General features: G+C 45.4%; 1 protein-coding gene across 2 annotated transcripts; it reads right to left on the reverse strand.

The window, feature by feature from the left end:
• Positions 1 to 903: 903 nt before the first annotated feature.
• LOC142906931 (uncharacterized) lies at positions 904 to 71,365 on the reverse strand. 2 transcript variants are annotated; one of them, XM_076055705.1, is made up of 11 exons: positions 71,034 to 71,365; positions 56,587 to 56,655; positions 55,650 to 55,757; positions 35,136 to 35,294; positions 32,948 to 33,106; positions 24,197 to 24,301; positions 22,292 to 22,450; positions 21,432 to 21,539; positions 19,705 to 19,863; positions 16,553 to 16,663; positions 904 to 1,745 (listed from the first exon to the last, which is right to left on the reverse strand). In XM_076055705.1, exons 2-11 carry the CDS (start codon positions 56,597 to 56,599, stop codon positions 1,327 to 1,329), a joined length of 1,500 nt encoding a protein of 499 aa, XP_075911820.1. In that variant the 5' UTR covers positions 56,600 to 56,655; positions 71,034 to 71,365; the 3' UTR covers positions 904 to 1,326. The 2 variants fall into 2 exon arrangements, with proteins under 2 accessions (XP_075911820.1, XP_075911821.1); XM_076055706.1 differs by lacking the exon at positions 71,034 to 71,365 and having other exon boundaries at positions 56,587 to 57,228.
• Positions 71,366 to 126,044: the final 54,679 nt, after the last annotated feature.

Raw genomic sequence — 126,044 nt, forward strand, 5'->3', positions numbered from 1 at the left:
AGATGCCACTGGTTCTTCACGTTCTGCAGATGCAGATGCCACTGGTTCCTCACGTTCTACAGATGTAGATGCCACTGGTTCTTCACGTTCTGAGGATGTAGATGCCACTGGTTCTTCACGTTCTGCAGATGTAGATGCCACTGGTTCTTCACGTTCTGCAGATGTAGATGCCACTGGTTCTTCATATTCTGCAGATGCAGATGCCACTGGTTCCTCACGTTCTACAGATGTAGATGCCACTGGTTCTTCACGTTCTGCAGATGTAGATGCCACTGGTTCTTCATGTTCTGCAGATGCAGATGCCACTGGTTCCTCACGTTCTGCAGATGTAGATGCCACTGGTTCTTCACGTTCTGCAGATGCAGATGCCACTGGTTCTTCACGTTCTGCAAATGTAGATGCCACTGGTTCCTCACGTTCTACAGATGTAGATGCTACTGGTTCTTCACGTTCTGCAGATGTAGATGACACTGGTTTTTCATGTTCTGCAGATGCAGACGCCACTGGTTCCTCACGTTCTGCAGATGTAGATGCCACTGGTTCTTCACGTTCTGCAGATTTAGATGCCACTGGTTCCTCACGTTCTGCAAATGTAGATGCCACTGGTTCGTCACCTTCTGCAGATGTAGATTCCACTGGTTCTTCACGTTCTGCAGATGTAGATGCCACTGGTTCTTCACGTTCTGCAGATGTAGATGCCACTGATTCTTCATGTTCTGCAGATGCAGATGCCACTGGTTCCTCACGTTCTGCAGATGTAGATGCCACTGGTTCTTCACGTTCCGCAGATTTAGATGCCACTAGTTCCTCACGTTCTGCAAATGTAGATGCCACTGGTTCTTCACGTTCTGCAGATGTAGATGCCACTGGTTCTTCACGTTCTGCAGATGTAGATGCCACTGGTTCTTCATGTTCTGCAGATCAAGATGCCACTGGTTCTTCATGTTCTGCAGATGAAGATGCCACTGGTGTCTTCACATTCTGGAGATACAGATGCCACTGGTTCTTCACGTTGTAGATGCCACTGGTTCTTCACGTTCTGCAGATGAAGATGCCAACACTGCTAGCTATTGTGCAAGACGGTTGAACTTACGACTCTCTTTTCCAAACACCTGCAACTGGACATACGGGGAGAGCTTTGTTCGTATCTCTGAAAGTCCGTGAGTGCAATATTCGTAAGTAGAGGAGTCCCCCACACAATTTTAGCTGGGCGAAATATATATTTTTTACCTGCATAGCTTAGGGCGCCCCTTTCCCCCTTTTCAGGAGTGCCATCAGCCACGCTGGCCGAGGACAACTGCCGCGGTCACCCCGACAGGCAGAGCATTAAAAAGCAGACGAGATAACGGTCGCGGCAACGAGCAAGGCCGACGTGAAGTGGGCCGCTCGCAATCCGGCGCATCCGTTGCCACCACCGCCGCTGCTGCCGCCGCCACTGCTGCCGCCGCTGCTCCCACCACTGCTGCCACCACTGCTGCCACCGCTGCTGCCACCGCTGCTGCCACCACTGCTGCCGCCGCTGCTGCCACCGGTGCTGCCGCCACTGCTACCACCACTACTACCACCACTGCTGCCGCCGCTGTCATTGTTGTTGCAGAGATTCTGCTGGCAGCAGGTAAACGAATCGACAGTGCCGGTGAATGAGGGGAAAAGGGTGTTGATTTGCACCTTCAGCTGATCCTTGAAATCGCCGGCAGCACATTGAGCCGTAGTGGCGCAGCCTCTGCCCATGAACTGCTGCCCGCCTGGAAAAGGAAAAAGAAAAAAAAACCTGTTAAATAATTAAATTTAAATAAATAAATGCTACCATGAATAATAGGAATTATTAATAATAGTTCATATTAATAATGCACATTCCATCCGAGGATACTCCACATCCACTTCAGCGAACACATCATCAATGCCGGGGTCCGCCTTTTCACGGGATGGCCGGCATCCTGTGAGAATATCACGCCAGAGCCCTGCGTGGGACTGGAGTCACTCCCGGAGCAGACCACGGCCTGACGTGGACACGCAAGCCAAGGCCGATCTTCGACACCGCGGCCTTGGCTTGCATTCAGCGTGGCGGCTGGCGCAAGATAGAATCGCCTGGTGGCGGCGTGTGGAGACTGCAACGCCCCGAGGGGCATGCACATGATGATGATGATGAACCGAGGATTCCAACTGCGCATTGCATAAAGAGCAGGGAACAAAAACAACCGGTGGGGGGGGGGGGGGGGCAACGGACCCAACTAGAGAGGCAAGATCTTGACTTGAAGCTTTCGTTACTGCAGGAATTAATATTCTTTGGGACTTTCGGTAAAGTCACGTAGATAGGCTGTAATAATCGAAAATATATATATACAAAACATGTTATGATAACACTGTGTAACAAAAAAAAATGTATTTTGTCCCTGGGTAGTAATTGTTATTATCTAATTGCTTATGCCCCACAAACTTTGCTTTTGTGACCAGGACAGTGATATTTTGAAATGTACCTATTTTCAATGGGAATTCCAGATAGGTTCAGTGCTGAGTAAACTTGGAGTAACTTCTAGAACATTCTCGAAGTAGTAATACGTTTTTACCCTTTTATCTGGCACAGAAAACTGACACCTTTATACAAGGGATCATGTTTGCAATAACCACAACACAAGCAGTCAAAATGCAAACAAAAAAGACAACTCTGACGATATGTACTGTCCTTGAATTTGATTGGTCCACACCCGAGATGGCTTTTCTTAGAGCTTAGTCTCCACTGGTGTTGGACCAGAAGACGCCAAAAGGCGTACAACTCAAAAACAGCACACAATCAGAGTATTGAGAGCTCGGAGTAAGCATTTACATTATGAGACCTTTTTGTTTGCATTTTGACTGCTTGTGTTGTGGTTATTGCAAACATGATCCCTTGTATATAGTAATAGGCTAAAAACCTATTACTATATCTTGTTACTGGCAAAGGAGGTCTCATAACATTCTCGAACTTTCCAGTAATATACATAGTAGTATAAATACAGGGGCCTTAAGCCCACCAGTTCAGTTTAGTTCCATTTGCCTAAGTGGATACATATCTGCATTTTTGTGAGATGGTATCAAGAGGCTGCAAGCATCCGGCAGACGCATTTTGCTATGTCTGCGACCAATTTATCAAGAAAAGAGTGAAAAAGTACTGCTAAGATGTGCGAGGCCTATAAGGCATATTTCGGCATGCCTGTCGGGGATAAAGGCAAACCCTGGGCACCTCATTTCACCTGCGAGCAATGCAAACAAACTGGAAGGTAAGATGGACAATTGTTGCTCAGAATTTTATGTTATAAAATTTGTTAAAATGTTTTCAATTGTAAAAGCTTTTTATTTTAAATGTTTTACAATTTTCAATGTTATTATTGAAAAAATATATATCATATATGAAAAATGTTGCGATAATCTCTAACACATTAGTCATGGGTGAAATAAATGTATTTCGTAGGATGGTACAGAGGGGAAAAGAGAGCCATGAAGTTCGCTATCCCAAGAATTTGGCAGGAACCCACTGACCACTCAAGCAACTGCTACTTCTGCATGGTGGACCCTTCCTAACGTCGGACTGGCAAGAATGCACCTGCTATCACGTATCCGTAACTTCCTTCATCCATCACCCCGGTGCCACACTGCCATGAGCTCCCCATACCCACTCCTCCGGAGAGAAAGGAGCCGTCTTTAGAAGAGAGCAGCAAGTCAGAGAGCGAGGAAGATGTAGATCCAGATGACAATTTCAAAGGTGGAGCTGAGGAGAGAAACCCATACTACCCCAACCAAAAAGACCTCAATGACTTGATCAGAGATCTTGGTCTCACCAAGTCCAATGCCAAGCTTTTGACGTCTAAGCTCAAGCAGTGAAACTTGTTGTATGCAAGTGTGCAAGTCGCAGATCAGAGGAAGCGTCACCAATCTTTTTGCAGCTTCTTCACCCGTAAACATGGGCTCTGCTTCTGCCACAAAGTGACCAGTCTGTTTGAGGCAATCGGAATCGCCTGCAACTAGAATGAGTGGCGCCTATTCATTGACAGCTCATCCAGGAGCCTCAAAGCCGTGCTGCTCCATGATGGTAACAAGTACCCGTCTCTTCCTCTGGCTCACTCGGTGCATCTCAAAGAGGATTACAACAGCATCAATACCATGCTGGATGCCTTGAAGTATGATGAGTACGGCTGGGAGGTCATCGGAGACTTCAAAATGGTGGTATTCCTGATGGGTCTTCAAGGAGGTTTTTACCAAGATTCCCTGCTATCTTTGCCATTGGGACAGTAGGGACACCAAGGTGCACTACCACAGACGGGACTGGCCACAGCGGACCGAGTTCTCTGTGGGGAGGCACAACGTCAAGTGGGAGCCACAGGTGGACCCCCGGAAGGTGCTGATGCCACCACTGCACATCAAATTGTGCCTTATGAAACAATTTGTCAGAGCTGTAGATAAGGAGTCGGCATCCTTCAAGTGCCTTCAAAATTCTTCCCTAAGATGTCTGAGGCAAAGGTCAAACCCGCTGTCTTCATCGGACCACAGATAAAAGACTATCCTGGAGTGCAATGAATTCCCCCAAGAAGCTCACTAGTAAGGAGAAAGCGGCTTGGGACAGCTTTATCGCAGTGGTTTTTTGGCTTGCTGAGTAATCACAAGGCCGAAAACTCTGTGGTTGAGACTGGTGAAGAACGATGGCACAACTAGGGGTTGTTCGGGGGCGTCTGTGGCGCCCCTCACAACCATTTACGGCCTTCGGCCAGGAATGTCACAAAAAAATTGCGCACGAACGACGCATTCACGCAAGCACCCGATGCTCTGTTTTGAAGTTTTAAAATGAAACATTTTTAATTGTATTATGTTTTGAATTGGATAATTTTATTTCTTCATTAAAAGCTTATATCATTTTACATCTGGAAGACTTCACTTGAAAACGACATTTCGTGTGAATTTCCTCTCGTCGTTAAGTAGATGGCCTTGCTGGGGATTTGGTTCAATGCGGACTTTCACCCGCCCCTCTATAGCCCCGCCAAGCGTTCGTTGGCTGCTTGGTCCCGGTCACGTGATGCACTTCAACCAATCTGTGCCGCGTTAGTCACACAATGACAGAATGACAGACCTGGGTGTTTATATATTGATGGGCTGTAGGATTTCCCTCAAAGTCCATATCCTTGATGCTCATCTTGATACATTCAAAGACAACATGGAAGCATATTCGGAGGAGCAAGGCGAGCGCTTCCACCAGGATATACTGGACTTTGAAAGCCGCTATCAAGGACATTATAACGAGAACATGATGGGAGACTACATTTGGGGGCTGATTTGTCAAAGTGTTTTAAAGTATAATCGTAAATCTCAAAAACTACTCACTTCTAAATATTTTGTAGTATTTTTTTTATTACTTTAGTATGAATACATGTTCATTTTGATTTATATGGTGTTGTTTTTTTACTTTATGTGAACGAAAAGACACAATTTTAGTATGAATACATGTTCATTTTTATTTAAATGCTGTTGGTTTTTTTACTTTACGTGAACGAAAAGACACATTATCGCCTGTTTTCTCATTGAAAATAGGAACATTTCAAAAGCAAACTTTGTGGGGAACAATAACCATTTTGTATACTTTTTAGGCATGAGCAATTTAAAAAGAACACTTACTACCCAGGGACAAAAATTGTGTCACATAGTGTAATGTAATTGTCTTTGACATTGATTGGCCTACACCAGAGACAGCAGCCTTCTGTATGGCCTAGTCTCACTGGCAGTGTCTCACTACCAGTGTCTTACTACCCAGTGTCTCGCTACCCAGTGTCTCACTACCCAGTGTCTCGCTACCCAGTGTCTCACTACCCAGTGTCTCGCTACCCAGTGTCTTACTACCCAGTGTCTCACCACCCAGTGTCTCACTAGCAGTGTCTCACTACCCAGTGTCTCATTAGCAGTGTCTCACCACCAGTGTCTCACAACCCAGTGTCTCACTACCAGTGTCTTACTACCCAGTGTCTCACTAGCAGTGTCTTACTACCCAGTGTCTCACTACCAGTATTTCACTACCCAGTGTCTCACTAGCAGTGTCTCACTAGCATTGTCTCACACCCCAGTGTCTTACTACCCAATGTCTCACTAGCAGTGTCTCACTACCCAGTGTCTCACTAGCAGTGTCACAATACCCAGTGTCTCACTTGCAGCGTCTCACTACCAGAGTCTTACTACCCAGTGCCTCGCTACCCAGTGTCTCACTACCCAGTGTCTCGCTACCCAGTGTCTCACTACCCAGTGTCTCGCTACCCAGTGTCTCACTACCAGTGTCTCACTACCAGTGTTTCACCACCCAGTGTCTCACTACCCAGTGTCTCACTACCCAGTGTCTTACTACCCAGTGTCTCACCACCCAGTGTCTCACTAGCAGTGTCTCACTACCCAGTGTCTCATTAGCAGTGTCTCACCACCAGTGTCTCACTACCCAGTGTCTCACTACCAGTATCTTACTACCCAGTGTCTTACTACCCAGTGTCTCACTAGCAGTGTCTCACTACCCAGTGTCTCACTACCAGTGTCTCACTAGCAGTGTCTCACTACCCAGTGTCTCACTAGCAGTGTCTCACTACCCAGTGTCTCACTACCCAGTGTCTCACTAGCAGTGTCTCACTACCCAGTGTCTCACTACCCAGTGTCTCACTTGCAGTGTCTCACTACCCAGTGTCTCACTACCCAGTGTCTCACTTGCAGTGTCTCACTACCCAGTGTCTCACTACCCAGTGTCTCACTTGCAGTGTCTCACTACCCAGTGTCTCACTACCCAGTGTCTCTCTACCAGTGTTTCACTACCCAGTGTCTCACTACCAGTGTCTCACTACCCCGTGTCCCACTACCAGTGTCTTACTACCAGTGTCTCACTACCCAGTGTCTCATTAGCAGTGTCTCACCACCAGTGTCTCACCACCAGTGTCTCACTACCCAGTGTCTCACTACCCAGTGTCTCTCTACCAGTGTTTCACTACCCAGTGTCTCACTACCAGTGTCTCACTACCCCGTGTCTCACTACCAGTGTCTCACTACCAGTGTCTCACTACCAGTGTCTTACTACCCAGTGTCTCGCTACCAGTGTCTCACTACCCAGTGTCTCGCTACCCAGTGTCTCTCTAGCAGTGTCTCACTACCCAGTGTCTCACTACCCAGTGTCTCACTTGCAGTGTCTCACTACCCAGTGTCTTACTACCCAGTGTCTCACTTGCAGTGTCTTACTACCCAGTGTCTCACTGCCCAGTGTCTCACTTGCAGTGTCTCACTACCCAGTGTCTCACTACCCAGTGTCTCACTAGCAGTGTCTCATCACCAGTGTCTCACTACCCAGTGTCTTACTACCCAGTGTCTTACTACCAGTGTCTCACTACCCAGTGTCTCATTAGCAGTGTCTCACCACCAGTGTCTCACCACCAGTGTCTCACTACCCAGTGTCTCACTACCCAGTGTCTCTTTACGAGTGTTTCACTACCCAGTGTCTCACTACCAGTGTCTCACTACCCAGTGTCTCACTACCCAGTGTCTCACTAGCAGTGTCTCATCACCAGTGTCTCACTACCCAGTGTCTTACTACCCAGTGTCTTACTACCAGTGTCTCACTACCCAGTGTCTCATTAGCAGTGTCTCACCACCAGTGTCTCACCACCAGTGTCTCACTACCCAGTGTCTCACTACCCAGTGTCTCTCTACGAGTGTTTCACTACCCAGTGTCTCACTACCAGTGTCTCACTACCAGTGTCTTACTACCCAGTGTCTCGCTACCAGTGTCTCACTACCCAGTGTCTCGCTACCCAGTGTCTCACTACCCAGTGTCTCACTACCCAGTGTCTCATTACCAGTGTCTCTCCACCCAGTACTACCAGTGTCTCACTACCAGTGTCTTACTAACCAGTGTCTCACTACCCAGTGTCTCACTACCAGTGTCTTACTACCAGTGTCTTACTACCAGTGTCTCGCTACCCAGTGTCTCACTACCCAGTGTCTCGCTACCAGTGTCTCACTACCCAGTGTCTCACTACCCAGTGTCTTATTACCAGTGTCTCACTACCCAGTGTCTCACTACCAGTCTCACTACCAGTGTCTCACTATCAGTGTTAGACCAGAGAATAACGCCAAAAGGCGAACAGTACAAGGATAATGCCACGTATCAGAGCATTCATAGCTCGGGGTGAGCAGCTTCATCATGGGATACCTTTTTGCCAGTATCAAAGTATAGGAATAGGTTTTACCCTGTCTGGCAATAATAAAACATGAGCTCTGTTAAGATGTTCAAACACTAAATAGATGATACATTTTGCAAGGGATCAAGTCTGCATTAACCACACACAGTACTTCTGGTTAACATGCCAACAATCATGCTCTGATAATAATGTTACACGCATTGTCTTTTTGATAGTGATTGGCCTAGTCTCACTACCCAGTGTCTCTACACCAGTGTCTCTACACAAGTGTCAGACCAAAGAACGTTAAAAGGGGAACAGTACACTAACAATGGACATTTATTACTCTACACTGCACCGTAGACTCAACATTGCACGATCGACTCAACACTTCCACCCATAGACTCAGCACTTCCACCCATCGACTCAATACTTCCACCCATAGACTCTATACTGCCACTCATAGACTCAACACTGCCACCCATAGACTCAACACTGCCATCCGTAGACTCAGCAATAATCCAATAGACTCAATACTGCCACCCACAGACTCAACACTGCCCCTGTATATTCAGCAGTCTCCCCTCTCCTTAAGCTCTTTCCGTTCCCTCTCTTAAAGTCTCATCACCTCTCCATCGTCACCAATTCCCCTGCCTCTTTCCCCTCCACCACGCCCCCCTCCACTCCTTCCTGACCTTTCCCTGTAACCCCTTGGCGTGATTCCCAAATACCCCCTCTATCACTCCTGTCACTCGTTGCTCAATACCCTTGTAGCACGCCTCTTCTGCCAACTGCATTATTCCACTCTATGTCAGCATTTGCATTTGCAAGCGCCTTGAGATAACATACAAAACTGGTTCCATTGTTGCTAGATTATTAACCCCTCGCCTGGTATATAGTGGGGCATGAGTTCAATCCTGACCGTGATGCCTGCTGTATATTTGGAGTCTGCTTGTCTCTCTCCCCGTGGTCGTGTGGATTTTTCTCCAGGTCCTCCGTTTTTCGCCTTCACATTTAGAATCAACATCTCCACACGTTTAGAGTATTTGACTGTTGCTATACATTTTCACGTGATATCAGCCACTTCATTAAGCTGCTATCATTTGTGAAAGCCAGCTCGCTTCCGCATAGCTCAAGGGGCCTTACCTGGTAAAATAAAAATTGCTTATAGTTTAGTATGTATGTACGTAGCCAACCGCGCTATTTGGAGTTGAGGGGGAAGGACAAACTAAGCAAAACAACAAGCAGTTCTAAAGAAATGAGCTTGTCGATCGAGATGATTATCTGAAAGTGTACAGCTCCCAGTGGCTTCCTAATATCAGAAGAGCTCTCCATACGGCCGCAGAAGCGCATCTGAAAGCGCCGTGCGATGATGTGTTTGACTGTCTTTGTTCGATGGCTAGGCAAAAGTTTAGTGTATAGTAGTGTGTAGTGTATAGTAGATGCCGACCGAAATTCGGTTTCGGCGCCGAAAGTTGGCAAATGGCCACTTTTGGCATACTTTCGGTTTCGGCCGAAAGTAAATGTTTTACTTTCGGTCTGGTTTCGGTTTCGGCCAAAACTGATATTGACTTTCGGTCGTCAACCGAAGATCATTTTTAGAATATAACGCTAGTGCTAAGTCTATCAGCCAGTCAGTCGGCGCGAGGCAATCCTATGCGATAGGCTGCATACACACACACACACACACGTACATATACACGTACATACACACACACGTACACACGTACATACACACATACACACGTACACAAACACGTACACACGTGCACACACGTACACACGTACACGCACACGTACACACATACATACACACACGTACACACATACACACACACGTACACACACACACGTACACACACAAACGTACACACAACAACAACAACCGCCATTCGCCACTAAGTGGCGGTGACGTCACCACGACGCTTGTGCCAGGCTATGTGCACCCTGAGGCCACGTGAAGTGTCGAACGCCCGCTGGCAGGAGGTCATGGGGCAGACCCAGGTGCCACGGGTCGACTGACTGAGATGACTGGCTGATGCACCACCTGTGCCCCCTACTGTGCCAACCTGCTGTGCTTTAGCCACCCGGCACTCCGCTCGTTGTTCTGAGCGTCGCTCCTCCGCCCTCCGTTGTTGTTGAAGGGCGACTACCTCCAACTGCCCAGTAGCATCCTTCACGAGGCTCCTCGACAGAGGCCGATCTTGACACCGCTGGTACCAGTCATCGGCAAGTCCACTCAGCTCCACGTCCTCCTGTACCACATCACTCCATGTCTTCTCTAGCCCGTGCCGCGCCCGCTTAGCCCCCTCAATCCGGCCGAACAAAAGCTGTTTCGGCATGCGGAGGCTGGGCATGCGGGCTACATGACCCAGCCATCGCAGCCTTGCCCGCCAGAGGAGCTCACCGATGGGACCTTGCCCAGATCTTTCAAGGATTTGTGAGCTCCTCACACAATCCAGTCTGGTTAAACCCAGGATGGATCGTAGACAGGCCAGCCTAAATGTTTCTAACCGGTGAAGATGTTCCATTAGGGGGGTCCACGTATCGCAAGCGTAGAGAAGGGAGGGAATGACCGTGGCCGAGAAGACCTGAAGCTTAGTGCGGAGCGACAGACCAGGTAGCTTCCACACAGCGTTACGCAACCGATGAAAAGATATTGCCGCTCGACTGATTCGGAGTGAGACCTCTGCTGTTAAACTGGAGCCAGTCATAAGCACACTGCCCAGGTATGGGAAACTCTCCACTCTCTCCACAACTGCCCCATCACCGATTGGGAGTTGTGGGGGTGGAGTGTCCGATGGTACAAAATACCCAGGCAGGTGCTTAGTTTTGGTGGGCCTGATGGTAAGGCCCCACCTCTTAGTGGCACGCTCCAGTCTCAGCAGCAGCGTCTCCAACTCCTCCTCTGACTGAGGAGCTATTACCAAATCATCAGCATACATAACGTGGTTGAGCAATAGGGAGCCATCCCTTGACCGCACCCGGGCATCGATTAGCCTCCCATTATATCTGTACCATATGGAGATTCCCCCGGTACAGCTATTGAAGGCTTCACGAACTACGTGGTCAAAATAGATGTTAAATAATGTGGGAGGCAGAGGACATCCCTGTCGCACCCCAAGGTGTACAGGGAATGGCTCTGACTCCCGGCCACGTAGTTTTACCCGGGCCCGCTCACCATCATGAAGGTCCTTAATGATTGTGAGCAGAGGGTCAGGTACTCCAAAAGCACGAAGAACGACCCAGAGCCCAGGCCTACTGATGGTATCATAGGCCTTGACCAGGTCAATAAAGCAGAGATGTAGGTCTTGTTGGAATTCCCTACACCTTTGCTGTTGCAGACGGACAGAAAATATGGCATCTGTGCAGGACCGCCCTTTCCTGAAACCGCATTGGGGCTCCGCAAGCCTCTCCTCAGCGTGCCTGGCTAGGCGATGCTGAATAATCCTTGCCAGGACCTTTCCCGGCACACTGAGGAGTGAGATGCCCCTGTAGTTGTTACAGTATGTGCGGTCCCCCTTCTTAAAAAGGGGGACCACCAGGGCATCCTTCCAATCCTGCGGAACCCATCCAGTGGTCCAGACTGTTGTTATAATGTCATATAGGGCAGTCTGTGCACAAACGCCACCCTCCCTCAGCATTTCACTTGGGAGATCATCTCTGCCCGCTGCCTTTGTTGGTCTCAGACTCCGGATCGCCTTCAGTACTTCCTCAGCAGATGGCACCTCAGCCAGCCACTCACAGGGGGTGACTTCTTCCAATATTTGAGGCACCGCAGCCTCAGCAGGGTCATCCTCACTTTGTGCCACGATGTTTTCCTGGCTGAGGGATTTTCCCTCCCCCAGGACCTCACAGAAATGCTCAGCAAATCTGCAAACCTGTTCCTGGGGGTCGGAGATTGGATAACCCTTTTTTCCCCTAATGATGGTAATAGGTGTGGCGCCGCAGGTTACTTTTTTGATGGAATTAAATAGAGATTTGTGATCACGGGCCACTGAGGCAGACTCCATCTCCTCAGCAACCCGCGACCACCACCCATCCTTGCAGCGCCTCACGGCTCTCCGAACCTCCGAGCGAAGGCTGCGGTAAGCCTCCACATTCTCTGACGTGGGATTCTGTAGCCGATGACAGTACACACATACACACACGTACACACATACACACACGTACACACATGTACACACGGACACAAAAGATCCAAAGATCCCCCATATAGCCTTAACAGACTGTAGGGGCAAGTGCTGTTAGCGAGCACCTATGAAGGCCGGTAACGGTACATGAGGGGGTGGGTGGCCAGCACCACGCCCGACCGCCTTTGTCTCCCTAGTAGCAATGTTTACACACCGCACCAGGTACTGATTTGAGGCTGAGTCGACCTATGGGAGGCCTGGGACCGGTTAAGATAATCGTACGTACACAAGTACACACACATACGTACACACGTACACACACACATACACGTACACACGTACACAAAGATCCCCCATATAGCCTTAACAGACTGTAGGGGCAAGTGCTGTTAGCGAGCACCTATGAAGGCCGGAACGGTACACGAGGGGGTGGGTGGCCAGCACCACGCCCGACCGCCTTTGTCTCCCTAGTGGCAATGTTTACACACCGCACCAGGTACTCATTTGAGGCTGAGTCGACCTAGGGGAGCCCCGGGACCGGTTCAGATAATCGTCACTGGTGTTGGCCGTGAGCGGGAATCGAACCCGGGTCGCCAGATTCATAGCGCAGCGCGCTAACCGCTACACTATCGCTCCCCACACGTACACACATACACACACACATACATACACACACGTACACACGTACATACACACACACGTACACACATACACACGTCCACACACACACGTACACACGTACACACACACATAGACGTACACACATGAACAACAACAACCGCCATTCGCCACTAAGTGGCGGTGACGTCACCACGACGCTTGTGCCAGGCAATGTGCACCTTGAAGCCACGTGAAGTGTCGAACGCCCGCTGGCAGGAGGTCACGAGGCAGACCCAGGTGCCACGGGTCGACTTACTGAGATGACTGGCCGATGCACCACCTGTGCCCCCTACTGTGCCAACCTGCTGTGTGTGCTTTAGCCACCCAGCGCTCCGCTCGTTGTTGTGAGCGTCGCTCCTCCGCCCTCCGTTTTTGTTGGAGGGCGACTGCCTCCAACTGGCCAGTAGCGCCCTTCACGAGCCTCCTCCACAGAGGCCGATCTTGACTCCGCTGGTACCAGTCATCGGCAAGTCCACTCAGCTCCACGTCCTTTTGTACCACATCACTCCATCTCTTCTCTAGCCCGTACCGCGCCCGTCTAGCCCCCTCGATCCGGCCGAACAAAAGCTCTTTCGGCATGCGGTGGCTGGGCATGCGGGCTACGTGACCCAGCTAACGCAGCCTTGCCTGCTGGAGTAGCTCACCGATGGGACCTTGACCAGATCTTTCAAAGATTTGTGAGCTCCTCACACAATCCAGCCTGGTTAAACCCAGAATAGATCGTAGGCAGGCTAGCCTAAATGTTTCTAACCGGCGAAGATGTTCCATTTAGGGGGTCCACGTTTCGCAAGCATAGAGAAGGGAGGGAATGACCGTGGCCGAGATGACCTAAAGCTTAGTGCGGAGCGACACACCAGGTAGCTTCCACACAGCGTTACGCAACCGATGAAAAGATATTGCCGCTCGACTGATTCGGAGTGAGACCTCTGCTGTTAAACTGGAGCCGGTCATAAGCACACTGCCCAGGTATGGGAAACTCTCCACTCTCTCCACAACTGCCCCATCACCGATTGGGAGTTGTGGGGTGGAGTGTCCGATGGGACAAAATACCCAGGCAGGTACTTAGTTTTGGTGGGGCTGATGGTAAGGCCCCATCTCTTAGTGGCACGCTCCAGTCTCAGCAGCAGCGTCTCCAACTCCTCCTCTGAATGAGCAGCTATTACCAAATCATTGGCATACATAACGTGGTTGAGCAATAGGGAGCCATCCCTTGACCGCACCCGGGCATCGATCAGCCTCCCATTATATCTGTACCAAATGGAGATTCCCCCGGTACAGCTATTGAAGGCTTCACGAACTACGTGGTCAAAATAGATGTTAAATAATGTGGGAGCAAGAGGACATCCCTGTCGCACCCCAAGCTGTACAGGGAATGGCTCTGACTCCCGGCCACGTAGTTTTACCCGGGCCCGCTCACCATCATGAAGGTCCTTAATGATCGTGAGCAGAGGGTCAGGGACTCCAAAAGTACGAAGAACAACCCAGAGCCCAAGCCTACTGATGGTATCATAGGCCTTGACCAGGTCAATAAAGCAGAGATGTAGGTCTTGTTGGAATTCCCTACACCTCTGCTGTAGCAGACGGACAGAAAATATGGCATCTGTGCAGGACCGCCCTTTCCTGAAACCGCATTGGGGCTCCGCAAGCCTCTCCTCAGCGTGCCTGGCAAGGCGATGTTGAATAATCCTTACACACACGTACACACACACGTACACACATACATATACACACGTAAACACGTACACACACACGTACACACACACTTACACACGTACACACATACACACACACACATACACACACGTACACACACGTACACACGTCAGCAGCAGCAGCAGCAGCTTGCGAGCGAGGTGACAGCGCAACCAATGGTCTGGGGCCGTCAATAAATTATGTCACGCACCTGGGGGGGGGGGGGCAGCGACTGCGTAGCGGTTTGCGCGCTGCGCTACGAACCCGGCGGACCGAGTTCGATTCCCTGGGCCTCCCCTACGTCGACTCAGCCTCAAACGAGTAAGTGGTGTCGTGTGTCAACATCGCCACTGGGGAGACAAATGCGGCCGGCCGTGGTGAATCCAACTCCCGGGCGAAGCCGGGTTGTAGAGCTCTTATTTTATAAATCTTGTGTTCCGTAACGTCGGTTATATACCTTTCTGTTTCGGTCTTGGTCGAAAGTCAAATTTTAACTTTCGGTCTGGTTTCGGTTTTGGCCGAAACCAGAAATTCAGTTTCGGTCGGCCTCTAGTAAATAGTAGTATAATGTATGGTGTAGTGTATAGTAGTGTGTAGTGTATAGTAGTATAATGCATCGTGTAGTGTATAGTAGTATAGTGTGCTGTATAGTGGTGTAGTGTCTATAGCATCTGAAAGCGATGTGCGATGGTGACCACCGTCCGAGTTCAATGGCCAGCAGCCGAATGTCACTGCTGCTGCAAGGATGAGCGGAGTTCGCGTGACGATGGTTTATTGTTCCTTGATGAAATCAGCAAGGTATTTGGGTCATTTGTGGCAATTGAAAACTGTGTGTGTGTGTGTGTGATCAGTGCGACCTTCTAATGCTGTATGTTCGTTCGGCAACCGGAAGCCAATGCAGATCTATGCAGTACCCCTTCACGACACGTGCCAGATAATGTTGTGCACGCTTTTACCAGACGTCTCATAGAGTAGTGGGAGTTGTAACAAATGAGTAAAGGGTGCTCAATAAATATAATTAGATTATATGTGTAGTGACATCACGGGATGCCACTGGGTAATGCCAGCCCTAGAGAGGCACGGAGTGCGGTGTGATAACATCGCAGATACCACAATGGTGTGGGTGTAATACTGGCCCAAGAGGGGCTCGGTTAGCACTGAGTGATAGCGCTGGATGGCATCACGCTTGGCGTGCAGTCCCAGCCCTGCAGGATAGGGTGGAAGTGCCGGCCATAGGAACGGGGTTATTATAGGCCATGGCACTTTGGTTGACCCGAGAGGACATGTGACCGTTTAAGTCTACAAAGGGCCCCAGGTGGGGGCTCGGGGTGGTCACGTGGTCTGGGTCGAGATCCTCCTAGAGTGTTCTGGAAGGTGGTCGTGGTCAGGGGCGGGGCCGGCCACACGGCAGAGGATATAAGCCGGCTCCCCACAGAGGGACCGGCGCTGTTATTCATCCAGAAGAAAACTTCGTCTATGTTCTACGTCCAACAGGTGGGGGTTAGGGGTGGTCACGTGTCAGGGTCGAGATCCTGCTCGAGGATTCTGGAAGGTGGTCGTGGCCAACCGCGGAGACAGACGCGACCCGTTAGGATATAAGCCGGGTTCCCTCAGCGAGACCGGCTGCTGTTGTTCATCCTGAAGAATTCTACGTTCTACAAGAGTCTCCAACACGTGGACCGGGACCCAAGCTGTGGTCCGGTTCGTTGTAGCTAGTTACGGTGTAAATTAGTGTAGTTAACCTGGTGGTCACCACCATAGGTTGTTATTCTGTTAAGGGGCAGTTAACCCCGTGTGTGTTGGTGTTAATAAATGTGTTGCCTCCAAAGAGTATGTCTGCGACTCAGTTGAACTCACTACATATGCATAAAAAAGTTATGATTTTTACCAGAACAAACTTACCCTGCGATAGCACAGCGGTCACACACGAGTCTTCCTCTGGTGCACAGGCCTTGTCCACTTCAGGAACTCCCAACCCGCTGCTTCCGAAGCGACAGGTACGACCATTGACCACTGCATGGCAAGGGGGGTGGGGGGGGTGAGCTCATGGGAACTTGCGACATTCAACAGCATCGATACAGATCAGACCCAGAGAATAATAATAATGATTATGATAATGAATACTTTCATCTTATATACTATATAGCGTCATTCGTAGTGGTTGGCTGCGCATGGTGCGAAAGAAACACAACACATGCAGAATTAAATTTGTTGTCCTTCCCCTGCACTTCCGATTAGTGCGGTCGGCGACGCACGGTGGTGTGAAAGAAGTTCAACATTCATACCATAGATAACACTACCCATCGACTCAATACTACTCTACCCATAGACTAACACTTCCCATAGACTCAACAATACCCATAGACTAACACGACCCTATCCATAGACTAACACTTCCCATAGACTCAACAATACCCATAGACTATATTATTTGGTTCGTTCGGTAAAGTCACGTAGGTAGAAATAAAATTAAACAAATCACGACGTTTTGAATGCAACACAAGCATCAGTAGTCATCAGGCAAAAAAAAAACCACTACCCATAGGCTCAACACTACCCATATACTCACTGCCAATAGACTCATCAATGCACCATAGCCTCAAAACTGCACCTCTGATTAGCATGGTTGGCTATGTACAGTGTGAAAAAAGTTCAACCTACACACATATCAGTATGGGTCTCGGTGGGTTTTTGTGGGTCTCTTCTAATATTAGGATGCCACTGGGCGATATGCACTTTTAAATAATCTCGACTGACAAACTCACTTCTTTAGAACTGCTTTTTGTGTTTAGTTTGTTGTCCTTCCCCCGCATCTCCAATTAGCACGGTTGTCTACGTACGGTGCTAAAAAAAGTTAAATGTACATTCTACACTTCTGTACACTACACTGATGGTGGGAAGACAAAGTGAAGGAGATCCAACATCTTGCCGACATCTATAATATGCGTGGATTTTTCAGTGCCACCAGAACCGCCAATGGTCCGAGCACTCAGGGACCAACCCCCCACTGAGGCCTAAGAATGGAGGAGATCTGATCAAGGAGAGGGAACTCAACACCCGCTGAAAGGAGAATTTTGAAAATAAGCTCAATCGAGACTCGTTTGTCGATGATAGTGTTTTCCGCTCCATTCCACAACATCCAATCAGAAATGAGCTTGGAACCCCTCAACCCTTGATAAAGTGAGGAAAGCCATCAAGCAGATGAAGAGCAATAGGGCACCTGGGAGCTGATGGAATTCCTGCTGAAATCTTCAGAAAAGGAGAGGAGCTCGATTTACTGCTCCAAGCGCTCACGTTGAAAATTTGGAAATACGAGGACATCCCGAATGACCTCAGAGATGCCATGATTGTGAAAATCTTTATGAAAGGACATACAACCGATTGTGGAAATTACAGGGGGATCGCCTTGCTGTCCACTGCAGGAAAGATCATTGCAAGAACTTTCCTGAACCGTCTTCTGCCACTTACTGATCAACTCCCCCCCAGAATCCCAATGTGAGTTCAGGCCATGGGGAAGCACAACTGGCATGATTTTCGATGCCCATAAACTGCAGGAAAAATGTCAGGAACAACACAAACCTCTCTACATGGACTTCTTTGACCTCACGAAAGCCTTTGATTCTGTCAACCGAGGAAACACTGTGGAGATCCTTGAAAAGTAAGGATGTCCACCGAAATTTGTCACCATTCGCCTGCTGCATGATGGTATGCGAGCAGTGATTCTTAGTAATGGATCCATCTCACACCACTTTGAAGTTAAGACTGGAGTCAAACAAGGCTGCGCCATCGCCCTAACACTCTTCTCAATATTCCTCACTACGATGCTACAGCTAACTACTGGTAAGCTTCGAGCAGGAGTGGAGACAAACTAACAAATTGATGTTAAGCTGTTCAACATCAACCGACTTCGATCTAAATCTAAGACCATCCCGACAGCAGTAGTTGTTGAACTCCAGCATGCTGACGATGCTGTCGTGTGTGCCCACATGGAGGTGGATCTTCAGGCAATCAAAACTTTACTAAGGCACATGAGAAAATGGGACTGACGCTTAATGTTTTAAGGACGAAGGTCCTTCATCAATCAGTTATCAATGAGCAGTCCCCACTTCCAACAATTTACATCCATGGTGAGACTGGAAAATCAGTATTTCCCATACCTTTTTTAATGGAATGCTGATGTTGGTAAATAAATCCAAAATCCTCTGAAATGTGTCTGTGCTGCTTTCAGTCGGATGAGGAAAAGGGTGTTTGAGAAATTTGACATTAGGTCCAAAACCAAGATCATGGTTTACCAAGCAATCGTAATCTCTACCTTTCTGTACAGAACTGAGACGTGGATAAAATATAGGAGACATCTTAAAGCACTGGAGAAGTCCTATCAAGGCTGCCTGCAGAAGATCCTTCAAATCAGGTGAGAAGACGGACTCACAAACGCCAGCGTCTTCTTGCAAACAAACACCACGAGAATTGAGGGCACGATCATTCGACGTCTTGCCCAACTCCAGCTTATTTCGGGGTGTGCATTCAAGAGGAGGGCAGATAAAGCACTTCAAGGATGTTCTGAAGGCCAACATGAAGAAGTGCACTATCGACACCAACTCATAGGAGACTCTTGCCCAGTATCACCTCAGCTGGAGACACACAGACAGTCTATTTCAAGGTTCCAAACATACTGAAACTCAACGGTGGAAACACGAAGAGGAAAAGCGGGAATGGCGGAAACAGCATACTGTAGCCGAAATTACTTATCCAGTTCCACCCACCACCCTTGAGGTATTTTAAGACCCAAAGAGAATTAAACTTTTCTATGGAAGACACTCATCCTCGATTGCGAGGGATCGCCTATGATGATGACACTACACATTACCCCACTATACTATTTCAAAACACATTTATTTTCTAATTGCTTGTTTTAAGTTCATCGTCCTTTCCCACACACCTCCGATTAGCACGGTGCGACATGAAGTTCAACGTACACACACAGGCATACACCACATTACAGAAATAAGACGGAGGTGGGTAAAACAATCTGTCCGTCAATTGCAATCCACTACCGCCGTTGCAGAGATCGGTCTGGCAGCAGGTGTAATTGTTCACGGTGCCGTCGAACGACGAGGCGATGCCGGTGATGAATTGCTTTATCTGCGTCTTGTATTCAGACGTCTCACACTCCGCTTTGATGCCGCATCCCCTGGCTTGGAATGTTTTGCCACCTGCAAAACAAGGAGGCGATCGCAAACTGTTTAGATCAACGTTGTAGTGACCGGGACCGAGTTTTATTGTCCCCCCCACGTAACCACCCCTGCCCAGAGCATGTCAAAGTCACTTAATCTGGAGAATTTGTCCCACTAAACTAGAAACATTTTTATTTTATTTACTAGGTGTTAAGGCCCCACTGAGCTATGTAGCTATTATTCAGACAAGCCACCTGGCCATCACAAATTATAGCAGCTAATGAAGTTCCCGATAATCACGTGGAAATGTATAGCAGCCAAATACTAAACTCAACGATTTTTAATTGAGCAGGTAAGGCTCATAGCTACGTAGCTTTTTTTTTACATAAGCGACCTGGCCATTACAAATGAGAGCTGAACAAAGTGGATTATCACGTGCAAATTATTTAAAAAGTTTCGTTTAGTTCTCTCTCCACATTGACTCCCCCTTTTATCAGAATATATATTTACACTCCAGGAGGAATCCAATGAGATATAAAGTTCTTCTTCATAGATGTCCAGTACAGACACGGGATAAGAGTGTTACAAAAACGAACAATAAAAAACACAATAATCGCGCAAAGTACAATAAAAGTAAACAAATCACCCGGACATATAGAAATGAAACTAAGCAATGCCCATGCTGCCAGGTAAAGCCCATTGAGGTATTAAGTAATTTTTCAGACGTAACCTGGCTTTCACAAATGATAGCTCAATAAAGTGGCCCATCATTCGGACATTTGTAGCAGTGAAATTATTTAAATTATCTCAATGCATGTTTCTAAATGTGGAGGAAAAAACCAGAGGACCTGGAGAAAAAAATCCAAGTGACTGCGAGGAGAACATGCAAACTTCAAATATACAGCAGGCTTCAGGATCAAACAAACGACATCCTGCATACCAGGTGAGGAATGTAACATCTCACCACCGTAGCACCTTTTAAATGAATACATTTAGTATATAAGTTCAAATTGCATAATAAATTCTTAAGCTTCGGAAATGGGGCAGTTAACAGCAAAATCTGCCTCAGACCACACCAAGACACAGTCCTTAAATATTTTTTTACGTTAAAATGGAACTCAATACATTAAGGAATTAAATCTACAAATCACATGGGGAAATGTGACTGTATCCATGACTAATCTTCTACATCCCCTCACCAGCTGCAGTGCCTCCTACCCCCTCCCTTATGTTGTCATTGTTTAGAAACCCGCAATACTTGTCTGAAGGGGGCACTGGTGAAGCATAGGGGTTAGGGACCGGAGCTGGCAAGGGGTTAGGAAGCAAGATTGGTATGCGAAGCATACATGCCAACCCCTTATCAGTGCCTACCTTATTACAGACCAATTCAGACCTTATTGGTCACCCCATGTCCTTATAAATATTATCCTACAGTCCCATCACAAGGCAGAAACACAAACAAAAACTATGTTTTGCCCACTTTTAAATAGCTGTAGGGCATATGGTCCTGAAAACTAAATTTCCCTGTACAAGAATACGTGTAAACCGTATGGGTTGACACGTATGACAATGGTCGTCCAAATCATCTTCCCAGGCCAAACCGTTACCCTGCGTTAGGGTGGTGGATAAGCAGGAGTCTTCGCCTGCCGCGCAGAACTTATATTCTTCGGTGATTCCCAGTCCGGCACTCCCGTAGTAGCAGATCTTTGCAGTGACTGCAACAACAAAACAAACCACGCTCGCATCAGCAAGTGAGAGAGACAGAGAGGGTACTGTAGCAAAAGAAGACACGTGGTGAAGGGATAATGAATGAGAGGGTGGTGTAGCTAGAGAAGACACGTGGTGAAGGGATAATTGATTAGAGGGTGTGTGCGCTCCGCTGATGCGTTACTCGTCACGAGTTGTGAAAACTCCATGTAACTTAATAAAAGGTCGTACCTTTCTCTTCTTTCACAACTCGTCGGAGCTTCTTTACACAAGTACAGCACACCGGTTGTGTGTTGGAGAGTAAACCCACTACAACATTTAAAAATCGAGTGCCGTGATTTTTCGCCAGTAAGTACAACTAGCAGCATCATCAGGCAACAGCCAGAGTTGTGGAGAAATCCTCCTCCTGTCTCGGTCTTAAACAAAGCGTGACGATTTAGTTTAATAATTCAGCACTAACCGGTTGTTGTATGTTGGAGAGTTCAAGCCACAAACACACATTTACACAATTGTGTAGCTGGTGATGTTTCGCTTGGGGTGTGATTACAACAACAACCAGCGGCCAATTTTGCCTGTCGCTTGATGAGGATTAGTTTAGTTTTCCTTTTGTCAGTAAGGTTTTGACAGTACGTAACCACAAAATAAGAGAGAGATGAGTCCTAGTTTAACATTTGTCGATAAGGTTTGACAGCAGGTAACCCACAAAATAAAGAAGGGGGGGGGTGAGAGTGGAAATCCATAATTCGAAATCCCAACTTACCGTAATTGCAGTTTTTTGACTGGCAACAGCTGTAGTACTTGACGATGCCCGTGAACGAGGGCTTCATGCCCACGATAGATTGTCTGATCTGCGTCTTAAAGTCGGGTGCGTTACATTGTGCCTGGTTGGCGCAAATTTTGCCCTTGAACATTCGGTCGCCTGCAAAACAAACGCATGCGAATTGAGAGCGGAAACGGTAATGTGCTTTGGTTTAGCCAGGGTGTATGTGTGAGCTTAACTGTGATTGATCGCACATATAATCGTGCACTCTGCTAAAAGCTATGCCACAGCCAGGTGCGTTTTTATTATTATTATTTAAGAGAAGGCAATGGTGAACAGGGATCGGTCCCCGAGGCCCTGTGTGCACAGTATAGTACGGGGCACACACCCCCCAATTTCGATTTTGGCAGATTTTCATGCTGTTAAGCTGCATAGCTCCGATAATATATCTAACTGTTAAAATTATATTGCTTGAATGTCCATCGACTGACAGGAGGATCTCGGTAATGTTAATTGACCGGTCAGTTATTGGTGGTAATCAAGATGTTGCACGATTAAGACGTTGATATTAAAGTGTATTTTAATAAGTAAATACTTGTAATAATTGCATCTGGAATATGAACACCGGTGCTCGATTCCATTTACACCCGGAGGAATTGAGCTGCGGCGTTGTGCGACATGGAGGGGTGACGAGGGAAGTGTCAGGTCGCTCTTGCAGATACGCAATTGCCCGTTAGAGATTAAACCTTTTGAAATGAAATTTTTGCCGTCCCACAAACGCACCCTTTGGTGCTCAGCTGTTTTGGAATCGCCCACTTTCTCTTCGGGAGAGACAGAACACAACACAGAGTATATCAATTTATTCATCGTCAGTTTAAAATGTAGGCTTTCGTGACCAATATTATTCATAATAAAGGTCTTTGGGTTAGATCGCGTTATTTATGTGTCGTAACCCTCCACCACCCGACACAGCCAATCAGCAAAAAAGTGTCATGTTGACAAAATACAAATAGTTCACTACTTTAGCCCACCGGTGTGTTGAAGAGTGAATCCACAACATTTACATCCAGCATCATCGGGCAATTCGCCAGAATTGCCCGATGATGCTGGATGAAATTACCAGCGAAACGGCGTACTCAATCTGTAAATGTTGTAGATTCACTCTTCAACACACCGGTGGGCTAAAGTAGTGAACTATTTGTCTTTTGTCAACGTGACACTTTTTTGCTGATTGGCCGTGTCGGGTGGTGGAGGGTTACGACACATTTATAAATAACGTGATCTAACCCAAAAACCTTTATTATTTATCGTCGTCGACCTAGTTAAATTATTTTGTAATCATTGTTGCGGTCGTCTATTTAGCTGATACGACCCCCCCCCCCCCCCACCTCGTTAGAGGGACAGGGTAGACTGGCTGCATTTGCATCGCAATAAAGTTGTTAATACCTTGCTGTAGACTGGCTGCATTTGCATCGCAATAAAGTTGTTAATACCTTGCTGTAAAAGACAGGAAAGACTTCTGATCATCTCTCCACGTTTTTCCGCATCATGCCCTGTGATAAATGCCACAACGTAACGCAGCCCAACTGTTGCGCTAATCGGAGGTGCGGGGTAAGGACGACAAACTAAATACACCTCAATAAGCAGTTCTAGAGAAATACGTTCGTCAATCTCAATTATTTAAAAGTGCACAGCTCCCAGTGGATTCCTAATATCAGAAGCAAGAGCGTTAAAGGCGACCGCAAAGTGCATCTGAAAGTTCGCAATGTGATGACCCCTATCATTCACCTCGATCACCACCACTATCACTACCCCTATCTCTATTCCTGTCATTACCACTACCCAATACCCCTATCACTGCATGCATGTGTGTAGCTAAATCAAGGCCTCGCTGGAATAGCTTACCCTGCATCAGCAGTGCAGTCACACATGAATCTTGTCCAGAAGGGCAGAGCTTGTCCTTTTCATCAATTCCCAAACCGACACTTCCATAATAACAGTATTGAGTAACTGCAAAACGTGGAAGGAAGCATACTAAATCATGTGAATGTAGTCACAATGGCAGATTGCACTCATACACACACAAAGCACTTGCCACGAATGATCCATAATACAGACAGTCCCCGGATTACGGAAGGGTTAGGTTCCATAGAACGATCCAAAACCAGGATTTTCCATATTTTGTAAACTAGACAATTTTCTCCCTAAATCAAGATAAAAGCCGGAAATGGTTGTAGCCTCCTCTACCGTTTTCCCTTGGTACTGTAACGCACTATCGTGTATCACGCTATCGCTACCTGTATCATATCGCTGTACATATGCTCTGCACTTCCTATGATTCTTTCAATACATCGAATATCTACCATAACACTTGCCATAATTAAACTGATGGAACAAACTGTATCCAATTATGTATAAATACCACGAAACATTTTTTATTAATTGTTAACAAAGAGCAGTCATTTCCGAATGTTCATTTACTGTATATTAGGCTAGGCCTAGACTTACACATTTGGCTAGGCCCACCTTACGCCTCGATTTGCGGTATTCATCCGTAACCTCACCATGCTGCACTTCGGCTGAAGTGAGCAGGTAAAAAGTGAATTCGTAACTCTAAACTATAAAACGAACACTAAAAACTTTTATTTTACCAGGTAATGCCCCACTGAGCTATGTAGCAATTTTTCAGAAACGACCCTGGCCATCACAAATGATGGCAGTTCAGAAATGTGGCTTATCACGTGAACATTTCTAGCAGCAGCCAAATATTGTAAACGTGTGGTGACGTTGATCTTAAGTCTGGAGGGAAAAACCGGACCCGGAGAAAAATCCACGCGAGCAAGGGGATAAAGACATGCAAACTCAAAATATACAGCAGGCACCATGAGATTCTGGAGCAAACCCACGAGCTCCTGCGTACCAGGCGAGGTAGTTAACATCGCCGAGTCATCGTGGCACCCACTAGACCTCCACTTTGAGTATAGGCACTCTCCAGGTAACAGCCACACCCCTCCAACACCTTACAGGCTTACATGATGTACACCAGTTTCTGGTTAGAAAGTTACAGTGCAGAGTAAGTCTGTTCTCCTATAACGTGGTGGCAGTTGTTGCATTCCTGAAGACCACCGTGTTAATGGACAATCGCATTGTAATAATACATAATATAATATAAAGTGAAATTTTGATTTAAAGCTTTCGTGACTGCAGGGATTCATATTCTTGATTCTTTCGGTAAAGTCACGTAGAATGAGAATAAAATAATAAATGGCTAAAATAAAATAAAACAATAATATTCTCACGACGTTTCGGCCACAGCACAAGCGGCCTTCATCAGGTGAAGGGGACGAGACTGTCTGGAGGACAGCGCTGGAGTGACAAAGAAACGCTGAGATCACAACCTTTAAGCTGTGTGAGAAGAAACAAAACGCCTTGACAAAGGAATTAGCATATAATTTAGCATTGAAATGGCTGAGTGATTAGCTTGTGACTGGTCACAGAAAAGGCTATGTTAAAGTTAAAGCATACACATCCGCAAAGGCACCCCTTGACAAAGGAATTAGCATAGAATTTAGCATTGAAATAGCTAAGTTAAAGTATACACATCCGCAGAGGCACTCCTTGACAAAGGAATCAGCATAGAATTTAGCATTGAAATAGCTGAGTGATTAGCTTGTAACTGGTCACAGAAATAGCTATGTTAAAGTCAGAGCATATACATTCACCGAGGTACCTAGTACAAATCAAACAGGATAATTTAGCATTGAAATAACTAGGCGAATTTAGCATTGAAATAACTGAGTGATTAGCTTGTGACTGGTCACAGAAATGGCTATGTTGAAGTTAAGGCCTACACATCTGAGCTATTCACAGCAACTGGGTATACAATACAATATATAATGAATACTATATAGTGAACCAATAAAAAATACTAAAATATAAATTACCTCAATGTTATCAATAAACTCTATATTCTCCAATCAGCTAAGCTACCAACAATAAGTCGTTATATATCACAATGCTATATGGCGAAGAATGGGTGGATTCTTACCCTTAACTTTAGCAACACGGATAGCTACGGGTCCCATTCAGACGGACGAGTTCATCCATGGTCGGAACAGAGGAGAGGGAGAGAGACAGCTGCGAGGCGCTATTATACTCCATGTTGTAAACCATACCATTAACCGTGGTGTGAGAGGTATTAAGAGTCAATGCCAGCGAAGGAGCTGCGGTCTGAAGGTCATCGTAAAATACAATTAATTAAGAACGGAAATGGTTCAAAACATCTTTCCAATGGTTACTAAGCCAGAATCCATCTTCTCGGTTGAAATTGTCTCTGTGCTTGTATATGTGAATGGCCTCATGAACGAATCTCTCATGGTAGCCGGTTGGTTTGCAAAGAACCTCCGTCTTGGATAAGTCAATGTCATGTGAGCCCACTGAATTGTAACAGTGATCTGCCACGGCAGAGGAGTTCGTTCTACCGTGTTTCAAGTCTGCTTTATGTTCGCGGATGCGGTCCGAGATATGTCGTTTGGTTTCTCCAATGTAGCTACTACCACAGAGGCACTTTAGTTTGTAAACGCCCGGGTACTGTATGTCTGGAACCGCATCTTTTACAGATGGAACTAGGTCACGGATTTTATGTACTGTGTTGAATCGGACCTGGATCTTGTGTTTATTCAGGATTTTGGAGATCTTTTTAGTGACCCCTGCAATGTAGGGTAAGGTGATGGTTTTGAGTGGCTCCACAAGAGGATCCTTCTTCATGACTGGAGTGATGGCTTTGCGGATTGTGTAGTCCAGGGGTCGGGAACCTTTTTGACTAAGAGAGCCATGAAAGCAAAAAATTTGGAAATTTATTTCAGTGAGAGCCATATAATATATTTTAAAAGTGAATTCAACTAAATATCAGTATAATAAGCCTCTGAATTTATTCTTTTAAATAATGTTGTTATAACACTCACCATTAATGCGACTTCTGGTGCTGCATGGATTTGCTGATGTCTTTGTAGTCGGGTTGGTACTTGGTGAGGTTAAGCTTCATGCAAGCGTTGAGGCTTTCATCCGTTAAACGTGATCGTAGGTTGGACTTGATGTTTTTAAGATGTGAGAATGACTGCTCACATGCATACGTAGATCCAAACATGGTCAATACAGCAATACTCACACGCTGCAGTGTGTGGTATGTGACAGGAAGCGCGTTCCAAGTTTTGAGAATCAGCTGGTCTTCGGGTTGGAGTTTTTTCATTTCTGTCCACATGTGCTTGCTCGCCAACTCCGCTTTCTGTCGTGTGATTCTTTCCAAATCTTCATTCAGTGACTTGAACTTATTCACCCACATGTCTGAGGCCTTCAGGTCAGCCACTTCTGCTTCAAAATCTCTGACGGAGACACCAGGGATGTAATTCAGGTCGGCTGTGTTCAGTGAACACTCGTTTGGATGGGTGATGAACTTAAAAAAGACGAGTGTGCTCACGAAATTCTCCAAAGCGTGCTTTGAAGGACTGTAGGAGACTGGATGTGCAGCCAGCTAGCTGGTGGAGATCAAGGTTTTGAATGGGCTCACTTGCTGTGCATGCATCTTTAAATTGGCTCAGTTTTTCAAAATGTAGTAAACGACCTGTTTCAAGATCCGTGATGAAAAGCTCCAGCTTGTTTTCAAAAGCAAATACAGCTTGTTGAAGGGATAACACTGTATTTCCAATGCCTTGCATTTTCACGTTGAGCTGGTTCAGATGTTCAGTCAGATCTACGAGATAGTAAAACTTGAGGAGCCACTCGGTGTCGGCTAGCTCAGGATGCCCGACGCCTTTCATTTCAAGGAAAGTCCGGATTTCGTTCAGGCAAGCCGCAAAACGGCTAAGCACCTTCCCTCTTGACAACCAACGCACATTGCTGTGCAAAAGCAGACCAGGATAGTTATTTACAACTTCATCCAGCAGTGTTTTAAACTGGCGATCATTTAAGGCTCGGGCAACAATAAAGTTGATCACACGAATGACCAGCGACATCACTTCGCCAAACTGCCTGTCACACATCTGAGCACAAAGTGCCTCCTGGTGTATAATGCAATGGAAACTTAGGATGGGTCTATTTTCATGTTCACGGAGAAGCGCCACAAATCCTTTGTTTTTCCCCACCATACACGGAGCACCATCAGTACACACTGAGAGAAGTTTATCCATAAGTAGACTTTTTTCTTGAGCAAACTCCATGAAAGACTTGAATAAATCCTCACCTCTTGTGGACCCTTTTAATGGCAGAACAGCAAGACTTTCTTCGCGCAGTGTGTCACCAACAGCATATCTTGCAATCACGCTGAACTGCGACAAATGGCTCACGTCTGTTGACTCATCCAAAGCCAGAGAAAAGAACGGCGCTGCATTTATGTCCTTCACTTGCGTTTCCTCCACTTTGTTTGCCATCACGATGGTACGATCATGAACAGTTCTTGCCGACAGAGGCATGTCTTGTATCCGTTTGATTATCTTGTCTTTGTTCGGAAGATCATCAAAAAGTTAATTGGCTACATCCAGCATGAACGTTTTAGCATACTCGCCATCTGTGAATGGTTTTCCGTTCCTCACTATTGCTAAAGAACCAGCAAAGCTAGCCGAATTATAGTCACCTTGCCGGGTCCATACGCGGAGTTGCTGCTGGCTAGCTTGCACCCTGCTCAGAAGCTCTTGGCACGCTTTCTTTCTGCTGTCTCCCGCAGGGTATTTTGATGCAAAGGTAGCGTGGCGCGTGTCGAAGTGCCGCTTTACATTCGACCGTTTCAACGATGTAATTTTGTCATTGCAAATTAGACACACCGCAGAACCCGCTCTCTCCACAAAGGCGAATTCTTCGGTCCATTCGTCCTGAAATGTACGATACTCGTCGTCTTTTTTTCTTTTCGCCATCTTCTTCGTCGAAGGGTTAGCTTTGAGCTAATGACCGAGCAGACACAGTCTCAGACTGATTCAAAAGGGGGCGTTTACCTGTTTTACCCAGCAACGGCAAACGTAGGCCAGTATCATCCAATTAAAATAATGGACAATTGCTCCTGCAGCCCTGAACAGGACATGCGCAGTGAAAAATCGATGGATGGATTAAAACAAGTGAGAATATTTTGTTTTATCTGCGAGCCATATGCAATCATCAAAAGAGCCACATCTGGCTCGCGAGCCATAGGTTCCCGACCCCTGCCTTACATGATGTACACCAGTTTCTGGTTAGAAAGTTACAGTGCAGAGTAAGTCTGTTCTCCTATAACGTGGTGGCAGTTGTTGCATTCCTGAAGACCACCGTGTTAATGGACAATCGCATTGTAATAATACATAATATAATATAAAGTGAAATTTTGATTTAAAGCTTTCGTGACTGCAGGGATTCATATTCTTGATTCTTTCGGTAAAGTCACGTAGAAGGGAAACAATAAAATAATAAAAAATATATAAATAATAGACCTATATTTTTTATTTCATTGTTTCCCTTCTACGTAACTTTACCGAAAGAACAACTCAATATAATGAAAGTGGTAAAGCACAGTCCGCAATAACGCATGAGATGATGACGCGTAACGCAGGACCTGAACGTTTAAGGTAGCAGCGACTATTATAATCCAGCAGTATCCCAATGCATTGTGCGACGACGATGATGATACTACGCCGAGGTAACAGTCGTATTACGACCACTTATTCCCACTCACGTGACATAATTCAAGCTCGCTCAATTGTGTTATAATATATAATTATAGGTGGTAAAGCACAGCCCACGAAAACGTGCGAGATGATATGTAACGTAGGCCAAACAAAGAATGGAGGCGCGTATAGGGTAGCCTCTAGAATTATCCAGCAGCATCCAAATACCCTGTTTGTTTATGACGATCATTGAGAAAAAATAAAAACTGTTGCTTTTCACAATGCCATACGAAAGAAGAAGTTTGATGCTATGCCGAGGCAGCCGTATGACCGCTTATTCCTACTCGTGCTGCGACGTAGTTACATTCGCTCGATCACGTTGCATCCAATTCTCAATTTTTTTTCCCTCTAATACATTCTTCACTTTGCATATACAATTCGCGGTATGAAAACAACACACAGCGTTACAGGATAACTGACTGCCTTTGCTTTCAATCACATGTGTAGTGGATTCCACAGAGGCACACACTCGAACTTGGATGCAACACGTTTATTCTTAATACAACGGGGTAACTATATTAACACTTGATAAAGGGTGGTAACCACCACGTGTAACTACGTAACCGAAGACCGAAGACGTAGCCGGCGGATTCGATTCCCAGAGACGAACAGCCAAGATCGCTCTCGGGACTCGCAAGTCGCGGCCGACGCATGGGCTAAAACAGTGCCTGCCTGTATTACAGACGTATCCAACCCCGCGTTCGGGACCGGAATAAAAGGTTCCTGGTCATTGGACACTAATATCTGAGCCCCCACTAGTGCCAAACCCCAGGCAACTTTATTCAAGGGTCCCAATAGGATTCCTCCCGCGGTCGCTTCCCGGTCGAGCTGCTTTTGCAGCCGCAGTGGCACAAGCATCTGCGCACCGGGCGGAGAGAATGTCTCCAACTCAACTGGTCTTACCTTGCTCGTCACTCTGTGTCGCCTCTCCTCCAACCCCTGTCGTCGGCGGAAGCGCATACTGGGAGGTCCTCCTTGTCTTCCGGTGCAACAACCACCTCGGAAGGTGTGGTGCACGCCGCCACTCCAGCAAATCGTTTTAAATTAAGATGCACCTGGATGCTTCGTGCAACCAAGTTCTTGTGCCAGTGCCAGCAGCGACAAGAGAGCACTGCGCAAGGCGATGGGCATCTCGGGTCATCCCCCCCCGCCTCCACGCGGTAAACCAGTGTTGAACGTTGGACGGCGGATCGTAGATGGCCGCCATTGGGGTGAATGCTGTTGGCAGCGTGAGCCTCTCAGTCGGCGGGATGGCATAGAACGCAGCCAAGGCATCATCATCTTCAAGAGCGGTGGGGAGCGCCCGCAGCGGTTCCACCTAGTTCCATCCAGCCAACTCACAATTTGCGTAGAAACGGCGATGAAATGCTTCCTAATTGCCACCAGCTCCGGAGAATTCCTACACAAAGGGGAGCAGTCGCTTGAGTGATGGGACTTCAAGCGGTTTTTTTTGGGCGGGAGTTCCAATTTAGCGGGATCCTCGTACCGCCCGACCTCCAAAATGGCCGCTCCGTGCGCAGGCTGCACGTCCAAATTTTCCCGCGCGCGAAAAGCGGCAGCAGCAGCGGCGTCGTCGTCGATGTCCCGTGGCTCCTGCGCTCCGATGCTCCGCCGCCGGCTCCTCCAGGTTGAGCTCGGCGACCAGCGCTGTTGCGGTTTGCATGCAGCTCTCGGCGAGGCGAGCGCGGTGCGCCTGGCGCTCTCTCTTTGACGGCGGCGAAGGGGCGGCGTGATGGACGACCCATTGTTCAGCCTGCAGCACCGCCTCGCACCCTCTCTCCGGGGCTGCGATCCCCAGGGCTGTCTGAGGAATGATCCCCCTCGTAGTCTTTGTTGTCTGAAGACGTCTTGGTGAGTTGTTTCCTTCGCGTGAAAAGTACACCTACCCTGGGCTATCACTGTGTTATTCTTACCACTTCTGATACCAGTTGTAGTGGATTCCACAAAGACGCACACTCGAACTTGGAGACAACACGTTTATTCTTAATACAACGGGGTAACTATATAACCACTTGCCGGGATAACGATATAGCATGGTAACCACCACGCATAACTACATAACCACTCAACAGGATAACGATGTAAGGTGGTAACCGCCACAGTTAGCTACGTAACCACTCAACAGGCTAACTACATATACTCGGACCAGGTCAGCTAACACCCTGCCTGGTCCACGATGCCGTGCATGATGCCCGAAGACCGAAGACGTAGCCGGCGGATTCCATTCCCAGAGACAAACAGCAAAGATCGCTCTTGGGACTCGGCCTTAATGGGCTGCGGCGTGGCCAGGCTCCGCCCTTGGACACGCCATTTTCCAGATCCTTTTCGGAGACTCTGGGCCCACATCATGTGTCCCTCTCACCTCGTCTTTGGCCAGCTTTACTACCTCATCCGGTCACGTGCCTTCTCGGGTCCTTACCGAACCTCTCTCTGTCACCCGAACTATGCCCCCTAGGGGCCCTTTTGGTGTCATCTGGTTGAACACCATATTGGACTAGGCTCTAAGGAAAGCTGTCTCTGGTGTGGACCAATCAATTTCAAGGACAATGCATACATTATCAGTGTGTTCTTTGTTTGCATTCTGACCGCAGGGATTGTGGTTAATGCAAACATGAATCCTCGTAAAAAGGTGTCAGTTTTGTTGCTAGCTCGCTTGTCGGAAGGGGATTGCATCACGTGGGGTGTGGGGCCTCGTCACATCTAGCGGAGGATCGCTCCGCCAAACAAAGTAGTTCCGTGGTTCATCTTACTGGGAATGTTCGTAAGCGCGGGCATTCGTAAGCATGCAGCTATTCGTGAGCACTCGGGCGTTCGTAAGCACATGGGCGTTTGTAAGCGCCGGCGGTCGTAAGCCCGGAAGTATTGTATCCCCGGGACCGCCTGTATGGTACTGCATTTTCACTGCCATTAGGTTTTTCAGGAAAACAACCCAGAAGCATTGAAGTACACCACCGTGAGTTTATTTTATTACCGTGGTTGCAATAACTTTCCTGGCAGCAGGAGGTGCCATCGACCGTGCCAGCGAACGTTGGCAGTTTTCCGAGGATGTACTGTTTCATCTGGTCCTTGAAGTCGGTCGCATCGCACTGTGCTTTTGTTGCACAGGTTCTGGCCAAAGAACGAACACCATCTGCAATGGAGACGTAATTGGAGAGAAGAAAAATGAAATCTGCAGTTAAGTATAAACGACATATAATTTGCATGTGTACGTAATTCAATCTAACGTTTTTGTTGTCGTTGTTGGCAAAGCACGTCCCAAAATGTAAAAATAAGAGGATTACGTACAAGTACAGCAAAGCCATTCCGTCTCGCGGGTTTTAGCCATCGCGGTGTTGTGACAAATGTATTAAGTTTTGATTTAAAGCTTTCGTGACTGCAGGGATTCATATGCTTGGTTCTTTCGGTAAAGTCACGTAGAAGGGAAACAATAAAATAACAGGCTTTGATATATTACAATAAATTATTACAGCACATTCGTTTGCATGTTTACCACAAGTACTGTGTGTGGTTAATGCCGTACATGATGCTGCACAATAAATATCTATTTGGTGTTTGAACATCTTAACACAACTCCTGCTTTAAATTTTGATTTAAAGCTTTCGTGACTGCAGTAATTCATATTCTTAGTTTTTTCGGTAAAGTCACGTTGAAGAGAAACAACAAAATAACAAAATATATATAAAACAATAAAAAAAACAATAAAAAATTCTCACGACGTTTCGACCATAACTCAAACGGTCATCATCAGGTGTGTCGGTTTGCATAAATTTATTTTGAAAACGGCATATTTATTTATTTATATAAAAATAACGTTTGCGTCACGCGCAACGATTGGCTGTTTGCCAGGACTAGTCCATCTATTTTTTGAAAAGAGGAGGGGGGAGACGAAATTTGTTTTTTATGTATGCTGTCTGAAAGGCACTGTAAGCGTGAACAATCAATCAAGACCTGAAATGGTTTATCAAATCCTTCCAGTGATTGCTAAGCCAGAATCCATCTTCTCGGTTGAAATTGTCTCTGTGCTTATTCCTTCTCAAGTGACAATTCAAGTTCGCTCAATTTCGTTATAACATATAGTTATAGGAGGTAAAGCACAGTCCACGATAACGCGCGAGATTATACGTAACGCAGGCCGAACAAAGAATGGAGGCGCGTATAGGGTAGCCTCTAGAAGTATCCAGCAGCATCCCAATACCCTGTGTGATGCTATGCCGAGGCAGCCGTATGACCGCTTATTCCGACTCACGCTGCGACGTAGTTCCGCTCACTCGATCACGTTGCATCCAATTCATTAAAAAAATCCCTGTAATACATTCTTCACTTTGCATATACAATTCGCGCTATGGAAGCACAGGGTTACAGGATAACTAACTGTTTTTACTTTCAATCACATGTCTAATTTTCAGAATCCATATGCATGCATGATAATGTCTCAGCTGTGTCGAAATGTTTTATTTCATTTGAGCTTTGGGTCAAATCGCCCATCAGGTTATACAATTGGATATTACGTGAAAACACGGTGATATTATATGGTACGGTTTTATTTAACAGTACACGGTTCAGGTTTTCAAGAACACGACCCAAACATACATACAGAGAGTCCTTGACTTATGAAGGAACAGGTTTTATATTCCCGAGAGACGTTCGCAAGTAGATTTTTTGTCGTATCTTAGAACTCAAGAGTTAATTGTACAGTAAATACGATCAGTCCCATTAAGAAAGTGATACGGTTTCAATAAAAGCAGGGAAGCATAGTTAAACTCACAAATAAGACATTGTACATTTTCACGTAATACTGCAATAAATACTGTATAGTGAATAGAATGAAAGTAAAATAAAAAAAATAAAGGTAACATGAAAAAAATGATCGGTAATTTTTTCCGCTCACTGAGTCCTGATGCTAGCTCGCTTGTCGGAAGGGGCGTGGCAACAACGCGGGATGACGTGGGGGCCTCGTCACATCTAGCGGAGGATCGCTCCGCCGAACAAAGTAGTTCCGCGGTTCATCTTACGGGGAATGTTCGTAAGCGCGCGAGCGTTCGTAAGCATGCGGGCGTTCGTAAGCCTGGAAGTTTCGTATCCCCGGGACAGCCTGTATGGTAACCGCATTTAGGTTTTTCAGGAAAAACAACCCAAACACAGAGTTTTTGTTTTATTACCGTCGTTGCAACGATCTGTCTGGCAGCAGGAGGTGCTATCGACGGTGCCAACGAACGTCGGCAGTTTTCCGAGGATGTACTCTTTCATCTGGTCCTTGAAGTCGAACGCATTGCACTGTGCTTGTGTGGCACAGGTTCTGGCCTGGTAATGAATACCACCTGGAATGGAGGTGTAATTGGAGAGAAGGAAAAAAAGAACAAAAAAATCTGCAGTTAGGTATAAATGACATATCATTAGCACGTGTACGTATTGAAACTTAACGTTTTTCAACGGTTTTACTTAACTTGACTCCTGTGTCGTGGTCAAATCGTCAAATCTTGTCATTTACATTTCGATAGTTTCCCGTTGTCCAATCAATCCCTAATTTTGCACACGTACTCAGATCCGGTGACAATGCATGCCTATATCTAATAATAATTTAATTGGCTCCTTGAAAGCAATTCACTTTTTGTATGGACGACTTGTTAATTATATATTTTTGTGATGGTCAAAAACGCCGCGGTCCCTAAACTCTGGAATCGGCTCGCCCAAGAAGCAGGGCCACGTTTCTCAGGCGCCACGTGTCTCAGGCGCGCCTGCTCCGTGTCAAAAGCTTACAGGCACCCTCCATACAATAGTGGTACATTGAAGATTAATTTATAAAATAACCTATTAATTCAAGTAAGCGTTGATCTGGGAGCAGGCACCACATAATTGATGTACTTCTCGACGGTGAGTTAAACGAAGTTGTGAAAAATTTCATTGTATGTCGTCAAATCTTGCAATCAAAATGTCCTCCAGTTACCGTTGTCCAATCGATCCCAAATTTTGCACACACTGACATCCAGACACAATGCATGCCTGAATCAAAATCGCCAACAATTAATCAATTACTTGCCTCATTTAAACCAATTAATATTTGGTATTGAAGCCTTATTCGACGAGTGCTTTGCAAACAGGTTTTGTTAATATATATTGATCCCAACGTAGGAGTCGACACTTCGAAACTTGCCTGGAACATATTCTTTTCGTACTATTATTTTTAATTTTTTCCTTCAAGGTAAACAGTCACATCAAATTATTTGGTGTGTTTACAAAAGTTATTTATTATGATGTAGTGCATCCAGTGGGACAATGAAAAGACAGGGTCAATGACTTCATTTTTGCACTAACCCCTTTGAAAGTGACATTTTAACATTTGTATTGATGTTTTATCCATTTTTTTAATTAAGCTGTTTGTGGTCGACAAATCATTTGAATGTTGGCCTTTCGATCTCAAGCTCAAAAGTTCAAATCTTGGGTATGAAATTTGTAGGGTTTTTTTTCAATTAACATTTTTGGTACTTTATATAGATCTTTAAACTCTAGCACATTTTAGAGTGAGTTGTCTGTGCTTGATAAGTTGACTGAGGTTGGGAAATGTGACTTTTATATTAACATTTTTAACTCATCTCGTGAGTTCAAGCCCCGACTTATCACAAATTGCCAGCCACTCTTTGACCCAAAATCATTTGTCCTATACAAACCGACATCAAACAAAAAACAAGGACCTACGGTAACGACAAATGGTAAACAAACAACGGATCATGGGAAGAGAAAGCAAAAATGAAACTGCTACGCAACAAAGCGACGGTTAGAAAAGGCTCGGCAAAGTACCAAGAAAAGCGTGCAAAATTAAGATGAAGAGGCAAAGCGCGCCAGACTTGACAAACGACGTGATCATTTTCATGATGAAACAAGCACGTAACGTCCAATTTCAACGAGACCGTCAACATCACATAGAATCAATAAATCAAGAAACACTCGTGATGGTCGATTGCAATCTGTGCGTGAACACACGTGACAATTCAGAGTTGCAGAAAGACTTGAAGCACGTGATGTCACATGAAAGCGAAATCGTCTATCAATCGCAACATCTTCAAGCACTCAATGCTGACATGACAACATTTGACAATGCAATCAACACATTCTGTCATTAAATCTGTGAAGTCTGCACCAAACTTTCCTATCCAAAATCATATTTACAGAGTACGACGTAACGAAAATGCATTGCACTATCTACCAATCGAATTGTCATCAAAGCAAACATTGGAAATGTGTTCACGTTGCAAGACACATCAACAGTGACAAAGAGCTGCACTGCCACAAGCTCACTGGAATTATTTGGATCCTGGTGAAATCCCAGATGTGATTCCAGTCTTAACAACGTCTATTATCAATGGTTATACCATTTGTCAAGATCATCAAATTCCGTGGAGTCTTCAGTTAATTTGGCTTCCGTGGACAGGCATTGCTCTTTGCTATGGACATTTTTCAAGTTAATGACACATTTCCACAAGCAATGCATAATACTGCAATGGTTGTCATCACAACACATCGTGAGAATCTAAACATCACATGTGAATTCTATATATTTCGAAAATAAGTTTACAATTTACTTAACTGGCTAATTCAAAACAGTCCACTTTATCGGGATGTAACAATCAATTAAGAAGCAAACATCGCTGATGTACATTCAGTGGCTTTTCCTGTGCAACAACCAGTGGAACAAAATCAGCCGCGATACTTACTTGAAACCGGATTCCCACCACCATCCATCCCAGAAGAATTCCCTCATCAAGACTCTATACCATAGAGCCCAATGCAATTCCGACCAGGAACACATTGCCAGTGAACTTAAGCACATACACCAAGCTCTCAAGGCTATTGGTTACTCCGTCTATACAATCCGCAAAGCAATCACTCCAACCATGAAGAAGGATCCTCTTGAGGAGCCATTAAAAACCATCACCTTACCCTACATTGCGGGGGTCACAAATGAGATCTCCAAAATCCTGAATAAACACAAGATCCAGGTCCGATTCAACACAGTACAGAAAATCCGTGATCTGGTTCCGTCTGTAAAAGATGTGGTTCCAGACATACAGTACCCGGGCGTCTACAAACTAAGTTGCCTCTGTGGTAGCAGCTGCATTGGAGAAACCAAACGACATATCTCGGACCGCATCCGTGAACATAAAGCAGACTTGAAACACAGTAGGACAAACACCTCAGCCGTGGCAGATCACTGTTATAATTCAGTGGGCTCACATGACATTGACTTCTCCAAGACGGAGGTTCTCTGCAAGCCATCCGGCTACCATGAGAGATTCGTTCATGAGGCCATCCACATATACAAACACAGAGACAATTTCAACCGAGAAGATGGATTCTGGCTTAGTAACCATTGAAAAGACGTTATAAACCATTTCGGTTCTTGATTGATTGTATTTTACGGTGACTTTCAGACTACAGTCCATTCGCTGGCACTGCTTCTTAGTACCTTTCACACGACGGTCAATGGTATGGTTTATAGCACGTATAATAATAAATAGTATAAGTGTAATGTTTAACATAATTGAAAAGGCAATATATAGTTTCGTAATTGTATAGTGAATATACAGCAGTGTGGTATACAGTAGGGTTTGTAGAATAATACATAGTGTAATATTCCAAGTCTAATATTTTATAGTCTAAAGTATAGGGTAGTGTATAGTAATGCATTGTATTATTCAAGGGTGGGGTTTGTCTATGGCAGTGTATATTACGGTGTATAGTCGTGTAATGTAGAAAAAAGTTTAGTTGGAGGCATATCAATATAATGCATAATGTTAGAGCTTACATTGGGCTGTGTATACGATATTATACAATGTAGTTTAGATCATTAGACCTCCTTTGCCAGTACCAAAATATAAGAATAGGGGTTTTCCCCTTTTTTCTGGCAACAAAACTGAAACCTTTTTTCTAGGATTCATGTCTGCATTAACCACAATACCTGCAGTCAAAATGCAAACAAAAACACACTATGATAATATATGCATTGTCCTTCAAACTGATTGGTCCACAGCAAGGGACGGCTTTCTTTTGAGCCTCGACCCAATTGGTGCTCGCCTTTTGGCGTCATCTGGTCGAGCACCAATTGGGTCGAGGCTCAAAAGAAAGCCGTCCCTTGGTGTGGACCAATCAGTTTCAAGGACATTGCATAAAATATTATAGTATGTTTTTTGTTTGCATTTTGACTGCAGGTATTGTGGTTAATCCAGACATGAATCCTTCAAAAAAGGTTTCAGTTTTGTTGCCAGAAATAGGGGAAAAACCCTATTCTTAATGTAGTTTAGATTGGAAGGTATAGCATAGTTCTTTGTTTTTTTTGGTAAAGTCACGTAGAATGAGAATAAAATAATAAATTGATAAAATAAAATAACACAATAATATTCTCACGACGTTTCGGCCACAACACAAGCGGCCTTCATCAGGTGAAGGGGACGAGACTGTCTGGAGGACAGCGCTGGAGTGAGAAAGCCACGCTGAGATCACGACCTTTAAGCTGTGTGAGAAGAAACAAAGCGCCTTGACAAAGTAATTAGCATATAATTTAGCATTGAAATGGCTGAGTGATTAGCTTGTGACTGGTCATAGAAAAGGCTATGTTAAAGTTAAAGCATACACATCCGCAAAGGCACCCCTTGACAAAGGAATTAGCATAGAATTTAGCATTGAAATAGCTAAGTTAAAGTATACATATCCGCAGAGGCACTCCTTGACAAAGGAATTAGCATAGAATTTAGCATGGAAATTGCTGAGTGATTAGCTTGTAACTGGTCACAGAAATAGCTATGTTAAAGTCAGAGCATATAAATTCACCGAGGCACCTAGTACAAATCAAACAGGAGAATTTAGCATTGAAATAACTAGGCGAATTTAGCATTGAAATAACTGAGTGATTAGCTTGTGACTGGTCACAGAAATGGCTATGTTGAAGTTAAGGCCTACACATATGAGCTATTCACAGTAACTGGGTATACAATACAATATATAATGAATACTATATAGTGAACCAATAAAAAATACTAAAATATAAATTACCTCAATGTTATCAATAAACTCTATTCTCCAATCAGCTAAGCTACCAACAATAAGTCGTTATATATCACAATGCTATATGGCGAAGAATGGGTGGATTCTTACCCTCAACTTTAGCAACACGGATAGCTACGGGTCCCGTTCAGACGGACGAGTTCATCCATGGTAGGAACAAAGGAGGGGGAGAGAGACAGATGCGAGGCGCTGTTATACTCCATGTTGTAAACCATACCATTAACCGTGGTGTGAGAGGTATTAAGAGTCAATGCCAGCGAAAGAGCTGCGGTCTGAAGGTCATCGTAAAATACAATTAATTAAGAACGGAAATGGTTCAAAACATCTTTCCAATGGTTACTAAGCCAGAATCCATCTTCTCGGTTGAAATTGTCTCTGTGCTTGTATATGTGAATGGCCTCATGAACGAATCTCTCATGGTAGCCGGTTGGTTTGCAAAGAACCTCCATCTTGGAGAAGTCAATGTCATGTGAGCCCACTGAATTATAACAGTGATCTGCCACGGCAGAGGAGTTCGTTCTACCGTGTTTCAAGTCTGCTTTATGTTCGCGGATGCGGTCCGAGATATGTCGTTTGGTTTCTCCAATGTAGCTACTACCACAGAGGCACTTTAGTTTGTAAACGCCCGGGTACTGTATGTCTGGAACAGCATCTTTTACAGATGGAACTATATCACGGATTTTATGTACTGTGTTGAATCGGACCTGGATCTTGTGTTTATTCAGGATTTTGGAGATCGTTTTAGTGACCCCTGCAATGTAGGGTAAGGTGATGGTTTTGAGTGGCTCCACAAGAGGATCCTTTCTAGATTTAAAGCTTTCGTGACTGCTAGGATCCATACTCTTTGGTTCTATTGGGTAAAGTCACTCCAGCGCTGTCCTCCAGACAGTCTCGTCCCTTCACCTGATGAAGGCCGCTTGTGTTGTGGCCGAAACGTCGTGAGAATATTATTGTGTTATTTTATTTTATCAATTTATTATTTTATTCTCATTCTACGTGACTTTACCGAAAGAACCAAAGAAGATGAATCCTTGCAGTCACGAAAGCTTTAAATCGAAATTTAACCGCCTCTACGGAGAGGGATTCCACACCACCTTAAGATCATTCAACAGACTCCGGGATAAGAAGGCTCAACTAATCGAGTCTCTCACCTTTCTGAAGAGATGCCGCGACTCTAAGGTAATACCAACCGCATTTACACTAACCTCTGCTGTTGCAACGTCTCTCAATGCAAAACGAATTCTAGCTAGAACTAGCTTCGCTCTTATCTCGGAAAAAATCAGACTTACACGCACCGAACTCGATCAGTTAGACAAGACACTCTACAAATCACACTTAACATTGACAGCAACAATGTCTACATCGGATTGGGAACATGTAGACAATATGACTACCTCTTCGGCTGCCACTATGTCGACCAAATGTAGGGACAATTTGATTTCCAAATTCAATCACCTCTCCAGCAAAAAATCGGATCCACACACCGAAAAGATAGACGTCAACAAAGTCGTAATTAATCGCAGTAACAGTTCCATTTCTGATGGTCTGAAATCCGTTTTAGCTAAAGGTCTAAACTTTGCTGTCACACCGAGACACTTACCGGTTAACGATATCATTGCCCATGTCGACGTTGCACTCAAGGGCTTGAGTCACATCGCTGCAGACGTAGCAAGATCTGAAATCGCTGCAACCCTCAAAAACGCTAAGTTGCCACCCAGCAACATCAGCAAAGACGAACGTTTTGAATTATCTCAATTAAGAAAGAGATGATATTTTCATCCTCTCAGCCGACAAGGGCAATGCCACTGTCATCATCGACAACACAGAATATAATAACAAAATTCAAGAACTACTCAACGATGCCAGCTATACAAAAATAAAAAGAGATCCCACCAACAGCCTGGTTACCAAGACGAACAAAATCATCTCTGATTCAACAGCATTAATTGATTAGACCAAACAGTTCTCGTTGAAACCCTCTGCTGCCAGAACACCAAGATTATATGGCCTTCCAAAGACATACAAAGAAGATACACCCCTTCGTCCCATCGTCTCTACTATCAACTCCCCCACCTATAAACTGGCACGTTTTCTTGCTGATATACTGCGACCTTTCACTGGAAAACCACCTCTGCGGTACTAAATTCTACTCACCTGGTATCGACAATCAAAGGCATTTCCCTGTCCCCAGACGACCTGCTTGTCAGTTTTGATGTGGTGTCCTTGTTCACCAAAGTCCCGGTACCTGACACCATCGCTATCATTGAAGACCTGGTTCATCAAGGACTGCACACTGATGTACCCCCCCTGGTGAGACATTGCTTAACCAACACATACTTCACCTGGAATGGAACTTTCTACAAACAAACTGAGGGCACCCCAATGGGCTCCCCCCTATCTCCGGTTGTAGCCAACGTATTCATGGAAAAATTTGAAACTGACGCCATCCAGACCGCCACTCTACGCCCGACCTTATGGAAGAGATACGTGGATGACACCTTTGTCATCTGGCCACATGGCCAGCCTGCTCTAGACCAATTCCGCAACCACATCAATTCCATACACCCAGCCATCAGATTTACCATGGAGGTCGAAAAACATGGCAAACTACCCTTTTTGGATGCCTTAATTAAAAGGAGACATGATGGTTCAATGAGCCACTCTGTCTACAGGAAAGCTACCCATACAGATGCTTACTTGAAACCGGATTCCCACCACCATCCACCCCAGAAGAACTCCCTCATCAAGACTCTATACCATAGAGCCCAATGCATTTCCGACCAGGAACACATTACCAGTGAACTCAAGCACGTACACCAGGCTCTCAGGGCTAATGGTTACTCCGACTACACAATCCGCAAAGCCATCACTCCAGTCATGAAGAAGGATCCTCTTGTGGAGCCACTCAAAACCATCACCTTACCCTACATTGCAGGGGTCACTAAAAAGATCTCCAAAATCCTGAATAAACACAAGATCCAGGTCCGATTCAACACAGTACATAAAATCCGTGACCTAGTTCCATCTGTAAAAGATGCGGTTCCAGACATACAGTACCCGGGCGTTTACAAACTAAAGTGCCTCTGTGGTAGTAGCTACATTGGAGAAACCAAACGACATATCTCGGACCGCATCCGCGAACATAAAGCAGACTTGAAACACGGTAGAACGAACTCCTCTGCCGTGGCAGATCACTGTTACAATTCAGTGGGCTCACATGACATTGACTTCTCCAAGACGGAGGTTCTTTGCAAACCAACCGGCTACCATGAGAGATTCGTTCATGAGGCCATTCACATATACAAGCACAAAGACAATTTCAACCGAGAAGATGGATTCTGGCTTAGTAACCATTGAAAAGATGTTTTGAACCATTTCCGTTCTTAATTAATTGTATTTTACGATGACCTTCAGACCGCAGCTCTTTCGCTGGCATTGACTCTTAATACCTCTCACACCACGGTTAATGGTATGGTTTACAACATGGAGTATAACAGCGCCTCGCAGCTGTCTCTCTCCCTCTCCTCTGTTCCGACCATGGATGAACTCGTCCGTCTGAATGGGACCCGTAGCTATCCGTGTTGCTAAAGTTAAGGGTAAGAATCCACCCATTCTTCGCCATATAGCATTGTGATATATAACGACTTATTGTTGGTAGCTTAGCTGATTGGAGAATATAGAGTTTATTGATAACATTGAGGTAATTTATATTTTAGTATTTTTTATTGGTTCACTATATAGTATTCATTATATATTGTATTGTATACCCAGTTGCTGTGAATAGCTCAGATGTGTAGGCCTTAACTTCAACATAGCCATTTCTGTGACCAGTCACAAGCTAATCACTCAGTTATTTCAATGCTAAATTCGCCTAGTTATTTCAATGCTAAATTATCCTGTTTGATTTGTACTAGGTGCCTCGGTGAATGTATATGCTCTGACTTTAACATAGCTATTTCTGTGACCAGTTACAAGCTAATCACTCAGCTATTTCAATGCTAAATTCTATGCTGATTCCTTTGTCAAGGAGTGCCTCTGCGGATGTGTATACTTTAACTTAGCTATTTCAATGCTAAATTCTATGCTAATTCCTTTGTCAAGGGGTGCCTTTGCGGATGTGTATGCTTTAACTTTAACATAGCCTTTTCTGTGACCAGTCACAAGCTAATCACTCAGCCATTTCAATGCTAAATTATATGCTAATTCCTTTGTCAAGGCGTTTTATTTCTTCTCACACAGCTTAAAGGTCGTGATCTCAGCGTTTCTTTGTCACTCCAGCGCTGTCCTCCAGACAGTCTCGTCCCCTTCACCTGATGAAGGCCGCTTGTGCTGTGGCCGAAACGTCGTGAGAATATTATTGTTTTATTTTATTTTAGCCATTTATTATTTTATTCTCATTCTACGTGACTTTACCGAAAGAACCAAAGAAGATGAATCCTTGCAGTCACGGAAGCTTTAAATCGAAATTTATAGCATAGTTGTAACGCAACACAGGACAGAGCAGCGCATTGTGGCTGTTTCTCCCCCCTCCTCCGTTCCGAGCATAGATGGACTCGTCCGTCTGAACAAAGCTCGTCGCTTTCTGTGGTGCTAACGTTGAAAAGAAAAAAGAAACCGCCACTTTTTTCGACATAGAATTGTAATGTATAACCACTTATTGTTAGTAGCTCAGCTGATTGGAGAGTATATTGAGTTTATTGATAACATTGATGTAGTTTATATTTTAGTTTTTTATCAGTTTACTATATGGTATTCATTATATAGTGTAGTGTATACCCAGTTACTTTATGTTAATAGCTCAACTTATTGAATAATATATTGAGTACATTTATTATATTGATGTAGTTTATACTTAGTTCTTTCACATTGGCTTATTTTATTTTATGATAGTTGAAACGTCGTGAGAATTTTATCGCGTTATTTTATTAATTTATTATGTTATTCTCATTCTACATGACTTTACCGAAAGAACCAAAGAAGATAGTTAGGTATTTGCAGTTCTTTATTGTCAATATACTATATGCCTCTGTTGATATGTAAACTCTGACTTTCACATAGCTACTTCAGTTACCAGTTACATGCTAATTTCTCACTCTAACATCATGCTAATCTCCCAGTTACATGCTAATTTCTGACTGTAACACCTTGCTAATCCAACACATTAACACAGCTACTTCAATGCTAAATTCTTCTGTTGATATGTAAACTCCTTTGTCAAGGCGCTCTGCTCCTCCCACCCAGCTTAAAAGACGCTGCCAAGCTTAGCAGTGTTCATTGAAGCGCTGTCGTCCTGACAGTTCTGTTTCTTCACCTGAGGAAGGCTACTTGTGTTTTGGCTGAAACGGCGTGAGAATTTAATTTTATTATGTTTTAGTTTTATTATTTTATTTCCATTCTACGTGACTTTACCGAAAAAACCAAGAAGATGAATCCCTGCAGTCATGAAAGCTTTAAATCGAAACCTGCTAATGCTTACATGGCAATCAATTAAAGATCTAGAATTGTTCGTGCTGCACGGCATCAGGCAAATGAAGATGTGTTTACATTGGCCAATGCAGGTGTTCAATGTTGTACAATGGTGCTGGCAAATATTGTAAGAGCTGCTATACTGCTGTTGTATATATAGGCCTTTTTCCAAAAAAATATATGAAGAATAATTCTGCCTATATTTTTTTCATCAATCGCGGTGTCGCTTGGGGCAAAAGGGGGTGATGCGAACCCCCGTCCCCTCACACAGCAGCTGCCTTTCACACTCGGGGCCAGGCAGCCGGAGATAAGCCATACAATGCAATTAAAAAATCATGGTAAAAAAAGAAGGGGTTTGCTAATGAGATTCTGGGGAATCTTTACACGACTTCAAAAGGCCACCTCAAAAGAGTACAGAGAGCAGGCGCCACTAAACAGGTAACGTTTTTTTTATTGTTTTTGTTTCTCTTAACACAACGGTAAAAGTTTGAAAACTTAGCGACAAGAATAAGTGAACATCATAGACTCACACACTCCGATGAAAAACCAGATTAGTGGGTTATTATTTCTCATATATTATTTTAACACTAATGTTATTCACCTTAATTTTATTCTTATATCTACGTGATTTTACCGAAAGAACAAAGAATGAATTCTGTCTAAACATAAACCAAATCATAATTATGAAGTATTAGACCGAGGGTCATCCAGAAGAATTAAAAAGGCGAAAGAGGTCAATCACACGTGACCAAGATAAAATGTATCCCATAGAGAGAGACTCCCAAACGCCTTTGTCTCCCAGCAGCACGGGATAGCGAGAAATTGCATACGCATGCAAAGGGCATCTCCCCTTAAAAAGACAAATCAAATACCATGAAGGAATTCCAAACCACGATGAAAGTACTGTAAACACTGCTACAAACATACCTTGAGTTTTGATTTAAAGCTTTCGTGACTGCAGTAATTCATATTTTTAGCTCTTTCGGTAAAGTCACGTTGAAGGGAAGCAATAAAATAATAAAATATATGTAAAACAATAAAAAATTCTAATATATTTTATTATTTTATTGTTTCCCTTCAACGTGACTTTACCGAAAGAGCTAAGTATATACCTTGAGTTACTTACAGAATCAGCACTACAAAAGTGGTATGGTATCAAGCTATAAGAGATAAAATAATATTTTTTCCAAACAGTACAAGAGAAACGACTTCAAAGGCCAGTGCCCCTCTCTGTGAGAGAGAAGAAGATGTAACACCCCACCGCGAGGGAACGGGGGGGGGGGGAACGCGACCTGACAGGGGAAGCCCCTCCCTCCCTCCAGAACAGTGGTTCTTAACCTGGGTTCGATCGAACCCCAGGGGTTCGGTGAGTCGATCTCAGGGGTTCGGCAGAGCCCCCGCCACGGAGGTCCGGACACACTTGAATTATTGTGTAAATTTGTGATGACACACACGGCCCGCTTGGCCATCACTGGCTGCAGATGATCATGCTACACTGCTTGGCCAATCAGCGCTGCGGGGAATTTAGTGCGTACTCAGTAGTCAACGTGTGACTGTTGTTGTCGTACGTCGTGTGATTTCTTTAATATTTTATCCATACTAACTATGTCGGGCAAAAGAAGAAAGTGGTCGGACGAATATGTACAACATGGATTCTCATGTATCACGGAACGTGATGGGAGTGAGCGTCCTATCTGCATGATTTGCAACGCCAAGTTGAGCAACTCTAGTCTTGCACCGGCAAAACTAAAGGAACACTTCTTGAAGCTGCATGGAGACGGGGAATACAAGAACACAACACTTGCTGAATTCAGGGTGAAGAGAGCCAGATTCGATGAAAGGGCCACTCTGCCTGCTCTTGGATTTGTACCTGTTAACAAACCGATCCTGACAGCATCGTACGAAGTTGCTTACCTGATCGCAAAGCAGGGCAAGCCACACACCATTGGTGAAACACTTGTGAAACCAGCTGCATTAAAGATGGCGAATCTGATACTCGGAACAGTGGCCGAAGGTAAATTATCCCAAATTCCCCTTTCAAATGATACCGTCAGTGACAGAATAGAAGACATGAGTAAAGACATCTTGGCTCAAGTAGTCGCGGATCTGATTTCAAGCCCGGCAAAATTCAGCCTTCAACTCGACGAAACCACAGACGTTTCTGATCTAAGCCAGCTTGCTGTTTTTGTACGCTATGTGAAAGACGACATGATAAAAGAAGAGTTTTTATTTTGTAAGCCGCTTACAACAACAACGAAGGCAGCCGATGTGAAGAAGCTTGTGGATGACTTCTTCAGAGACAACAATCTTTCATGGGATATGGTTTCTGCAGTTTGTACGGACGGAGCTCCAGTCATGCTGGGAAGAAAGTCTGGTTTTGGTGCGCTAGTAAAGGCCGATGCACCACACATCATTGTGACGCATTGTATTCTGCACAGGCATGCGTTGGCAACAAAAACCTTACCTCCAAAAATGGCAGAAGTATTAAAAACTGTGGTGGAATGTGTGAACTATGTGCGAAAAAGTGCTCTGAGGCACCGTATCTTCAGTGAGCTGTGTAAAGAAATGGGCTCTGAATTTGAGGTACTTCTGCTCCATTCTAATATTCGGTGGTTATCCCGGGGACAGGTGCTGAATCGTGTTTTTGCCATGCATGTGGAATTAGCCCTGTTTTTGCAAGAGCACCAACACTGCCATGCAGATTGCTTCAAAAATTCTGAGTTCATTCTCATTTTAGCGTACATGGCTGATATATTCGCAGCTCTCAATCATCTCAATCAGCAGATGCAGGGTGGTGGAGTCAATATCATGGAAGCGGAAGAACACCTGAAGGCTTTTCAAAAAAAGCTACCGTTATGGAAACGACGAACAGAGAACAATAACTTCGCAAACTTCCCGCTTCTGGACGACTGTGCAAGTAAGATCGAAGATGTGTCTGGAATCGGAGATATTTCTGTATCCACGGAACTGAAGCAAACAATTGCCACGCACTTAGATGAGCTTGCAAAGTCTCTCGACGGATATTTCCCTACAAGAGAGTCATATCCAGCATGGGTGAGACAGCCGTTCACGTTTGCTGTTGAAACAGCAGATGTCAATGATGAATTCCTCGACGAAATCATTGAAATTCAGCAGAGCCAGGTTCAACAGCAACTCTTCAGAACAACAACGCTCTCAACGTCTTGGTGTCGACAAATGAACAAGTATCCAGTTATTGCTAAGAAAGCCCTGGATTTTTTCATACCATTTGTTACAACATATCTTTGTGAGCAATCCTTTTCGAGGATGCTGGACATAAAAACGAAGAAAAGGAACAGACTTTGCTGTGAAAATGACATGAGAGTGGCACTTGCCAAGGTGAAGCCACGCATATCTGAACTGATCTCTCAAAGGCAACAGCAGAAGTCACATTGATTTCCAGGTATGTAATTTGTTGTGAGTTTATGCATTGTGTTGGTTTTATTCTTTGAACAAGGTAATGTTCATGCACGGCTCATTTTGTGTACCAGTAAAAAACATATCTATGTCTTGAATTTGAAAAAAATCACATTTTATTTTTCACTAAAAAGGGGTTCGGTGAATGCGCATATGAAACTGGTGGGGTTCGGTACCTCCAACAAGGTTAAGAACCACTGCTCCAGAAATAATTATTACAAGTTGAAAAACTAGAAAAACACAAAAGGGCAATTTTGGATCATCTGCTTTCCACGGATGAAAAGGTGGCTTAAGGAGGGGGAAAGGAATCAGGCCAGGGTGAGACTTAACAGATTGCTTAATAAATTAGGACATACACTACACACACACACGTACCCCGGATGAACAACTGCCCCCACAGTAAAGAGCGAAATCAAAGGGATTCTAGTCCTTTGTGAGAAGGCGAGCCGAGAGGAGAGAATTTCAGATATAAACAGTGACACGATACACACAATTCAGAGTACTGCGACGGGCAGACTCTGGGGCATGGCCTAGAGATCAACAATGGGTGTTGTGTGTCGCAGAGAAGATTGGCAAGGTGATGCTCGGTGCTGAGTTTGGCATGGACCGACAGAGTATCGCTGAACGTTTTATTCGAAATTTTTCCTGATGTTTTGTGTCGCTTGCAAAGTCAAGGATTGCGATAAGTTGTATTGTACTAAGCTATCAGAGTTGTGTAAGAGGTGTTCGGGAACCTGCCCCTGCGACTGGCACATCGTCAACGAGCTGCACCAGCAGAAGCCACGCATCTACGAAGTCAACGCAAAGCTCCGGGGTGGGACTCTGCAATCGACCAAGGATGGCGAGGCTTGCCGAGTAGCGATGTGTCACCGAGTACGAGTTCGGCGCTGACAGAAGAAGTATCGCTCAAAGTTATTCTACACTGAGTACCAGCTTCCAACCAGCAGCTGCACGATCAAGGAGAGAGATAGAGTGACGAGCAATCAACCTGGAGAAAGGGCGGAAAGCGCCAAGCATCGACCAAGCCAACTCACAGAGAACCAGCTGCACGCGCAATCGTGCATCGCCAGCGAGCACGGAGCCGGAGAGAGTGCGCAGCAGCGCCACTAGCGCCACCGAGCAAGGGTGTCAGCTGCCAGCGGACAAGTGACAAGCGTTGTGCCGACTCAGCTCATCCAGCAGGGGAAAGGCCCTTACCAGCCACCCGTGAGAAAGAGGAGAGCACCGTTGAGAGCGCCGTCGGTTCGACCCACATGCACCCACCAGCACTAGCTGGGAACCAAGACAAAAGTGAGGATCGGCGACCAGCGGACGAGCTGCGGGCGCTATCTGACAACGGAATCATCGCGCACCACCGACGGCGAGCGTCGTCCCGACTCTCTTCATTCAGCAGTGGACAAGTAACTGCAGCTGCTGCCGAGCGAGAGAGAGAGCGAGGACGCCGTGTGTATGACCCTCCCCCACACTCACGCACTCACAACACATTTCGTTAATTACATAATCTTACCAATGAATTCATTGAGGTCTACTTTTGCCTTCGGGACATGTTTCTTTATTGCCGTTCGTATGAATATCGTCACATTCATTTTTAAGGACTTTTTCCTGTCGCGTGTATGCTCGTGTTACTCTGAGAAATTAATCGATTGTTCTGTTACCCAGTTTAACAAACATAATCATTGAGGGTTAAATGTACGGATCAATGAGAACATCACCAGGAGTACTTTGTTGACAATTCCAAGCAATAGCCTATGATGGAGCAAACACTACTCGTTGGAAGTTTACAAGACTCAGTCAATGAAGGTGATTCACAAGGCATCACTTTTTAATGATTTGTTCACAAATCATCAGGCTGGCATACTAATAACAGGATCCAAATCACTAGGAATTATGCATTACGATGACAAATACAGGGTGTTTCAAACTCATGTACCCAATTTCAAAGCAGTATATTTCACGATAGCAACATGTTACAATTACACAAAAAGTTACAAACGGTTTAATGAGTTATCAAGTTCTACTAACCATTTAATAAATTATCTATCTGCCCTCCACCTGCTGTATGGACAACATCAAGACGATAGTTGAATTTGTCCCAAATGCCTCTCAAAGTGTCTTCTTCCACTGAAGTCACCACTGCCGTGAATCTGTTTTTGAGATCATCCAGATTAGTCACTAACGGTGGTACAAAAATACCACGGTCTTTGACGTATCCCCACAAGAAAAAGTCGCAGGGTGTGATGTCTGGGGATCTTGGGGGCCAAGAGTGTAGCGCCAAGTCTTGGGGTCCCGTGCGACCTATCCAACGTTGAGGCAGTGTGTCTTGGGAATGACTGAGGCTAGGAGTTGTTAGTGCGCTGGGAGAGGCATCTAGCAGTAATTATTTGAAACACTATGCCCCACCCTTTGAAGTGGTAAGAGTTTCATTCATGGGCAGTTCGTGGTTGCAGAGATATAGCGATTTCAAATAGGATCCATCTTTTTAAAACACCCTGTACTATTTCCCCCATTCACATTCATGTGGTCAGAAAGGTGCACCGGCAGGCAATGGCAGAGCATGCATAATTGAGTGTCACACAATTAAGAACTGCAGACGATCAACAGGCTCAAAAAATGTTCACGTCACCATCATCTTCATAGATGTTAATCAAAAATATTACATTGCCGATCCAGGAATGCGAGAAGAAGATTCATCGCCACATCTGCGATAGGCATTGCAAGAAAATATGGTACACAAGTTGAATCGATGCCTGTACAAACATCAGTCATGGCTTCTATAGATTGTCATCAGCCAAATGTGGAAGATGAATACGAAGTCTCTGATAATACTCATTAAATAAGGTGTAAAACAACCAACAACATTCTGAACGAAGCACATTCATTTAAAGCTGAAGAGTTTGCATGGTTCTACCTCTTCCCAAAAAGAATCAATGGACTCAAAGAAGTAAGAGCTGTCAGAATCACTCCATTGGACTCATTTCAATTAAGAATTCTGCATAGTGATACACGATTTCAACGAAACTACTACCTCGTCTACGCATTATCAATGTTCGAGTATTATCGCATCCAATCCAACATCTTACCATGTGGAAAGAAGGTTCAAGGACAAGATGCTAGAGTAGAATATTTTCATCTCTACCTTAACAACCTTCGAGGATCAGCTGCATATTGGCAAACAGCGCTGAATGAATTTATCGGACAAATATGTTCAATAGGACCACCAACATACTTTGCGAGATTCAGTTTCAATGATTTGAATTGCCTTGATATGCGCAAATCACTTTTAGTAGCTGATGAAAGACCCAATAAAGATCCAAATGAACTCAACATATATGCCACACAACGATTGATCGAACAGTATCCTGTCATAGTCACTCGACACTTCATTGTTCGATTGAACGCACCGATGAAATTCTTGACAAATAATCATGAAGTGTTTGGTGGTCATTTGAATCATTTGGCGAGACCCCGGGGTCCCGCAAAAATCAGGTCAATAATTATTTTCAGCCATCCCGCCCAATCTCGTCGCTGAGTTGGACGACGACAGCAACGCACTGCCGGCCCAGACTCGCGCCAACAAGCGCCAGCAGGCGGCAATCGACACGATGGGCACCACCCCACCGGCCAAACGCAAGCCCGGGCGTCCGCCGCAGTCGCGCGCGGCAACAACGCCCTCCGGTCAGCCGTCGATCCTCAGCTTCTTTGCCAAAGCGAGCCCGCCGCCCCCCAGGCAGTGAATTTAACGTGTTTATGTAATTTTTAAACTTTTTACGAAACTTAGTGCCCCGAGTAGCTCTCGACGAGGCCAATCGATTGACCACTAGTTTTGTTGTCGGTAAGGCAAGACTCGTGTCGCTACGCGGTTTTTCCCATCCTGGGGCAATGATGGGACCCCGGGGTCCTGCCAATTGCTTGATATATATTTATTGTTTTATTCTTTCCCTTCTACGTAACTTTACCGGAAGAACCAAGAATAAAAATACGATTACATTTCTAATAATATAGCGCGGCTATTTTTATTTGCTATTAACAATATCATGATGGTTTTTAGTTAGTTGACATGGCTTGATGCATTAGTAACACGTTTGGAATAATTTAACCGATTCCATGCTAAAATTCTAGTATTTAGGTTGTGAAGAGTTCCAACAAACTAATAAGAAAGAGCTTCTAGTGTTCCTTTGTAAACTAAAGTCTCACACTATGAAGGCAGTGCTATCTGATTTCACAAAAAGGTAAGGTGTAAGGTCCTAGGCAGTGTAGAATATGCATTATACATAATATCACCTATCAATAATAAAAAGCCTAGTATTAAATTCTTATGGAAAGTTCAACATTCATCTGGCAATCTTGACGAGCAATCTTTACTTATCTAAAGTGAAAACATAACAACATGAGTAATAATTATTTGGAGCAATTGAAACGCACATGTCAACTTGATTATGATACAGAAATTAAAAAATGCACAAAAATCAAAAACATTAACAGAAAAATCCAGGAAAAACTGAAAAAATCTTCCCGAAAAAGCACCGTACACCAACGCTGTGTGCAAAAATCCCAATGGGATGCAAGTCAAACAACAACAACAACAAGACAACTTTGATTAAAGCCATCATTCTAACTCCGTACTACAACAAAGAAACATGGCCAAATCAAAGAACTGTGACCGAAATTTCACAATAAACGACATAAACAACATGTACCACCAAAACCCTGTAGCATAGCTGGCTGCATGAGTCACTCCACTACAGCAGGAGCATCAGTAGGAGTATCAACATTTTTCAATGCACCTTTGGGATCAGCACACTAAATCAAAAACACAGATCATAATTTACAGCGGTCATCCGGAGCGAAACATTTTATTTTATTTTAGGCCACTGAATAGCAGTGGCAGCTAGGGGTGTACAACTCCTCTAGAGCAGTTTTGAGTGAAGATCTCATAGGTAGTGATTCAAGTTGCAGTTTATTGGCAATAGCTTTCCTGACCCTAGGGGCATCAATAGCAAAGGCCCTTACTCCAGCATTTGTACGGCAATAGGGAATGTGAAGCTGGCAAATGAGCGAAGACCTTAGGTCAAATTTGTTCTTTGAAATAGAGAGGAGATCCAGCAGGTAGTCTGCGGATTTTTTTGTAAGTACATCGTTAATAAATAAGATCTGGTGCACAAGCCGTCGAACATAAGAAATGTTAAGTTTGACCCAATGTAGAGATCACAGTGGTGAGTCCTGTATAAGCAGTTCAATGTAAATCTTAAGGCGGAGTGATAAATTGAGTCAAGCTTCTTCAGTACAGTACTTGGGGCTGATTTATATACGTTGTCACAGGAATCAAGTAGAGGCAGTATGGTAGCTTTTATCAATTCCAATTGGAACATAGGGGGGAAGCAGTGCTTGGGTCGATACAGAAAACCAATTTTTATTTTTGTCTTTTTACCAATATAATCAATGTGATATTCAAAATTCAGTTTTGAATCCAGGATGACTACAAGATACTTATAGATCTTGACTTGCTCTATTTGATCATTATTTAAGGAATGTAATTGGGGAAAAAATACTTCCTGCTTTAGTCCTGGTGAGAAGCATAGCACCTTGGTTTTGGAGGTATTCAGGACTAGTTTAAGAGCAACTAGCTGATGTTGTAGTTTGTTGAAATCACCCTGGAGCTTGGCAATCACGTCATCCGGAGAGCAGCCAGCAGTAATCAGTATCGTGTCATCTGCAAAATATTTACTCTGGAATGATCCAGGTCAGTGCCCAAGTCATTGACATAAAGAGATAACAAGAGGGGGCCGAGGATAGAACCCTGTGGAACTCCTTTTGTTATCTTAACACTGTTTGACCTCCAACCATCTGTGAAGACAGTTTGGGTGCGAGAAAAGAGGTAATTTTGTAACCATTTTACTGCGTTTTTGGAAAAAACGAGGCAACTTAGTTTACTAAGCAGGGTGTTGTGGTCTACTGTATCAAGTTTTTTACAAGTCAAGAAATAGACAGGCACAGTACTGCTTATTATCAAGGCTACTGTCAATGTGATTCAGAGAGTCAAATGCAGCAGATGTGCTGTATTTTTTTCGGAACCCAGATTGTTTTAGATGTAATAGATTGTTGTCGGACAGGAAACTGCTCATTTGGTAGTTCAATAGTTTTTCAAAAATTTTCATCAACGGGGACAATTGAGATAGGTCGGTAGTTATTTGGATCATCTTTAGGGCCCCTTTGTGAAGTGGATAAACATAGGAATGTTTCCATTCTAGAGGTACTGAAGCTTCTTTGAATGACAGGTTGAAAATATGGGCTATAGGTTTGTATTAGGTGACCAACAGTTAGTAGAGCAAAGACGGGAATACTATCTGCTCCAGTAGAGTAGGACCCTTTGAGGTAGGATAGTTGTTTCAGAACATTACTTTCGTGTATTGGCTGGAAACTACATTCGTTTAATGTTCGGACAGGGGTGTAGGAATTTGCATGAGCAGGGGTGACTCCCAATACATTTTCAAAAAGGTTACCAGCTTCAGAAAAATTAAGGTTAAAATTGTCAACAATTTTTTTGGGATCTCAAAAATATTCCCCATTTCGGTTAAGCTCAACGGGCAGATGATCTGTTTTGGATGCCTTTTTGATACATTTGATTGTTTTCCAGTCGAGGGAGATAACATACCCAGGTTAGAGAGAGATAGATGCATCCACCAAATATACAGCAGCCTTGACCTGGAAGCACTTACTCTGAGTCAATTCCATCGTCACGCACGAGTCTTGCCCTGCTGCACACGTGGTAAATGTTGATTCAGGAATCCCCAAATCAAGACTTCCAATGGTGCAGATAAGCCGTCCTGCGAAATTGTACAAAGGACGCATATTAGTATTTAAACTCAACCATTTTTTTTTACCAGGTGTAAGGCCCCACTGAGCTGTTACGTTGTAGCTCTTTTTCAGAAGCGACCTGGCCATCACAAATGATAGCAACTCAGCGAAGTGACTGATATGATCACGTGGAAATTTACATCAGCCAAATACTCTAAACCCGTTTTTCTAAATGTGAAGGGATAAACCGGAGGACCCGGCTTAAAAATCCATGCGACCACCACGGGGGATAGAGAGACGCAAACTCCACGTATAACAGCAGCATGCATCGTCTGGGTCGAACTTCACGAACCTCCTGCATACCACGCGAGATAGTTAACATCTCCACGGGTAGAGAGACACCTGTAGCCGGAATGGGCTTATTGTAACGAATCACGTATAATTACGGAGTTAATGATGACCATGGATTGGGCCCTTAGACTCACGTGACTGCACAGTACACCACGCCCACCAGTGGAGTAATCAATTCAGGGTACGGGGAATCTATTTAGATTCGGATGGACACTGTCCAGGTAACACACACACACTTTTACAGCTCCGCTAAAACATAGCTATATATAACTATTTAATAATTACGGTTGGACTCTATCTTAGTCCAACCGTTGCGCTAATCGGAGGTGTGGGGGGGTAGTGTAGTGTATAGTAGTACATTCTAGTGTATAGTAGTCTCTAGTGTAGTGTATAGTCTTGTCAATTGCGGTGTTCTTCAGGAACATTACTACCGCAACACAAGAGAAAATACTATACTAGCTAAATGAGCGCAAACGTATAGCCGGGGAGTGGAGTGAAAAACGTCACCTTCGACGCTCATAGCGAGCCAGATGACAGCCGCCAGAACGAATCAGGGTAATGTCCATGCTGCTCCACCTGGCAAAATACAAAAATACGCACCACGGTCATGCTGGCAGCAGCGTCTTTTGGCTAACAATCGAACAAAGATGGTGGTCACCGCATCATCGCGACACTTTCAGATTGTGCTGCTTCTGCGGCCGTCTGGAACGCTCTTCCGTCCGATATTAGGAAGCCACTGGCAGCCATGCAACTTTTTAAATCATCATCATCTAGGTTGACAATCTTACTTCTTTAGAACTGCTGCTCGTTGTGTTTAGTTTGCTGTCCTTCCCTCGCACCTCTGATTAGCTTCATATGGTGCTAAAAAAGTTAAACATACATACACCACTATACACTACACCATTCCACACTACACACCTATACACTATACTATTCTACACCATACACTCCACCACTATACACTACACGACTATACATTATACGACTAGAGTACACACTACACTACTATACAGTAAACACTACACTACTATACTATAGTACTATATAGTACACTCATGCACTTCACAAATATACACTATGCTATACACACCACACAATACACTACACTATTATACAATACACTACTCTACACCACTATACTAAATTGAAGTCGCGGGGCATGGAGGGAGGGCGGTATGGTGAGTGTGGGGGCGGGGTGGGGGCTGCGAGGAGAGGTTGTAAAACCGAGGGTGCACTGGGAGGCAACGGGTGGTGCCGAGACTGAGGCTTTGTGATGTAGATGGGGGAAGTAAATAAGCAAGCTAGGATTAAGCCGCCATTTGCTATGCTGCCGGGTGGGTAAGTTAGAAAAGTGCAGGCTAACAATGTAAGGAGTTCAAACTGAAATGTGGAAGCTAAAAAACAACTTGTGGTAAACACTACTATGGCGATGGTAGTGTGTAAAACTGGGGGTAGCAGACTGGGTATATGGGTATGTTTATGAAAATACATTTAAACTGGCTGTCTGGCAGTAAAATGCCCGGTAGCAAAAGTTTGACTTGGTTAATTACATCTTTCCAATGATTGCTCAATTTTAATCCATCATCTTGGTTGAAGTTATGTCTATGTTTGTATATCTGGATGGCTTCATGGACAAATATTTGCTATTTGTCCATTACCAAAAAGATTTCCAAAATTCGAAACAAACACAAGATCCAGGTCCAATTCAGTACAGTACACAAGATCCGTGATCTTCTTTGGTTCTTTCGGTAAAGTCACGTAGAATGAGAATAAAGTAATAAATTGATAAAATAAAATAACACCTTAAAATTCTCACGACGTTTCGGCCACAACACAAGCGGCCTTCATCAGGTGAAGGAACGAGACTGTCTGGAGGACAGCGCTGGAGCAAACACAGCCAAGCTCAGACCGCGACCTTTAAGCTGTGTGAGAAGAAACAGAGCCCCTTGACAAAGGAATTAGCATAGAATTTAGCATTGAAATAGCTGAGTGATTAGCTTGTGACTGCTCACAGAAATGGCTATGTTAAAGTCAAAGCATACACATCCACAGAGGCACTCCTTGACAAAGGAATTAGCATAGAATTTAGCATTGAAATAGCTGAGTGATTAACTTGTGACTGGTCACAGAAATGGCTGTGTTAAAGTCGAAGCATACACATTCACAGAGGCACCTAGTACAAATCAAACAGGAGAATTTAGCATTGAAATAACTGAGGGATTCGCTTGTGACTGGTCATAGAAATAGTTATGTTAAAGTCAAAGCCTACACATCTACAGAGGCACCTAGTACAAATCAAACAGGATAATTTAGCATTGAAATAACTGAGTGATTAGTTTGCGACTGGTCACAGAAATGGCTATGTTAAAGTCAAAGCATACACATTCACAGAGGCACCTAGTACAAATCAAACAGGAGTATTTAGCATTGAAATAACTGAGGGATTAGCTTGTGACTTGTCATAGAAGTAGTTATGTTAAAGTCAAAGCCTACACATCTACCGAGGCACCTAGTACAAATCAAACAGGAGAAATTAGCATTGAAATAACTGAGTGATTAGCTTGCGACTGGTCACAGAAATGGCTATGTTAAAGTGAAAGCCTACACATCTGAGCTATTAACAGTAACTGGGTATATACTTAACTATATAATGAATACTATATAGTAAACCAATAAAAAACTAAAATATAAATTACCTCAATGTTATCAATAAACTATATATTCTCCAATCAGCTAAGCTACCAACAATAAGTCGTTATATATCACAATGCTATATGGCGAAAAAATGGGTGGATTCTTACCCTCAACTTTAGCACCACGGATAGCTATGAGCCCCGTTCAGACGGACGAGTTCATCCATGGTCGGAACGGAGGAGGGAGAGAGAGACAGCTGCGAGGTGCTGTTAAACTCCATGTTGTAAACCATACCATTAACCGTGGTGTGAGAGGTATTAAGAGTCAATGCCAGCGAAAGAGCTGCGGTCTGAAAGTCATCGTAACATACAATTAAGAACGGAAATGGTTTAAAACATCTTTCCAATGGTTACTAAGCCAGAATTCATCTTCTCGGTTGAAATTTTCTCTGTGCTTGTATATGTGAATGGCCTCATGAACGAATCTCTCATGGTAGCCGGTTGGTTTGCAAAGAACCTCCGTCTTGGAGAAGGCAATGTCATGTGGTTCAATGAGCCACTCTGTCTACAGGAAAGCTACCCATACAGATGCTTACTTGAAACCGGATTCCCACCACCATCCATCCCAGAAGAACTCCCTCATCAAGACTCTATACCATAGAGCCCAATGCATTTCCGACCAGGAACACATTACCAGTGAACTCAAGCACGTGGGAATGTATGATTGGTTCTACCTGGCCACGAAGGGGTATAAGACGGGTGACCCAACGGACCTCGGGGAAGTTCTCTCCTTGCACGAAGACGGAAGACTGGGCTGAAGCCTAGCTAGGACCCTGGACCAGCCTTTCAGCCCTTCTAAGGGCTAAGGCTCGGCATACCCAGTGGTCAGGACCCACCGGGCCAGCGGTGGGTCAGATAGCCTCCCCTAGGTCCTAGCCGGAGGACTAGGATAGCGGTAGACGTGTGAGTCCCGCCAAGTCCGGAGGTTGTACCTCCTTAAGTATCAAGGAGGTTAGCGGTAGACGTGTGAGTCCCGCCAGGTATGGAGGCTGTACCTCCCTAGGGTATCGGGTGAGGGGACCGAATATCCCTCTGTGTGTTAAGCGTTGCATAAGGAAATAATACAATAAACAGAGTGTGCCTCCTAAAGAAGTCTGCTCGTCCTTACAACACTACAACTTCAACATAGCCATTTCTGTGACCAGTCACAAGCTAATCACTCAGTTATTTCAATGCTAAATTCTCCTGTTTGATTTGTACTAGGTGCCTCTGTGATTGTGTATGCTTTGACTTTAACATAGCCATTTCTGTGACCAGTCACAAGCTAATCACTCAGCTATTTCAATGCTAAATTCTATGCTAATTCCTTTTTCAAGGGGTGCCTCTGTGGATGTGTATGCTTTGACTTTAACATAGCCATTTCTGTGACCAGTCACAAGCTAATCACTCAGCTATTTCAATGCTAAATTCTATGCTAATTCCTTTGTCAAGGCACTCCGTTTCTTCTCACACAGCTTAAAGTTCGCGGTCTGAGCTTGGCTGTGTTCGCTCCAGCGCTGTCCTCCAGACAGTCTCGTCCCTTCACCTGATGAAGGCCGCTTGTGTTGTGACCGAAACGTCGTGAGAATTTTATTGTTATTTTATTTTATCAATGTATTATTTTATTCTCATTCTACGTGACTTTACCGAAAGTACCAAAGAAGATGAATCCTTGCAGTCACGAAAGCTTTAAATCGCAAGATCCGTGATCTGATCCCATTTGTAAAGGATGTCATTCCTGACTTACAGTACCCTGGTGTCTACAAACTGAGTTGCTGGGATTGTTACATCGGGGAAACGAAACGACATATTTCTGATCGCATTCACGAGCACAAGTTGGATCTGAAACATGGCAGGACGGATTATTCGGCCGTTGCCAACCACTGTTATAATGCTGCTGGCTCTCATGACATAGTGTTGTCCGATACCAAGGTGCTCTGCAAGCCTCCTGGATACTACCAAAGATTTGTCCACGAAGCCATCCAGATATACAAACATAGACATAACTTCAACCGAGATGATGGAATCAAATTGAGCCAGGGGCGGAGCCAGGGGGTGGCAGGGGTGACATTCTGCGTATAAGTGTACGACACTCGGTCTGGCGGACTCCATGCAACTGCATTGTCAGAGTGTGTCGCCAACTGATGGCGTCTAGTTCAACAGCCTGACTCTCTAATCATTCTTGAAATTAAAATTTGTTGAAAGTCACCCCGGCATGAAATCCTGGCTCCGCCCGTGAATTGAGCAATCATTGGAAAGATGTAATTAACCAAGTCAAACTTTAGCTACCGGGCATTTTACTGCTAGACAGCCAGTTTAAATGTATTTTCATAAACATACCCATATTCCCAGTCTGTTACCCCCAGTTTAACACACTACCATCGCCATGGTAGTGTTTAACACAAGTTTTTTTTTAGTTTGCACATTTCAGTTTGAACTCCTTACATTATTAGCCTGTGCTTTTCTAACTTTCCCACCCGGCATCATAACAAAAGGCGGCTTAATCCTAGCTTTCTGATTTACTTCCGCCATCTACATCACAAAGCCTCAGTCTCGGCACCACCCGTTGCCTCCCAGATAACCCTCGGTTTTGCAACCTCTCCTCCCAGCCCACACACCGCCCCCACACTCACGATGGCACCCCCCCTCCCCCCATGCCCCGCGACTATATAATCCCTCGTCACAACCATCTCTGAGACACACTTATGCGTTTGTGCTTTCGCTACGTTGTCCCCACCTGAAAATGGACGCTTGTGTTGCGCCCCGAAACGTGATTTAATTTAGTTTTCTTTGTTTTGCCTACGTGACTTTACCGACAAAACCAAAGAGTATGAATCCGCGCCTTAAGATGATTGGGGAGAGGTGTCAGTAGTAGACTGTATAGAAATTAATTAGTACACTTGCGTTGAGTTGTTTGGGAACAAGTGGCAGTTGGGGACTGTATAGAGAATTAATTAATACACTTGCGTTGAGTTGCTTGGGAACAGGTGACAGTTGGGGGACTGTGTAGATAATAATTAGTACACTTGCGTTGAGATGACTGGGAACAGGTGGCAGTTGGGGACTGTATAGATAAATAATAAACTTGCGTTGAGTTGATTGGGAACAAATGGCAGTTGGGGACTATATAGAGAACTAATTAATTAGTACACTTGCGTTGAGTTGCTTGGGAATAGGTGGCAGTTGGGGACGGTATTGATGAATAATTAATTAATGCTTATGCGTTTAGTTGCTTGGGAACAGGTGGCAGTTGGGGGACTGTATAGAGAATTAATTAATGCACTTGCGTTGAGTTGCTTGGGAACAGGTGGCAGTTGGGGACGGTACTGAAAATTAATTAATACACTTGCGTTGAGTTGCTTCGGAACAAGTGGCAGTTGGGGACTCTATAGATAATTAATTAATTAGTACACTTGCGTTGAGATGACTGGGAACAGGTGGCAGTTGGGGACTGTATAGATAATTAATAAACTTGCGTTGAGTTGATTGGGAACAAGTGGCAGTAGGAGACTGTATAGATAATTAATTAAATAGTACACTTGCGTTGAGTTGTTTGGGAACAAGTGGCAGTTGGGGACTATATAGAGAACTCATTAATTAGTACACTTGCATTGAGTTGCTTGGGAACAAGTGGCAGTTGGGGACTGTATAGATAATTACTTAATTAATTCGCTTGCGTTGAGATGATTGGGAACAGGTGGCAGTTGGGGACTGTATAGATAATTAATAAACTTGCGTTGAGTTGATTGGGAACAAGTGGCAGTAGGAGACTGTATAGATAATTAATTAGTACACTTGCGTTGAGATGACTGGGAACAGGTGGCAGTTGGGGACTGTATAGAGAATTAATTAATACACTTGCGTTGAGTTGCTTGGGAACAGGAGGCAGTTGTGGTACTGTATAGATAATTAATTAGTACACTTGCTTTGAGTTGTTTGGGAACAAGTGGCTGTTGGGGACTATATAGAGAACTAATTAATTAGTACACTTGCGTTGAGTTGCTTGGGAACAAGTGGCAGTTGGGGACTGTATAGATAATTAATTAATACACTTGCGTTGAGTAGCTTGGGAACAAGTGGCATTTAGGGACGGTATAGATCATTAATTAATAAATACACTTGCGTTGAGTTGCTTTGGAACAGGTGGCAGTTGGGAACGGTATATATAATTAATTAATACACTTGCGTTGAGTTGCTTGGGAACAGGTGGCAGTTGGGGGACTGTATAGATAATTAATTAATTAGTACACTTGCGTTGAGTTGCTTGGGAACAAGTGGCAGTTGGGGGACTGTATAGATAATTAATACACTTGCGTGGAGTTGCTTGGGAACAGGTGGCAGTTGGGGGACTGTAAAGATAATTAATTAATACACTTGCGTTGAGTTGATTGGGAACAGGTGGCCGTTGGGGGACTGTATAGATAATTAATTAATTCACTTGCGTTGAGATGATTGGGAACAGGTGGCCGTTGGGGGACTGTATAGATAATAATTAGTACACTTGCGTTGAGATGACTGGGAACAGGTGGCAGTTGGGGACTGTATAGATAATTAATAAACTTGCGTTGAGTTGATTGGGAACAAGTGGCAGTAGGAGACTGTATAGATAATTAATTAGTACACTTGCGTTGAGATGACTGGGAACAGGTGGCAGTTGGGGACTGTATATAGAATTAATTAATACACTTGCGTTGAGTTGCTTGGGAACAGGTGGCAGTTGGGGACGGTACTGATAATTAATTAATATACTTGCGTTGAGTTGCTTGGGAACAAGTGGCAGTTGGGGGACTGTAAAGATAATTAATTAATACACTTGCGCAGAGATTATTGGGAACAAGTGGCCGTAGGGAGGACAGTGAAATGTACAAGTTGAGATCATTAAAGACAGGTGGCATAGTCAGGGTGCAAGGCGCTGTACAATTAAGGGCGGGCCCTGAGAGGATATATAAATCGGAGCAAGGCCCGCCGTCGGAGCTCTTGCTTGCAGAAATTACGAAGGTGGAAGGCATCGGGGCTGACTGTTCACCGCGATGTATCGACATAATTATTATGAAAAAAACAAGGACTTCACCTTTTTCTACATGGATATCTCAAAAGAGCTTCTTTACCAATGTGTCATTAAACCCACCGCCACACGACACAGCCAATCGGTAAGGGGGGGATTGTGTCGCCTAAACCTAAAACGGTATCTAGTTGACTTTCAGCACTAACTGGTTGCTGTGTGTGTTGGAGAGTTTAAACGACAACACCAATTTACATATTGGAGTTACCATGACATTTTGCTTGGTGTGATTACAACAACAATGATCAGCAACCAGCAGCCTCATCAGGTGATTAGCCAGAATGGTGGACCATACCTTAAATACAGGAGGGATAAATGTGATGTGGTCAATTGTGAGCCTACCAGGTACAAAGGCTAGAGGGGGGGGGGGGTACTAATGTTGTTTTATAAATTACAATGGATATCTATTTTTAGTTGCGTTATTCATAATTAAAGATGAAGCACATTATGATTGCTGCGACACGTGCCATATGTAGGGTCCATGACAGTCATATCTGTTTTGCAAAAAACTTTTGTCTTGATAATTTCTTCTGTAATTGAATTTTATTTCCAAATCTGACAACGAAATTATACGTGTAGTAGTAGTAAGTTACCCTCAGTTGCGCTGCTTCCAGTGCAGCTCGTATAAATTAGAGCTTTTACTGGTAGCAACCTCCTGGTTCCACCAGCCCACAGGGGATTATTGTGTCTGTCCGTTCGTCGTGCATCCAAAAATGGGAGGGGTGGGGCTGCGTGGAGAGGGGAGAGGAGGGTGGGGCTGGCTGGGGAAGGCGGCCACAGCACACACGAGGTGGTGGGTGGCCATCAACCACGTCCGGCCATCTTCACGACATTTTTCCCTTCACGACATTTTTCCCTTCACGTGGAGAATCAACAACATGCGTTTGGAGTATGCGGCTGCTCTCAATCTCTACATTATAAGCCGCCAATTCGTTGAGCCATCATTCGAGGCAAGGTCACTTAGGAATCGTATACAGCTCAGTGGGCCCTGCCCGGTCAAAATAAAACATTTAGTTGAGCACTGTACACACTTCTGCACAGGGTACTGTACACACGTGTGCTGTATCAACTACTGACCTTGGGAGCTGCTGCTATACGAGGTGCGGTTCCTATTTTGAAAAAAACCCACACCATTCCTCCTGGGTTGATAAAATAGCTACAGCTTTGTGGGTATTTTTTTTTCTCTCCACCATCCCAATTCCCCACTCGGTCCCCACCCTTCACGCCGGCTTGCGCCCGGCCTCACAGTCGGGCATATTTGCGGAATGCACCACGTGCCGCCGTTGACCCTGGCCATTGACCGAGCAACCCAACGTTCCTACCAGCTCCCTCCGCAGGAGAATGTGTTTTCCAATCAGATTTTCCACCTGTGCTGTCTCAGCCTAGTGAATCGCCTCTGCTGTTGAAGCAAATGGGGACCATGTTGTTAATTGTCATATTACTCTTTGTTTTTTTTCAGTAAAGTCACGTATAAATAAGAAATAATAAAGTAACATAATAGCATACGACGTTTCGGTTGCAACACAAGCAGCCATCATCAGGTACAGAAGAGCTAAATTTACGAGAGAGAGAAAATGCATAACCCCAGATGTATATATAGACACCCAAGTAGGGGGGAACTAACACAGATACAACAGGGGACACAGAGAGAGAAGCATACCAAACAAACAGGGTTTAGCTAAATTTGGAAACCATATAAAGCAACACATTTTATTATTTCTTATTTATACGTGACTTTACCGAGAAAAACCAAAGAGTAATTCCTGCAGTCACGAAAGCTTCGAATTGTCATATTCTTTAACCAATCAGATTTCGAGTTTGCCATGTTGGGCGTAATCTTTGACACACCGGACCCTCCTAGCTTGCCTAGCCACTTACATTAGTATTTTTCGTGTGGCATGATCGGAGGGCCAGTTAGCTAACTGAAGTAAAACTAGCTAGCACGTAACGTAGCATCATTTAAGATGTATTTAAACCTTCTTTCGTGACGTTTAGATTTTTAGATGCTGTGCTTTAGATTTATTTTTCTGCACGGAAGCCTATTGAATCCTGATTGTGTTATTCGTGTTTTACGGCATTTTGCGTGCTTGGTGGTCGTAAAAGTAAATGTGACTGGTTGTTGTGAGTTTGTTCTTGTTTCTTTGGTAATGACATTGATTTGGGCTATGCGATGCCTATCTGCGATGCAGCATCCTGTCATGCTGCGTAATTGTGGTACATCCTTGATGGTTTCAGTCACCATGTATTCACGTCTCTGCAATTAGTGTATTGTAACTTTCATAGGTCTTAAGCCTCGTGTTAAATCACTTTATTCCACACAATAAAGGTTACTGTCTGTGAATATGTGGTGGTTATGTCGAATGATCATAGCCTATAGCCCTAGTATCATGGTGAGGTTATTCGAAGGCAGTTTCATTGGTGGAGGATATCACTAAAGGCCTAGGTGTAAAATACACAGCCCGCCACTACTCAGCCTAAACTTCTCAGTCTGGGGCACCGCGATGGTGACATGTTTGGGAGGGGGGGAGGTGATAATTTCGAACCCAGGGACATGAAAATATTTTTCTCACCAGTTCTGTTATTTGTGGAACGCGGTTCTGCCCCAACGTGTACTGCGAGGTCTGCCCTGTATTTGTTCATTCTCGTGGTGGAGAGCGAAACGCTTTGTGCTCGCGTCACTCCTGGCTGAAGATTATCCACGAGAGAGAACAATTCGAGTCTTTGGCCTACTCGTCCTATAGGTGTGTAGTAACGTAGAAGCAGTCACTTAGCAGCATAGCGCTTGTTGCTGGCAGGGAAAGGGATCTGCAGTTACAGCAGTCCTGATTGACAGCAGGTCACTTGATAAACCAGAGAGAGGCATTTAGGGGAAAGGTTACAGAGGGTGCACGTGAGGGAAGCCCGGGAATCCGTTAGTAGGTTCCAGAAAGGGGGCGTGGCCGGGGCGGAGCGAGGCCAGGCTGGGAGGATAAAAGGGGGCCCCGAGCAGGGGCTCGGGGCTGTCGTTTGGAGTGGGATCCCTTCGTGCTGCTGGAGTCTTCGTTGCTGTCTACGCCTTCACCATCTCGGCGTCGTCAGCCAGGCAGTCTGCCAGCCGTCCTGACTGGGAGCTGTAGTTACTTTGTGTGAACTGTTAAGGCTGTTCATAAACAGAGTGCCTCCTACTCTTAGTGTCTCTGGCCCAGTCACTACAGGTGTACCCATACAACACCTCCCCCCCCCCTCCCCCCCCCCCACTAATAAACACAACGTGCCAAATCAACAAACTGCAGCAATTCCCGTTAATACTGCTGAGGGGATAGACGTGGTGTGGTGGGCGGAGGCGTTGGAGGTGGGGGCGGTGCATTCACGAAACTTAAACCATTATTTTCAACCCTGCCTGTGCCAGGAAAATTTGATCATGCATGTATATTGAACTTTATTTGCATCGTACATAAAAAAACATGCTAATTGGAGGTGCAGGTGAAGGACAACAAACTAAACACAACAACAATCAGTTCTAAAGAAATCAGTTTTAAATTTAGCTGATTTTAAAGTGCATAGCTCCCAGTGGCTTACAAATATCAGGAGGAGGAGCGTTCCAGACGGCAGCAGGAGTGCATGTGAAAGTGCCGCACTATGGTGCGGTGGCCATCTTTTTTTAATGAGGTCCTCGGTTCAATTAAGCACCAGCCCTTTCTGCCATACTAGCTATAAAGTGGAGGGAGAGGCCAATAAATGTATGTTAAGTGTTTTAAATGTATAATGAAATCCAGTTTCTAGATGAGTTGACTTCTTTTACTAAAGGATGATTTTCACCTACATCAAGTCGTAAATGTTGCAGGAGATATTTGAGAAAAGTTACTTGGTGCCAAAGGGTGCGTTTTAAAATGTCAAGAATGCGCAAAACGTGTTGAGGTCATACCATTGCATGCAAATTCAGGATTGTGGCCGCGAGCTTTTATGTCGTGGTTAGCACACTGACCTCTAAATCCTGGTCATTTGAGTTTCATTCCCAGCCAGGGCTAACTTACTATTAAATCTATATATATAAATTTTGTCAGGTAAGGCCCACGGATGTATGGAGCTCTTTTTCAAAAGCGACCTGGCTATCACAAACGACAGAGTGGCTTATCGTCAAGTGGACATTTATTGGAGCCAAATTCTAAAAATGCATAATGTTGATTCGAAATGTGGAGTGGAAAACTGGAGGGTCCAGAGAAAAATCCCCGAGACCACGGGGAGAGAGAAATGCAAACTCCAAATATGCAACAGGTGTCAGGGTCGGGATCGAATCCACGACCTCCTGTATACCAGGTAAAGTAGTTAACATCTCACTAGCCACCGTGGCCACCCCGTGATGGAAAGTGTCAAGTCAGGTCATTTCTTGCACACACGCAAACGAGAACAAGGAAGTTCTCATGCACAAAATATATTGCACTCCATGCAAATACCACATTTTATCATTACAGACAAGACAGGCTCCTGCCTCGTCTCATGTATACAATGGTATGAACACCAATGGCAAAAAGGGCACTCTCCGTCAATGGTATTGTCCCCTTATCAAACGATCAATCATTGTCAGCCAGCAGCAAGTCAACGTTGAATAATGGCCTCTCCAAATCGCACGCTAATCTACTAGATTATCCGGTAATGCGACAAATGCTCACCCAGCACCTGCCACGCATGGCGTGACTTCGGTGCTCCGTGTCCTTAAGTGGGGCCGTCCTCTTGGATGCATTCCTTTGGCTGCCACTCAACATTGTTGACCATGAATTATGTGTGTGTGTATGTATGTCTTTGTATGTATGTGGCGAGCTGTGGCGCATTGGTTAGCTGTAATGTGCTACAAACCCGGCGACCAGATTAGGTAGCCATTACCACGTCCGGCTTCGTTTGTCTCTCCAGTGGCGACGTTTACTACACATTGGTTCAGGTACTGATTTGATGCTGAGTCGACCTAGGGGAGGCCTAAAGCCTGTTCATTTCGCCGCTGGTGTTGGTGGCCGTGAGCGGGTATCGAACTCTGTGGGGTTCAGAGTGCAGTGTATCGCTAACCGCTCGCTACCGCTCCCCACACTTAAAATATTTCACACACACACTCATTCACTCTCACATTCACTAACTCTGATAAAACGGGAGAACGTACACAACTCTATACACTGAAAGGCACCCCGGTGGAGAATTGAAGTTAGACCCCTTCTTGATGTAAGGCACAAGTAAGGAAGTTCAAGAAGTTTAACACGTAAGCTTACGCGACCAATATCATCCATAATAGAGGTTTTTTTGGGTTAGATCGCGTAAATATATAAATGTGTCGGTTAACCCGCCACCAACCGACACAGCCAACTAGCAGGGGTTGTCACGTAAACAGAACATGCCAAGTCATTACTAGTACAGCACACCGGTGTGTTGGAGACACAAGCCACAACATGTACAATCTGAGTACGACGTTTCACCAGTAATTCCAACTAGCTTCATCAGTCGCCTAGATTCATCAGTTGCTCCATAGAAGACAACTTGATGATGATGATCCAGGCAGTGATGAGAGGGAAGCTGGGCACTATTTGGGCACCATATGAAGAAGGATGGACAAGAAGATAGTGGCAAGTGTGCTCGGAAAAATAGAAAGAACCGGAAAATGAGGGAAGACCGAACACATAATGGCTTGACGATGGCTATTTAGAGATTGGGCCAGAAAGATGTGCCCACTAATTGAACAATTGGTCACAAGACAAAGGAATATTGAAAGAAATTATGAAATCTGCAGTTTAAACCTACAGGGATATCTGCCCATGGATCGTGATGATAATGATACTACAATGAGAGAATTAAAACTTAAAAATTATAGCCATTTAAAATATATAAGCGGACTTGTGGTTGTGAATTAGTTGTGAGAGAGGCACTGCGTTCCATTCTGGTCCGGGCGCTCATACACATCATAACCGGCCAGATGTTGACTCCCTCCAGTGGTATACAGGAGGTCGTGGGTTCGATCCCGACCTCGACGCCTGTTGTGTATTTAGATTGTGCGCGTCTCTCTCTCTCTCCCCGTGGTCGTGTAGATTTTTCTGTTATTTTCGCTCCAAATAAAAAAAAAACATCCGTTATGGGGTATTTGGCTGCTTCTATAGATGTCCACGTGATAAGCCGCTTAATTGAGCTATAATTTGTGGCCTGGTCGCTTCAGCAACAGCCAAATACTCGAACGTCATGGTTTTTAAATGTCGAGGGGAAAATAATTGGAGGACCCTGATAAAAATCCATGCGACCACCACGGGGACAGAGAGAGTCAAAAACTCCCAAAAACAGGCATCGTTAGGGTCGGGATGGAACCCACGACCTCCTGTAGAACAAGCGAGGTAGTTAACATCTCCATAGCCACCGTGGTCTTACATAGTAAACTAGTGTAGTCTGTGCTCGTGTGAATGTAGAAATAGCACAACCACACGAACTCTCTCCTGTGAACTCTCCTGTGGCTAAGCACACCTCGGCTTTGGCGACAAGCTCCTGAACATATGTTGCTGCCATGCGGAGGGATAGGCATCTTTCCCATGCAGTCGCTAAACGCCGTGCAAACTTACGACAAATATTCAACAGAGGTATTTGGAAGGAAGAAAAATCCATCAAAAGTCAACTGAAGCGATTTCCTGGCTGATATGCAGGATCATAGGTATCGTACATTTTGCACAAAATAATAGTGAGCGTAATCGTGGGTTTAACTCTCCGACCCAAAACAACCAGTTAGTGCTGAACTAGTAAACTAATTGTACACGTTTTGTGTTACATGACACAAACCCCTTACTGATATTGGCTGTCAGGTGGTGATGGTGGCTGATTTAAAGCAACATTTGTATTTTTAAGCGATCTAACCCAAAATAATCATTTATTACAGAAAATAATACTTAGGTTTTGTGACTACCATTCCTCTCTCTATATATATTTTTATTAGCGGTTATATTTCCCAACAACCAAAATATGAAATAACCAACTCCCCTACATAAGATGCCTATTATCTGTTTCAGTAACTATTCGTATTTTTTTTTTTTGCAATCGACAGAAACAATAGCATTGTGCAGAAAAAAATAAACTTGGCAGGAACCCCTCCTGGCAAAAAAGAGTCGGCCAGCTTAAGTCACAAAGTGCCTTGGCATCCCTTCATCTGGAGGCAGGAGCGGCAGTGCCCAATTACGATTTAGTGATACGCGACAGATATCGCCACAGCGCGGTGTTGCACTTACCGACTTTGAAAATTGTTGAGAAAAGAGCTGAAAATCTCTGACCATGCGTGATTATCGATTTTCAAACGAAGTCAGTGGACAGTCACACGGTGTATGTGTGTGCCCACATATATATATATGATTGGGCGGGTGCTGCACCATGTAAAAATATATATTTTTTCAATAATCAAGTATTAACCTTTATGAAGGTTGGCAGGAAGAATGTGCGGATAGGCCCAATTTAAAATGTCAAACATACGGGAATGTACACAGATGCGGATATATCCGCAGGGTTTGGCCATTTGAATTGTTATACTGATAGGAACCTCCTGGTTACACCAGCCCACAGGGGATTATTGTGTCCGTCCATCGTGCATCCAAAAATGGGAGTGGGGCTGGGTGGAGAAGGGAGGGTGGGGAGGGGAGGGTGGGGAGGGGCTGGGTAGGGAGGGTAGGGAGGGTGGGGAGGGGAGGGTGGGCCTGGTGGGGAGGGGCTGAGTGGGGAGGGTGGAGCTGGGTGGGGGGTGGGAGGGGTGGGGCTGGGTGGGGTGGGGCTGGTCACCCCGTGGTGCCCTTATAAAACTCAACGTTTAACCTACTCACGCCGGCTTGTGCCCGCCCTCAGTCGGGCATATTTGCGGAATACACCACGCCGCCGTTGACCCTGGCCATTGTCGAGCAACCCAACGTTCCTACCAGCTCCCTCCGCAGGAATGTGTTTCAGGAATGTGGTCTGGAGGCGTTGGCGTAGTGAGTTAGCGCACCTTGCACGACACACCCTGTTAACTTCCGTACGATTCCCGGCTATGCCTAGCACACGTGGAAAGTGATATCCTGATCAAGCCCCCGCGAGCGGGGGGCCCTCTTGCACCGTCTCATTCTGTTTGGCGTGGGGAAGTATGATCAAATGACCCCCCACCCCGTGAACGACATGGTTCTCCGAGGCTGTCGACCAGCAGTGGTTTGGGGTAGCCGCGGTGGTGGGATGTTAACTCCCTCACCTGATATGCAGGAGATCGTGGGTTCAATGTCAATGGCGGGACAAATCTGAACCCTGTCTGGGCCTCCTCGAGCTCGAGGTCGACTCAGCCTGAAGATGCCGACACGGGGCTCTGTGTGAGGGAAATGTGAGCATGAGGAAGACGACGTTTTTGCCACCCAATGGTGTGCAAGGTGCTGCTTGTCTATGCAAAGACGCCGCCTTCGTTGGTTGTAATACCTATCTCATGATGCTGTGGCTTGCAAAGTTTGGTCGTACATATTATGTACATTGTTTATTTTTAAATTGGAATCACAGTTCCAATGATCACTGCTACATTATTTTTGGAGCTTTATTTTGGTGATTTCGAAAAGGTTCTGGTTTAGCCATATTTGTTTGTTGTAGTACACAGAGTTAGACTGGTAACTGTAATTGAAATTGTCTCATGGTTATTGTTTGGCTTGCATCCCACTGGGATTTTTGCACACAGCGTTGATATGCGGTGCTTTTTCTGGAAGACTTTGCTGTTTTTTTCCTGGATTTTTTCTGTTGCTCGTAGTCGCTTTAAGATGTTTTCTTGTTCATGTTTTTGTTTGTTGTAGTTGCACCCGATTCAAGAGCCGAATGGCTCACAGGGCTATACTAAAATAAATTAACTGAAATGAAATTAATTGAAGGTCTCGGGGTTCAGATCTCACCGCAGGATACAATTCGTCATTATGACAATGATGCACGAGTACTAGGAAAGAAGCACTCGGAAACCTGTTTTAATTTAAGCAACTTTAATCTCAACTTGCCCTAACATCCACCAAATCTTACCATCTGAATTCCAACAACAGTGCCCATGCAAATATAAGTACTCATCAATCTGTACTGGATGATCATTAAAGCATCAAAGGTCAAATCTAACGATGACGTGGTTAACCCAGTGCAACAGGCAACAGCTCAAAATGGAAATATTCGCACAAAAGGCGTTCCCATCAAATGAATATCAAACAGTTAGAAAACGTCAATAATCTGATCTCACAATCACGTGATTAAACTACAACAATAGGCTGTCTTATGCTAACGCGACCATACACGATTCCCGTGTGTGCGGCATGCAAGCTGAGATTCTGCTTGGCCCACAACCTGTACAAGGTAGAGTTAAAAGTAGTGAGTGAGTGTAAAGTTAATGTTTCTCTTTCTTCTTTCTGAACAATACCTCAAGTCCCACAACGATGTGTAGTAGAACGGCAGGCTGGGCCCACAATTGTTGTGTGCTCGCGGCCCTGCTGCTCGCTGCTCCTTCGCACCGTTGTCTGTGCATCGTGCTCGATCCACGTTGGAGGATCCTCAATGCTCCACAGTGAGCACGCTCGTGGTCAGCCGCTAGCTCCTGGGCTGCACGTTTGCAGGGTATCTGCACGCCAGGCTCGATCTGCAGTTGGAGTACTCTGGCCACGCTGCTCCTCATTCCTTTTCAGTAGCTGACTGCTTCGCGCGAGCACCCTTGGTGCCCCCCTCCCTCGCGAGATCTCCTTCGCCCAGCTCGCTCTCCAAAACTCATCAAAACTCTTATCATCAGAATATCAGTCACTTGGACAACGTAACTTATCCAGCCTATAGCTTGGACAACATTCATGCACACTCGACATTTGTGTATAACTCAAATTGAGTTGCGAGAAGCTAAGAGGTGTGCAAATTCATTTTCACATAATACTGTGATGAGCTAAGACGTGTGAGAAGTTAACTCAAATTTCCACTTAACTTCTCACAGTACTATGTGAAAATGCATTTGCACACCTCTTAGCTTCTCACAACTCTTAGATGAGTACAGTACAACTTCTCGAAGTACTTGACTCTGCAAGTGACTCAACACATAAGGAAAACACGTAAAATAAAACACTTTCAGCGATACTCAGTCTGTCAGCGCAGAACTCAACACTTAGCGACACAGAGCCTTTGCCTCTGCAAGACTCTTGACACTTGGCTGGTTACGGGTGCCAGTCTCGGAGTTTGCCTCGGCAAGAATGACTTGTATGATCCATAATAAAGGTTTTTGGGTTAGATCGCGTTTATTTATAAATGTGTCGTAACCCTCCACCACCCGACACGGCCAATCAGCAAAAAAAGGTGTCACGTTGACAAAAAGACAAATAATTCACTACTTTAGCCCACCGGTGTGTTGAAGAGCGAATCCACATTTACAGTTTGAGTACGACGTTTCGCTGGTAAATACAACCAGCATCATCGGGCAATTCGCCAGAATGGTAAAGCCCTCGCTTGCTCCCGGTTTTATATAGAGCAGCAGGGTGACGTCATCACTTAACTCATATCAGGTGCAGTGATTAGAGGCGGAGGAGGGGTATTGTAATTATATGATCGATTAGTAATCAGTCATTGGTTATGATTAGTAATGAGTTGTAGATTAGTAATTCTTTAAATCAAAATGTAATGTGTATTATTTAATAATACGCTTCCAGGCCGCACTAAGCCTGCAGCTGTCATGTTAAACTGACTTGTATGATGTTGGGTGATGTTTATATAGGATTTCTAGCTCATGTGATGCATTACCTAAGACACATTATGGCCCAATTTTCTCCCACCTTTGCACACGTGGTGCATCCTTTGGGTCAGCCTGAATGCATCATGGCTTGGGACAGTCAAAAACAAATTTTATTAGAAATGTGTTTCTGCCTGTCCCAAGCCAGGATAAAGGAGGAGGGTTGTTGTCTGGTGACAACCGGCCACAAAACCCTAAAGACAAAACATGGAAAGTCATTGCAAACAAATGGCCCTCAGTCCCGGGCAGCACTTAAGTGGGCAGAGAGTGTGAAGAATATTGGGACCCAATGACTCTGCCCCTAGCTGGCAGTGCAGACCCGGGCGGTGGTAGTATGTTGTCCACAGATATCAAGATAGAGGCACAAAATGGAAAAAGCAGAAGGTTGACTACATGGAATACTGGAACAATGCCACAAGAGAGAGGACCAAGCTATGGCAGCCACAGTTATGAGGATGTTGCGGTGGATGTTGGGTTTAACAAGGACGAACACGGTGATAAATGAAGAAAATGTAATTGACGGTGCGTGCTTTTATTTTAGCCAATGGTGTTTATACCTTGACTTAAATCTTTCGTGACTGCAGGTATTCATATTCTTTGGGTCTTTCGATAAAGTCACTTAGATGGGTTCAAAGAAATAACAAAAAAACAAAAAACTACGACGTTTCGATCGCAACGCTTGTGTTGTTATTTTTTTGAACCTATCTACGTGACTTTACCGAAAGACCCAAAGAATATGGTGTTTATACCGTTGTATACATAAGGACGAGGCGGGAGCCTGTCTTGTCTGTAACAATGACATGTGGTATTTGCATGGGGTGTAATATATTTTATTTGTGAACTTCCTAGTTCTCGCGTGTGTGCGTGTGTGCGTGCGTGCAAGAAATGACCTGACTAGACACGTTCCATCACGGGGCGGCCACGGTGGCTCGTAAAATGTTAACTACCTCGCCTGGTATACAGGAGGTTGTGGATTTTATCCCGACCCTGACGCCCGTGGCATATTTGGAGTTTGCGTGTATCTCTCACTCTATCTCTCTCCCCGTGGTCGCATGGATTTTTCCCCGAATCCTCTGGTTTTCCCCTCCACATTTATAATCAACATCTATATGCAATAAATTCCCACATGATAAGCCACTTCGTTGAGCTATGAGTTGTGTCCAGGTCGCTTCTGAAAAATAACTACATAGCTCAATAGGTCTTACCTGGTAAGATAAAACAATATTTAGTTGTATTTCTATATTTTTTCAAGTGATGTATTTACCTTTCCTATACTTTGCACTCCTATCGTGTTTTTGTTTTTTTGTTATTGTTGTAACTTTCTGTAAGAAAGAGTTTCGTAGCTCATTGGATTCCTCCAGTATTAATAAGTATCCTGATTCTGACTTGAGCCACTTCGTTGAGCTATCATTTGTGGTAGCCTGGTCGCTTCTCTGAAAAAAAAGCTACGTAGCTCTGTGGGGCCTTACATTTGGTAAAGATGGGAGGTAGGGGAGGAGAGGGACTAACTTTGGAATACCCCTTTTTACTGCTGGGAGGACAGAGTTGGAGAAATTAAAGGAACAAATACATTCCATTGTTTCAACCCCTGCGCTGGAAGATCGAATTTTAACTCATTTCTGCCATTTGGTGGAATGGATATTGCAGATGGCATGAGACTAAAACGAGAGTCTATTGTCCATGGCGCCACGGTGGCTAAGAGATGTTAACTACCTCGCCAGGTATGTAGGAGGACATGGGTTCAATCCAGACCCTGACGATGCCTACTATTATATATTATGAGTTTGCTTGTCTCTCTCCCTGCAGTCGCTTGGATTTTCCCCCGGGTCCTCGGGTTTTTCGCGTTCAGAGTATTTGACTACTGCTATACATTTCCACGTGGTGATAAGCCACTTCGCTGAGCTGCTACCATCTGTGATAGCCATGTCGCTTCTGAAAAAGAGCTATATAGCTCAGTGGGCTTTACACGTCGTACAATATCAAAGATAGTATTGTTCACCTCACACCAAGAAACGAGCCTTGCCCCCAAGGTGTACACGGAATCATTAGTCACTCGGCATGTCAGCAACGACGTTGATGGAAGCTTGACAGTTGAATGCTTTGGGCAGTTTCAGCCCCAGTCATTTCTGCCATTACGGGATCACCAACAGTGGAGGAAAAGTCAACGAATCGGCTGCATCAGCTTCCAGTTACCGAACGAATGCATGCCAATGTTGTGCTCATTACACACAAATAGCGCTTGCCACAAGTGAGCCACGATAACTTGCTGCTGATCTCGTCAAGGTGCATAAATTATCATCACACGAACTCTGCTCATCCTCGCAGCAGCAGCGGCTTTTGGCTAACCACTGAACAAAGAGGGGCACCCCTTTGTGCGGCGCTTTCAGGTGCACTTCCACAGCCGTCTGGAACGCTGTTCCTTCCGATATTAGGAAGCCACAGGAGCTATGCATTTGAAGTCTAGCTTGAAAACTAAGTTGATGTTTTGGCTTAGTTCGCTGTCCTTCGCCCACACCTCCGATTATCACGGTTGAATACGTACGTTACGAAATAAGTTCAACATATATACAATGAATACACGCAGGTGATTGTAATGTATCATGGAATCCGGTTTCTAGATTCCAAGGTTCATTTCAAGATTAATTTCAAGTGTTAAAAAGGGATAATGTTAAAATAAATGTTTTCTTTGCAAGCTTAGATTTGGAGGAGCTATTTGAGAAAAGTGACCCACTGCTTGAGGATATGTTTAAAATGTCAAGAATGCGGAAAAGTACAAAGGTGTGCTGGATATCTGTGGGGGTCTTGCCATTGCATGCAAATTCAGGATTGTGGCAGGGAGATTTTCTGCAGTGATTTAGCGCACTGCCCTCTAAACCCCGGTCACCTTAGTTCAATTCCCAGCTGGGACTAATATATTATTATAAAAAAACATTCATTTTTATTTTGCCACATCACCTCCTGTTGATTGTCTTTTTAATCGGAATTTATTATATCCCTGACTTCTAATTAGGCTCGGAGTTATACGTGAGATAAGCCATGTTTCATACAGACAGTGTTTCTAAATGAAGAGGGAAAAACCCGGAGGACCCGGAGGAAAATCCACGCGACTTCGGGGAGAGAGACACTCAAACTCTAAATGCACATCAGCAGGAATCGTCAGGGTCTAGATTGTATCCATACCTTCCTGTATACCAGGCGAGGTAGTTAACATCTCCTAGCCACCATGGCACCCAGGACTCTGGCAGGGCTTTGTTGTCGTCTTGGTATTATGACGCCTGCAATATCCATTCCAGTAAATTGCACACATCCGTTGAAATTCGATCTTCCACCGTGACGGTTGAAGAAATGGAATGTTTAGTTTCTTTAATCCCTCCTACTGTCCTCCCAACACTATAAATGGGTATTCCAGAGTTAGTCAATCAGAGGGTGAGTGCTTGCAGTTACACCAATACGTCTGACCACCATAATAACAGAAGGGCAGTTTATATATACAAAATATAAATAATGAAATATTGTACCGCACTGCTATGCTCCCACAACTACCCCTTCTTGCTTGCATCAATTCGCATTGGCCAGAGTGATGGGGTGACGACAAATAACCCCCAAACATTCACTGGGAGCAGAGCCTCCCAAATCCACAAGGTGAATTGACAAAGGGACTGCACATGTACGTGCTACATACTCAACCAGGGGAAAAAATCTGGAGGCCTCTGTCCATCCATTGATGCACAAAGAGCCACCAAAAATCCACGTCAGTCATGTGCAATTGAGTTTTTTGTTGTTGCTACACAATTCACCGTGAAAGACAGCGAGGAATCGTAAAAAAAGAGGGGAAATGGTTGATATATGAATTTCCACGTAGGGGCATCATGGTGGAAGCAAGATGTTAACCACCTCGCCTGGTATACAGGAGGTTGTGGATTTTATCCCGACCCTGACGCCCGTGGCATATTTGGAGTTTGCGTGTATCTCTCACTCTATCTCTCTCCCCGTGGTCGCGTGGATTTTTCCCCGAATCCTCCGGTTTTCCCCTCCACATTTATAATCAACATCTATATGCAATAAATTCCCACCTGATAAGCCACTTCGTTGAGCTATGAGTTGTGTCCAGGTCGCTTCTGAAAAATAACTACATAGCTCAATAGGCCTTACCTGGTAAGATAAAACAATATTTAGTTGTATTTCTATATTTTTTCAAGTGATGTATTTACCTTTCCTATACTTTGCACTCCTATCGTGTTTTTGTTTTTTTGTTATTGTTGTAACTTTCTGTAAGAAAGAGTTTCGTAGCTCATTGGATTCCTCCAGTATTAATAAGTATCCTGATTCTGACTTGAGCCACTTCGTTGAGCTATCATTTGTGATAGCCTGGTCGCTTCTCTGAAAAAAAAGCTACGTAGCTCTGTGGGGCCTTACATTTGGTAAAGATGGGAGGTAGGGGAGGAGAGGGACTAACTTTGGAATACCCCTTTTTACTGCTGGGAGGACAGAGTTGGAGAAATTAAAGGAACAAATAAATTCCATTGTTTCAACCCCTGCGCTGGAAGATCGAATTTTAACTCATTTCTGCCATTTGGTGGAATGGATATTGCAGATGGCATGACACTAAAACGAGAGTCTATTGTCCATGGCGCCACGGTGGCTAAGAGATGTTAACTACCTCGCCAGGTATGTAGGAGGACATGGGTTAAATCCAGACCCTGACGATGCCTGCTATTATATATTATGAATTTGCTTGTCTCTCTCCCTGCAGTCGCGTGGATTTTCCCCCGGGTCCTCGGGTTTTTCGCGTTCAGAGTATTTGACTACTGCTATACATTTCCACGTGGTGATAAGCCACTTCGCTGAGCTGCTACCATCTGTGATAGCCATGTCGCTTCTGAAAAAGAGCTATATAGCTCAGTGGGCTTTACACCTCGTACAATATCAAAGATAGTATTGTTCACCTCACACCAAGAAACGAGCCTTGCCCCCAAGGTGTACGCGGAATCAACAGTCACTCGGCATGTCGGCAACGACGTTGATGAAAGCTTGACAGTTGAATGCTTTGGGCAGTTTCAGCCCCAGTCATTTCTGCCATTACGGGATCACCAACAGTGGAGAAAAAGTCAACGAATCGGCTGCATCAGCTTCCAGTTACCGAACGAATGCATGCCAATGTTGTGCTCATTACACACAAATAGCGCTTGCCACAAGTGAGCCACGATAACTTGCTGCTAATCTCGTCAAGGTGCATAAACTATCATCACACGAACTCTGCTGATCCTCGCAGCAGCAGCGGCTTTTGGCTAACCACTGAACAAAGAGGGGCACCCCTTTGTGCGGCGCTTTCAGGTGCACTTCCACAGCCGTCTGGAACGCTGTTCCTTCCGATATTAGGAAGCCACGGGAGCTATGCATTTGAAGTCTAGCTTGAAAACTAATTTGATGTTTTGGCTTAGTTCGCTGTCCTTCGCCCACACCTCCGATTATGAATACGTACGTTACGAAATAAGTTCAACATATATACAATGAATACACGCAGGTGATTGTAATGTATCATGGATTCTGGTTTCTAGATTCCAGGGTTCATTTCAAGATTAATTTCAAGTGTTAAGGGATAATGTTAAAATAAATGTTTTCATTGCAAGCTTCGATTTGGTGGAGCTATTTGAGAAAAGTGACTCACTGCTTGAGGATATGTTTAAAATGTCAAGAATGCGGAAAAGTACAAAGGTGTGCTGGATATCTGTGGGGGTCTGGCCATTGCATGCAAATTCAGGATTGTGGCAGCGAAATTTTCTGCAGTGATTTAGCGCACTGCCCTCTAAACCCCGGTCACCTGAGTTCAATTCCCAGCTGGGACTAACATATTATTTAAAAAAAACATTCATTTTTATTTTGCCACACCACCTCCTTTTGATTCTCTTTTTAATCGGAATTTATTATATCCCTGACTTCTAATTAGGCTCGGAGTTATACGTGAGATAAGCCATGTTTTAGACAGACAGTGTTTCTAAATGAAGAGGGAAAAAACCAGAGGACCCGGAGGAAAATTCACGTGACTTCGGGGAGAGACACACTCAAACTCTAAATGTACAGCAGCAGGAATCGTCAGGGTCTAGATTGTATCCATGCTCTCCTGTATACCAGGCGAGGTAGTTAACATCTCCTAGCCACCGTGGCACCCAGGACTCTTGCAGGGCTTTGTTGTCGTTTTGGTATTATGACGCCTGCAATATCCATTCTAGCAAATTGCACACATCCGTTGAAATTCGATCTTCCACCGTGACGGTTGAAGAAATGGAATGTTTAGTTTCTTTATTCCCTCCTACTGTCCTCCCAACACTATAAATGGGTATTCCAGAGTTAGTCAATCAGAGGGTGAGTGCTTGCAGTTACACCAATACGTCTGGCCACCATAATAACAGAAGGGCAGTTTATATATAAAATATAAATAATGAAATATTGTGCCGCACTGCTATGCTCCCACAACTACCCCTTCTTGCTTGCATCAATTCGCATTGGCCAGAGTGATGGGGTGACGACAAATAACCCCCAAACATTCACTGGGAGCAGAGCCTCCCAAATCCACAAGGTGAATTGACAAAGGGACTGCACATGTACGTGCTACATACTCAACCAGGGGAAAAAATCTGGAGGCCTCTGTCCATCCACTAATGCACAAAGAGCCACCAAAAATCCACGTCAGTCATGTGCAATTGAGTTTTTTTGTTGCTACACAATTCACCGTGAAAGACAGCGAGGAATCGTAAAAAAGAGGGGAAATGGTTGATATATGAATTTCCACGTAGGGGCATCATGGTGGAAGCAAGATGTTAACTACCTCGCCTGGTATATAGGAGGGTGTGTGTCCGATCCCGACTCTGACTCCTCTATATTTGGAGTTTGCATGTGTCTCTCTAGGCAGAGACCGGAATTTAATTCCCGCTCATGGCCACCAACACTAGCGGCGATTATCTGAACCCGGCCCTGGGCCTCCCTAGGTCCACTCAGACTCAAATGAGTACCTGATCCGATGTGTAGTAAACATGGCACTGGGGAGACACATGAAGCCAGACGTGGTGCTGACCACCTGCTCGGGTTACCGTGTTCATAGCGTTTAACAGCTAACCACTGCACAACCGCTCGCCACATACAGATGTAGTGACATAGCGCTGACTGTTGGACAGCAGCAGCAACTGCAGGTGGGCACTTAGCACACACGCCGCTGAGCATATACACGGGTGTGCCGGCAGGGCGGAGGAACTGGGGCAAGGGTCATGATAGACCTCGTGTGGAAGCCCCAGGAAATCTCTAGATGGTTCGAGAAGGGAGGCGTGGCCAGGGCAGAGAGCGAGAGCTCTGGGCTGCCGGTTCTGGGATTGGACCCATCTCATCATTGTTGTCATCGTCGTCGCCCTTGTCGCTGCCACCTTCGCCCGATCATTGTGCAGCCAGACAGTAGTTGGCTGTCCCCGGTCGAAGCCGTGGGTGCAACGCGGACAGGGTTGTGCCTGGGATGGAGTGCGCGGCAGCGGAGTCGTGTGTGAGAGAGAGGGGGCCCGAGTGGTGCCGTGAGCTCGGCAACAACGACGAATAAAGAGGGCACGGCTGTGCCTCCTGCGACCACCTCGTCTCCGGCTGACAGTTTGTGCGACGCATGCCACCCGCAAGTACAGATGACACTGCACATACAAAGAAGCTTGAATCTTCACTGGTATATAGGCTGGAGCCGACCCTTGCCAGGGGCACGACTCTGCCCTCGGGCTCTTCAGTCTTCAGGAGGCTTCTTGTCTTCAGCTGGACGACGACTGCCTGGACCGTTCAGAGATCCGGCTTTTATACAGAGCCGTGGCTCGCTCCGCCCCGGCCACGCCTTCCTTCTCGATCCTTCTAGAAGAACCTGGGGGGTGATGCTATCCCCCAGCCCACCTCCTGGGGTCTGGGGTCTGCATCCCGGTTACCATTGGGCCCCGTGGCCCACAGTCCATTAACACCGAGGCTCAGCCCCTCTTCCGCCCCCTATTGGCACGTATGATATACTACCGGGTAACAGCACGGGAAGTGTACAATAATAGCTCTACATATTCAAAGACATTCATACATACACATACATACGTACGTACATACATACTTCATGGTCAACGATGTTGAGTTGCATTCAAAGGAATGCATCCAAGAGGACGGCCCCACTGAAGGAAACGGAGCACCGAAGTTACGCCGAGCGTGGCAGGTGCTGGCTGAGCTTTGTCACGTTGCCGGATCATCTAGGGGTAGATTAGAGTGCGATTTGGAGAGGCCTTTGTTCATCGGTAACTTGCTGCTGGCTGACAATGATGATAGAATGATGGGGGGGGGGGGGGGGTATATAATTGACGGTGCATCCTTTATTTGCCAATGGTGTTTATACTTGGTGCAGCGATTTTGGCTGTGACTGGTCCCATGTGAAGACGGAAGCTTGCGTTGCCTCCGAAACGTCGTGTTTTAAATGTTTATTTTATTTCGTTTTACCTACGTGACTTTACCGAATAAAACCAAAGAGTAAAAATATATGTTTATTTAATAATAACTTAGCCCTAGCTGGGAATTTAACTCAGGCGATTGGGGTTTAGAGGTCAGTGTCCTAACCAGTGCATAAAAGCTCGCGGCCACAATCCTGAATTTGCATGCAATGGTATGACCTCAACACTTTTCCAGCACACCTTTGTACTTTTCCGCATTCTTGACATTTTAAACACACCCTCTGGCACAGAGTCACTTTTCTCAAATATCTTCTGCAACATTTAAGACTTGATGTAGTTGAATACCACCATTTTTAACATTTGGAATTCAGTAAAAGAAGTCAACTCATCTAGAAACTGGATTGCATTATACACTAGCGGGAAGTGCCCGGCGTTGCCCGGGCCAAAAAATATATTTCAAAACTACTCTTAAAATCTAACAGCAGTGCGTACTGACTGTGGTGGTACCTGTTATGATTACAGCAGTGCATGCCAACTGTGGTCGTACCTGCTGTCACTACAGTAGAACATGCTGACTCTATTGCAGTATTTATCGACTCTATAGCACAAAGTACTCACCTGACAGAGTGGCGTGGTGAGGCCTAGTCCCATACAGAGCCTCAGGCCTCGCCTAGATTGTCCAGCCGGCCGAAGTGGCACCTTGGCAGGCTGGTGCTGGGCTGCTACCCCTGACCCCCCCCCCCCCTCCGCCAGCCACGATCTCCTCGGCCGCTCTGCAGTAATATCTACGGCCTATAGTGGTAACATCTACCGACTGTATAGTAGTAACTACACGCATCGGGGTGGGGGGGACATCACACAGTGAAGAATTTACCTGAGCGTTTAGTGTATTTTATAGCATTTTGAACACAAAATAAAATTTCCCCCTCACTCCCACCGAAGGCGTGCGACTTGGCATGGGCCATCCCCCCACCAAAGGTGTGTGAGTTGGTATGGTTATGCACGCGTCATAAATAAATAAAGAGAAAGCAGAAAAATCGCACTCAATCGCTAATTCAACTAACATTAAAGTTGACGGATGTGAAAAAGGAATAGCGCTTGCTCACGGCGGGGCTTACGGCGTGGTACCTGGCTATTTTTATTTTATGTAAACCCCACCGTTGGAGAGCCAAATTCTTCGCAAGTGCGCGAACGCATACGAACCCACACACACACCCACACATCAACAATTATTGACTTTTATATATACATTTTAAATACTGAACAGACATTTATCGTACTCTTTGGTTCTTTCAGTGACGTCATGTAGGTAGAAATATTGCATGTGAGTGTAAGATCGGAGGGCGACCTCCAAGACGGGAGGCGTGGAAGTGGCTATGTTAATGTGAGTGATTAGCATGTTTACGTGAGATCGGAGATTAGCATGTTAATGGAAGATCGCAGAGCAGCAACGTCAAGCTTGCGAGCGAGGTGGCTGTTTTAGTGTGGGAAATTTTAACCTGTTAATGTAAAATCAGAGAGCTGAAAATAACAACTAAAGTGGTAGGATGGGAATATCACAGCCAGTTATGACTTTTCCTGGTTAATACTGTCCTTCAAATGATTGCTCAGCTTATACCCATCTTCTCGGTTGAAATTGTTTCTGTGTTCTTCTATCTGGATGGCTTAATGGGCAAATCTTTGATGGTAGCCCGAAGGTTTCCAGAGTACCCTGGTCTCGGAATAAACAATATCGTGCGTGCCCACCGCATTATAACAAGGATCAACCACTACAGAGGTATTGGTGCTGCCGTGTTTCAAATCTGCCTTGTGTTCGCGAACACGATCCGAGACATGTCGTTTCGTTTTCCCAATGTAACTGCTGTCGCAGACACAACTTAGTTTGTAGACACCAGAGTATTGCATGTCAGGAATGACATCCGTCACAGATGGGATCAAATTACAGATTTTGTCTACTGTATTGAATTGGACCTGGATCTTGTGTTTGTTTAAGATTTTGGAAAACTTTTTGGTAACACCTGCTATGTTTGGCAAGGTGATGGTTTTGATTGGGTGCTCAGATGGTTGTCTCCCCATGAATGGGGATACAGCTTTGCGGATTGTGCGGTCTGAGTATCCATTCATCTTGAGGGCTTGGTGTACGTGCTCCAGTTCACTGGCTAGGTGGCGCTGGTCGGAGATTCAGCGGGCCTCGCCCTCCACTTTACGTCTTGTATGGCAGAAAGGGCTGGTGCTAAGTTGACCGAGGGCCTCATAAAAAAAGACGGTCACCGCATCTTCGTGCAGCACTTTCAGATGCGCTCCTGCGGCCGTCTGGAACGCTCCTCCAGATATTCGGAAGCCACTGGGAGCTATACACTTTTAAATAATCTGAATTGAAAACTGATTTCTTTAGAACTGATTGTTGTTGTATTTAGTTTGTTTAGCACGTAGGCTTTCGCGATCAATATTATTAATAAAAAAAACTTTTTGGGTTAGATCGCGTTATTTATAAATGTGTCGTAACCCTCCACCAACCGACATGGCCAATCAACAAAAATGTGTCACGTAGACAAAAGGCAAATAGTTCACTACTTTAGCCCACCGGTGTGTTGAAGAGTAAATACACAACATTTACAATTTTTGAGTACTACGTTTTGCTGGTAATTACATCCAGCATCATCGGGCAATTTGGCAGAACAGTGAAGCCTTCCACTTGCTCCCGGTCTTAAATAGAGCAGCAGGGTGACGTCATCATTTAACCTATTCAGGTGCAGTGATGTGAGGTGGAGGGGGGTATTGTTATTATAATTAGTAATCAGTAATTATTAAGATTAGTAATCAGTTGTAGATAAGTAATTAGTTGTAATGTGTATTATTTAATAACTGAACCCAATTACTATAACCACTCAGGTGCAGAAATTAGAGGTGGGGAGGTTATTGTAATGATATAATAGATTAGTAATCAGTTAATTGTTATTATTAGTAATCAGTTGTAGATTAGTAATTAGTTGTAATGTGTATTATTCAAAAACTTAAGCCAATTATTATACCCAAGCAGATGCATAAATCAGAGGGGGCGGGGGGGGGGAAGATGTTATTGTAATTATATACTACGTTAGTAATCAGTGAATTAGTATGTGTTTCCCCTATAAGGAATTGTAATTGTAATATGTATTATTTAATAATACGCTTCCAGGCCGCACTAAGCCTTTAGCTGTCAGAGCGATTAAAGTTATTTGTATTTCTCTCTATTTCAATGGATTCTCTAATTAATCTTGGCCAGTAATAATTAGTTTTACACAACACTTCAACGTTATGAAAATCAATTGAGTGGCCTTGTTTGCAAGAATGTTCTGCCGCTGCCGACAGTTGTGTTTCAGATGATTTAATATTTCTTTGGTGTTCTTTGAGTCTTACGCTGATGTTATGTCCCATCTGTCCAATATTGCATCTGCCACATAAACAATTAATCCGATATACACCTTCTGTTAATAATTTAGGTAATTCGTCTTTAGTGCAAGATACTAGTTTTTGATTTTTTTGTAACTGTGCCAAATCTTATTTTAATGTTTTATTTTTGCACAACACGGGCTAATTTGTCAGTTACTCCTAAGATATGGTATTTTAATTGTTTTAATAATCTGATCACTTTCAGCAGTGTTGTTTTGCGATCGTAATTTGCATTCAGTGCTCTGTTAATTTGAGCATTATTGTAGCCATCCTGTCGTAATGCTTCTTTAACGTGTATAATCTCTCTCCTTAGACTTTCACCATCTAACACTGTTTTAGCCCGATGTATGAGCGTCTTGATAAGAGAGGATTTCTGATCTGGGTAATGATGTGAATCTGCATTCAGATAGGCATCAGTGAGCGTTCCCTTTCGGTAAATGCTGTGTGTTACTTAGCCATTTAGGCCATGTCCAAGCAAATATCTAGGAACGGGAGTGTGTTATTCACCTCTATTTCCACGGTGAACTGGATGGCCGGGATTTGTGCATTGAGATTATTTAGAAAATAATTAAGTGCATCTTTACCATGTGGCCAGACAACCAAAGTGTCAACAACATATCTAAACGAAAAATATGGTTTTAATGTACTCGAGGCAAGTGCTTTTGTTTCAAAGTTTTCCACGAAATCCGGCTGATCTATTATACAATTACAATACACACCCTCCTCTCTGTCTCAAATCAGTGCACCTGAATGGGTTAAATTATTACGTAACCCTGCTCCTCTATTTAAGACCCAGAGCAGGTAGAGGGCTTCACTATTCTGGCAAATTGCCCGATGATGCTGGATGTAATTACCAGCAAAACGTCGTACTCAAAAATTGTAAATGTTGTGGATTCACTATTCAACACACCGATGGGCTAAAGTAGTGAACTATTTGTCTTTTGTCAACGTGACACTTTTTTGATGATTGGCCGTGTTGGGTGGTGGAGGTTTAAGACATTTATAAATAACGGGATCGAACTCAAAAAGCTTTAGGAATAGGTTTTACCCTTTTAACTGGCACAAAAACTGACACCTTTATTCAAGGCATCATGTTTGCAATAACCACAACACAAGCAGTCAAAATGCAAACAAAAAGACAACTCTTATAATAATATGCACTGTCCTTGAATTTGATTGGTCCACACCCGAGACAGCTTTTCTTAGAGCCTAGTCTCCATTGGTGTTGGACCAGAAGACGCCAAAAGGCGTACAACTCAAAAACAGTGTACTATCAGAGTATTGAGGGCTCGGGGTGAGCATTTACATTATGAGACTGCCTGACTGATGACGCCGAGATTGTGAAGACATAGATGGCGAAGAAGACTCCAGCAGCACGACGGGATCCCACTCCAAACGACAGCCCCGAGCTCCTGCTCGGGGCCCCCTTTAATCCTCCCTGCCTGGCCTCGCTCCGCCCCGGCCACGCCCCCTTTCTGGAACCTACTAACGGATTCCCGGGCTTCCCTCACGTGCCCCCTCTGTAACCTTTCCCCTACATCCCTCTCTCTTGTCTTTCACATGACCTGCTGTCAGTCAGGGCTGCTGTAACTGCGATCCCTTTCCCTGCCAGCAGCCAGCGCTATGCTGCTGCGTGACCGATTATATGTCACTACACGCCTATTGGAGGAGTAGGCCGAAGACTCTCTCAAGTTTTCCTCTCTCGTGGATAATCTTCAGCCAGGAGTGAGGTGAGCACAAATAATTTCGCTCTCCACCGCGAGAATGAACAAATACGGGGCAGAACTCGCTGTACACGTTGTGGCAGAACCGCGTTCCACAAATAACAGAACAAAATTATCACCTCTCGCCCCCCAAACACCACGGTGCCCCCAGACTGAGAAGTTAAGGCTGAGAGGTTTTTATTTTTAATGTGCAAGCAATCCTGCACATGTGCATTTGCGCGGGCACAGCATTGTTGATTCTATCTCCGACACGGAGGGTTGTCTTGTCGTACTCTCACGGCACACCTGCCGTCACGAACCGTGAGAGATGACGTCACGTAACCACCTCTCCACTCATTTTTCCTCTTGAGAACATTTATTTAAAGCACTCATTTAACTGGTAATAGCTCTGGGCATTAAAACTGTATGCATATACGGTCTGTTCTCCTCTAACGTCACGTGTTTTCACAAAAGTGATTTGGACATAACAACGCAATGAATACATTTTGGAATGCGTTTTTTTCATAACACGGATGCGAATTTCACATAGTATTGCGATCGAGTGAAGGGAATTCTATATCACAGTGGCGAGTAGGAACCGGCGGTCATGCGGCTGCCTCGGCGTAGCACCATTATTATCACACGAGCAAGTATTGGGACACTATCCTACATGCAAATCCAGTAATTGTTCAGGCCCTGCGTAGCTCGTGAGATGATGCGTGATAAGGGACTTGCTTTATACCCTATAATTATATATTATAACGCAATCGAGCGAACAGAACTAGGTCACGTGAGTAGAAGTGACTGTCTTGGCGTAGCATCATTCAACAAGACATTGGGATGCTGCTGGATGCTGCTTCTAGACCGCTGCTACCCTCCACTCACCTCCAGTCTTTGTTCAGGCCCTGCATTACGCAACATCATCTCACGTGCTATTATGGACCATTGCTTTACCCGCTATAATTATATATTATTTGTCTTAACACAATTTTTCCATAACGCAGTGTTCTTCAGGAACGTAACTTACTACTACTACCGCTGCCTTATATGAGGGCATGGACTGTATACTTTCGTTGTAAGATTTAGTAAGAAAATTAAATGACACAAGAAATTATCAAGAATTGTTTTTTTCAAAACATATGACTGTTATGGACCTTACATATTGCACGTGTCACAGCAATCATGTCATTCATCTTTAATTACAAATAACGCAACTAATAATAGATATCCATTGGAATTTATAAAACTACATTAAGACCCCCCCCCCCCTCTCGAGTCTTTGAACCTGGTAGACGACATCACATTTACCCTTCCTCTAAGACCGAAGCGGTCCACCATTGTGGCCAATCGCCTGATTAGGCTGCTGGTTGCTGCTCATTGCTGTTCACACCAAGCAGAATGTCATGGTAACTCTGTGTAAATATGTATTGTTGGTTTAACTCCCCAACACACACAGCAACCAGTTCGTGCTGAAAGTCAACCAGATCATCACGTTTTGTGTTTACGCGACACAAACCCACGCCCTTACTGATTAGCTGTGTCAGGTGGTGGCGGGTTTAATGACACATTTGTAAAGAAGCCCCTTTGAAACATCCATTTTGAAAAAGGTGAAGTCCTTATTTTCATAATATGTAGATACATCGCAGCGTTCACAGTCAGCCCCGATGCCTTCCACCCTTGTAGTTCTTGGTCCCATGGCAAGAGCCCAGACTGCGGGCCTAGACATTAACTCCCTCGCCTGGTATACAGGAGGTAGTGGATTCAATCCCGACCCTGACAATGTGTGTTTGTATATTTGGAGTTTGCATGTCTCTCTCTCTCTCCACGTGATGATGGTATCAGCCACTTGGTTGAGCTGCTATCATTTGTGATGGCCAGGTGACTTCTGAAAAAGAGCTACACAGCCAAAGTGGGCCTTACCTGGTAAAACTAAAGAAAACATTGTTTACAATTCGGTTCAACACGTAGGCTTTTGCAACCAGTATTATTCATGATGAAGTTTTTTTTTTAATTAGATCACGTTATTATAAATGTGCCGCACCTGACACGGACAATCAGTTTAAAATTGTGGGTGTCTAATACCAATTGGAGATTGGTGGTGCAGCGATTAGCACGATAATGCGCTACGAACGCAGGCAGAGGCCCAAGTTCGATACCCGCTCATGGCCACGAACAGCAGTGATGATTGAATATGTATGTTTAATTTTTTTCGCACTGTATGCAGCCAACTGTTGCTAATCGGAGTTAGGGGGGAAGGACAATAAACTAAAAACGAAAATAAAATGAGTTTGTCAATCTAGATGATGATGGAAAAGTTGGACAGCTCCCAGTGGCTTCCAAATATCAGAAGGCAGAGAGCGTTCCAGACAGCCGCAGAAGCAGCACATCTGAAAGCGCCGCATGAAGAAGGTGACCATCTTTGTTTGAAGGTTAGCTGAAGCCTTCTGCTACTGCTGCAAGGGCGCTGCAGTAACTAGAATATGTTCACTACCTCGCCTGGTATACGTGATGGCGTGGGCACGATCTCGGACCCTGGCGCTTGCTGTATATTTGGAGTTTCCGTGTCTCTCTCCCCGTGGTTGTGAGGATGTTTCTCCGGGTCCTCCGGTTTTTACCTCCATCAATGTCAAGTGTTTTTAGTATTTAGCTGCTGCTAAAAAAATTCCACACGACGATGATGAAGATGATACGCTACTTAGTTGAGCTATCATTTGCGATAGCCAGGTCGCTTCTGAAAAATAAGTTACATAGCTCGTTGGGGGCTTACCTGGTAAAATAATACAAAGTTTACTTTAGGGTGACCGGAGGTCACGTGATGATGGCTTATGCTCTTTTACGGGGGACTCAGGGCATGTTCAGATATCGTATTGTTTGCCATGACCAGGAATTGTGCTGAGGTTTGTTTTATTTTTATTTTTTAGGTCTAAGACACCAATGACCTATGCAGCTCTTTTTTCATAAATGACCTGGCCACGACAAATTATATCAGTTCAAAGAAGTGGCTGATATCATCATCACGTTGTTAATGTACAGCCAAGTACTCTAAGTGCCTGATGTTGATTTTGGATGTGAAGGGATAAAATGGGAGGACCCGGAGAAAAATCCATGCAGGGCCCACCATTGGGAGAGAGAGAGAGAGAAGCGGACTCCAAATATACAACAACAGTCATCTTGAGGGTCCGGGATCAAACCCACGACTTCCTGCATACAAGGTGAGGTACTTAACACGTCCATGGGGATAGAGAGAAAGAGACTCGAAATATACAACAACAGGCATCTTCAGGGTCCAGGATCGAAACCACGACCTCATGTATACCGGCTACTGGAGCTATGCACTTTTAAATCTAGATTGAAAACTCATTCGATTTTTGTGTTTAGTTTATTGTCCTTCCCCCACACTTACATGGTTGGTGACGTAGGGTGCGAAAGAAGTTCGACAAACATACAGTGAGGGAAAAAAGTATTTGATCCCCTGCTGATTTTGTACGTTTGCCCACTGACAAAGAAATGATCAGTCTATAATTTTAATGGTAGGTTTATTTGAACAGTGAGAGACAGAATAACAACAATAAAATCCAGAAAAACGCATGTCAAAAATGTTATAAATTGATTTGCATTTTAATGAGGGAAATAAGTATTTGACCCCTCTGCAAAACATGACTTAGTACTTGGTGGCAAAAAACTTGTTGGCAATCACAGAGGTCAGACGTTTCTTGTAGTTGGCCACCAGGTTTGCACACATCTCAGGAGGGATTTTGTCCCACTCATCTTTGCAGATCTTCTCCAAGTCATTAAGGTTTCGAGGCTGACGTTTGGCAACTCGAACCTTCAGCTCCCTCCACAGATTTTCTATGGAATTAAGGTCTGGAGACTGACTAGGCCACTCCAGGACCTTAATGTGCTTCTTCTTGAGCCACTCCTTTGTTGCCTTGGCCGTTTGTTTTGGGTCATTGTCATGCTGGAATACCTATCCACGGGCCATTTTCAATGCCCTGGCTGAGGGAAGGAGGTTCTCACCCAAGATTTGACGGTACATGGCCCCGTCCATCGTCCCTTTGATGCGGTGAAATTGTCCTGTCCCCTTAGCAGAAAAAACACCCCTAAAGCATAATGTTTCCACCTCCATGTTTGACGGTGGGGATGGTGTTCTTGGGGTCATAGACAGCATTCCTCCTCCTCCAAACACGGCGAGTTGAGTTGATGCTAAAGAGCTCCATTTTGGTCTCATCAGACCACAACACTTTCACCCAGTTGTCCTCTGAATCATTCAGATGTTCATTGGCAAACTTCATACGGGCATGTATATGTGCTTTCTTGAGCAGGGGGACCTTGCGGGCACTGCAGGATTTCAGTCCTTCACGGCGTAGTGTGTTACCAATTGTTTTCTTGGGACTATGGTCCCAGCTGCCTTGAGATGATTGACAAGATCCTCCCCTGTAGTTCTGGGCTGATTCTTCACCGTTCTCATGATCATTGCAACTCCACGAGGTGAGATCTTGCATGGAGCCTCAGGCCGAGGGAGATTGACAGTTCTTTGTGTTTCTTCTATTTGTGAATAATCACACCAACTGTTGTCACCTTCTCACCAAGCTGCTGGGCAATGGTCTTGTAGCCCATTCCAGCCTTGTGTAGGCCTACAATCTTGTCCCTGACATCCTTGGAGAGCTCTTTGGTCTAGCCACGGTGGAGAGTTTGGAATCTGATTGATTGATTGCTTCTGTGGACAGGTGTCTTTTATACAGGTAACAAGCTGAGATTAGGAGCACTCCCTTTAAGAGTGTGCTCCTAATCTCAGCTCGTTACCTGGATAAAAGACACCTGGGAGCCAGAAATCTTTCTGATTGAGAGGGGGTCAAATATTTATTTCCCTCATTAAAATGCAAATGCATTTATAACATTTTTGACATGCGTTTTTCTGGATTTTTTGTTGTTATTCTGTCTCTCACTGTTCAAATAAACCTACCATTAAAATTATAGACTGATCATTTCTTTGTCAGTGGGCAAACGTACAAAATCAGCAGGGGATCAAATACTTTTTTCCCTCACTGAACGTACAACGAAAGTTCGCAGTTACTGTTTTCTGTTTATATGTGATCTCAAGGTCAGGACCTGGTCACAACAGCTTCCTTGTGGCTGAAAACCTGCCTGCTCAGAGAGGAGAGAGTTGGGATATCAGTACTCGCTCCAGTAGTTTGTAGGCGGTACAAACAAGAGAGATTGGCCTGTAGATGTGTGGGTCATTCTCAGCTTTTCCTGGCTTGAGGAGAGCAATCACTTTTGCTTTTCTCCAAAGTCTTAGTAGCCTGCTGGTGGCGATGATTTTTTTTTAAGTTCGCCAGCCAGGTTTCTTCCTTTGCTGCCAAGGTGTTTTAGGAATTCCAGGAAAATCCCATCTATTCCAGTGGATTCACCTGCTTTGTTTCCACCATGCGGCATCTATTTCTTCTAGAAGTACAGCGACAGACAGAGGAAAGTTTTTAACACTGGTGGAAAGTGTATCTTTTGTGGCTTGTTTCACTGTGCATTCTTGTTTAAGACTTGAGATTGTTTTTGCATTGCCGAGAAGCTGTGCCATTATCCTATGAGCAGTTGTCTTGTGAGTCCGGTGCTCTGAGGGTACCATTCTTAGTCTCTAGATAGAAAGCACAGGTCTGGGTTGTATTCGCTATTCCAGGGATTCTTGTCCCAATTGTGAAGTCGTTGTCTGCCTGAATGACTTCCATTGCATCATTGATGTGATGCGCGATGTAAGTAGTCAGACCATGTTTATCGTGGCCCTTGGAAGCAGCGAGGATGTACCCTGTAATGTTCTATCATAGAGAGCTCCTTTCCTCCACGTGTCTCATGGATAGTCGGGATGTTGATGTTTTCTTGCTGAAGGATCTTAGTGAGGACATCTGTCCTCACTTGGGATAGGCCCTGAACATTTTGCTGACATGGCCCTGAGGAGGATCTCTCTTGCCAGGCTCGTTCTTTCTGCTGTAACCCAGAGGTCAACCAGCTACATATGGTTTCCTTAGCGATGTGATTAGTTATGAACTTCGTTATAAACTTCGGTCACGTAACAGGATGGACAACGAGAAGGCTGACTTCACCCACCCCGCTAGCGAATTGAGTTGCATTGGCTTCCGGTTGCTGAACGAATACACGACATGGTCGTGCTCATCACACACACAAAGTGGTCGCCACCAATGAACCCATGGTACCTCGCTAGTCTCAAGGAGCAATAAATCCATCATGCGAACTCCAATCATCCTGCTTGTGGCTAGCCGTCGAATGAAAGACGGTCACTGCATCGTGTGGCTCATTCAGGTGGGCTTCTGCGGCCGTCAGGAACACTCTTCCGATATTAGGAATCCACTGGGAGCCATGCACTTATAAATCATCATCTAGATTGACAAACTCACTTCTTTTTCGTGTTCAGTTTGTTGTCCTTCCCCACCACACCACCGATTAGGATGGTGGGCTACGTACGGTGTAAAAAAATTAAACATGCATAAGAACATAATGTATCTCTACAATTAAATGAGTGACATGGAGAAAGACATATATAACAGAATAACGGCCACAATTGACACGTTAATGCAGTCACAGACTGGTGTCCATAACTGCCGGAGTTTCGATACACAGGAGTATATAGAGTGTGGGCCTTGTTATATGTGGCTCCACAACATGCGTGATCCCAATTCAGTAAATTACCATAGGTATTTTTTCTTAATTGCCATATTTTATATTCTTGGTTCTTTCGGTAAAGTCACGTAGAAGGTAAACAATAAAATAATAAAAATATAAAACATAAAAATTCTCATGCCATATTTTATCCAATACCAGTTAGATTATTAGAATGGTTTTTTTCCCATTTTTTCTGGCAACAAAACTTAAACCTTTTTACAAGGAATCATGTCTGCATTAACAAGTATTGTGGTTAATGAAGACATGATTCTTTGTAAAAACGTTTCAGTTTTGTTGCCAGAAAAAATGGGAAAAAAAACCCATTCTTATATTTTGGTACTGGCAAAGGAAGCCTCATGAACCAGTTAGATTTAATATTTTTTGTGTTCAGGGGAAATCAGACAACTCCAAATAAACCCATATAGAACAGGGGGTAGAAAATACTCACATCTAAAGCACTTATACACTTTCATGCTCTCATTCACACTCTCACATGCACCGTACACCAACTCGCACACTCAATCTACAGAACAACGCCAGTTTAACACAAAGTAGTAGTAGTAGGCTTTCGTGACTAATATTATTCATAATAAAGGTTTTTTGGTTAGAATCCACGAATATAAATGCGTCGTTAACCCACCACCACCTGACACAGCCAATTAAAGTTTGTCATAAAAAAGAGTCAATTAGTGAATTGAGCGCACCTGTGTACATTTTGTGGGTTTACTCTCCAACACACTGGTGGGCTGTAGCGATAACTAATTGGCACGTTTTATTTACGTGAAAAACCTTACAAATTGGCTGTGTCGGGTGGTGGTGGGTGAACGACAGATTTATATTTACGCAATCTAACCCAAACAACCTCTCATGAAGAACAACACTGCACATAGAAGGCTTCCTGGTCGAGGATTGAAGTTGGACACACTTCTTAAGTGTGGGATGCAGTGAATGGTTACCACTGTGCCACCCTTGAGACTAAGAAATAATCGACAAATCATAGTACATTTTTAATCATGCACTTTATTCAAACGAAGATCTCCCGTAACAATTAGACTGGCGTAAATAACTCCTTAATGCATGCATATGCAAACTAAAACTAAACTATTTTTTTCCATCTTATTTCATAAGGTAAAGTCAACTGAGCTATATAGCGAATTCTCAGAAGGTACCTGACAATCATAAATGATAGCTCAATGCATTGGCTTATCACGTGGAAAATTATAGCAGCAAAATAATCGAAACGATCTAAATCATCTAAACGAATGTTTTTAAATGTGGAGGAAAAAATCCACGCGACCACGGGGAGAGAGAGAGATGCAAACTCCAAATATACAGCAGGCATCATGGTGATGATCGAACTTACGACCCACTGCATACCAGGCGAGGGAGTTAACATCTCGCCACCCTATGGGGTCGTGAGGTCCTCATCCAGAACTGTATTGATGAAAGGGCTGTGACAGTTCTGTGAATTTAATTGTCTCAACTATGCTGCCATTTAATGGGTACACTATTACCTGCATCCTTAATATATGTATCAGATTATAAACGACTCCAGACACGAAGACGCATGCCAAACTTCTGCCCAACGCGAAGATGTACAAATCTCCACTGGATTATATGACGCACCCCAACTTTGATTGTGAAATACAGATAGGAGGGTGGGGTGTGTTATAATGCGGAGGATGTTGTGACCTGTATTTGCTACTGTAATGAGCCAAGAATGTTTGTCCCGCACGAGACGTCACTCCACGTCGGCCAGCGACCCTCATTAATAATCATGAAGTGGTGACATCTTCCAAATGGACACCCTCCCCGCGATTAATAATAATTAGTGGGTGACATCACTCCACATGGGGGGGCGAGGAGCCACCACACCCCTCCCCAGCATCAACTTACAACCCTAACTACAAACACAGAACCCTCGCATCACGCGATCTCCGTAACGCTATTGAGACATAAAAGTAAAATGGACATCATAATGAACAAGGGATTATAACCTTTAAATTAAATAAATCTGTGTCACAGCGGCCTTACAAATTGCACACTAATTGATGCAATATCACGTCACGGTCTGCTTAGCGCTTGCAAGTTTCAGATTTACTAAAATACACCCTTCCTTGGATGGGCAAAAGGCTAGTACGTTATATTTGACATGTGTAGAGTAGGAGTTAGTGACGTCATGTCACGCATGACGTCACGGATGGTGACGTCATGCACAGGGGGCGGGACGGTGACGTCACGTCCCCCTGGGGGATTTAAGCCAGAATCCGTCATGGGTTCAGGGTCGCCTGGAGAATCCGGGAACGTGTACTGCACAGTCGGGACCCAGGGTAGGGGGAAATTGGCACCAGGCTAGGGTAGCCTGCGGGTGCTAGGGACCTCCCCAGTACCCTTCCCCTTGGGGAGCGATGGGACCCCAGGGTAGGGGGAAATTAGGACCAGGCTAGGGTAGCCTGCGGGTGTGCTAGGGAATCCCCAGTACCCTTCCCCTTGGGGAGCGATGGGACTCCGGGGTAGGGGGAAATTGGCACCAGGCTAGGGTAGCCTGCGGGTGTGCTAGGGAATCCCCAGTACCTTTCCCCTGGGGTGTGGGGTGTAGGCAGTGAGTGTGCAGTACACCGAGTCGTGTGCAAAGAGAGGACTTTAATAAAGCCCTTAAAAAAACTGGCGCAAGCCCTTACACAAAGATCTGCCTCCGAGTCATCATTTACTCCACAACAACTGGCATCAGAAGTGGACTTTTTCAAGGCGATGCTCTTGAAAAAGCGGAACCCACCTGTTGCGATGCAGAGGCGGCGACCCGGGACAGGACGACCCCGGGCTCTGTGGCCCCAGTTATTGCGGCCACGGCTGGTGTGTCGACAGCACCAGTGGAGGACATCGGGCGCGCAGGGGAGACGGCCACCATTACAGATCCTCCTCCAACGACCACGTGGCAGGCCGCCGCCATCTTGACCATCGCGGCGAAGAGGCGGTCGGGAGCGGCCATTTTGGAGGTGCCACATGGTGCGCGGCCTGCTGCTGAAGCAGCTGCTGCGCGGGAAGGAGCGGCGAGGAGAGGACGCCATCGTTGCTGCGGGGGGGCTGGCGGAGGAGGCCTGGAGGGCATGCGGGGGCTGCGGTGGGACGCTGTTCCCTCCAAAACGCCGTTCCCGCGGACGTCAACATCTGTGGAGGCGGAGCTCCACATGTTCGAGCGGCGCCCCGACTTCTGCTCAAGCGTGGGTGGTGGCTACAGTCGCAAGAGGAGTCCGTGGTCGGCATGCAAGATTCTTTGGGGCATCCCAGCACTCCAATCTGCTATCCTCCGCTCGTCACGGCTTGTCAGGCGAGGCGTGACAAGACACACACCGGCCCCTGTTGACACCTCATCCATCTTGCGTGCGCCGGATTGTGAGTTCATGTTATTTTTTTTATTGGTTTCCCGCCGGGATGCGGGGCGTCAGATTGCTCTTAATAACTTGCGTCTATCCGTGACGTTCATGTCAGGTGTCCACGTGTTACATTATTGGTTCATTACGGCGTCGGGATTGATATTTCAAGGAGCCAGTTAATGATTAATTCGGCTAGGTGGGGAGTATCGGGATCCGTTAAGATCCAGTGGATTGCCGGGTTAATGATTTGTTAACACTTGTTGGTTGCCATTGCAGAGTCGCGATTATTTTTGGGTACACAGTATGGAGCTTCGCTTGTGAGTGTTGTCAACGTGTGACTGTGGAAAACTGTTCATCATTGTTAATGATTAGCTGTGCTGTGATTGTTACCAGTGTATAGACTGTATGGAACATTACTCGAGATTGTTGGCTGTATGCAGACTGCATAGACTGCATATACTGTATTACCCCATTCGGCGATTATTGGGCGTTTTGTGAATTATTATTTTTTTGCTCCTCAAACTGGAATGCCTGAGTCCCATGGTAAATGTTGAGGGGGATTTTGAAATGCAAGGTTCAAATTGCATGTGTTGTGAGCGTGTGAGATTGCAATTGTGCGGGGGATGATTGCCTTGGTTTGTGGCTCTGTCGTCATTGGTACGAAGCATTTAAATTAAGATGATGACATGCTGCCGGTGGTTGGAATTGTGGTGCTAGCTGTCAAATTTCTTGGGGCGCAGATCCTGACCAGGAGGGTCCAGGGGGTGTTGCGTGCCTAACATATCAGTTGTGGTCCCGTCATGCTATGGCTGACGGCTTGACCTGGCCGCCCGGAGATTGAAACACTCCGTGGTGTGGATAGCCTAGTGGGCTTGCAAGAGAGGGCTGGTGATTCGTGGTGTTCGGGCGTTGTCCGGTTCCGTTGAGACTGTATCCCTCCGTGTTAGGGTGCATGTCGTGCAGTAAGTGAGCTCTAGATGGTTCTTCCGTCTTCGCTCTATCACCATCTAGTAGATGGAATGGTGGCTGGGGGTCGGGGAACCCTGCCACCCATGTTGTGTGGGTGAAGGTGAACGTACAGTGGTACCCCGGAGATCAAACTTGATTCGTTCCAGACGGCCATTCCAACACTGATTTGTTCCAACACCAACGTGTTCGGGTTCTGGTGCATTCCATCTCCGAGGTTCTACTGTATTTGGGTTCATCGCGGTGTTGATTGTGCATCCAACGCGTTTGAATGTGTTATTTTGTTCTTCTCCTCTCTCGCGCTGGTTGGAATCCCCTCATCTCCACTACTCAGGAGCCGGGTGTTTGTTGTGCCCGCCAAGCCGGGCCGCACGAATTGTGATGGCGCAAGCGATGCCGTGCCTTTGTGTGCGCCTGCAGAAGCCCCGACAGTAATTCCACCAGTGGCGCCTCACCTGGCGGGTTGGCCGGCGGACTGGACACCTGCCAGCACACCGCCGATTCTGACGCCGACGCGGCACGGAAGAGCCGGCCGGCATCACGCACACGCTCGCGGGGCGTGCGGATACGGTGATGGCCAGACGGGCCGTTTCTTCGTCCCCTGCCTTCGTTGGACACGTTCCAGTGTCCCGTGTGGGGAGTTGTCTTCCCATTCGGGTTTGCCGGGGTCTGCTCTTGTAATGGTTGCAGCCGGGTCGGCTGTTTTTTTTTCACAGGGGGGGGTGATGTAGTGTAGGAGTTAGTGACGTCATGTCACGCTTGCCCTCTGGTATGATGACGTCACGGATGGTGACGTTATGCACAGGGGGCGGGACGGTGACGTCATGTCCCCCTGGGGGATTTAAGCCGGAACCCGTCACGGGTTCAGGGTCATCTGGAGAATCCGGGAACGTGTATTGCACAGTCGGGACCCAGGGTATACGGAAATTGACACCAGGCTAGGGTAGCCTGTGGGTGCTAGGGACTTCTCCAGTACTTTTCCCCTGGAGGAGCGATGGGATCCCAGGGTAGGGGGAAATTGGCACCAGGCTAGGGTAGCCTACGGGTGTGCTAGGGAATCCCCAGTACCTTTTCTCTGGGGTGTGGAGTGTAGGCAGTGAGTGTACAGTACACGGAGTCGTGTGCAAAGAGAGGTCTTTAATAAAGCAACTGGCGTAAGCCCTTAAAGAAACTGGCGCAAGCCCTAACATGAAGATTTGCCTCCGAGTCATCATTTACTCCACAACACATGTACACAGTAAACCATTTGCCCATCGTGGCTCGGGGTTACATTGTTTTTGGGGGGGAAATAGCCACGAACGGAAAAATGCGTGATCCGCAAACTCAATTGGGAAAGCCAGGATACGACACTCCCCCCACCGTTGTATTATGTTCCCCTACATCAACCTCAACACATTAAACTTGAAGTATTCTGAATGTAAAACATGAAATGTTACATTGTTGGATATAGCTTGTACAAGAAGTGCAGGGAACGAAATCAATTGATGTAGTGTGCAACACTGTATAGTACAGTATCTGTGTACAGTGTGGGTTACTGTGCGAGGACTGAACCTCTTCGCCTCCTCACTGGAGGCTGGGGACACCACGTAACCTGGGACGCACGATGGGTTACTTGGGAGAAGAGACGGTAGACAAGACGGGAAATTAGATGGGAGACAAGACAGATATGAGATGGGAAACGAGACTGGAGACAAGACGGATATCAGATGGAAGAAAAAATGGGAGACAAGACGGAGACAAGATGAGAGACGAGATCGGAGACAAGATGCTGCTCACCCAAAGCTCTGATAGTTCTGACAGTGGCATTGTCTTTGTGAGCGCCTTTTGGCGTCCTCTGATCCAACACTGTTTGAGACTAGGCTCTAAATAAATTTGACTCTGGTGTGGACCAATCAGTTTCAAAGACAATGCATCATATACTATCAGAGTATCAGAGCATGTAATGTTTCTTTTTTGCATGTTCACCACAAGTAGATGTGGTTAATACAGAACTAATTCCTTGCTAAAAGTTTTAGTTTGATCTTTTAACATCTTAACACCTGTTTTATTGCTACGTAGGGTAAAACGTATTCTTAAATTTACGTCTTTTCTTACATTTCACCTCCCGTTTCTGCTCCCTGCAATCCCTAGGATTTAGGCAAAGACGCGTGAGAGGAGGAGTGAGATGGGGCAAAAGAGATGGGGTGACGATGACATTGAGACCACAACCCTGTGAGGCGCAGCAGCGGCCCCAGCGCGATTGCAGTTGTCCACTGTGCAGCACACCATGTTTCCTGCTGTTGCGCTTAATAAACCCAGGAGCTGCATTTGACCTTCGAGATAGGCCTTGTTCACAGCGGTATTCTGGCAGTTCTGTTTACTGGTGCATGAATATCCAGTGCCCGTTGTAGCGCCAGCTAAAATACAAAAAAAGAGACATTTAACAATCTCTTGTCATCACCCGCGGAGGTCTAAAGACTGTCAGACGAACGCTTCATCAAAACACCGCCACCTCTCCCGGTCATGTGATGCAACAATCCACCCTGCACTTGAGCAGATCTCATCACTCCGTCTGCTCTGTGTACACACCTCACAGACAAGTTCGTTCCTTGGCTGCCACTCGGTTTTTCTCGACCGTCTCTGTTGCTGCTCAAGGCCACTTGTGTCCTCATGTCTCCAACCTGCAGTCTGTTCTCTAATCCACGCACGTGCCTCTTTCTGGGTCTCGGTGCAATTGCAAGCAATGCATCTCTTCACGCTTAAATGCGCAATTTCTAGTCATTCTTTGCTTAGAAAATCAAGTGGGCTTGGCCAGGACAAGTCGTGGTTTTAAAGGAGTGATGGGGGATGGTCGAGGACAATGGAGTGGCAGCCAAGGGATGGAACACGTTCACCAAGTGGAGCGACATGATCTGAGTATGTTCAGGCGCTCGGTGGATTATTGTAACGCAAAATCACCAGAGATAGGCAGCCGGCTTGGAGATGCCGTCATCCAGCAGTTAATTAAGATTGGCTGTTGAATAATTGTGCGGTTGTCTCTGTTAAGACGTTTTCAAAACATAAACTTATTTGTGATTTTAAAAGTGACACAGGCATCCAACCATGCTGAGCAAGTCGAGGGTTTTTTTTGCACTCCAAAATCATTGCTCCCAAAATATCACGAGAAAGCAGCTGTAGAAATAAAATATAAAAAGTGTGAGCACTTATTGCATGCATGTATGTTGAACTTCTTTAAAATAAGTTGGTTGCCCTTCCCCTGCACCTCCCAATAGCACGGTTGGCTATTTAGAGTTCAAAAGAAGTTTAAACGTACGTACGTAGCCAACCGTGCTAATCGGAGGTGTTGGTGAAGGACAACAAACTAAACAAAAAAAGCAGTTGTAAATAAATTAGTTTTCAATCTAATGCAAAAACGCATAGCTCCAGTTTGTTCCTAATATCGGAAGGAAGAGCATTCCAGATCGCAGTAGAAGCGCATGTGAAAGCATGCAGTGCAGTGACCCATCTTTGTTCCATGGTTAGTCAAACGCTGCTGCGAGGATGAAGGGAACTCGCGTGATGGTTTATACTCCTTGACGAGATCAGCAAGGTATTGTGGTTAATTTGTGGCAAGCACTTTGTGTGCAATGAGTGCGACCTCATAACGTATTCGTTCGGCACGCGGAAGCCAATGCAGCTCGGCGAGCACTGGACGGACACGTAGGCCGGATCTCGCAGCACCCGCCACGACCACGTGCCAGAGCATTTTGTACACACTGCAGCTTTGTAAAGTTTTTTGCTCGACGTCCCGTTGGAGTAGCGAGTTGTAATAATCGAACCTTGTCCATGCTGCGCCATACACGCCACCATATATGGGCTATGTCGTCGAGCCCTGATGTGAAAATGTGCAGGACGTGACTATACTTTGTACGTGGTGGTGATCAAACGATATATTCTGGTCGAGTTTGGTGCCGTGGGCTCTATACGATCAGTATAAAACTGAATCCTGCGACCGCAATGCCCGATCCTCCCAAATGTTGTTTCGCCCGATTACGACAGCACCTGCGGTGCAATCTTCCAAGGTCACTGGGGCTCTCCGTATCTATCAGTATTCACCAGATATTACTGGCGAGAGCGCTCCCTAATAACCCACGGGGCCCATTCATCACAAAAGCCGATGCCCTGATACAACAAAAGCCGTTAAGATGTTCATTCACCAAATAGATGGCACCTTTTGCAAGGAATCAAGTGCTGCATTAACCACAGATCGTACTTGTGGTGAACATGCAAACAAACATGCTCTGATAGTATATGCCATTGTCTTTGAAAGCTATTCTTATTTTTCATACCTTGTTGATTTCTTGCTGTGGTTGTCACACCTGATGATGCTTGCTCGTGTTGCAATCGAAACGTCATGATTTAATTTATTTTATTATTTTTTCCACTTACATGACTTTACCGAAAGAACCAAAGAATTTGGATCATTGCAGTCACGAAAACTTCAAATTATTGAACTTCCTTGTGCCTTACAGCAAGGAGGGGTCTAACTTCAATTCTCCAAGGCGCCTTTCAGTGTATACAGTTTTGTACGTTCTCCCGTTTATCAGAGCGAGGGAATGTGGTATGAGAGTGAATGAGTGTGTGTGTGATTGTTTATGTGTGTGTAGTGGAGTGGTTAGCGCTACACTGCACTCTGAATCCGGGAGAGTTCAATACCCGCTCACGGCCACCAATACCAGCGGCGAAATAAACTGACGTGGTGCTGGCCACCTACTCTGGTCGCCGGGTTCATAGCACAACAGCTAACCAATGCGCCACTGCTCGCCACATATATACAAAGACATACATACATACACACATACATAGTTCACCGAATTGTCGGGGCCATTCCTCTCTGACTCCCCCGTAACACTCGTCCCACTACCCCCCGGCTGCTCTGTGGGGTCCGGGCTACCGACCCCCAATTCTTCGCCCCCTTGCGCTCCCGACTTTGCGGCTGCCCGCGTCGGCATGTTTCAATTGGTGCAGTGGTCTGCTTTTACGCTTGCGGCGCGCTTTGCTGTTCAGGGGCGGCGAACCGCGATGAGCGCGCTCGCAAAGTAAAACCCCGTCTCGCCCGTAAACAAACAGGTGCGGCACGCCTACGCGTGATTCCCTCACTCACACGCTCCACGCGCTCTGGAAATAGCTTTAGACAACCGCGCGATTACGTGTGCACCAGGCGCTTAGCTCGCTACCTCGCTATTAGACAAGCGCGCAGGTGCGCGACCGCAACACAGTCATACAGGCGCGCGAGCGCTAAGCACTGCTGTAGACGATCGTACGGGTACGCGAACACCAGCAGCACCCCGTGGACAGCCGCGTAGGCATGCGCACACTAAGCGCTCCGGCTTGATGTAGACAACCGTGCGCGCACGCGATCACCCGACGCCACACTCCCAGACACCACACGACACCGATTATCCTCCTACTAGTGATTTTAGTTACCGAGAGTAACCCGCTAACTACGTGTGTCTGTGCGAGTGAGCCGGCCCTCTTAGCCTATCCTACGGGGATCCTAGGCTCAATTTACCCTGCCTACCGCTCCGCTCTCTATCCTCGATTAAATAGCTCCAACTCACCTCTCCTTCACTTCCGCCTATGTCCATTCTGCTGCGCTGGAAGTGGTGGGAAGGCGATGCTGCAAGTCGTCTCCGCAGAAGATCGTGCCTGGCTGCGCTGAAATTCGTCACGCGGACGATCCGAACGGCCGGCCCCAATGCTCCGTGGACCGTGATGATTTTGAAGAAGGACTCCCCTTTGCTACACTAAGCCCCCGTATTTTATACACCCGATCGCAAAGGCTGTTCGTGGTCCTTTCGTTTGTCTACCCGTGCCCCTTTTTGCAATCGGAGGTCGAATTATTCCCATCTCTTTCACATTCGGATCCGTGACCTTACCTAGAACAAAAGGCATTCAGATGCTTCCGCACCCGTGCCCATCCTGTTCATTCAGAGGCTGAGTTACTTTCGGCTCTTTCACATTCTGATCTGTAATATTACTTATGACAAAGGCATACCGCCGTTCCCACCCTCTGTGCCGCCCTGTCCATTCAGAGGCTGAGTTACTTTCGTGTTCCTTTGTTATCTAGACGGTTTCACTCGCGGTGGCTCAACGGCCTCCGCCGTGACCACGCAACTGTACTGTCAGGTCACGGCGCTGTGGTGCGTGTCAGCCTCTGGGGTAGATCACCCAATTTCCCGGCCACGGGAAACCATGAAGCTTGATCCCATTAGGGGCTTCTGGATAAAAACCCGTCGGCCAGGTGACCTTCCCTCCCGGCCCTACGTGGGGTGTGTGTATTCATGTGTGGGGGGGGGGGGGGCGGAGTGGGGGCGCACCGCGTCGGTGCCGTCACTCCCCGGTGGCGGTGTCACGATGGTGGTTACGGCCCCCGACGGAGCTGCTCCGCCGTGGCGGTACCACAAATACATCCAAGAGGACGGCCCCACTGAAGGAAACGGAGCATAGAAGTCATGCCGTGCGTGGCAGGTGCTGGGTGATCTAGGGGTAGATTAGAGTGCTATTTGCAGAGGCATTTTTTTCAGCGGTGACTTGCTGCTGGCTGACAATGATTTATATTTTGATAGGGGGAGAATACCATTGACGGAGCGTGCTTTTTTTGCCATTGGTGTTTATACCATTGTATACATGAGGACTAGGCAGGAGCCTGTCTTGTATGTAACGATGAAATGTGGTGTTTGCCTGGGGTGTAATATATTTTGTTTGTGTGAACTTCCTCGTTCTCACGTGCGTGCGTGCGTGTGTGCATGCAAGAAATGATCTGGCTCGACACTTTCCATCACGTTGCGGACACGGTGGCTAGTGAGATGTTAACTATCTCACCTGGTATACAGGAGGTTGTGGATTCGATCCCGACCCTGACGCCTGTTGCATATTTGGAGTTTGCATGTCTCTCTCCCCGTGGTCACGGGGATTTTTCTCTGGGTCCTCTGTTTTCCCATCCACATTTGGAATCAAGATTACGCATTTTGAGTATTTGGCTGCTATAAATGTCCCCGTGATGATAAGCCACTTTGTTGAGCTATGATTTGTGATAGCCAGGTCGCTATTGAAAAATAACTCCATATATCTGTGGGCCTTACCTGACAAAAATATAAATTTATTGACTTAACAGCAAGTTATCCCTGGCTGGGAATCGAAGTCAGGTGACTGCGGTTTAGATGTCAGTGTGCTTACCACTGCATAAAAGCTCGCGGCCAAAATCCTGAATTTGCATGCAATTGTATGACCTTGACACTTTTCCAGCACACCTTTTTACTTTTCCGCATTATTGACATTTTAAACGAACCCTCTATCACTGACTCACTTTTCTCAAATATCTTCTGCAACAATTAAGACTTGATGTAGGTGAATACCTTTTTAACATTGTAAATTAAGGTTGAAATTCAGTAAAAGGAGTCAACTAATCTGTAAACTGGATTTGATTATGCATTTAAAACACTTAACATACATCTATTGGCCTCTCCCTCCACTTTATATATTGTATGGCAGAAAGGGCTGGTGCTAAATTGACCGAGGACCTCGTTGAAAAAAAAACGGTCACCGCATCATCGTGTGGCACTTTCAGATGTGCTCCATCGGTCGTCTGGAACACTCCTCCTAATATTTGGAAGCCACTGGGAGCTATGCGCTTCTAAGTGATCTAAATTTAAAACTGATTTCTTAGGAACTGATTGTTGTTGTGTTTAGTTTGTTGTCCTTCACCTGCACCTCTAATTAGCATGTTGTTTATGTTCTATGTTAAAAAAGTTCAATATGCATGCATGATAAAAAAAATCCTGGCGCAGGCAGGTTTCAAATAATGGTTTAAGTTTCGTGAATCCATCCCCCACCTCACCTCCCCCCACCTCATCTATCCCCTCGGCAGTATAAATGGGTATACCGCAGTTTGTTGATTTGGCACGTAATGTTTGTTGGTGGAGGGGGGTGAAGTATCGGTACACCTGTAGTGAATGGGTCAGAGACACTAAGAGTAGGAGGCACTCTGTTTATTAACAGCTTTAACAGTCCACACAAAGTAACTACAGCTCACAGTCAGGACAGCTGGCAGACTGCCTGACTGACGACGCCGAGATGGTGAAGACGTAGACAAAGACTCCAGCAGCATGCCGGGATTCCACTACAAACGACAGCCCCGAGCTCCTGCTCGGGGTCCCCTTTTATCCTCCCAGCGTGGCTCCGGCCTGGCCATGCCCCCTTTCAAAAACCTACTAGCGGGTTCCCGCTTCCCTCAAGTGCCCCTTCTGTAACCATTCCCCTACATCCTTCTCTCTGGTGTATCACGTGACCCGCTGTCAGTCAGGACTGCTATAACTGCAGATCACTTTTCCTGCAAGCAACAAGCGCTATTCTGCTAAGTGACCAATTCTATGTAACTACACACCTATAGGATGAGTAGGCCGAACACTCTCTCGAGTTTTTCTCTGTCGTGGATAATCTTCAGCCAGGAGTGACGTGAGCACAAAGCGTTTCGCTCTCCACCATGAGAATGAACAAATACGGGGCAGACCTCGCCGTACACGTTGGGGCAGAACAGCGTTCGACAAATAACAGAACTGGTGGGAAAAATATTTCCACGTTCCTGGGTTCAAAAGTATCACCTGCACCCCTCACCCCCCCCCCAATCATCTCGCCACCGCGGTGACCCCAGACTGCGAGGTTTAGGCTGAGAGGTTTTTATTTTTAATGTGCAAGCAATCCTGCATATGCGCGTTTGCATGGGCACAGTGTTGTTGAATCTATCTACGTTGTGGAGGGTTGTCTTGTCCTGCCGTCACATAACCACCTCTCCACTCATTCCCCCTCTTGAATTATTTTTATTTAAAGCACTCATTTAACTGGTAATATCTCTGGGCATTAAAGCTGTATGCAGATACGGTCTGTTCTCCTCTAACGCCACGTGCTTTCACGAACGCGAATTGTACATGCAACGCGCTGAACGTATTCTGTAATGCGTTTTTTTTTAATAACCTGGGTGCGAATTTGATATAGTAACGCGATCAAGTTAAGGGAACTCTATATCACAGCGGCGAGTAGGAATTGGCGGTCGTGCGGCTGCCTGGGCGTAGCACCATTATAATCACACGAGCAGGTATTGGGACACGACCCTACACGCGCATCCAGTCTTTGTTCAGGCCCTCCGTAGCGCGCGAGATGATGCATAATCAGGGATTGTGCTTTACACCCTATAATTATATATTATAATGCAATCGAGCGAAGGCAACTAGGTCACGTGAGTACAAGTGGAGGTTGTAAAGACTGCCTTGGCGTAGCATCATCATTAGACAAGGCATTGGGATGCTGCTGGATGATGCTTCTAGGCCGCTGCTACCCTACACTCACCTCCAGTCTTTGTTCAGGCCCTGCATTACGCAACATCATCTCACGTGCTATTATGGACCATTGCTTTACCCACTATAATTATATGATTTTTCCATAATGCAGTGTTCTTCAGGAACATAACTTACTACTACTGCCGCGGCCTTATAGGAGGGCAGGGACTGTATACTTTCGTTGTCAGATTTGGTAAGAAAATTCAATGACACGAGAAATTATTTTTTTTGCAAAACATATGACTCTCATGGACATTACATATCGCACGTGTCGCAGCAATCAATGTGCTTCATCTTTAATTATGAATAACGCAACTAATAACAGATGTCCATTGTAATTTATAAAACTACATTACGACTCGCCCCCCTCTCTAGCCTTTGAACCTGGAAGGCTCACAATTGATGACATCACATTTATCCCTCCTCTATTTAAGCCCGAAGCGGTCCACCATTCTGGCTAATCACCTGATAAGGCTGCTGGTTGCTGCTCGTTGCTGTTGTAATCACACCAAGCGATATGTCACGGTAACTCCAATGTGGTCATGTTTGTTGTCGGTTTAACTCTCCAACACACACAGCAACCAGTTCGTGCTGAAAGTCAACTAGATCATCACGTTTTGTGTTTACGCGACACAACCCCCCCCCCCCTTACTGATTTGCTGTGTCAGGTGGTGCTGGGTTTAATGACACATTTGTAAAGAAGCTCCTTTGAGACATCCATTTAGAAAAAGGTTAAGTCCTTATTTTCATAATAATTACGTAGATACATCGCGGCGTCCACAGTCAGCCCCGATGCCTTCTACCCTTGTAGTTCCTGGTCCCAGGCAAGCGACCTGTGGCCCGAGCTCCGATTTATATATCCTCTCGGCAGGCCCTTAATTGGACAGTGCCCTCTACCCTGAGTGTGCCTCCGGTCTTTAATTATCTCAATTTGTACATTTCACTATCCACTATACAGTACCCTACGGCCGCCTGTTCCCAATCATCTCAACGTTTGTGTTTCATTAATTCTCTATACAGTACCCTAAGGCCACCTGTTCCCAATCATATCAATACGAGTGCATTAATTAATTATCTATACACTCCCCTACAGCCGTCTGTTCTCAATTATCTCAACGCAAGTATCTTTAATGATTCTCTATCCGATCCTCTACGGATACATGTTCCCAATCATCTCAACGCGTGTGTGTGTGTAATTAATTTTCTGTACAGTCCCCTACACATATGTAGTGGCCTTATTGACGTCGGAGACTATTCACTTGAGGCAACACGTATTCATTACAGACGCTTTGATTACAGTGGCGAATCTGATACTTGAAGAGGTAACGGCCTCTTCGCCCGTACTCTACAGAGGGAACGTTCCCCAAGCTTTAGCCCACGCTAGCTCCCTGGTTCCCTCTATCCCGGTCCTCTCTCAGGAGGCTGTCTGACCTGGGCCCAGCTTCGGAGCAGGTCACGATCACCAGCCACACGAGTCCGGCCCTCAGAAGGACATCGGCCCTCGTGGCTCTGGTGACACACCCTGGCTTGCTTTGCCCGGGCCCTCAGAAGGACAGCGGGCCAAAGGAGTTCCAGGGTCTGGCTAGTCGGTCTTCTTTCTTCAACTGGCTCTTCATCTTGCTTGAGTCGAACTGCCTCTCAGCTACCCGGGTCCCACCTTTTATACTGTCCCTCACTGAGGGGTGGTGGCCGTAGCGGACGTGTTTGTGGTCACCGTTATACAACCGCGTGTCACCCTCCCGTAACACCTCTACACATTTAAAGAGGGTGGGTCATAAGTAACTGCCTGATATCAAATAGCGGTATTTTGTTTAAAATTATTTAGTATTTTCATTGCAGAAATAATACATTAGAAGCTTGGGGAGTTTATGATGAACCTGTGAAATACCTCCGCAGCGTGCAAGAATGCCATATTTTCCCGCATATAGCCCGCAGACGCATATATCCCGCAAAAATAGCGTTTTGTGTAAAACAAATTTCAGATAGTTTAACACGTAGGCTTTCGCGACCAATATTATTCATAATAAAGGTTTTTGGGTTAGATCGCGTTCATTTATAAATGTGTCGTAACCCTCCACCACCCGACACAGCCAATCAGCAAAAAAAGTGTCACGTTGACAAAAGACAAATAATTCACTACTTTAGCCCACCTGTGTGTTGAAGAGTGAATCCACAACATTTACAGTTTGAGTACGACGTTTCGCTGGTAAATACATCCAGCATCATCGGGCAATTCGCCAGAATGGTAAAGCCCTCGCTTGCTCCCGGTTTAATATAGAGCAGCAGGGTGACGTCATCACTTAACTCATATCAGGTGCAGTGATTAGAGGCGGAGGGGGGGGGGTATTGTAATTATATAATCGATTAGTAATCAGTCATTGGTTATGATTAGTAATGAGTTACTAATCATAACCAATGACTGAGTTACTAATCATAACCAATGACTGATTACTAATCGATTATATAATTACAATACCCCCCCTCCGCCTCTAATCAATGCACCTGATATGAGTTAAGTGATGACGTCACCCTGCTGCTCTATATAAAACCGGGAGCAAGCGAGGGCTTTACCATTCTGGCGAATTGCCCGATGATGCTGGATGTATTTACCAGCGAAACGTCGTACTCAAACTGTAAATGTTGTGGATTCACTCTTCAACACACCGGTGGGCTAAAGTAGTGAATTATTTGTCTTTTGTCAACGTGACACTTTTTTGCTGATTGGCCGTGTCGGGTGGTGGAGGGTTACGACACATTTATAAATAAACGCGATCTAACCCAAAAACCTTTATTATGAAATTTCAGATAGCCCGCACCTCCATATACCCCGCATGCATTCATATATTTTACGTCGTTACCACAGCTTAATTCCATCATATTCATACGAAGTTTACATTTGTAATACATTCCACTATCAATTGTTAACATTAAAAGCATAACGTGCACAAATAAATTAACCGGAAACGAGTGAACTTAAAACAGTAAATAAGTAACAAAAGTAAATATCCAATAAATAAGTAACACATCACTGGTAGATAAGTACAGGTTAAGCACTGGTGGATTGCGCACTGCGCAACTAATAGCAGCACTACGGTAACTCCGTCGCCTCGCCCCCAACCCCCCCCCACCTCTCTCTCCCCCCAGCTGCCCCACCCCCCAACCCCCACCTCTCTCTCCCCCCAGCTGCCCCACCCCCCAACCCCCACCTCTCTCTCCCCCCAGCTCTCCCGTCGCCGGTAAACAGTGCGCGCACTTCAAACATTGTCGTTTAATTGTACAAACAATTCATTTAAAACGTGATAACGTGCAATTTTAGTGTGAGTGGTTTATTCACCAGTGCTTTAGTCAAAGGTAAGTGTTGCATAGTGGATAATCCTACCATGAAAAAAAATTAAACGAGTCATGACACACGTGTAAAATATTTTTGGGATAGCCCGCACCTTCATATACCTCGCAGGGTCTCGTTTTGTTTGTAAAAAGTGGTATACCCCGCGGGTTATATGCGGTAAAATACGGTAGTTGACATTTATTTAGAAACAATCGTTCAATTATTTGAACACAGAGGAGAATATGGCAGATCTTGTAAGACCCGAACGGCTCCAACTCCACACTGTATTCGGGCGTCGATTTCCCAGATTTCTGGAATATGGAATAACGGTGGATGCAGGTCGATCTGCCACTTCTATTCAGTAAGTTAAGGGATAAGTTAAACAAAGTGTAAAACCTCGGTGGCCTGGTAGACGTTAACTCCCTCGCCTGGTATACAGGAGGTCGTGGATTCAATCCTGACCCTGATAATGGGTATTGTCAGAATCAGAATCAGAAAGGGTTTTATTCGCCATGAAAGTTCACACCGACACGGAATTTACTTTGGCAGGATGGTGCATACATTCAACATATAGGAATCTAAAATCTTAAATAAGTTTTAAACAAGTCTTACTATAATAATAAGGGTTAAAAGTCTAACACCAAGGGGCTGAAGTATATAAAATTGAATAAATATCGAATATAAAATAGCTTCAAGATATAATTTAAAAATAAAAAATACAAATAGGTTAACATAGTTAATATCGGCAAGGTGTCATTATGTAGATAAAATGTTAAAATCAGTGTAAGCCCTTGGCCTTGTTTAACAGGCCAGCAGCAGATGGGAAGAAACTGTTTTTATGGCGTGAGGTTTTGGTCCTGATGGACCGAAGCCTTCTGCCGGAGGGGAGTAGCTGAAACAGAGAGTGTCCAGGGTGGGAGGAATCGGCCATAATCTTCCTCGCTCGCCTCATGGTCCTTGTCGTGTGCAGGTCCTCGAGGGTTGGTAGATTGCAGGCAATTACCTTCTCAGCAGTGTGGATGATAACGCTGCAGTCTGCTCTTGTCCTTGGCAGTGGCAGCAGCGTACCAGACGGTTCTGGAGGAGGTGAGGATGGATTCAATGATCGCTGTATAGAATTGCACCATCATTGTCTTTGGCAGGTTGAATTTCTTCAGCTGCCGTAGAAAGTACATCCTCTGTTGAGCTCTCTTGGTGAGGGAGCTGATGTTCAGTTCCCACTTGAGGTCCCGGGAGAGAATAGTGCCCAGGAAGCGGAAGGACTCTACAATTTTGACTGGGGAGTCTAACAGGGTGATGGGGGTAAGTGGGGCTGTATTCTTCCTGAAGTCCACAACCATCTCAACTGTCTTTAGAGCATTTAGCTCTAAGTTGTTCTGGCTACACCAGGTCACCAGGTTGTCAGCTTCCCACCTATAGTCAGACTCATCCCCACCAGAGATCAGCCCAATGAGGGTGGTGTCGTCCGCAAACTTCAAGAGTTTGACGGACAGATGATTGGAGGTGCAGCTGTTGGTATACAGGGAGAAGAGCAGTGGGGAAAGGACGCAGCCCTGAGGAGTTCCAGTGCTGGTGGACCTAGAGTCAGAGACTTGTGTTCCCAGCTTAACGCACTGCTTCCTGTCAGACAGGAAGTCTGTGATCCATTTACAGGTGGTGTAGGGCACGTTCAGCTGGAAGAGCTTGTCCTGAAGCAGGGCAGGGATGATGGTGTTGAAGGCAGAGCTGAAGTCCACAAACAGGATCCTGGCGTAGGATGCTGGGGCGTCCAGATGCTGTAGGGTGAAGTGGAGGGCCATGTTAACTGCGTCGTCCACAGACCTGTTGGCTCTGTAGGCAAACTGAAGGGGGTCCAGGAGAGGGTCTGTGATGGCTTTGAGGTGTGCCAGGACCAGGCGCTCAAAAGACTTCATTACCACAGATGTAAGGGCGACCGGTCTGTAATAATTTAGTCCTGTTGGCCTTAGTTTTTTGGGCACAGGGATGATGGTGGAGGACTTGAGACAGGCTGGTACATGGCATGTATCCAGGGAGGTGTTAAAGATGTTGGTGAACACCGGAGACAGCTGGTCAGCGCAGTGCCTGAGGGTGGCTGGAGAGACAGAGTCCGGCCCGGCTGCTTTGCGTGGATTCTGCCTCTTGAAAAGTCTATTAACTTCTCCCTCCTGAAAGGAGAGAGTCGTCTCTGTAGTATGGGTGGGGGATGGGGCCTCTTGGGTGGGAAGGGGTGGTTCAGGACAGTTCAATTGTCTTTCAAACCTACAGTAGAACTCGTTCAGGTCGTTGGCTAGGCGGGAGTCATTAGTGGTGTGGGGGGCTCTGGGTTTGTAGTTGGTGATCTGCCTGAGCCCTCTCCAGACAGAAGCAGCGTCCTTAGTAGAGAACTGGTGTTTTAGTCTCTCTGAGTACAGTAGTTTAGTCTCTCTCACCGCTTTGCTAAACCTGTTCTTCGACTCCTTGAATCTGTATCTATCTCCACTCCTAAACGCTTCTTCCTCCAACCTCAACCTTCTGAGCTTTGCTGAGAACCAGGGCTTATTGTTGTTAAAGTTCACCCTGGTACGTGTTGGGATACAGCAGTCTTCACAGAAGCTGATGTAGGACGTCACAGCCTCTGTGAGTTGATCCAGACTATTGGTAGCAGTCGTGAACATATCCCAGTCAGTACAGTCTAAGCACGCCCGCAAATCTTCCACAGCCTCACTGGTCCACTGTTTAGATGTCCTCACAGCAGGTTTACAGAGTTTTAGTTTCTGCCTGTATGCAGGAATGGTCAGACTGTCCTAGTGCTGCTCGGGGGACGGCGTGGTAGGCTCTACTGACTGTAGTGTAGCAGTGATCCAGAGTGTTCCCTTCTCTGGTTGGGCATTTAATGAATTGTATGTATTTGGGGAGTTCATGGCTGAGATTACCTTTGTTAAAGTCGCCAAGTACGATAACCAACGAATCTGGATTTGCTCGCTCCACACTCAGAATCTGATCGGCGAGCATGCGTTGGGCCTCTTTAACCTGAGGACAAGGCGGCAAATAAACTCCGACCAAAATGAGCGACGCGAACTCGCGAGGCGAGTAAAACGGTTTACAGGTTATAAAAATTGATTCAAGGAGTGGAGAACAATGTTGCAGAATCACTGTGACATCTACACACCAGCCACTGTTAATGTAAAAACAAATACCACCGCCTTTCGTCTTGCCGGAGAGTGCTATGTCACGATCCGATCTTACAAGATGGAATCCTGCTAGTTGTAGCAAAGTGTCCGGAATCAAATCACACAGCCATGTCTCCGTGAAGCACAAAACAGAAGATGAATGAAAGTCTTTGTTTTTTACCATCAGTAGCTGAAGTTCATCCATTTTGTTGTACAGTGAACGTACGTTGGAGAGGAAAAAGCTCGGAAGCACTGTTCGGATCCCGCGTCTGCGTAGCCGTACTAGAGCCCCCGACCGTTTATCCCTTGGGCGGCGTTTCGCTGCTTGAGCAAAGCCTAGCGCGGCATTGACTAGAAAGCCTACTAATTCTGCCGCTGGAAGCAGAAAACTAGGAATCAAATCCACAGGAGTTGTTTCCCTGATATTTAAAAGTTCGTCTCTTGTTAGAGAACTCCGAAAATCTTGGCAAAACACTGAATTGACAGACAAAACAAGACAAAACAGGGCGCACCGACTGGCTGAGGCTACCATCATCGGCGCCATCTTCGCACCAGCACGGGTGTGCTGAACAGCAGGACTCTCTCTCCAGCACTGGTGTGTTGAACAGTAGGCTCCTCTCACCAGCACGGGTGTGAGGAACAGTAGGCCTCTCTCACCAGCACGGGTGTGTTGAACAGCAGGCCCCTCTCACCAACACGGGTGTGATGAACAGCAGGCCCCTCTCACCAGCACGGGTGTGATGAATAGTAGGCCTCTCTCACCAGCACGGGTGTGCTGAACAGCAGGCCCCTCTCACCAACACGGGTGTGATGAACAGCAGGCCCCTCTCACCAGCACGGGTGTGATGAACAGTAGGCCTCTCTCACTAGCACGGGTGTGCTGAACAGCAGGCCCCTCTCACCAGCACGGGTGTGTCGAACAGCAGGCCTTTCTCACCAACACGGGTGTGATGAACAGCAGGCCCCTCAACACGGGTGTGCTGAACAGGAGGCCTCTCTCACCAGCACGGGTGTGTCGAACAGCAGGCCTTTCTCACCAGCACGGGTGTGCTGAACAGCAGGCCCCTCAACAGCAGGCCTCTCTCACCAGCGCAGGTGTGCTGAACAGCAGGCCCCTCAACAGCAGGCCCCTCTCACCAGCACGGGTGTGCTGAACAGCAGGCCCCTCAACACGGGTGTGCTGAACAGCAGGCCTCTCTCACCAGCACGGGTGTGCTGAACAGCAGGCCCCTCAACAGCAGGCCTCTCTCACCAGCACATGTGTGATGAACAGCAGGCCCCTCTCAAGACAAAACTGGACAAAACAGGGCGCACCAACCGGCCGAGGCTGCCATCATCGGCGCCATCTTGTCCATTAATTTAGAGTTTGCATGTCTCTCTCTCTCTCTCCTCGTGGTCACGTTGAATTTTCTCCGGGTCCTCCAATGTTTCCCCTCCACATTTAGAATCAACATCACCACGCGTTTAGAGTATTTTGCTGCTACTATAAATATCCACGTGATGATGTTATCAGCCACTTGGTTGAGCTGCTATCATTTGTGATGGCCATGTCACTTATGAAAAAGAGCTACACAGCCAAAGTGGATCTTAACTGGTAAAATAAAAAAAACATTGTTTAAAATTTGGTTTAACACGTTGAGTACTATGGTGACAATTCCCATCATAAGTGTGTTTGCATATTAAACTCTTTTTAGATATTCGAGTTGCATAATACAGAAGAGTTTGAGTGGCTCCTTCCTAAGTTCATGCATACAAATCTTTATTATGAGAACTGTATCCTGAGGTGAGATCTGAATTCTGAGACCTGACATAATTACACAAAAACATAATCAGTAAGAGTTAAAGCAAGAATCATTGTATTATCACGATTGGTAATACACCCCGAGACAACAAAGCCGAGCATAATTTGCATAATTTCATAAATTTGTATAATTTCGTTAATTTACATATTTGAAACGTTTTTAATTTCTTGTATTACTTGTGTTATTATTTTTAAAAACAATATATACAACAAGTGTATTGAACGTGACTGCATAGTTACATTTACACAGTCGCAAATTTATCATCGTACATTTTTTTTAAACAAAGATTGTAATTAACGATTGATTTTCCTCAATTTCTGCTCGAAAATCAATAAATAAACACATATATAATAGCCCAGATCTGTCCTTCTGTCATTCTGTGACTGTGATTAACGCGGCACGGATTGGTTGAAATGCGTTACGTGACCGTGAGCAAGCAGCCAACCAGAGGTGCGCCCTCTCCAAAACATGTACGCCCCCTGATTGGTTGAAATGCGTTACGTGACCGCGAGCGGCCCAATTCGTGTTGTTGTGGTGTGCCCCGCACCTCGGAGGCCCGAGAAGCAGCAACATCACGGCCACAGCGGCGGAGACGCAGCCAGGGTAAGCTGACGGTCGATCCACTCACACACGGCTCACTCATACACACAGCTCACTCACTCACACACACAATCGCATGCAGATCAGAGGAGACGGGTGAATGAGAGTGAGGCAGAGCCGTGCTCGCTCTACTGCTGCCCTGAGGCAGAGCCGTGCTCCGTCCACTGCTGCCCTGAGGGAGAGCCGTGCTCTGTCCATTACATTAGTACTCGAGTTTTTTTGGTGCTTAAATCCACTGCTGGATGAAGGCCCACCGCACGCTGTGCGAGTGCATCGTAAGGATTTTCTTGACCAGTCCGTTGGGTGCCGCAGCACGCTGTGGTTGTTGGGGGGTGCCGCAGGCTGTGGTTGTACTATGTTGTTGGGCCCCCCCCCCCCCGCCGACAACACGCCCCCCAACAACCTAGTTGAGCAATAATTATTGGTCGATCAAATGTTGATCAATAAATAATTATTGATTTCAGAGTGGAAATTGCAGTCGCGTTCGATGCACTTTACCTTTAACTATAATCAAGTTGTCCAGTAGCAAATTTACAGTCGTAAAGTTTTAAACAGAAACTGTAATAAACAATTGATTTACGTCAATTTCAACTAGGAGATCAATCATCTGATGTAAAGTTTACTGCATAAAGTTAGACGGTAGCACATTAATTATCGTTATTTTTTTAAAAGAAAAATTGTCATCAACGATCGATTTACGTCAATTTATACTCGAAGATCAATCTGAGGTCAATTATACTTCACAAAGTTAGACGGTAGCACATTTATTATCGTAACATTTAAAAAAAATTGTAATGAACGATAAATTTACGTCAAGGTCAACTCGGAGGTCAATACCAATTAATCTGAACAACATTAAGGTCTGAGTTTTGTCATACAATTATTCTCACGGTATATTTAATGTATATATGTAGTGCCGTGAATTCACTCGGACGACAACCGTCTCTTTTTCCGCCGTCTCTTTTTATTCCATCGTTCCGTACACACAGTAATTCTCTCCGTGCTCCGCCAACTCGGACACTCCGATTTGCTTCAGCATCGTCCGTGCATCCCCTTCCACACACAGTGTTCCTTCCTCTATCGCTACACACACAGTGTCTTCCCTTCCACACACAGTGGTTCGTCTTCTATCTCCTCACACACACAGTATCGCCGCTATCTCTTCACACGCAGTGACTTCCCTTCCACACACAGTGGTTCTTCTTCTATCTATTCACACACAGTGACTCCATCTATCTATTCACACACAGTGACTCCATCTATCTCCAATAACGCTGACTCTCCCTATCGCTATTTACTGTCTTTGGGGTCCGGCTCTCTTTCTATTCTTCCCTAACATTCCAGCTGTCTTCTTCATATCTCTTCACCTCTCGCCAACAACTGCCCAGCAACAACTCTCCAACAACAACTCCCCAGCAGCAACTCAACTCCGTTCAAACCACCTCGCGTTTTATCCCCTTTCGCATTAGCCTTAATTAATTGCCACATGGCTCGCTGGCCGTTTTCCGCCAGCTTGCACCTGTCCCCTCCATCAGACATCCAGACGCCACCACTTAACACTAACAGCCTCTCGACCAATCACAGCCCTCGTGCCACGACTCCCTTAAATACTTCGGGTTGTTTACGCCACCCGCGACTCAACCACCTGTTCGACCTCATGTGACCCGTTCTCCTTGTCTGTCTGTATGTACTGTATATGGCCAATTCCTATGCGTATTGTTTACTCCACTACATATACATCTATATCCAAGTGATCATTATTACAATATAACATAATGTAGCGAATGCATAATAATGACAGTGTATAAAGCATGACTTATAATCACTTTGATAAGTAAGCCTAATTAATCCATACCAGGTGTCAAAAAGTTACTGTGGAATGTTATTTAAATTATAAAAAAATAATTTGAATATTTGTGTAATGAGAGAGCGCCATCCAGAGGGTAACTGGGTACAGGCAATATTATGTAATCGGCATCCAATCCTAAGAGGGAATAACATCCGGGCCAAAGGTGACGGGCGGAGTCGAGAGAGATGCTTCGGGAACCATCGGGAAGGTTCCACGAGGGGGCGTGGCTAGAGGCGGAGCCTAGCTCCGCCAGAGAGGATATAAGCAGGGGCAGGGGAGGACTTGTGATCAGTGTGGGAAGCCTTGGGTCTGGACTGCATCGCTGCTCGCCATCTCCTCTCTTCGCCACCGACCATGTGGCGGGTTCCCCAGTGAAGCTCGCCTCTCCTCTCTGGCACGCCACCAGCCAATGGCGAGACCGGGGGGAGCGAAGTGAACCTCGCTAGTGGACCAGAGAGAGACAGCTCGTCCATGGCGTTGTGAGAAGGAGCGGAGCTGTGCAGTACTACAGTGAATAAAGAAGCACTCTTACAAGAATCGTCGTGGAAGTCGTTTATTACTATTTGAAATGAGTGGTCTCCGACAAGGTAAGGAGCTAAGTTGTTCATTTAATAAAAGCTCGTTACAGCCACACGTCTCCGTCTTCCTCCTTGCGGCTTCCACTCTCTGCGTAGCTACGCTGCCCCGCGCCACGTGACGCTCACTCCAGCGCACCGCTGGCTGACGGTGCGCTAAGGAGCGGCTGGGCGGCTGGAGGTCAAGCCGCCACGTGGTGGATGGAGATGGCGGGGCAGCAGCGGCGGGGCTCCTCTTCAGTCTTTGACACACCGACCCCTTTGCGTTGCTCCGTGTCTCCTTATATCCCCCTACCCGGGTTCAAGCCCCACCCTTGACCACGCCCCTTCTGGAACCTTCCCGAAGCCTCCCTGGTGGAACCGCCTCTCAACTTACGCGGAATCTTTGTCTTCGTGTCTGTGTGGCCTTGTCTAAACAAGTGTCGCAAGTTATTTTAAAGGGTCGGGGCTCCATGCATATAGAGCCCCGAGTCTCAAACACTCATTCTCGTGTTGACATAAAAAAGGGGTGTAGTATGTAGTTTTTTTTTTTAAAGGGTCGGGGCTCCACGTATATAGAGCCCCGAGTCTCAAACACTCATTCTCGTGTTGACATAAAAAAGGGGTGTAGTATGTAGTTTTTTTTTTAAAGGGTCGGGGCTCCACGTATATAGAGCCCCGAGTCTCAAACACTCATTCTCGTGTTGACATAAAAAAGGGGTGTAGAATGTAGTTTTTTGTGATAATGTATATTCTTTTTTTGTTTTATTTTTCTACCTACATGACTTTATCGAAAGAACTAAAGAGTATAGTATGTCATTTGTTGAACTCCCTTCGTGCTACACCCGTACGAAGCCGACCGTTGCTAATCGTAGGTGAGCAGAAAGGACAAACTAAAACACAACCACAATTGCAAGCAGTTAGTTTAGTCGTGCATGCACATGGTTGGCGAGATATTAACTAGCTCGTCTGGTATGCAAGAGGTCTTGGATTCAAGTGCTGACCTTGACGTCTGCTGCATATTTGGAGTTTGTGTATGTCTCTCTCTCCCCGTGGTGGTCGTGTGGATTTTTCTCCAGGTTCTCTGATTTTTCCCTACAGATGTAGAATCAACGTCACGCGTTTAGAGTATTTGGCTGCTATACATTTCCAGGTGATAAGCCACTTCGTTGGGAAATAATTTGTGATAGACAGGTTGCTTCTGAAAAAGAGATACGTAGCTCAGTGTGCCTTACCTGGTAAAATAAAAGTTTCGTTTTAATGTGTCTTGATAAGTATGGGACTCTGTGCGTCGCTATGGGTCTCTGTGGGTCTCTATGAGTCTGTAAAACACGCGTATCGAGTGTTTGGTTGCTATATATTTCCACGTGATGATGATATCAGGCAATACATTTCCACTTGATGATAAGCCACCTCGATAGGCAATCATTTGTAAAAGCCAGGTTGCGTCTGACAAAAGAGCACCGCTGAATTGGTAAAAAAAATATAGTTTAGTAGTAATATGGGTCTTAAATTTTGATTTAAAGCTTTCGTGACTGCAGTAATTCATATTCTTAGCTCTTTCGGTAAAGTCACGTTGAAGGGAAACAAAATAATAAAATATATAAAACAATAAAAAATAAAAAATATGGGTCTTGCTGAGTATGGGTCTCTATGCATCTTTGTGGGTCTCTGTGGGTCTCTATGATTCTATAAAAGTCTCTGGATCTCTGTGGGTTTCTTTGGATCTCCATGAGTATGGGTCTCTGTGGGTCTCTATGAGTCTGTAGAAACGTATTTAGAGTTTATGGCTGCTATAAATGTCCACGTGATGATATCAGCCAATACATTTCCACACGATAATAAGCCACTTTGTTGAGCTATCATTTGTGATGGCCAGGTTTGCTTCTGACAAATGAGCTACAAAGCTCAGTGGGCCTCACCTGGTAACATAATAACAGTTTTAAAATGGTTTCATCTTAGTCTCAGTCAACCCATTGCATCTGGGTCTGTCCCGTGACCTTGCCAGGAGCGATAGTTTTCGACACTTCACGTGCTGGCCTCGATTGCGCACCTGGCCTTACCTGGTAAAAACGAATAAAATAAGAATGATAAATACATAAGAGCTATGAAAGTATAAATATATAATTTTTAAATATATAGAATTAGCTTGACTACCCGGCTTCGCCCCGGGACTTGGATTCACCACGCCCGGCCGCTGCTGTCTCCTCAGTGGCGATGGTCACACACCACACCAGTTACTCGTTTGAGGCTGAGTTCACCTATGGGAGGCCCAGGACCGGTCCAAATAATCGTCACCGGTGGTGGCCGTGAGCGGGAATCGAACTCGGGTCGCCGGGTTTATAGCGCGGTGCGCTAACCACTACACTACACTGCGTTACGTTTCCACATGCGCGGGTCACATGGCAGATTTGACGTCTCAGCTCGCTTTCCGTGCAAAAAATAAATGTATTATTGAGCTCCACCCCCCCAAAAAAAGGCAGAAGTGTATTTTTATCATTTTTGCATGGTGTACAGTCTGGAAAGTACCCTCATGGAAGATTTCAAGTTTGTTGCATGTCGGGAAGTATGCTAAACATTTTTAACCGACACATTCACAAATTTGCCTTTTATATATATGGAGATTAGAACAACACATACTAAAATAACAACAATTAATACAAATAATGGAGACTAATAATTATAAAGCAAAAAAATGTTTCATAGTGAATAAAAATGAAATTATATATATTTTTAATACAACTATAATAGTGAAAAATAAATGTTTTATTTATAAATTTTCCAACTCCCTGTTTCTTTGGGCAGCTTTTCTTAGCTTGCTCCACGGTTGGTGCAAGTAGGAACCTTTTCATACTTGGCCCCCAATGGAAAAACCCACAGGCCCTGCAATACCCAATAGCATACCCAATAGCACAGAATAACACCGAATGGCCAGATAACACATTTTACAAAATAATTTCACGCAATACGTCTAAAACTGTATATATTTCCTTTCCTTAATTTTGCTCCTGCCCCTAATGTCGACACTCACTAATTCTTCCCGGGCAATGCCGGGTACACCCACCTAGGATAATAAATCAAAGTAATAAAACTTCGAAATTAAAATAATAATTATCTTGCAGGCTGCCCGGGCCCTGTCCATCACCGCCATTGTCTTCGCGGCCCTCGGCATCCTGGCGGGCGTCGCGGGCGCCAAGTGCACCACGTGCATCGGCGATGACGTCACGGCCAAGGCCCACGTCACAATGGGCTCGGGGGGGTGACCCTCGTCCTCGCCGGCGTCGTGGAGCTGGTGCCCTCGTCGTGAACGGCCGACTCCGTCGTGCGCGACTTCCACAACCTGCTGGTGCCCGATGCCATGAAGCGAGAGATCGGCGCATCCATTTCTGTCGGCTGGGCAGCGGCCGTGCTGCTCATCCTGGGGGGCTCCCTGCCGCTGCTGTCGCCACTACCCCCACCGTCACAAACGGGAGAGGTACGGGGCAGCAGTGGGGGCATCCCGTCGCTCGGCTTTCCCCCTCCGATCCATGGTATCGTCGTGGAGTAACTACGTGTGAGCGGACTCTGTGATTGGCCCGCGGGGGGTGGGGGGGGGTGATGAGTCTATGTGGGTCACTCCTCTGTGTCGTCGTGAGTCTATGGGTTTCTGTGTGGTGAGTCTATCGGTTTCTGCGTGGTGAAACTATGGGTCTTAGTGTGGTGAGTCTATGGGTCTCTGTGTTGCAAGTCTACGGGTCTCTGCGTGATGACCTTATCGTCGTTGAGTAATTACGTGTGAATGTACTTTATGGTTGGCCGGGGCTGGGGTTGTCTATCTGTTGTGGGAGCCATCGTGGCTAGGGGATGTTAACTACCTCGCCTTGTATGCAGGAGAACATGGGTTCAATACCGGACCTTGACGATGGACTTTTGTATATTTGGTGTCTGCGTGTCTCTTTCTCTCCCCGTGGTCGTGCGGATTTTTCTTCGGGTCCTCTGGTTTTCCCTCTCCACATTGAAAATCAACATCACCACGTCTTTAGAGTATTTGGCTGCTGCTGCTGCTATGAATGTCCACGTGATGCTGATGATGTCAGCCGCTTGGTTGATGAGTGTGGGTCTCTATGTGTCTCTTTGAGTCTTTGTGGGTCTATGTGTCTCTATGTGTCTCTATGAGTCTATGTGGGTCTATGTGTCTCTATGGGTCTCTGTGAGTCTATGTGGGTCTATGTGTCTCTATGGGTCTCTGTGAGTCTTTGTGGGTCTATGTGTCTTAATGGGTCTCTGTGAGTCTGTATAAATACGTGTTTAGATTATTTTGCTGCTGCTATGAATGTCCACGTGATGATGATGTTGATGTCAGCCACATGGTTGAGCTGCTATCATTTGTGATGGCCAGGCCAATAGGGGCCTTACACCCGGTAAAATAAAATATTAGTGATTGGCTTACCTTTCATTAACTTTGCAGCCCTATCGGTGTTTGTGAGTATTTTGTATGTTGTTGTAACGTTCTGACCGCCGTGTCCCCCTACTGGACATCTTTGACACAGAGCTTCATAGCTCATCGGAACCCTCCTCCTGCAGTATAAATACATATTATTCTGATTATTATGTAATGGAGTCGCTTAAGAATTTTGCGTGTGAGAGAGCTGAGTTCTGGACTGAGAGGGGAGCCCACTCAGTGCATCTAAATTCAAAGTAAACTATTTTTTTTATTTTGGCAGGTTTGAGGCCCTACTGAGCTACGATGTATCTCTATTTTAGAAGCCCTCACCTGGCCGTCACAAATTATAGAAGCTCAATCAAGTGGATTATCATCATAATCATCGACATTTATATCAGCCAAATATTCTCAACGCGTGGTGATGTTGATTCTACATGTGGAGGGAAAAACCGGAGAGACAAGAGTCAAATCCACTCGACTGAGGAGAGACACACGTATAGTGCAGTGTGTAGTAGTGTAGAGTGTGGTGTTTAGTGTATGAGTGTATTGTATCGTAGTGTAGTGTATATTTTAAGTATATCATACTGCAGTGTATAGTGCAGTGTGTCATAGTGAAGTGTATAGTAGTGTATTTGTATAGTGTAGTGCATAGTGAAATGTATATTAGTGTCGTGTATCGTGTAGTATGTACATAATGACTCTGACGTATGATATAATTTCACACATTTATAAATCACCTCACGTACACTCCCTGGGACGTTGCCACGTACCGAGAACCACGTGACTATAAACTAAAGCCACGTGACTATAAACTAAAACCACGTGACTATAAACTAAAACCACGTGACTATAAACTAAAACCACGGCGAGTAAGAGAGAGGGACGCCGACTCCAAATAGAAAGCAGCAATCATCGTCAGGGTCCGGGATCGAACCCATGATATCCTGTATTTCAGGCGAGGTAGTTGACACCTCCACTTGGATAGAAATAGACTCGAAATATGTCATAACAGGCATCGTCGGGGTTCCGGGATGGAAATCTCGACCGCCTGTATACCAACCAAGGGAGATAACATCTCCATGGCGAGAGAGAGAGAGACGCAGACTCCACATATACACCAGCAGGCATCGGCTCATCAGGGTCTGGAGTCGAATTAACGAGCCTCCTGTAAACAAGGCGAGGCAGTAAGCATCCCCCTAGCGGCCGCGGCGCCCATACAGGGACTCCTCTACTTACGAACGATTTAGGTTCCAGATGTCTAGTAATGAGAATAGGATTTTTTCCCTTTTTTCTGGCAACAAAACTTAAGTGTTTTTTTGCGAGGAATCATGTCTGCATTAACCACAATATTTGCAGCCAAAATGCAAACAAAAAATACACACTGTGAATATATGCATTGTCTTTGAAACTGATTGGTCCACAGCAGAGACAGCTTTCTTTACTCCTGTCGATTCCAAACATGTTGTATGGCGTGTACACTAAACATGAGGAATGGTTTGTATATGTAAATGCCACCAGTTCTTCATGTTCTGCAGATGTAGATGCCATCAGTGTCTTAGCGTTCTGCAGATGTAGATGCCATCAGTTCTTCATGTTCTGCAGATGTAGATGCCACTGGTTCTTCACGTTCTACAGATGTAGATGCCACTGGTTCTTCACGTTCTGCAGATGTAGATGCCACTGGTTCCTCACGTTCCGCAGATATAGATGCCACTGGTTCCTCACGTTCTGCAAATGTAGATGCCACTGGTTCTTCACGTTCTGCAGATGTAGATGCCGCTGGTTCTTCACGTTCTACAGATGTAGATGCCACTGGTTCTTCACGTTCTGCAGATGTAGATGCCACTGGTTCCTCATGT

Source organism: Petromyzon marinus, chromosome 72 (genome assembly GCF_048934315.1).
Source record: "Petromyzon marinus isolate PM22_M1 ecotype Great Lakes invasive population chromosome 72, UKy_Petmar_22M1.pri1.0, whole genome shotgun sequence".
Lineage (NCBI taxonomy): Eukaryota > Metazoa > Chordata > Hyperoartia > Petromyzontiformes > Petromyzontidae > Petromyzon > Petromyzon marinus.

Coding starts and splice junctions, on each gene's coding strand:
- LOC142906931 (XM_076055705.1), bottom strand. Junction 24,302..32,947: donor GGAAAGTTATTGCAACCACG/GTAATAAAATAA, acceptor CACGTTTTGCAG/TTACTCAATACTGTTATTAT. Junction 22,451..24,196: donor GACTGCACTGCTGATGCAGG/GTAAGCTATTCC, acceptor TTTGTTTTGCAG/GCGACCGAATGTTCAAGGGC.